General features: G+C 44.7%; 1 protein-coding gene across 1 annotated transcript; it reads left to right on the forward strand.

The window, feature by feature from the left end:
- The first annotated feature begins 22,574 nt into the window (after positions 1–22,574).
- RPF2 (ribosome production factor 2 homolog) lies at positions 22,575–83,973 on the forward strand. Its single transcript, XM_082251405.1, has 10 exons — positions 22,575–22,688; positions 28,848–28,980; positions 42,267–42,304; positions 58,504–58,543; positions 62,742–62,823; positions 64,561–64,637; positions 73,195–73,294; positions 73,510–73,612; positions 82,069–82,213; positions 83,737–83,973. The coding sequence occupies exons 1-10, from the start codon at positions 22,666–22,668 to the stop codon at positions 83,917–83,919; spliced, it is 924 nt and encodes a 307-aa protein (XP_082107531.1). The 5' UTR covers positions 22,575–22,665; the 3' UTR covers positions 83,920–83,973.
- The last annotated feature ends 60,206 nt before the right edge of the window (positions 83,974–144,179 follow it).

Here is a 144,179-nt window from a genome sequence, read left to right on the forward strand (position 1 = left end):
CTGTCATTCTCCCCTGTGTAGAAACAGTGATCATACGGTTCTACTATGTAGGACCGTTGATCAGTGTTCCTACACTAGTAGCCACAGCCAATCACAGTAAAAAGCACTCCCCTAGGGACACACTTAACCCCTCCCTCCCCAATAAAGTTAACCCCTTCCCTGCCAGTATCATTTTACAGTAACAGTGCATATGTATAGCACTGATTACTGCAGTAATGTCACTGGTAACCCCAAAAGTGTCAAAAATGTCAGTCAAGGGTCCGATCTGTCCGCCACAATGTCGCAGTACCACAAAAAAAATCGCAGATCGCCGCCATTACGCGTTTAAAAAAAAAAACACCAAAAATGACAGAAATCTTTCCCTTAGTTAGTAAACGCAATAACTTTTGCGTAAACCAATCAAAATACGCTTTTTGCAATTTTTTCTACCAAACATATGTAGCAGAAAACAAATTGGCCAAAAATGTTAAATTTTGATTTTTACATTTTTTGGGGGGGGAATTTCATATAAAAAAAATGTGAAAAATATTGTTATTTTTGCAAAATTTACGCTCTTTTTGTTTATAGCGCAAAAAGTAAAAATCGCACAGGTGATCAAATACCACCAAAAGAAAGCTCTGTGGGGAAAAAAAGGACGTCAAATTCGTTTAGGTACAGTTTCGCACGACCGCGCAATTGTCTGTTAAAGTCACGCAGTAAAAAATCGCAAAAAAACCCCTGGTCAGGAAGGGGGTAAAATCTTCCGGGGCTTAAGTGGTTAAGGAGCAGTTTACTTTTCCTTCTCCTTTGTGGTTTTGCTACAATTGAGCCCCAGTTGTTGCTTGTTGGGCTCCATGTTTTATAGTTGGCTTTGTTAGCCGTCGGAATTGCATTCTTTAAAGTTTGTCCTTTCCCCACCCCTCAGTGGTTACTGCTTTTGGACGTCCCGTCCATCTATGATTTAAAGCAGCAGCTACGTCTGTAAAATCCATTTCTCTGAGTCCACCGACGGACGTAGCTCCCACCCCTCTTTTCTCTGAAGAGTTGGGTTTTGGTTGTTATTCACTGCTTGCAACTAAACTGAATATGCAACGGTGAGGCCTGGGGTAATAACCCGGGGTGGCGTGTCAAAGCCTTCGGCTCTATGTGGTCACTCTTAGTGGGAGGGGCTTATTACCCATCCGTCTATGATTTAAAGCAGCAGCTACATACGCCTGTGGATTTGAACGGAACGAGAAATGGATTTTACGGTAAGTAAAAAATCCCTTTTTTTATTTTTTGCTATATACCATTACCAATAGAAAAACATTTAAAATCTAAATTTTTCATAATTGTAGGCCAATATGTATTCTGCTACATTTGTTGGTAAATAAAATGCCAATAAGTGTATATTGATTGGTTTGTGCAAAAGTTATTGCGACTACAAACTAGGGGAAAGATTTGTCATTTTTATAAAAAAATTTTTTTTACTAGTAATGGCGGCAATCAGCAATTTTTAGCATGCAGCGGACAGATCAGACACCTAATTGACATTTTTGACAGTTTGGGGGGACCAGTGACATTACTACAGTAATCAGTGCTAAAAATATGCACTGTTACTGTACTAAGGACACTGTCAGGGAAGGGGTTAACACCAGGGGTGATCAAAGGGTTAAATGTATGTCTAGGGTTTTTTTTTTCTAACTGTGAGGCGGATGGGCTTTTGGAATCAACACAGGGACCTGTGTTCCTAAATAGGAGGAACACAGGAGCCCTGTGTTGATTGCTGACAGAACGGTCTGCTGTGTTTATAACGGCAGACCGCCGTTCTGTCTCCCCGGGGAGTGATCACGGGTGCCCCGTGGCAATCGCGGCCGCCGGCCCCGCACATCAGTTTACCCTCTCAGGAATCGCAGCGTGCACGTGCCCCCACGATCGCTCCTGAGTAGCAACGTATGGGTAAGGCGATTCGCGCAGCTGAGCTACCTTGCCACAGTATATCTATGGTGGGTGGTCAGGAAGAGGTTAAAAGTAGTTTAAATTGAAATTTACTTTTAGTATTAGATTTCAAATTAATGGACTTTACCAACCAAAAACCACATATACTGTTAGAAATTCGTACATATGGAAAATTTTTCCATCGTGCTCTTTAAAATTTTCTTGTTACTGCAGTCTGAAACAAATCTCGATTTGACTCCTCTAATGATTAGAAAATATGACTGACCTTTTCAAAATGTAAAATTCTACTGGTGTATGGCCAGCTTTAACCATGTCCATAATCAAATTTTGGAAGCACAACTGTTCATTTATCAAGGTGACATAATTAAACATTGACAGAGATTTCAACCTTGCAGTTCCACATACACTTAAAAGAGAAGTTTGAGAATCGCAAATAAAAAACAATCATGCTCACCTAGATGGCTGCAGCACCGATCCCAGCTGCCAGCTTTAAGCCCTGTACACACGTACTGATCGTCGGCCAAACGATCGGCCGTCTTTTGTCCAGGGCTGTCGTGTCTGTTGAAAACTGCAAAAGACTGCACACGAATTTTGTCGGCCAACAACAGCGGACTGCAGAAGTGATGTCATGTGATGGTTAACTTTCCTTGTCTTTTTTCTTTTCTGAGCATGCCCAGTCTTGCTAATCTGCTGTCTGTCGGCCAAAATCTGTACTGACTGGCGAACAATCGGCCGTTCTGGTGACGGCCAGCAAATATTTTAAAGTCTGCACGACAGATTCTGTTCGGCCGAAAATGCGCTGTCGGAAGCATCACACTAACAAGCCTACAATCGGTCGGCGGCCGAATATTTACGGCCGACAATCGGTACGTGTGTACGGGGCTTTAGACTGAGAACTGAGTGATCAAAGACCACTGATCACTTTTTTCTCGATCTTCAGTGAGCAAGGAGCCGGTGACTGTTAGTCACCGTCTCTCTCTGTCCCTCCAGCGCTCATTGGCGCCAGGCTGTGCAGATGGCGGGAGCAGCTGGCTCAGTCTTTCAGTGGCTCGCTGAGAGGCTGAACCAGCTGCCGATCCAGACATCTGGGTGGATCCTGAATAAAGTCAGGATCAATCCAGCAAGTGACGTCAGCCAACAGTGGCTGAAAACAGGTCACACAAATGCTAAACTAAGTGCACTCCTGTGACCCACAGAAGAAGTAGGGCCAAGAGAGGTTTGACCCTACTTCTCTTCTTTAAGGTACTTGTAAAGGCAAAATGTTTTTTTAGTTTTGGATAGAGTGTGGAAAGATTAGAATACATGTTAAGTTTTTGTATATGTCTGCTATGTATATTGTCTCGCTCTTTGTTCTGGTGACCAAGATTTACCTATGGTCTAAGTATTTTGTTTCCACTTCCTGTTGTGTCTACAGGATAGGAAGTAAAAGGAAAATACAGTAGTTGGCAAAAAAAAAAACTGGCAAAGATTTTATTATCATTTCCTAATCTATACAAGAATAATTCTACTACATTTGTAAGTAGATTTAAAACAACTCTAAAAAGTTCCTCTAAAACTTACATATTTCAAAATTACAAGCCAGTTGGTAATAATGGAAACTGAGATCACCACTGGAGTGTCAGATACTTCACTTGAAGCAAACTCACACTTACAATTGAAAAACAACACAGGGTACAACTGGAAGACATAAGCAACACTCAGTGTAGGATTTCCGGGATAGATACATGCATATTACCAGGCCAGCAAGCAAATCATTTAGCCTGCATGAAACATTATATAGCAGATATTGTACAAAAAATAGCTCCATGAATAAGGTAGTAGTGAGATCACGAGAACCTTGACAGCCGTTAGCATAAATCATGCATAGAATTTGAGATTGACGTTACATATCATGTGTCTCTTCTAAGAAGGCACATATACTTCAGCTAATCTAAATATATTCATTGCAAAGGACTAACTCTAGTAAAAGTATCATTAGTCCCATCTGTGAATCTGTATATGGCAAACAGTTTAGGATACTCAAGTCATTAAGTATGTCCTACCTTACTCCTTTAAGTCATGTAAACTTGATAGCTTAGCTGTCCGCGTCTCCATTAGACAGATTTTCCCTAGCATCTTGTCACATTGTAAATGACAGCTGTCCGAAAATGTCAAGATTTCTTTTTGACTTTTCTGGAAATAACTGAAATTTTTGATCTTTTCCCACAGTACTTTGTCAATAGAACAAAAAATAGAAGTGGATCTCCAAAAAACTGGGGGTGGTAACAAATCATTGAACTGAAAAACGAGCTACTTAAGGAATAGTTGTATCATGGTTGTATCATCATTCTTCCTGGCAGAGTAGTAGGACAATGGGGTAGCAATGCATCCTCAAATATTCCTTCAACTTGTACAGCATCTTCTCCTTTCTTCCCACTACAATTCTGAAAAGTGACTGCCCAGTTTGTGATAACACTACACTGGAGAAGGTATAGAGGAACTCCAGTTAGTTTGTTTTTGAATGCTTTAAGCACTGACATTTTGTTTGAAAATTATTTTTTATTGCATTTCTAAACATATTACAAATCGGCCACCATGACAACATAAAAAAGAGAAACAAAAAATAAAGAAAAACCATAAAAGAGTCATACAACAGCACACGTGTCCAGCATGGCCCTAACTAACAGTAAAGGACTAGAGCAGGAGAAAAGCTGACATTTTACAATAATATTATATGCAACCGACTATGGCATCCAGATATACAATCAACTCTTCACAGATAGATCCCACATGTATTACTGACTGATACCTATCCCCAATCAAATTCTAAACCTGAAGCGCTACATGCAGTTGTATGGTATTAATAAACAATTGAACCACATATGCAAAGAGAGACAGCTCTCTCTCTCTGATGCAGTAGATGCAGGGCCGGCCTTAGTTTTTGAGGCGCCCTGTGCAAGCTAATCCTGTGGCGCGCCCCCCCCCCCCCATCCTCACCTGTCGCCCCCCCTAAACATGGCTGTATCTATTGAAAAACTATTTAAGAGTATAATTGCTGCTAATTGACTGCAAGTGAGTGCAGCAGCAAGATAAAAACAGGGAAAAAAATCAGCGCAAAAATAGTATTTACCCTAAAATGATATGTATATAAATATGTCACCCAAATCTGCTCTGTTGTAAAAAGTGCACAGTGCAAAATTAATAATTAAATTTGCATGGCTACTACAGTATACATATCATATACCACTACTAAATATATAACAATTAAATATTCATAACCTCTACAATGTGCAAAAAATGAATCAACATAGCGTGATTCCATAAAATACATAGGCTTTTATTTAGGTCTGGTGAGTCAGTTTGGGGTGATTGGTGGAAGCAGCACATAGGGTGCTTATTTGGCGCACACCTTCCGTTGAAGATTTGTCACCATAAATATTCATTTGCACTTTTTTGCACATTTTCTTGCACCTTTTTGGCACTTCATTGGACTTTTCTTGGAACTTTTTTATGTTCACTAATAACTTAGCCCCCCTAACATTAGAGACCCCCCATGCAGCCCCCCTTACATCAGAGACTCCCCCACGGAGCCCCCCTTACATCAGAGACCCTCACAGAGCCCCCTTACTTTAGAGACTCCCCACAGAGCCCCCCTTACATCAGAGACCCCTCACAGAGCCCTCCCTTACATCAGAGGCCCCCCACAGAGCCCCCTCTTACATCAGAGATTCCCCTCACAGAGCCCCCCTTACATCAGAGAACCCCACAGAGTCCCTCTTACATCAGAGACCCTCAGAGCCACTCCTTACATCAGAGACCCCCACAGAGCCCCCTTTACATAATAGACCCCCCCCCACAGACTCCCCTTACATCAGAGGCCCTCACAGAGCCCCCCTTACATGTGAGAGCCCCCCCTTACATCAGAGAGCCCCCTTTACATCATAGACCCCCCAAAGACCCCCCTTACATCAGAGCCCCCCACAGACTCCCTTTACATCAGAGACCCTCAGAGCCCCCCCTTACATCAAGGCCCCCATTACAGGATGAAGGCTGGCTCATGCTGTCTGCAGCTTTTCTTCTGTGTTAAAATTCCCGCCCACACATCCCCGGAGAGTGTGGATGGGGCAGACACAGGAGGAGAGGGGAGGGAGGAGGGGGACGATCTCTCTCCTCTCACACACAGCTCAGGCCTGCAGACCGTCCGGACTCAGAATGGAGACAGGTACAGCCGCACAGCGGGAGGTAAGCGGCGGCCTGTGTTAACCCTGTCCAGGCCGCGGTCGCCGCTTACCTCCCGCTGTGCGGCATCATCATTTGGAAGTTGTGACGGCACAGCTCGCACACCCCAAAGGCCGGTCCTGAGTAGATGCATCGCTCAGCCAGCCTCCCCATACTTTGTTAAATTTTGCCCTTACCCTGGCATACTGTATGTAGCCTTATAAAGAGGTAGAGCTTTGTATATTGGAGCCTTCCAGGCGGCGATGGGCATTTGATTTTTTCCAAGAAAAAAAATAATGCTTTTTCTGGCATAATAGAACAACAAGGTTAGGAAACTTTGGATCATCGTTGTAGGGGTTGACCAATCCAAGCAAGCAAATTTCCACAGTAGGGATTATGTATAATGTTTTGACAGAATTTACATATTGTACTACATTGAGTCAGAATTGTTGTATTACTGTATAGTGCCACAATACATGGATAACATCTGCATTGGAGGAATTACATCGCCAACAACTAGGTGACTGAGAAGGGAATATTTTAGCCAACCTAGCAGAATTTGAATAAATTCTGTCCAAGAATTTTTTTTTGGATAAGGTGGTCTCTCGCAGACACCGGTCTACTGAATGATGAGTCCAAGATATCGTCCCAGTCATCCCCATCCATGCTACGGAAATTAGCCAACCAAGCATTACGACAGGGTAGAAGAAGCCTGGCAGTATCTACAAACAGTTGCTTATATATGGATAATAGCTCCTTTTAAGAGTGTCATCCCTTAGTAAGGCCTCTAAGTCCCCCACATGCACAAACCTGGGGAGCCAAAACAGGGCTGAAAAGCGTGTCTAAACTGCAGGTAGCAGAAGAGAAGAGTGTTAGGTAATCCAAACTGAACTTTCTTTTCGTACATCACAGGACACAGAGCCATAAATCATAACGTATGGGTTATATAACCACCTTTAGGTGAAGGACACTGGCAACCAATCAGAATTGATGCCCCCCTATATAACCACATAGGGAGTACCTCAGTTTTTTCACCAGTGTCTAAAGGTGATGGTCACTGTGGACAGTCTCTCCACATTTTTCTTATTTTCTCTTCAAAAGAAGACAGAAGATTATGCTATTTACCCCGATCAAAGATCATTGAATCTAAGGGGTTCAGCTATCAGATCCATCCTAAACAGTCAATGGACTAAAAAGATGGTATCTGAGCCTCGGGGAGCAGATACGAGGTTTTGCCTGTAATGCTGTCCTTTTTAGGTGCTGAACCCTGGGATCCGGACCTTTGGAATACCAAACCCCAAAGGCACTCCGTGCAGGGTGTTCTGCAGGTCCAAGGCCGTGGCCCCTCTCATATAGGGGACCCAGTCCTTGAAGGTCGCCAAGACAAAGCTCGCCGTGATGGGTGAATATTGGATTTCTGTTTCAAAACAGAATCCTGCAGCAGAACTGGTGAGTCTATTTTAAAATATTTACTTATTCAGCAAACCTTAAAGGTAAAAATTGCTGGCATAATTGCAAATTGTAAATATTTTATGCACTGTTCCTTTTTAAAAGATAACAGAGACCATGTGCCATATATGTATCGCTCCATGAGGTGGTTGTTATGCTTACAAGTTACATCTTGTTGAGGCAGTTATAGGAATGTTGCAAAGCTTCATTCAAATCATTGTTTCTTTGTCTATTGTTTCACATTGTGTTTTACCCTGAGCTGATCAATTCCTGTTTGTTGTGTTCGCCCTGGCGAATCAGCGTCCGCATGTATGTCTCTGCCTTGATTGCGTGTCTATGGCGTAGGCCTATTCGCACGTGCAGGAATCTTCACCTTTAAGTACAGGCGTACGCCGTGTGAAGGGCGTGTTCTAACGCAATTGACGTGCAAGTGGACGCAACATACTAAAATTCCATTGGTTTATTTATATATTTTATGTTAAAAAATTAAAGGAGAAAAGATATAGACATATTACAAACATGGACATAATTCATGTTTTATATTCATCTAATGAATGCATTGCAGTTGGTTGTCATGGTGTAGAAATCCCCTGGGATGGGATTGCTACACCATGACAAGCAACTGCAATTAATTCACTAGATAAATATCAAACCTGAATTATGTCCATGTTTTTAATAAGTCTTTATCTTTTCTCCTTCATTTTTTAACATGAGATATACTGATTAAATTTTAGTATGTGACTATGACTCGAGTTATTGGCACCTAAAAAATCCCAGCTCTTATATAGGCATTCTTAAGTGTATTGTTTCATTGTTACTTTGGGATGCGGTGCTTTTGAGATTTTCTCTGACTAACTCTATCTTGCTCAAAGTGTAGAATTGAGGTAACTGAGGATTTTTCTATAAGGGCATATAGGAAGAAATTGCATCATCCCCCCCAAGCTCAGCATTCCGCCAATTCACCTTCCAAGCCATGATTATAGCGTGCATGCGTACAGTGATAGGATATGGGGCCCTAGTTCTCCAGAATGACAAATGAGACTATGAGGTTGATTTATTAAAGGCAAATGTACTGTGCACTGCAAGTGCAGTTGCTCTGAAATGAGGGAAAGCTCTGCTGATTTATATCATCCAATCATGTGCAAGAAAAAATGCTTTTTTTTTTTTTGTTTTCTTTTCTTGCAGTGCATAGACTATTTGCCTTTAGTAAATCAACCCCAATGCCATCAACAGCTGCCTCCATCGACAATGCCACATCATTGTCTGGTAGAGTCTGCCATCTATGGACATATACCATTTTCCCTACCAAAAGACAACGGGCAAATTTGGGAACTGCCAACCCCCCCCCCCACCTGCCATGGTTGGTGAGGGACCTGTAATTTAATTTGTGGGGTACCCCCTTGCCACAAAAATTTAGATACCAGATCACCAATAGTCCTAAAAATTGTTTTGGGCACTCAATGTGGGTAGTGTCTAAAAATATAGAAGTAATGTGGGGAGAATTTAATTTTTTTTTCAATTACTCCTCCCAATCAAAGAAAGTGGAAGATTTTTTCAAGCCTGAAGCCTTTGTTTAAGGGTGTGGATAATCGGAGTTACATTTAAAGTTATGCAATCTGTAATGGCATTAGATATCACAAGTCCTAAGTATTTTACCGTTGACCCATTGTAGCGGGCAGGGGTCGGGAGACCAGACGGTAGGAGAGGGAACCCTCGGGTTGGGCTCACACTAGTGCAAATTGGATGCGGGTTTCTGCATGACAGGAAAGTGTGCCCGACTCTTAATGGAGCCAGTTCTCACGTCTCCGTGGCGGCTGCGGAGTGGATTGCACAGGGGTCCTGTGTGCCTCTGGCTCAGTTTAATGTCTGTATTCAGGCAAAAATTCGGGCTTGATTCGTCTGAAACAGAGAACAGGGATGCACTGGGCCACATCCCAATTAGATGTGAACCCAACCTCAAAGGGAGGTATCTGGGACTTACTCCAGTTAACTTTAAGACCAGCGAATGAATTCAGTATGGACAATGCTGAGGAGAGATATGCATCAGAATCTTGGGAAAAATAGGACCATATCATCCGCAAACAATGTTGTTTTTTTTCAGTGATAGAGACTTGAAGCATTGCCATTTTAAAGTAAACAATGATTTTAATGAGATCCCTGATTCTAAGGTACAGTATAAGCCTTGTACACACTACTAGTTTTTTGGGTTGAACAAAAAAAAAAACCTGACAGCTCAGGCCAGATGTTAGTACAACGATCTCCCCTGCTGTTCTACTGTGTGTCCCCCCCACCCCCTCCCGCCAGAACACTTCAGTCAGCGCTCTCAGCCATTGGCTAAGAGCGCTGATTAGGAAGCCAGTTGGCAGACCTTTATCGGTCATGATCCTTCGACAGAAGCCTTCTTTCGGACCAGCTGCCATACACACGGGCAGAATGTTGGCCGGTATCTATTGAACTGGCCGATGCGGCCTGACATTCGGGCAGTGTATACAAGGCTTATGTCCCAGGATCTGTTATCTTCTCATTTCTCCTCTGAGCTATCCAGCCTTATTGCTGGTCATCTTCCTTCTTGACATCCCCAGAGTGGTCTGCAGTTTTCAGTTTCTCACTTTGTTTTTGGAGAATTGTTTTGATTAAAGTAAGGGTAGTACAAAACCAAAATGTAACAACAACTAAAAAGAACATACTGCTCTGCTGCTGATGTACATGTGAAAGGCATGGAGATCACATGTGTTGGATGTTTAACTGTAAGGTCATGGAAATAAATCCACCCATCACGACATTAAGGCCCCTTTCACACGGGCTTTCCGATCCGCCTGTCAGGTGGACCCGATCGGTCCATGCAGCCCTATGGAGTATTGGATGTCAGCAGAGACATACATCTCCGCTGAAACCAGCTGCTATCCTATCCGTGAAATCCAGACGGATGGAAACCCTATTTTCCGTTCGTCTGGAGGATAGGATCGGATGAGAATGGACAGGCGGTCTGTTCTCATCCCATCTCCCCATAGAGGGGAGTGGGGGCTCTGACAGCTCTGTCTCTGCACACAGAGCGGAGACGGAGCTGTCATTCACCTGCTCAGCGGGGATCGGCGGATCGATCCCCCGCTGAGTAGAACAGACTCTGTGGGGCGCACCGCCGTGTGAAAGGAGCCTTATACAAAAGTAATGCTTCTTTTTTAATGCCTTTGTTTTCTTCTTAATGCATTATGTTCTGGGGCTTACCAGTAGTAATCACTGTATTACCCCCCAAATCCAACCCCATCAACAGAAAATAATTTTAAAGAGAACCAGTCAGGATTTAGTTTATGTAGAAACTTGTCTTTATTCAAATACCTCAGGCTTGTTTAATACATCAAATACTTACTTTTAATAAGCCTGACACTAGTTAGAGATGACCTATTTAAATGTTGCTGCCTGACCTTACACAAGGCACACTCAGAAAATGAAAGGTAGCATACGGTCAGGCACTTGACAAGCCCTTAACTGTCAGACCTGAGGTAACATCTCTGCCTCTAATTGCCCTTACTATGACAGCTGTCATATTTGTGTCTGGAGTGGCTCCTTTAACATAACATTCCTATTGTTCAAGTTGGATTTGTCATTGCTGTAAGAAAGCTTGTGGGAAAAAAACAGTGCTATACTGCCATCTAGAGTTCAAAAAAATATGGATGCAACAGACGCCAGTTCACACACTATACATTTTATAGAACAAACAAAATGGCTGATGTGAAGTACGCTAATAGGAACCAGAGAGCTCCTGATTGCGAGGAAAATAGTTAAAGCAAGCAGAAGCTCACATACTGCCACTTCCTACGTTAAGGGGAAGCTCACACCATAAAAACGCATTCCAGATGCTTTTCTACATGCGCGTTTTTGATGCGCTCCAGTGCGTTTTTCCCCCCCCCCTCTTTTTTTCTTAACCTTAAATAAGGACATGTGTGTTCCAGTGTCTTTTTTGTGCATTTAGGTGTGTTCCAGTGCATTTGTGATGCATTTTACTGTGTTCCAGTACAGTCCAGTGCAGAAAAAATGCAGCATGGTCTACATTTTTTTTTTCTGGAACTGGAACTGACTGCACTGGTGTGACCTATGCCATATAACCTACTATCCATACTTTTTTGATGCAGAAAAAAAACTCACTGGACTGCATCTGCCTAACACTAAACTGATGACCTGTAGCGGCTTTGCGTATGTGCGCCCATGAAACGACGAAAAACTTCAGTTCCCTACATTTTTTCTTAGGCAATGCTTTAAAAGCCCCTACAGGTCATCAGTTTAGCATCAGGCAGGAGTTCTGATGCTAAAATTATTTCTCTCACTCCGGTGTGCGCTGTGATACAAATCATGTATAGGGCAATCATACAGTACAGTATACAGGTGGGGGACAGGCAGCACTAGCACTGAGGTGTACAGTATACAGGTGGGGGGTACAGTATACAGGTGGGGGACAGGCAGCACTAGCACTGAGGTGTACAGTATACAGGTAGGGGGGCAGGGGTTTACAGTATATATAGGGGGGTACAGTATACAGGTATGGAGGGCAGGGGTGTATAGTATACAGGTATGGAGGGCAGGGGTGTATAGTATACAGGTATGGAGGGCGGGGGTGTACAGTATACAGGGGGGGTGGGGGTGTGCAGTAATACAGGGGGGCGGGGTGTGCAGTATACAGGTAGGGGGGGTTCAGTATACAGGGGGGGCGGAGGTGTGCAGTATACAGGTGGGGGGGTGTGTACAGTATACAGGTAGGGGCAGGGTGGTGTACAGTATACAGGTAGGGGGGGCAGGGGGGTGTGCAGTATACAGGTGGTGGCGGGTGTACAATATACAGGTGGGGGGCGGGGGTGTACAGTATACAGGTGGGGCGGTATGCAGCTGGTAGGGAGATCGGTGTCCCCATGGCAGTAGGTCCTTTCTCACACACACACACACGAGGCAGTCATGCTGTGTGGAGAGGTGACTCACCGTCAGGCAGGGGACTAGCAGTGTGATGAATACCGAGCACCATCCTGGCTCCTCACATCACCGGACACCGACTCCACTCTCCTCCGTCACTGACCATACGCTCCTCCCTCTTCCCGACTCCAGACTGTCCAACCCGCCTCCTCCACGACGTCGTACAACTCCGCCCTTCAGAGTTCCTCATTGGTCCCGCGGCCGCCTCCTAATCTGGGCAGAACAGGACCAGGTCATCTGGGGGAACAGCAAACGAGGGAGAGGGGGGTGACTGAGTGAAGGAGGGGGACAGCAGGAGCTTCAGGAGAGGCAGGGTGCACCATCGCTGGGCTCTGCATCGATGTATTACAATGCGCAGATTTTTTCAACACCAACAGCGGCTGTGGCTGCGCCCTGGGTGGCAGTGCGCCCTAGGCGGCTGCCTGTTTTGCCTTAATGGTAGCGCCGACCCTGGCCATGACACTACCACCACCATGCTTCACTGATCAGGTGGTATGCTTTGGATCATGAGCAGTTCCTTTCCTTCTCCATACTCTTCTCTTCCCATTACTCTGGTACAAGTTGATCTTGGTCTCATCTGTCCATAGGATGTTGTTCTAGAACTGTGAAGGCTTTTTTAGATGTTGTTTGGCAAACTCTAATCTGGCCTTCCTGTTTTTGAGGCTCACCAATGGTTTACATCTTGTGGTGAACCCTCTGTATTCACTCTGGTGAAGTCTTCTCTTGATTGTTGACTTTGACACACATAAACCTACCTCCTGGAGAGTGTTCTTGATCTGGCCAACTGTTGTGATGGGTGTTTTCTTCACCAGGGAAAGAATTCTTCGGTCATCCACCACAGTTTTTTTTTCTGTGGTCTTCCGGGTCTTTTGGTGTTGCTGAGCCCACTGGTGCGTTCTTTCTTTTTAAGGATGTTCCAAGCATTTGATTTGGCCACACCTAATGTTTTTTCTATCTCTCTGATGGGTTTGTTTGTTTTTTCAGCCTAATGATGGCTTGCTTCACTGATAGTGACAGCTCTTTGGATCTCATATTGAGAGTTGACAGCAACAGATTTCAAATGCAAATAGCACACTTGAAATTAATTCTAGACCTTTTATCTGCTCCTTGTAAATGGGATAATGAGGGAATAACACACACCTGGTCATGGAACAGCTGAGCAGGCAATTGTCCCATTATTTTTGGTCCCTTAAAAAGTGGAAGGCACATACACAAACTGTTGTAATTCCTACACCTTTCACATGATTTGGATGTAAATACCCTTTAAATTAAAGCTGGAAGTCTGCAGTTAAAAGCACATCTTGTTTTTGTTTTTTTTTTTTCATTTCAAATCCATTGTGGTGGTGTATAGAGTCAAAAAGATTAGAATTGTGTCGATATCCCAAAATTTATGGACCTGACTGTATAACTTGATCTGCTGTGCTATACAGCTTGTTTGGCTGTACTTCTCCTGTGAATCACAGAAGTGCAGTTCATTTTGCACTCGTGTGACGTTGGCTGACGTCAAGAAACTGGTCCGGGTTCGGGCAAGATCGTGAGAATAAAGTCGGGATTCGCCCACATGCCTGGACCTTGCAAAAAAAAAGTCCATACTTCTCTTTTAAGGCAGAATAGGGTCCTAGACAAAGTAATAGCTTTGGGGATGAAAAGCCAAACCATTTGTATGTACTGGCATTGTATATTAGTTGTAGCTGGGCCCTCTGAACATCCACTGGGTCCTAGGGCTACTGGCTAGGTTGTCTTGTGGATAAACAGACTCTGAAAATAGTATATATACATAAATGTTTAAAATTAATGGATACAATTACACTGAAATCTACAACAGGGCTGTGAATAATGCTGGTTTAAGTTTAAAATGTAAAGGTATCCAAAGGAACCTGCACAGATAATACACTTGCCTAGACCATTTTTTATAGATGGAGAAGCACATTATAAAAACAAAGGTCCTAGTGATACAGCAGCAGACAGAGAATGAGGAAGAACATATTGTGGAAACACACTGATGTGCCAGAGGGATTGATGATTGATGTCAACACAGGCTCATTTCACCTCACGTAGAAATCCCTAAATGAGGATCCCCTTACGTCTTGCTCCAGGTACAGGTCCACTTAAGGTAATGTTACAAAATGTGAAAAATAATTTATTTTTTAAAATAAAATTAGACCCCGGGGTCTTGTACAAAGTGTATTGCCCTCAACATCATCCCCAAATTTCATCTGGCGTAGTCAAGAATATCATAGTCCCCAACACAAGTCCTATATGCACTAGTAATATTATTAATTACAAAAAGGAAGCAGTCTATTGTGAGGGTTCATATATTCAGCACAGATCTGTCAGCTGTCTGGCCAGCTCGACCTTGTCTTGAGATGCTAGCGTTGTAAGGCCACTTGTTAATTCCTTTTTTTCTGGATAAACCCTCAACACACTGCTAACAATATGTGGGTAAATGCAGAAATGGCAATAGGTTGCAAAATATACCTTTCTTACACTATCTGTGGCTAGCACCCTAAATAAATTGAGCATCTGCATCCAGAGTAATTTTATCTGAATACCAGTCTCTTTATGACCAATACAGAGCTGTCAGGATGGTAAGAATGCCTTCAACTCAATCCTCTACAAGGTTCTAGAAAAAACATTTCAAGGGAGAAAAAACATACATTAGGGTGTACTGTGACCAAAGGGTGACCAGAATATTTCCCATTTGCCAGAGGATTCATAAATCGTGCAATTAACTTGTCTACCTTGTGATTGAGAAAAGGGGCCAACAGGTTCACATCCAGTGTCCCAAAGTAAGATTGGATCCACTTGATCACCTCTGCTTGGAGGGACCATTCTCCAAGATCTAGGCATTGAGAAAAGGAAAACTAAAGAAGTTCGCTTGGCAACTTGCCTACACCTGGAATGCAGACTGCTGACACTACATTACTACTCTACTTCTTTTGCTGTGGTGAGACTTCTTCTGTTGCCCTAATGGTAATGCATGCCACCACAATGAGATCAAACTCTTAATGGATGGTTCAATGCAGGAATGCCAACAAAAATTGCTTGTCTGTGGTGTTTAACTAACTGTACGTCAGCTTAATAAAAGTAGTTTAAAAAAGAGTTTTCTGCGACCATTTATTTATTTATTTTTTATACAAAATCCAAGACCAAAACCGGATACCACAGATTAAAGTGATCTTGATAGGGATTCCAGTTTACCTATTGAATCGTTAAAGGAGGGAGCATTCCCAACAAAAATGAGAGTAACCTTGTTCAGATGGGAAACAGAGTAGCCCACTTTTTTAAATAATCATTAGGAAAGGGATACAAATAGAAAGATGCCTGGGGAATAGCAAAGGAAAAACCAGGCTGTTTCAAATCTTCAAATAACAAGTCCTCAAATGAGGAGAAATGGTAAAAGCCATAGCAGCAGTGTCATCACTAAGGTCAGTGTCCCCTGGTGCGGTAAAACATGGCGTCAATTCCCCTCCGCTAGCCTGCCACAGTGTTTTCCCCCTCCCTCACTAGCCTGCCACAGTGCTCCCCCAACTCCCCCCTGCTAGCCTGCCACAGTGCTCCCCCCACCCCCCCCTTACTAGCCTGCCACAGTACCCCCCCACGAGGAGAGATAGGAATAGGAAGGAGAGAAAGATGGGGGAGATGGAAAGGGAAGAAGAGGAGAAAGGGAGGGGGAGAGAGAAGGGCTTGAAAGAGGAGGTTGAGAGAGAGAGGGGGAAAGAGATAGAGAGGGGGTGGGCGAGAGGGGGGAAGAGATAGAGAGAGGGAGGGAGGGGGCAAAGAGGTGGTGGAGAGAGAGGGGGTAAGAGAGAGAGGGAAGCGCCTTTTTACTAGCTGTGTGTAGCAAGACTGCCGAGGCACGACCACAGCCCGGGACTCCGACCTTCTCTTCCAAGTAAGCTACTTCCGGGTTCGGAGGCTGCAGCCACCCCAGTCTCCTGCTTCTGCTTCATTCCCCTGTCACTAAAGGGTCAGTCCGCGGCTGCCCCTGGTGTCACCCATCAAAAAAGAAGGGGCAGATGTATCATCATCTAGTTTAGGTTTGAATAAAGCTTACTAGGACTTCCTCCTGGTTGACAGAGGAAGTAACAGTTTCCCAGTGCTCAAATAATGAGAGGAATCAGGCACATAATCTTGGTTAGTGGACAAGGTTGCAGTACAAATTCAAAGGAGAACCTTCACACTTCCCAGAGTCAACCAGCTTAAACACTGTCAAATGTAAAGCTGCAAACAGTCCAAGCAGGTTTGCTGTGGGGAGTTGCACTTGCCAGCAGCTTGATAGAGACAGGATACATTGTCAGGCACCTGGTAATCCAGCATGAACCTGCCAACAGCTTCTTGATAAAAGAATGTCATGAAGACTATTCTAAAATCCAACAAAACTGGAAGATACATCCTACCTTTTCAGTACAGCTACACTGAGCTTGATTGCAGGGATAAAGCCACTAGGGGGAGCTGGCCGCTTTTATGTTTTGCATAGTGTTCAAACTTCCCAAAGGTGGTAATAAACTGACAGATAGAAGTGCACAGTATGTAAGTGCTGTGTCTTCCCGACTTTTAACTGAAGCAACAAAAAAGACATGTCAATTCATCATTTACATGGCATTTTTGTTACATTTTCCTCCCACCTTCAGTAGATTCTTGCTTGTGGCTGTAAATTCTGCGTGCATATACTGTGTGCAACCAGCAGCAGGTGTCATATTTGTACAAATCACTGGCAGGTGCCCCAGTTGTTCACACATAACCACTTATCCAAGTGGTTACCTCCGAATAGAACCTCCACCTGTCCTTGGACACAGAGTGCATCCAGGGTTGACGTTTTATGCCATGAGGTCTGCGAATTTCTAGGGACTGGGGAAATGTGGCGGTACCACTCCTGGATGGGTGAAGCATTCCCCCGTATGATTTAGGTGGTTGATGGCCTATGTGCAACTGCAGTCTTCTGGGCTAGTAGAAAAGACCAGTAGGTGTTTCTTTTTTTGAAAAATTGAGATGTATAGGTGCAAAACATAGCCTTTGGGCATTTCCTGGCTAATACATAAAACATAGAACTACTAATAACACCTCCTATTATAGAACCCAAAAAAACAACACACCTTCCATACACCTCGCTCTGTCATTCTCTTATAAAATTACTTCAAGGGTTGATAAATTATAAGGAGATTCCCGTTCCCTCTCAAACATCAGGATAATGTATCAGAAGAATATTAACTTGTGTTTAGAATCCTACCCGAACAAATGTAATGTGAGTCCCTGCAGAGGAATACATTTGTCCATATAATAAAATAAACCTTATCAGGGGGGAATGAATTCAGTCTGTGGACTCCTGATCATCTGTTCTACACTGAATTTGTCTACAAGTGCCAGACCTTTTCTAATTTCGTAGAGCAACCACGGGGACAAATAAGTAGCTTTGTATAGGGGTACAACCTTATTGATTAAATGCTTCCAGAAGGGCAGATTAGGGGCTGTGTCTGATTTCCACTTGAGCACGATCTCCTTCCTGGCATAAAATAATAAGAGACCAAAGAGAGTACGCATCGTCCTACTAACAGCCAGAGAGTCAATTAACCCCAGGAGGCAAACACCAACTTTTACTGGGACCTGTATAGTTAGGGTAGATATAAACTGAGTCACTTCCTGCCAGTAGCTACTAATCTGAGGGCACTCCCAAAAGATATGGGCAAATCCAGCAGGGTCACAGTAGATGTTTCTATAGCAGTTGGTGGAGCAGCTGTTACTGGGGTAGAGGATAGTCCCGAAAGGAGATGGCCATCTGTTCTAGAAATAGTTTGTATTGTGGCGCGTCTAATGAGGCTATGGCTGCCTGTAGTGGGGCACAAATGGCCTCTACCCCTGGTTGGGCCTCTGAGATAAAGTCTGCTATGGCAGCATGGTTGGAGAGTGAAATCAGGGTTGCCCCAGGTTGATGAGCTGCATCAACACCTTCCCTTTATGGACTTTGGATAAGGTGCGAGCAACCAGCCACTCCCCTGGTGTCACTGAGTCCTTGCGGGGTTCCACCATTACTGTGACCCCTTGAAGCTTCCTATGACACCTGACATGCAGAGACCAGACTACTTCTTGGAGGGGTGCCAAAAGTAGCTTCTGCTTGGGGGGCATACAGAAAACTCCCACCTGTTCAGGCTGTTTCCTTGCTGCCCTCAGGTGGGGCTCATATGCTTATATCACATTGAGCCATACAGCTCACAGGCCACAGCCTCCAGTGCGGTGGCCTGAATGCTCAAATTTGACCAGCATTATGGGTAAGTCCAAGTCCTTTAGCAGATTCATGCACAGAACAATAGCTACTGCTGAAGTTATAAAGCCACTAGTCACCACGACTCCTACTCGCTCAACCACCTGGTCATCTATCTGAATCTTTACCCAGTTGAAACCTTCTACCAGGATGGGCAAATTATTGGCAGCCTTGAGGTATAGCCAACAGGGGTCCCGCTTGTGTATCAAACTGCTGGGGGTAGAAGTCATACTCCAAAACGGTGACCTCGGAACCTCTGTCAATCATCCATGTGACCTCTTGTCCATTAACGAAGGTGGTCACTACTGGACTCAACACGACCATGGACTCTGGCTTGCTAGGACCTTGTGCTGACAGTTCCGGGGGATGTCTGTCTGTCCATTAGTTTAACGGTGGCCTGCGTGTACTTTTGGATTAAGGCAAGCCTGGCTACATGTCACAAGTGGCTGCACCGCCAGCACTTCTGGTTCTCCTCTGAGTCCCTCCGTAATGGATTCTCACCCTTAGGAAAAGGGGCTGAATCTTGTTTGAATGAGGACATTTCTTGTTTCAAGAAGGTCACATCCTGGGCAAGTTCTCTTAACGTCGTATGTATAGCTAATAGAGGTATAGGGGCCAGGGTCTCCTCTTTCAGGTGCAAAGGGTCATAACTTTTTGTCACTGCCACAGTTGCTTCTGCAGCTTCCTGTTCCCGCTCAACTGCATCCACCACAATATCATGGAAAGTGATGGCGGGCGCTTAGATTCGCTCCTTTAAAGCTCTCCTGACTGGGCCAGCCTTCATTCTAATCACTGACTGGTTCCTCAGAAGATAGTCCAAGGCAGTTATATCGGCACAGTCACACATACGTCTTTCTTCTTTAGGCATTTCCAGAGATTCTGGAGTGTTACCGCAAAGTGGGTGAGGCTTTCATCCTCCTTCTGCCCCTGGACAATGAACCTCTGCCTCAACTCTGGAATCATTACGTTCTCTCCAAACAGGCACTCCAGACACACCACAATCTGTTCCAGGTTGGACCGGTCCTCTTCCACTAGCACCATCACTGCTCGACAGGCAACAAACTCAAAGAAGTGTATATCCAGATTTACAATTAGCCAGGTGGGAACCTGATACAGGCTTGCAGCACATTCTAGTCTCTCCTCTCACTCAGCAAGAGGAATATTGGAGCCGTTAAACTTAGCCACCAGCACAAAGACAAATCCTAACGGTGCCATGATGGTTCCGCTCTGCAAGAATGCTCAAAGTCTGCCCAAGTGTGGGAAGGCACAGCGCAGTGCGTTAGCAGTAAACACTCAAAGTCCATTTGCAGAAAACAGAACTGTATTGAAATTAAAGTACGGCAATGCACAACAAGGATTACAATGATAAGAACAGTATCTCAGATGGGCACCTCGAGGGGCAGAATGTTTCCAGGTCGGTCCATACCCAAGTGGGAGAGGCTTCCAGGAAGGATGGTGTGACTCTGTAGCGTCCCTTCTCGTCTGGAACCTCTCCCTGATGCTAAGCACTGTCCCTGACAGATGGATGACCTGTCCCTACACTACCCACATGCGAATCCATGCCAAGCCCAGGAGTCAGGGTCCTAAATAGACTCTGCTGCCTTACCCAAGATGGCCACCAGAGTCACATGGGGCGCCAGCATCTAATCGGGTAACTGCTCACCCAGGAAATCAAAGAGTAACCATGTTCCTCTTGACTTCCTCTCCCTTTACAATGCTAACCTGCTTTGAGCGCCTCCTTCAGTGGAGCAGCAGACTGCACCTGCCTACAAAACATCTTCTCTAAGTGCAGATATTGGCAAACAGAGATTTCAAAAGGTGAGTTCATAAATGACAGCCTCAAAATTCCTCTCATGGCAAGTTTTGTTGAATGTCTGCCTGTCACCAAGGAATTCTCACAGACTCCATGACCCATAGGCAAGCAATGCCAGGAACTGACTTTGCATGCGTTGGCAACAACATCCACCAAAAGGGCATATGCTGTTTAATTTATATTTTGTCTGCGATGCTGTGCGTGGCATGTGTACAGCCATGAGCGGCTGCATGTCACCATGTAGGCGGGTGGTCAGGGGGCAGTAAAGACGCGCCCTAACCGTGTGGATATACTGCCCCCCAGCCACACATGTGAATGAGCCCTTACAGAAACACACATCCCAACTTTTATGACCGGCACTCAACAAAATACATGCCAATTCCCCAGTTACATGGATCTAGGGTTGCCACCTCATCCCTTTAAACCAGGACACACATTAATTACACAGGTTCTGTGGCTGATTAATGTGGTAATTAACATCACTTAGTGCCTTATGTGCATTATATTAGCCTCAGAACCTGTGTTATTAATATGTGCCCAGGGTTTAACCACTTCTGGACCAGAAGATTTTCCCCTTTAATGACCAGTCCATTTTTTGCGATTCGGCACTGCGTTATTTTAACGGACAATTGCGCGCCCGTGTGATGCTGTACCCAAATAAAATCGATATCCTTTTTCCCCCCACAAATAGAGCTTTCTTTGGTGGAATTCGAGCACCTGTGTGATTGTTATTTTTTGTGCTAAACCAAAAAAGGGCAACAATTCTGAAAAAAAAAAAAAAAAAAAAAGAAAACAATATATTTCACTTTCTGCTTTATAGAACATTCCCAAAAAAATTAAAAAATCTAATTTTTTCATCATTTTAGGCCAATTTGTATTCTGCTACATATTTTTAGTAAACAAAAAATCCCAATAAGTGTATTTTGATTGGTTTGTGCAAAAACGATTGCGTCTACAAACTGGGGGAAAGGTTTATGTCATTTTATTTATTTATTTACTAGTAATAGCAGCGATCAGCGATTTTTAGCTGGACTGCGACATTGCGGCGGACAGATCGGACCCATAACTGACATTTTTGACACTTTTGGGGAGACCAGTGACATTACTACAGTAATCAGTGCTAAAAATATGCACTGTTACTGTAATAATGACACTGGCAGGGTAGGGGTTTACCTAGGGGTGATCAAAGAGTTAAGTGTGAGCCTAGGGGTGTTTTCTAACTGTGGGGGGGATGGGCTTGTGAAATGAATACAGAGACCTATGTTCCTAAATAGGAGAAACACAGCAGCTCTGTATTGATTTCAGAGAGAACGGTCTGCTGTGTTTACAACAGCAGACCACCGTTTTCTCTTCACAGCGAGCGATCGCGGGTGCTCGGCGGCAATTTCGGCCCCGTGGATCGGCTTCCCTGCTGGCGAGTGGGCGCGTGTGTGCGCCCCCAGGATCCCTTCAGCGGACCACCATACAGGAACCTGCTGACCTCCCGCTGTATAACATCAGTAGCTGGTCGGCAAGTGGTTAAACGGATGAGACAGTAACCCTAAATGGATCATCTTCATGTTTTAAAGCGCTGTGCAAACTGTTGGCGCTATATAAATCCTGTATAATAATGATATATTAAATTTAGAATATCTACGCAGAAAATTATTGCTTAAACAAGCTTTTTTTTTGCCACGTTATTCCCTTACTCCCTTCTGATTTCTAACCATTGCATCAACTGCCACAGGTAACTAGCAGTTACAAAATAAAGAATCCTCAGTAGCAGTCTCCATATCTTCTCAGTAGAGTTATTTTTTAAAAGAAAAAGAAAAACCTCTGCTAGAAAATTCTATACTGCCATGACGTCACTTGTACCTACAAAGCCGAAATACGCCCTCGCTTCCACTGTCGTCTCGCGATACCATAACGTTTTGTTCTCGCTTAGACTCCTGGTAGTTTCTATGGTAGACACTCTTCATACTGTAAAACTCTATGGTTCCGCTTTGTTGATGCATGGGTAGGCTTCCGGGGTTACGTCATTTTGGACGAGCCGGAAGTGCTGTTTACACGTGTGTGAAGAGGAAAATACGAGATGTCTGCCCTGGACAGAGTAGTGTAAGTAGTGAAGTTCTCTGGCTGGAAATGTCATTATTTTCACTATTTATAGCTTAAGTGTATCCCTGCGTGACCTGATTCATTCTTCAGTGTGCTTTTCCAGCAACAGAAGAACCGTATAGTAGTGATTCAGTTGGGTATCCTAATACTGTACAGCAGGAACAGCATTTACTTTGCATACTGACCTTGTTAGATTGTATTAATGTTACCAGGTGACTAACAAACTTGAGGAAGGGAAAGGGAAGAAACTTCTAATTGCTTCTTGGATCTGTTATGATCTCCAGCAGTGAGTATCACTGTAGCAGTCTCCATTTCGGCATTTCTGTTGGAGCAATGCAATGTGAGGCCCAGCAGTTGGGTCTTGCTTTTTCTTCAAACCTGGGCAAATTCAACTACATGCTCTAGATCTACTGTTCTTTGTCATGTGGTTTTCATTTTTAAAGCGGAAGTAAACTTCCCTCTGTTTGTACCTATAGGTAAGCCTATAATAAGGCTTACCTATAGGTACTGTAAATATCCTAAACCTGCATCGTTCAGGAGATAATTACTGTATACTGTGCTGACAATGTCATCAGCGCATGCGCTCTGAAGGAACGGCCACCGATGCTGTTTCTTCAGAGCCCTGTGCCGTGACCGGCAGCTCCAGCGTGCATGCGTGGGAAGTGACGTCACACGGCTTTGGCCACTCACACAGCTGGAGTCCGTGAACCCGTAAGGAAGACGGGTGCAGATGGATGCGACCTCCACTGGTGACAATGAGTGCTTTGTTTGCAGGTGTCACATAATTTGCTAGTATGCAATGAGTACTAGCACATTATGCCTTTATTTTGCAGGTAATAAAGAAGAAATAGCAGTTTTTACTTCCTCTTTAACCACTTCAATACTGGGTGCTTTTGCCCCCTTCCTGCCTAGTCCACTTTTCAGCTTTTATCACTGCCGCACTTTGACAATTGCACGGTCATTTAAAGAGGAAGTAAACCCTCCTCTGACACTTCCACCTATAGGTAAGCCTATGATAAGGCTTACCTATAGGTACTGTAAATATCTCCTAAACATGTACTGTTTAGGAGATATTTACCTTTCATGCAGCCAGTGACGTCACTGGCACATGCGCTCTGGAGGAACGGCCGATTGTGCCGTTCCTTCAGAGCCCCGTGCCGTGACCGTCGGCTCCCGCGCGCGTGCGCAGGAGTGCCGCGATCCCGGAAGACGGGCGACTGGACATGTCGCCCGTCATAGAGGTAAGCGAGCGGCGCGGCGGGGGCTCGTTCTAAGGTATTTCATAATGAGCTAGTATGCGATACATACTAGCTCATTATGTCTTTCTCTTTCAGGATGTAAAGAAAAAAAAAATTTTTCTCGGTTTACAACCTCTTTAACACTGTACCCATACGAAATGTGTATCATTTTGTTCACACAAATAGAGCTTTCCTTTGGTGGTATTTAACCCTTGCTGACCGCTGATTATAAACTGCGGCGGTCAGCCCCTCCTGGGCAAAGTGATGTACCGGTACGTCACTCGCCCACGAGCCTCTAGGGGGCAAGCGCGCCGCCGGAGGCGCGCTCCCGCCCCCACTCGTTCCCTGACATCCCTGCGCAAGTGACCGGCGGCTCCGATGTCCACCGGCCTCTCGCGATCTCCCACTGGAGAGGGAGAAAGGCAGACGGCTGATGTAAACACAGCCGTCTGTCAATCTCCCTGGTGTAACTGCAGAGACTATAGGATCCTGCTATGTAGGATCGTATGTCTCTGTGGTTACATTACAAGCAATGCCCCCCAACAGTTAGAATCATGCCCCTATGGATACATTTAACCCACTGATCACCAATAAAGTTAACCCCTTCCCTGCCAGGGTAATTTTTACAGTAACAGTGCATATGTATAGCACTGATTACAGTAGTAATGTCACTGGTACCCCCAAAAGTGTCAAATGTCAGTCAAGAGTCCCATCTGTCCGCTGCAATGTCGTAGTCCCGCCATTACTAGTTAAAAAAAAAAAACAATAAAAATGACATAAATCTTTCCCGTAGTTAGTAAACGCAATAACTTTTGCGCAAACCAATCAAAATACGCTTAATGCGATTTTTTTTTTTTTTTTCCAAAAATATGTAGCAGAAAACAAAATTGGCCTAAAATGTTAAAAAAATTAGATTTTTGAATTTTTTGGGGGGGGGAATTTCATATAAAAAAAATGTGACAAATATTGTTATTTTTTCGAAATTGTTGCATTTTTTTTGTTTATAGTGCAAAAAGTAAAAATCACACAGGTGATCAAATGCCACCAAAAGAAAGCTCTGTGGGGGAAAAAAGGGCGTCAATTTCATTTGGGTACTGCGTCGCACGACTGCGCAATTGTCCGTTAAAGTCACGCAGTGCCGATTCGCAAAATAGGCCCTGGTCTTTGAGCAGCCAAATCCTCCGGGGCTTAAGTGGTTAATCGCCACTGGGCTTTTTGTTTAATAAATGAAAAAAGACTGAACATTTTGAAAAAATAAAATGTGTTTTTCTTCATTTATAAAATTTTGCAAATAAACGTTCTTCATAAATTTAGCCCAAAGGGTATTCTGCTACATTTCTTTGGTGAAAATAACCCATGTCCGTTTATACTCTTTAGTCTGTAGGAACGTTAGAGGCCACAAGCTATGCTATATATCTGAAAATTTACTGACGGCTGATGTACTGATTGTACTCTCCCCCCCAAATGACCTCTTTTTGGAAAGTAGACAGTCCAAGGTATTTAGTAAAAGGCATGGCAGATTTTTTTAAGTTGTAATTTCTTGGAACATGAAATTAAAAAAAAAAGTTCACAATTTGTCTTTTCTTTTACATGCCGTCACTAGTGCAGTACAGTGTCATCATAGAACTGGTGTGACTGGTTATTTATATTTTTTAAACACACTGTTACCAGAGCAATATAATGTTACCATAGTAACATTGTACTACTCTGGGGAAGTGATCAGGATTTTTTTTTTTTTTTTACACACAATTTTTTTCTTTTTAGCGGTGAATATCTTCGCAATAAACAAGCGTTTTACTGAATGACACTGAATCATTCAGTCTGTTTTGTTGTGATTAGCGGTGATAGGTCAAAGCTAATCACATGGTACAGATGGGCTGTGATTGGCCCTGTCTGTACCATCTGATCAAATTGCCCAATTTACAGCTAACACAATGGATGTCATGAAACGAAGCCATCCGTTGTGTACAGCTGTCGTGACCGGTTGTGATTGGTCACATGGTAACAGCAGTGAGCTGGTACTCTGATCAGTTATCGGCTGTGCCATGGACACGGCCGTTGACAGAGCACGCCGCTGCGCGATCTGTGCTTCCTGACAGGACGTCATAAGACATCCACTCAGGATAAAAAAGCCAGCGCCCATCAATCTACTATTGGCTGGAACTGGTTAAGGTTAGTAAACTTTTAATCAATGTTTTCTGGCAATTTCTCTACCCTATTCTCGGGATCCATCCAGCTGCCTGGTTGATAAGAAAAGCCAGCTATGCGTACCCCCTATGCAGCCAAGTGCTCCAGTGAGTGCTGGAGCAGCAGAGCAAAGACTGGTGACTATTTATCACTACTCCCTGCTTGAAGCAGACTGAGAACAGAATTGTTAGCAGTCATGTGATAGCTCAGCTCTCGGTCTTATGCCCCATACACACATGCAGATTATCTGAAGACTTTTGTCTTCAGATTTACATTTTCTATGTAGTGCAAGGGCCTGCCGGATTGCATACAAATTGAAAGTGTTTAGGTTTGACCTCATATTATATGGTTTTGGTAAGTCTGCAGACAAAAGTCTTCAGATAATCTGCACGTGTGTATGGGGCATTAGAGCCAACGTGGGAAAACTGCAGCATAGAGGTGTAGATAAATGTTTTTTTTTTTATGGACCACAAACTTCTACTTTAAACCTAAAAACAAAAATATAATATATGTTACAGCTTCCCAATCCTCAGTGGCGTGCTGCATTTTTTTTCTTTTGATAGGATTTTTTCCCCCTCTGTTTTCACCTGGTGATCTGGCCAGTAACACACTTCCTGTCATAGATTCTGGATGAAGTAGTAAAGCAGACACCTTGGGGTTCTCGCATATAATTGCAGCCAGGGTTTATTCGCAGGTGTGAATGCACCCTTAGAGTGTCCCCACTCTGGATGAAGGTGCACAGTAGCACATTTGGAGAGCGGCGCTGTCAGTCTGGGGGAGAGGAGCGTCGGGCTAGCATATTTAGATAGACTTGACTAACAAATTCAAGCTGAACTCCAGCTAACACTTTATAACCAGTTATTACCGAAACCATTTTTCTTTCATTTGGGATAAAGTTTTTATATAAATGAATAAAAGCTGACCATTGTCAGCGGTAAATGGTTTGTCCCAACCATCTAGCTCTTACTTTGTCTGGACAGCTTAGTCTGCTAACCACTCGACACACAATCACATACATGTACATCATTGTTTTTAAGCAGGTATATTGAGGTCATGGTTGCAGCTGTCAGCCATAACCCTGGTATTGTTTTTCTCCAGCGCGCAATGCCCTATATAGAAAAAGCAAGCCTAGCAGGTAACTAGCTGTTGGATTTCTTTTACAAGTGGTGGGAGTGGCCGCCCCCTCCCGCCGCTCTCTGATGATTCTTTTCCAGGCTCTTCCGCCCCACCGGAGAGCCTGGCATCTGATCTGGCCATTGCGGCCAAAGACAACAAAGTTCATCCCTGCAAAACAGGGATGAGAAACTTAGAGATCATTAGTAAATAGCTGTATTTAGGAGAAACCACATATCCAATATTTCCCTTGCACAGTGAAACTGGACGCACTCTGCTTTGAGCACTTTCAGGTTCATGATTGTCATCTGACATCAACTTCTGCTTTGTTGGAATCTGAATGGGGACTTTCTGGGCAAGGCCAAGTGCACAGAAACAAAATTATATCCAAGAAAAAAAAAAAGTGTCACTACACAATACTATCACATAGAAGACTTTTTAGCCCCCTTTTGAGAGTAATAAAGTGAAGTTAAAAACCAAAAGTAAATTTAAAAAAAAATATAATTATAAAATGTTTTGATGTTAAAGTTGTTCTAAAGGCAGAAGGAAAACTTCTGTGTGCAGCAGCCCCAAAATACTCACTTGAGCCCCATCTCGATCCAGTGATGTTTCATAAAGGACTCCGCTGTCCAGGACTCTCCCTCCAGATTGGCTGAGACACAGCAGCAGATGCTATTGGCTTAAAGTCAGTGAGCCAATGAGGAGAGAAAGGGCGGGGCTGAGTTGCGGCTCCGTGTTTGGATGGACACGCAGCAGCGGTTCAGCTCGATTGCCCCTATAGCAAGCTGCTTGCTGGGGGGGGACTCGGCAGAAGGGAGAGGCCAGGAGTGCCAGAGAGGAACCCGAGAAGAGGAGGATCTTGGCTGCTCTGTGCAAAACCAATGCACAGAGCTGGTAAGTATAACACGTTTGTTATGTTTAAATAAAAAAAAAAAAGACTTTTGTATCACTTTAGCTCTAAACTGATGAGCTGTAAAGATTTTTAAACCATCACCTATTGACAACATTGGATATATTTTTGTCTCCATTTTCCAGATGCACATCATTTTTAGCCCCCGTTCACATAGGGGCGACGCTACTTCGCACCGCGACCTCCGAGGTCGCGGTGCGAGCAGCGCGCCGCTACCTCGGAGTGGCCGCCACGGACTTCATAACATTGAAGTCTATGGCGGTCGCCTCCGGGTCGCCCCAAAGAAGCTCCGGACCCTTTTTCTAGGTCGGAGCGACTTGTGTCGCTCCTATTAGAACGGGTCCGCAGCTTCCCTATGGGAGGCGACCTGTGAGGCGACCAGGTCGCCTCACAGGTCGCCCCAGTGTGAACCGGCACTTAGACATGACATGTTTTGTATCTATTTACTTAACACAATCTCATCTTTTATACTTGATAAAAAAATATTTTGTGTTTGTGTATACTAAAATTATGATGTATATAAAAAAATATAGGTTTCATAAGCAGCAGCGCAAATATCATGCAACATATACAGGTAAATTAAAAACTACCATGTTTTAACCTCTATGCAAAAAATTAAAAACAAGGCTTCTGCATGGAAAGGGTTGAAGGAGTGTTTGACTAGGCTTAAGGTGAAAGTATTTTTTGCTGATACTCCTCTTTCTGTTTCAGAAAGCCCAAAACAAGGAGGTCCAAGAGGTTCTTGGAACAGCGGGGACCCAAACTTTATGAAAATGACAAAAGTACTATGCTTATTAAAGGGGGCAATGCTAGCAATACTGTGACACAAGCTTTAAAGGACCTGGTAAGTATGGTAAATTCACTTTTAGGTTGTCAAAGTAATTATCTTAAAACCTTTGTTACTGTTTTTTTTCTTCAAAATTACCTTGGCAATTAGGTTTTATTTAGTTTATGTAGCTCTATATGTCAGTTCTGTAACGACATTGAATTTTGAGTTCTAGAACTCCAGTGTTGTCACTAAGTGGTAATTGAATATGCAAACCTTATTAACCAGTTGCCGACCACCCTCCGCAGTTTTACTGCGGCAAGGTGGCTCGGCTGCGCGAACCAACATAAATGTACACCTGCCGCTAGGGGGCGCACGCGCGTGTCCCCACAATGTGCTGATTAGATTCAGAACTGATCAGTCATCAGGTTCAGGCCAATGATTTTTGGCCTGGACCTGGTGATCAGTTCTGACCAATTGCAGAACATCCTGTGCCTGTGTAACGTAAACACAGGCACAGGAAATGATGCAATCTTCTCTCACACTGGAACCTAAAAGGGCTCCAGGAGAGAAGAGCGCATCAGACAGTGGGTACACAAGCTCTACACTGACACCAGTACACATAGGCATATTTGTTACCCCCTGATTATCCCCCAATTAACCTTTTCACTCCCTGTCACAGTGTCACTATATACAGTATACAGATAATTTACTGATCACTGGAGGGGCGTGGCAGGAAGCAGACCGAGGCGGACGTGCATGAGAGGAGCTCTGTCGGTTACATGAGATAATCCAGTGCAATCCTGTAAATATACTGCCTTTGGAGGATCATCGCTTCCCTAATTAGTCTACCTAAACTATTGGGGACCCGCTCGGCCAAAAATTGTGAAAAACGAGCCACCGAGCACAGACTTCCAGACGCGGCCTAGTCAAGCCAGAAGCTGGGGACTTTCCTACAGCAGTGCCCCAGCCACGATCAGGGATCCGGTAAGGCCACCTTCCTCTTATACACCCCCCAGACTGCACAAAAGCTTCTTCACAGGCCAGCCAGAAGTTTTGTCATCCACGGCACATTTACTGTGCAGAGAACCTACAGCTTCAGTTTATCCTGCATACACCACCATATCGGCCGCACGTCAGACTTACTGTGTTAAACATACAGTGCAGCATCTGTCCTCACAAGCAGTTTTTCTCATCGCATTGAGCTGGGTGTATATCCCTACATATGAACTGTGACTATTTTATTTCACGCTACTTTACCCCCAGATGCGCATCAGTTTTTCACTGTATAAAAAGTATTCAGGGCGTGCGGCCCTGACATCAATGGCGGCACATATGTAAGAAGGATAGCCCCGCCATCCATCTGCCTAATCCACTTCATATAAAGGCAATTACCAGCGCTAGAATGGGGAAAAGTGACATGGCTTCATCCTCCACCCGCTCTCCCAGTGATCAGGATCAACGCTCTGGGGTCCAGGTTCCAGACATGTTTAAGAGGCAGGCAGGAGAGGCATCCCACACTGCAGCACAGTCTGCACCCACCAGCATGGAGGTGAGAGAAGCACTCATTCCCCAAGGGACAAAACATGCAACTGTGGGTGTCCCCACACCCCCTTCTGCTGCTCTCAGTGTACCTAATGTCTCCCCTGGTCACTCGACATCCTCACACTGTGTATCACTACAGGAACTCAGGATTATAGCTGATTACATAAAATCCACCCTTTCAGCAGCCATTGCAGGTCTTAAAAGGGAGATGCATAACATTTCTGGAAGGCTGGAAGAAGTTGAAGAGATAACGGACAGACATGATACAGACATATTGAGTGCACAGAGAGACATATCGGAGCATTCTACACAACTCGGAGACCTCCACAGACATTTGGAAGACCTTGAAAATAGATGTCACAGGAACAACATTCGCATCAGGGGCCTCCCGGAATCCATTGAACCTGCTCAGTTAACACAGACTGCCCTCACCATATTCAACGACCTATTGGGAAGACCTCCTGACACCCCAATAGAGATCGAACGTCTTCATAGAGCACTGCGACCCAAAGGGAGAGAATCTGATCCGCCCAGGGACATTATCAGCTGTATAGCACAATTTAAACTAAAAGAAGAAATTCTCCATAACACTAGGATCAGGGGTCACATACTATTCCAGGGCTCCGAAATTAAATTATTCCAGGATCTCTCTCCGATTACATTACAAAAACTGAAAGATTTACGTCCACTACTAAATCTCCTTAGGGATAGAGAAATCCCCTACAAGTGGAAGTTCCCGTTTTTCTTGTTTGCCAGTTCCAGAGGACGCTTTGCTTCACTCAGACACCATGAGGAAACTGTGACTTTCTGCAACACACTGGGCACACCTCTGATTGAAATCCCCGGCTGGTCCCATTTGGACAGAAGATATGGATACTGTACACCAGGATGACTCTGTCTTTCTCAGAAGACGCAGGCTATCACCTAATCCATCTTCCTCACCAATGAACAGGCACAACCCTGGCCAGGGTAGTGTCCCTTCATCTCCCACAGGAGACCACGTAGAAACTGAACAGGTTACTGTATTTCTATCCATATAGCAACAGGCCCGGATTCTACAGATTGCAATCAAAACCATCTTTGATTCTCTTAGACATGTATTGCATGTGATCAATTTACTGATCACTGTATTAATATCACTTGTGACAGCAGTTAGTTTGAGAGGCAGTTAGTGGTAGTTGGCAACAGTCCCAGATAGGTTTAGGGTACCCGCTATATATCCCCTAAGAAAGATTTAACCCCCTGATCACCTTCTTTGCCCTGTTACAGTGTCACTATAATAGTGTACAGATTTTCTTTCTGATCACTGTATTAGTGTTCACAGGTGACATCAGTTAACGTTAGCGTCAATCCAGGACAGCGTCAGATTGCCCGCCGCATATTTAGTAATACATTTTAACCCTTTGATTGCCAGTGACACACACCCTAAACACCTCCATTACTAGTATAGCGTCTGAACAGATCAATATCTTTGTTCAGATCAGAACTATATTAGCGTCCCCAATAGTTTAGTATAGTGTTCCCAAAACACAGCGTTAGCAGGATCAGCAAAAAATGTATGTAAAATCAGCGCAAACCAAAATAAACTAATATAAATGAATTAATTTAAATAAATTACAACCCCAATAGCAGCATACATTCAGTGCTTCCACATAACACGGATAGAAATATACAATCAGATTAATGCAGCGCCAGAGGGGATATTGAGATACCTATATTGCAGTGGTGTGGTATCAATAATAAATGGTGACTGTGCACAGTGAGAAAATAAAGTGCCAGTGCTAAATAAATAAAGTGACAAAATTCAATAATCGCACAATAAATACCCAATGGTAGTGGTCCATAAAATATAAAAAAAAATTGTAAAATAAATATTGTGCCAAGTCCATAAAAATATCTTCAGTGCTGTGCAAAAAATGCAAATAAGGTGCTGGTGCTTCAATACCACACATGTGACTCCGTGTGCTAATAATGTAAATACTAGCAGCTCACCTCCCACAAATTATAATGAGCCAGACTCACTGTGTGTGTTACGGTGTCCGGATGAGGAGGCGGTAGAGGATGAGGAAGCGGAGTAGGAGGAGTTAGGAACTGGAGGCAAACTGAAGCCCCCTGCAATCCTCGGTGGTGGAAGGACATGCGCCAAATTGCTATCCGCCTCAGGCCCATCCGCCACTGCATTTACCCAGTGTGCCGTTAGGGAGATATAACGCTCCTGACCGTGCTTACTGGTCCACGTATTGGTAGTTAGGTGGACCTTGCCACAGATGGCGTTGCGCAGTGCACACCTGATTTTTTTCCCCCACTTGGTTGTGCAGGGAAGGGATGGCTTGCCTGGAAAAGTAGTGGCGGCTGGGCACAACGTACTGTGGGACAGCCACCGACATAAGGTTTTTAAAACTGTGCGTCTCCACCAGACGGAATGACAGCATTTCAAAGGCCAAGAATTTTGAAATGCTGGCATTCAGGGCCAGGGATCGCGGGTGGGTAGGGGGGTACTTCCTCTTCCTCTCAAGTGTTTGGGAGATGGAAAGCTGAACGCTTCCACGGGACAGTGTGGAGATGGTTGGTGACCCAGGTGGTGGTGGTGCTGACAGATCCTCTGTTTGCGGGGTGGCAGGTGCCGGTAACACTACAGATGTGGCTGGAGCGGCCGAGACTGCAGCAGAAGAGGAAGCAGGATGAGCCAGAGACGTTTCTTGGTTTTGAAGGTGTCTACTCCACTGCAGCTCGTGCTTTGCACTTAGATGCTTGATCATGCAGGTTGTGCTCAGGTTGAGAAGGTTTATGCCTCGCTTCAGGCTCTGATTGCACAGGGTGCAAACCACTCGTGTCCTGTCATCAGCACATTTTCTAAAGAACTTCCACGCTAGAGAACTCCTTTGAGCTGACTTTGGTGCGCTCGTTCCCTTGCTGCGTTGGGCAGTAGCGGGCGTAGTGTCTAGGGCACGGCCGCTCCGCTTCTGCACCCTGCTCCCTCTTCTGCTGTGCTGGTGGCTCTGTGCGACCACCGCCTCTTCCTCCAAACTACTCAGGTCACCTGCATGACGTTCATTCCATGTGGGGTCGAGGACCTCATCGTCCTCCACATCATCTTCCACCCAGTCTTCACCCCTGCCCTCCTTGTCGGTCTCCACAATTCTGAACGCCGCAGCAGTTGGCACCTGCGTTTTGTCATCATCGGAGACGTGCTGCGATGGTCCTTGCAAGGACTCATCTTGAGAAATAAGTGGTTGGGCATCGCTGCACTCATTCTCTTCCACTTCTGGGGCAGGGCTAGGTGGATGGCCCTGGGAAACCCTGCTAACAGAGTCCTCAAAAAGAAGAAGAGACTGCTGTATGGCTTGGGGCTCAGACTGCTTGCCTGATTTCCAAGGGGGTGAGGTGAAAGACGGTTGGACATTGGCTGCAGGTGCCAACTCTGACCTTTCTGCAGTACACTGTGTGGGAGACAATGTGAAGGAACTGGAGGCACTGTCAGCAACCCAATCTACTATCGCCTGTACTTCTTCAGGCCTCATCACGTCTAGAGGCGCATTATGCCCTACCAAATACTGCTGCAGGTTCTGTCGCCTACTCCCACTTGAGGAAGGTGTTTCACTTGTGCGTGTAGCTGGCACAGATCGACCACGTCCTCTCCTTGCAACAGGAGCTCTACCAGCAGCACCACGGCCCCTATTTGACGGTCTCCTCATATTTCTGTAATTTATGATCTTGCCCTAGAAAGGTGTTTATTGAATAGCGGAACAAAACAACAACAGTATCGCACGGGTGTATCTGACAGTCAAATATGCAAACTATGCTGCAATTTAATGTTTTTTACACTCCAAAAGGGTGTATATTGAATAGCGGAATAGGAAAAATTTTATAATACGGTGTATCTCACACGTACAAACACAGACTAGGCCCCGATTAAAATTTTTTGTACCCTAAAGGCAGGATGAGGAAGAGGAGTAGGAGGAGTTGGGAACAGGAGGCAAACTGAAGCGCCCTGCAATCCTCGGCGGTAGAAGGAGATGCGCCAAACAAATTTAAAAAGGTGTATCTCACATGTACCGATACAGACTATCCCGCAATTTAATTTTTTACACTCAAACAGGGTGTATATTGAATAGCGGAATATTTACAAAACGGTGTATCTCACACGTACAAACACAAGCTTACAATTTTTTGTACCCTAAAGGCAGGATGAGGAGTAGGAGGAGTTCGGAACAGGCAGGAGGCAGACTGAAGCACCCTCAAATCCTCTGCAGTATGAGATGCGCCCCAAAAATTGGAAAGGTGTATTTCACACGTACCGACACAGACTATCCCGCAATTTAATTGTTTATACCCAAAGGTTTTGATTAAATAGCGGAATAGAAAATATGATCAAAAAAAGTGTATGTATCTCACACGTACAGAAGCACACTAGGCCCCAATTACTATTGTTTGTACCCCTAAAGGCAGGATGAGGAGTAGGAGGAGTTTGGAACAGGCAGCACCCTCAAATCTTCAGAAGTATGAGATGAACCCCAAAAACTTGGAAAGGTGTATCTCACACGTACCAACACAGACTATCCCGCAATTTAATTGATCCCCAAAGGTTTTTATTGAATAGCGGAATCGAAAATATGATCAAAAGTGTATGTATCTCACACGTACAAAACCACACTAGGCCCCAATTACTATTGTTTGTACCCCTAAAAGGCTGGATGAGGAGTAGGAGTATGGAACAGGCAGCACCCTCAAATCTTCAGAAGTATGAGATGAACCCCAAAAACCCAGAATATCATTCAGCTCTGCTGCAGGCCACAATTTAATTTTTTTTAACCCAAGGCTGTATATTGAATAGTGGAATAGAAAAAAAGTGTATGATTTTTTAAACCACTCAATAATAGCACATGTGAACTGAACACAGCAGTGTATGATCAGTCAGCACAGCACAGCTGAAGGAAAAATGCTGCACACAGTGACTGATAGAAAAATACTTTTCTCCCTCCTCCTCAGTGGGCAAAAAAGATTGTGTTCACTGCACCACAAAAAGATTGTGTTCACTGCACCCCAAAAAGATTGTTCACAGCAGCCCACACACAGCAAAATGGATGTGGACCACTGATACCTGCCTATCTCCTATCCCACCCCACACAGCAGTATCGATTGTAGTTTGTAGAACACACTGACTCTAAAAATCAGCAGACTTTCTCCCTAAAAGGATTGATAAGATGATGATCGTAGATCGGGTGACTGCAAACCCCACCCCACACAGCAATATCGATTGTAGTTTGTAGAACACGCTGATCCTAAAAATCAGCAGACTCTCTCCCTAAAAGGATTGATAAGATGATGATCGTAGATCGGGTGACTGCAAACCCCACCCCACACAGCAATATCGATTGTAGTTTGTAGAACACTGACCCTAAAAATCAGCAGACTCTCTCCCTAAAAGGATTGATAAGATGATGATCGTAGATCGGGTGACTGCAAACCCCACCCCACACAGCAATATCGATTGTAGTTTGTAGAACACACTGACCCTAAAAATCAGCAGCAGCCTCGCCCTAAAATGCCAACAACTCGCCCTGCCTAACACACTCCGACCTGTCCCTCAATTCTATCCGGACACAAATGTTTTTTTTTTTTCCTGTCTGTCCCTAATCAGCAGCCAGCACGTTGATGTGTGCTCTGTCCCTGAACTAAACAGCAGAATGACGCCGCAGCGGCGCTGCCTCGAACTTATAAAGACTTGGTCACATGCTTCAGACGGCCAATCACAGCTACTAATACATTTGTAGGCATGGCTGGGATGGCTTAGGCACACCAGTTAAACGCTTGTTGATTGGCTGTTGAAAGCCCGCCATGAAAAGCGCGCCAATGCATGCAAAACCCGGAAATAAAACGACCGAACACTGATTTTTACCCGAATATACAGTAAAGTTTTCGGGTCCGTGTTCGGGTAACAAAAATCGAATTATTCGGTACGAGCACGAATAATATAGTCCGTGTTTGCTCAACCCTAATTGAGGGCAGTAATTCTTGCAGTAGACCTCCCTTGTAAATCTAAAGTGGTAACCTGTAAAGGCTTTTGAAAATGTATGTAGTTTGTCGCCGCTGCACGGGCGTGCACAATTTTAAAGCATGTCATGTTTGGTATCTATGTACTCTGCATAAAATTATCTTTTATGTTTTACCAAACAATTGGGCAATATATTTAAAAAAAAAAAGTAGTTATTTTCCCAAAAAATTGTGTTTGGAAAAACTCTGTGCAAATACAGTGGGACCAAAAAAATTGCAACACCCACCTTTTTGTTCTGTAGGGCCTCTGCTTTAAAAAAAAAATTAATAATTTTTGGTGATTCAAAGTAAATTTCTAGTAAAAAAAAAAAAAAAGTTATTTTTCATGTAAACAGTGTCAGAAAAGGCTTGGTCTTCAAGTGGTTAGAAGAGTGGGTGATGTGGTATAAGATTCTAATATTGGGCATAAAATGCCAGGACAGTTCAAACACCCCTTAGCTATTTGCTGAGAAGCATGTTGAGTCCATTAAATCTTTTTTATATTTTGCCACAAGTTCCAGGAAAATTAATTATTTTTTCCTCACAAAGTTGTCACTGAATGATATATCACTCTCACATGCCATGGGTATATGTGGAAGTACATTCCAAAAAACATTATGCCGCTTCTCCTGAGTACAGGCATACCCCATGTGTGAGACTTTTTGGGAGCCTAACTATGTATGGGACCCCGAAAACCAATCACTGCCTTTTTAGGTTTTCTATGGGCGTAAATTGCTCATTTTCATTTTACTTCCTCACTACCTATCACAGTTAAGGTGGCCCTGAAATGTCAAGATAGCACCCCCCCCCCCCCCAATGACTCAATTTTAGAAAGTAGATACCCCTAGTCCATTGAATATTATATTTTGCCACAAGTTTCAGGAAAATGAGAAAAAAATGTTTTTTTCCTTTTTTTTTTTCTTTCTTCATTTTCCACAACAAAAGAGAGCTTCAAAATACTCACAATGCCTCTAGCACTTCAAGACATGAGATAGGCAGTCAGAAAGTAAAAGCTGCGTATATTCCAGTATTTACACCATAGTTTGTAGATGCCATAACATTTGCGCAAACCAACAAATGTACGCTTATTAAGATTTTTTTTTTTTTATCAAAAACATGTAGCTAAATACATTTTGGCCTAAATGTATGACAAAAATTGAGCTTATTGGATATTTTTTAGAAGAAAAAGTAGAAATGTAATTTTTTTTATTTTTGTTCTTTTTTCCTTTATATCGCAAAAAATTAAAACCGCAGAGGTGATCAAACACCACTACAATAAAGCTCTATTTGTGGGGGAAAAAATAGAACAAATTTTGTTTGTGTATAGCATTGCATGACCGCGCAATTACCAGTTAAAGTCACGCTGTGCCAAATTGCAAAAAATGGCCTGGTCATTAAGGGGGTAAAACCTTCTGGTCTTTGGTTAAGAACCCATGGTGACTAAAATACTGTTGTGGTATGAGTGTTTGTTTTTTTTTTCTTTTGTTTGTTTAACACTTAAAGCGGAGTTCCACCCTGGGAACATTTTTTTAAAATAAAAATACCCCCAGGACAGTCAGGGCTAGAGCATTCCACATTGGCTAGCCTCTGATCTGTCCCGGGTTGCATTTACCTTTTAGAAGAAATACTTACCTTGAAAATGTATTGTCCAGCGCTGCCATCTCAGGTGTGGGCAGCTTGAAGCCAGCGCGATCCTCTTCTGTGTCCTCTTCGGTCCCACGATGCACTGCACCGTCCCCGCCGTCACTTCCGGTGCCAGCGTCATCCCTGCACAGCTCCTGGGCATGCCCAGAAGCTGTTTAGCAAGGTATGACGGCGCCTGCACCGGAACTGATGTTGGGGCCGGTGCAGGCGCATTGATTCCTGGGAGAGATGACGTTCAGCTACCATGAATCATTGCAAGCCAGGAAGTGACGAATCGCTGTGGCCGCCGAGGGGAGGAAGAGGATGTGAGGTAAGTATATTTTCTTCTAAACTAGGTAAGTGGAAAAAAAAAAAAAATTGCGATTATCCATTTGTTTTTCAGGTGACCCGGAGCAAGAAGATGGAGGTAAGTATAATTTTAGGGTGGAACTCCGCTTTAACCTTTAACTTTTTGCACACTCCCGTTAGCCAGTATGGATGGCTATCATATTGATGACCAAATAACATGCTTTGCGAATGGCTTTGACGCTAGCAGGAATTATTGAATTTTACCTCCTGTAGCACTTCCCAGGATTTGGGGTGCCGAAAAAGAAATGTAAAGGTAGACAGGCTAGCTTTATACATACAATGCATCCGGAAAGTATTTACGGCGGTTCACTTTTTCAACATTTTGTTATGTTATACAGCCTTATTCCAAAATGGATTAAATTCATTATTTTCCTCAAAATTCTACAAACAATACCCCATAGTGACGTGAAAGAAAATTGTTTAAAATCTTTGCAAGTTTTTTTTTAAATAATGAAAAAATCGCATGTACATAAGTATTTCACACCCTTTGCCATGATGCTCCAAATTGAGCTTGCATCATGTTTCCACTGATCATCCTTGAGCTGTTTATACAACTTGATTGGAGTCCACCTGTGGTACATTCAGTTTATTGGACATGATTTGGAAAGGCACACACCTGTTTATATAAGGTCCCACAGTTAACAGTGCATGTCAGAGCACAAAGTAAGCCATTAAGTCCAAGTAATTGTCTGTAGACCTCCCAGACAGGATTGTGTTGAGGCACAGATCTGGGGAAGGGTACAGAAAAAATTCTGCAGCATTGAAGGTCCCAATGAGCACAGTGACCTCCATCATGGAAGAAGGACGGGCCACCCAGTCAAACTAAGTGATCGGGGGAGAAGGGTCTTTGTCAGGGAAGACTGATGGTCACTCTGACAGGGCTCTAGTGTTCTCTGTTTGAGAGAGGAGAACCTTCCAGAAGAACATCATCAGACAGAAGCCACTTTTTCAGTAAAGGGTACATGACAGCCTGGCTGAAGTTTGTCAAAAGGCACTTGAAGGTCTCTGACCATGATAAACAAAATTCTCTGGTTCGATGGAACAAAGACTGCACTTTTTTGCCTGAGTAGCAAGCGTCATGGAGGAAACCAGGCACCGCTCATAACCTGGCCAATACCATCCCTACAGTGAAACATGGTGGCAGCAGCATCATGCTGTGGGGATGTTTTTCAGTGCAGGGACTGGGAGTCAGGATTGAGGGAAAGATAAAGCAGCAATGTACAGAGACATCCTTAATAAAAACATGCTCTAGAGTGCTCTGGACCTCAGACTGGGCCGAAGGTTCATCTTCCAACAAGACAATTACCCTAAGCACACAGCCAATATAACAAAGGAGTGGCTACAGGACACCTCTAGTAATGTCCTTGAGTGGCCCAGTCAGAGCCCAGACTTGAACCTGATTGAACATCTCTGGAGAGATCTGAAAATGGCTGCTGACGCTTCCCCATCCAACTTGATGGAGCTTGAGAGGTCCTGCAAAGATGAATGGGAGAAACTGCCCAAAATTAGGTGTACCAAGCTTTTAGCATCATACCTAAAAAGACTTGAGGCTGTAATTGGTGCCAGAGGTGTTTCAACAAAGTATTGAGCAAAGGATGTGAATACTTATGTACATGGGATTTTTTTTTTCATTTTAAATAAATTTGCAAAGATTTCACAAAATGTCTATAATCTTGTCATTATGGGGTGTTGTCTGTAGAATTCTGAAGAAAAGATTTCATTTTATCCATTTGGGAATAAGGCTGTAATATAAAATGTGGAAAAAGTGAAGCGCTGTGAATACTTTCCAGATGCACGGTATATTGAAGTTCTGGAGCCTTTTCAGTACCCATACGGCACTAAGATGTGTTTTTTGTTTTTAAAGAAATGCATACTGTTTTCATGCATGTGTTCTTTTAGTTATTAAAGCTGAACTCCTATCAGATATAAAATACACACATTTAATGCAGCTCTGTATTCATTCATCATTAAGTGCATTTATATATATATATATATGTATTCATCTGTGTGTTAAGCTAACTGCTTAAGGGAGGAATATAAACCCTGTCAGATTTTTTTTCGTCATCTATATCTCGTTGGTGATATTTACCTTTTACTTCCTGTCCCATGACCACAACAGGAAGTAAGAGGAAATCCCTCTAAAATGAAGGAATCCCAGGGTTAGCAGTGTACCCCGTTGAAAATTGACCTTCTATTCCTGTTCTGGGGACTCGCCAAAATTGCGGACTTTTGTTGAGAAGAAAAAAAAAAAAACCCAGTCCATTCTGGATGAATCATGTACATTGCAAGGATTAAACTTTGTTGCAGATTCCTACCGGTTTCTGTAGAAAAATCTGTTTCTTCCACTTTGTGTCCTTGGATACTAATTCTGAATGGGAGTGACTTTTTCATTATTAACCACCTCAATACCGCCGTTCATATATATATAAGTCCTCGTTTTGAGGTGATTATACCAGGATCATGGTTCCAGCTACAACCATGATCCTGCTATCAATCTTTTCAGCCAGTGATTTTGTTTTAAGTAAAAGTGATTCAAGTGGCTTTACAGCTCAAGTGGGGTTATCCTTTACGGTCAGGACAAAGAAAAGTTTAAAACATTTTATATTTTTTTATTTTGTCAGTTAAAAATACAAATCTAAATATAAATTTTCAGTAGTCTTCTAGACAGCCAGTAGGTGGCATTCTAGTCTTCATGAGCTTATATACAGTTATTTTTTAGCTCTGCTAAAAGGTGCTTGTTTACATCTCAAGTGACTCCTTTGTTGTCAGACAGCTAATAGTGCAAGATGTTAGTTGGAGAGACTTGCAAACCAGCTTTTACCATGCTCTCTCTTTAGTTTAATGCTTTGGGAAGCTTTTATGTGTTAAATGTTTATTTGTAAAACATATTTCGTATATGTATGTAATCTAAAGAGATATTTGCTCATTCTGTACAAATCACTGTGCATTCTTGATAGTCCACACTCTCAGGAGAGTATATTCACCTATCTACCCTCCCCCACCATTTCCCCACTGCAAAAGTCTACCTGAAAAAAGCTTGGGCGTTTGGAGCTTTCCCAATTGGGTGACGTCCTTGCTATCTAATGTGACATTAATACTGATTGACCGCTCAGGCCTGACCACTGTCACATATTCTCCCATACCTGAAAGGCCCACCTAGTTAAAGCAACAGAGTGGGGGCGCCAATAGAGTAGAGCAGTGATGAGAGAGTGTGGATTTGTGAATATACCTTGGGGGTGTGGGTTATCATGTGGCACTGTCATTTTGTCCTCAATGGGCAAAAGATTATCCATAATATCATCAAAAATTCCTATCAAGTCAAAAAGGTCTGTGTGAAATGAGTGTATGTGTGTAATCAGCTTTACAATTTTACTCACATTGTCATGGCCAAAGAGCAGTAAAAGAAATTGATTTTAAAAAACAATTGGTAGGAAGAGGAATCCTGATTTGCCTGTAGATGTAATAATTTTTCACTTCTGTAGAAAGATGACAGAAAAAGGGGGGGGGTCTCATTTGTTGCCATTGATTGTTATTCTTTCCATTGGTATAAATCCACCCAATATATCCCAAGGTAATACTATCAGAAAAAACATGTTCTCTGCAAATGTGTTTGCAGGCCTGCAGGTCAAAGCTTTTGTCCTTTGTAATAGCTCTCATAGTAATGTTTTTACCAACTTTTCAACATAAGAACTACATTGATAAATGGCACACCTACTAGCTGTTTTAACCATTTATTCTTTAATGCACCTGGTTTATTACATGTAGTAACTTTTTTGCCTTTCTTTTCCTTTTAGCATGCATTAAAAAAGCCATCATGTGTCTTATATAAAAAGTAAGTATTTTTTTTTTTTAGGTAAACCTGACTTTTTTTAAGTATATGTTCTAAAAAATTTTTCCCAAATCTCAACTTCTGGTTTTGACTTTTTTGTTGCCGGCACATGCCATACACTGTGTGCAGATCTGACTAGTCGATTGACGGCTGTCAGATGAAAGCAATTTGTGGCTGTACACACTCCCCTGAATTCTGTTTCCTGGGCTTTGTGCTCCCATTCGTGGATTGCAGGAAACATCCATTTTGCTAACCTCCCTTAACCACTTCCTAACCGGATCATAGCTGAAAGATGGCTACAGTGCGGCTCTCTTGTCCTGGAAGGGTGTTAATGGACGTCCTCCTGGAACTACGCCCCTTGCGTGCTCCCTGGGTCACACATTGGCGCACTCTATGATTGCTGTGTCCTTCGGACATAGCCGATTACAGATAGTGGTAAAGGGCCAATCACAGCACCCCTTTACAACATGAACTGCTGTGTCCAATTACAGCTGATCACAGTGTAAACCGAATTGCTGGTTATCGGCATACTTCTTCTCATGTGCTGTCACAGCATGAGGAGAGCCGGTAACCGTCAGTCCTGACAGGGGACATGCACACAGACAAGTGCCCTGATTAATATTGCAAGCCCCATCAGTGCCATGAATGCTGCCCATCAGTGCAGCCTCAGCTGTGCACATCAGTGAAGAAGAATAAATTACATATTTGCTTAGCAAAAATAAAAAAAACCTAGTAGTGTCTTAATACCAACAAAATTAAGCTCTATCTGTCTTTAAAAAAAAATGATAAAAATTTCATATGGGGACAGGGTTGCATGACCGCTTAATTGTCATTCAAAGTGCGACAGCACTGAAAACTGAAAATTGGCCTGGTCAGGAAGGGGGTTTAAGTGCCCAGTAAGTAAGTGGTAACCTAGTAAGAACTCAGAAGAGACGTGTATTATATCTCCTCTGGGTCCTGCTGTCACTTTCCCCTTTTTTACGAAAATGTTGTGCTTGGTAAACCATTGTGCTAATATCATGTGACATAAAATGTCACTACCACTATTTTATTCACTGTTTTCAGAAAATAAAGTTTTGGGTGTCTTAAAGTAATTATAAAGTCTCGTGTTTTAAAAATAAAAAAAGTAGCAAACATATTATACTTGCCTCCCCTGTGCTGCTGGTTTTGCACAGGGCCGCCCAAATCCTCCTCTTCTCGGATCCCTGTTTGCTGCTCCTAGCCTCTTCCTCCTGTCGAGTGCCCCCCCGCAGGAAGCAGATTGCACCCGAGCAGAGCTGCTGCTCTGTGTATCCATTCATACACGGAGCTGTTGTTCGGCCCTGCCCCCTCTCTCTCCTGATCGGCCAACTGACTTTGATAGCCACGGGTGCCAATGCTACTGTGGCTGTGTCTCAGCCACTCAGGAGGGAGTGTCCCGGATGGCTGAGGGACTCGTAGACATCGCTGGATAGAGAAGGGACTCAGGTAAGTATTAGGGGGTTCTGGGGAGGCTGCTTCACACAGAAGGTTTTTTTTATCTTCATACATAGAATGCATGAAGATAAAAAAAACCTGCATATACAACTCCTTTAACCCCTTCCCCCCCCCCAAAAGTACTTACCCATGTAGCGGGGCCACGGCTGCAGTCATGACCCCGGTATCGTTTTTTTTTTTTTAGCTGGCGATGCTAAAAAAATGTAAAAGCAATCTGAGCGGCTTAAAAAAAACCTTATACTCCTGCTCTGCCTTCACAGGCTCTCTTGTGCCACCAGGGAGCCCTGGACTGAAGCCGGCAGTTCCGTTGGCTTACCATAGAGATGACCAAGGATCTTGGTTTAATCAGATGCTTATAAGGGCAGAGGAGAGATCTAAGGTCTAATAGACCTCAGATGTCTTAGTAAAGAGTAGCAGTCACTGCCCACGCTATACCCTTGTGATCGCAGTAAAGTTGATAACAAAATTTAGAGAACGTGTTAAAAAAGCATAAAATAAATAAGATACAATCTTAAAGCCCGTGCTCAAAGGCTCACATAGGTCCCTCAAGCATATGTAAATGGTGTTTGCACCACACTTATGAGGTATCGCCGTGAATGTTAGAGAGTTGGAGCTCCATGATTCTAGATAAAATGAGAATCTTTTTTTTTTTTTTCTTAGACTAAAGATCACGATTCTCACGATTTTCAGGGTAACATCATCTTTTACATTATACAAAAAATATGGGCTTTTCTGTTTCGTTTTTTTTTTTTTTTTTAATCATTAAAGTGTATTGTTTCCCAAAAAACTGTATTTGGAAGACTTCTGCGCAAATGCAGCGTGACATAAAAATTGCAACGATTATTCTCTAGGGTCTCTGCTTAAAAAAAAAAAAATATATATATAATACACACAGTACCTTGCAAAAGTATTCACCCCCTTGGCATTTTTCGTGTTTTGTTGCCTCACAACCTGGAATTAACATGGATTGTTTGAGGATTTGCATCATTTAATTTACAGAACATGCCCACAACTTTAAAGATGTTTTTTTTTTTGTTATGTTTTTATTGTGAAGCAAACAACAAATAGGACAAAATAACAGAAAAGGGCAATGTGCATAACTATTCACCCCCCCCCCCCCTTAAAGTCAATACTTTGTAGAGCCATTTTGCAGCTACAAGTCACTTTGGATAAGTCTTTATGAGCTTGCCACATCTTACTACAGGGATTTTTGCCCATTCCTCCTTGCAAAACTGCTCCAGCTCCTTCTAGTTGGATGGTTTGCACTTGTGAACAGCAATCTTTAGGTCTGACCACAGATTTTCTGTTGGATTGAGGTCTGGGCTTTGACTAGGCCATTCCAAAACATTTACATAGTTCCCCTTAAACCACTCAAGTGTTGCTTTAGCAGTGTGTTTGGGGTCATTGTCCTGCTGGAAGGTGAACCTCCTTCCTAGCTTGAAATCACGCACAGATTGGTACAGTCTTTGCTCAAGAATATCCCTGTATTTAGCACCATCCATCTTTCCCTCAACTCTGACCAGTTTCCCCACTCCCGGCTGCTGAAAAAACATCTCCACAGCATGATGCTGCCACCACCATGTTTCACTGTGGGGATGGTGTTCTTTGGGTGATGTGTTGGGTTTGCGACAGACATAGCGTTTTCTTTGATGGCTGAAAAGTTCAATTTAAGTCTCATCAGACCAGAGCACCTTCGCAAACTCAAAACGTGCCGTTTTTGTTTTTTGCTGAAAGTAATGGCTTTCTTCTGCCCACTCTGCCATAAAGCCCAACTCTATGAAGCGTACGGCTTATTGTCGTCCTATGTGCAGATACTCCAGTCTCTGCTGTGGAACTCTGCAGCTCCTCCAGGGTTACCTTCGGTCTCTGTGCTGCCTTTCTGATTAATGCCCTCCTTGCCCGGTCCGTGAATTTTGGTGGGCTGCCGTCTCTTGGCAGGTTTGCTGTTGTGCCATGTTCTTTCCATTTGGTTATGATAGAATTGATGGTGCTGCTGGGGATCATCAAAGATTTGGCTATTTTTTTTTTTTTATAACCTAACCCTGATTTGTACTTCTCAACAACATTATCCCTTACTTGTATGGAGAGTTCCTTGGTCTTCATGGCAGTGTTTGGTTAGTGGTGCCTCTTGCTTAGGCGATGCAGCCTCTGGGGCCTTTCAAAAAAGGTGTGTATATGTAATGACAGATCATGTGACACTTGGATTGCACACAGGTGGACATCATTTCACTAATTATGTGACTTCTGAAGGTAGTTGGTTGCACCAGAGCTTTTTTTGGGCTTCATAACAAAGTGGGTGAATAGATACGCACATGCCAATCTTCTGTTTTCTATTTCAAAAAAATAGTTTTATGTATATATTTTTCCTCATTTCACTTCACCAACTGACTATTGTGTTCTGATCCACTACTTAAAATTCAGTGTGTGTGTGTGTATATGTATGTATGTATGTGTGTGTATATGTATGTATGTATGTGTGTGTATATGTATGTGTGTGTATATAGGGGGTTCTAAGTAATTTTCTAGCAAAAAATACTGATTTTAATATGTAAGCAACAAGTGTCAGAAAAAAGACTCAGTCTTTAAGGGTCCATTCACACTAGCGCGACTTGTCAGGCGACTTGGTCGCCTGACAAGTCGCGGTCGCTGGCTCGCCATTGAGTAGTACAGGACCCGTTCTAATAGGAGCGATACAAGTCGCTCCGACTTAGAAAAAGGGTCCTGTACTACTTTGGGGCGACCTGGAGGCGACTTGCATTGACTTCAATTATATGAAGTCCGTGCAAGTCGCGCCGAGGTCACGGTGCACGCTGTGCACTGCGACTTCACAGGTCGCCCCACAAAATCCTGTCGCGGCAGTGTGAATGGGCTGTAAAAATTGACAGGCCCAGACAGGTACAGACGGAAGTTCATTCCTTTGATCTAAGGCTCCATGTACACGGGACGTTAGAAAAAACGTCCTGCAAAGCTATTTCTGACGCCGGGAAAAAGCAGCTGTTAAACGTGCTTTCAGTAGCTTTTTCCATTTGCGTTATTGCACGTTTGGCCACGTTGCTTTTAGCAGCGTTTTTCTGCCTCCATTCAAAATCAATGGTTCCCTATGGGAGCCTATTGATTTGAATGTTAGTCGCACCGCAAGTCGGATCCGACTTGCGGCGCGACCTGCACTGTGAGAATCTTGAGGGGGAACTCCACGCCAAAAATGGGAAAAAAAACTGCGTGGGGTTCCCCCCCAGGTTCCAAACCAGGCCCTTCGGGTCCGGAATGGAATTTGAGGGTAGCCCCACGCCGAAAAAACGGCGTGGGGTTCCCCCCAAAATCCATACCAGACCCTTATCCGAGCATGCAGCCCGGCAGGCCAGAAAAGGGGAGGGGACGAGCGAGCGGCCCCACCCCCCCTGGACCACACCAGGCCACATGCCCTCAACATGGGGGGGTGTTGGTGCTTTGGGGCAGGGGGAGCTCTGCACCCCCCACCTCAAAGCACCCTGCCCCCATGTTGATGAGGACAAGGGCCTCATCCCCACAACCCTGGCCGGTGGTTGTGGGGGTCTGCGGGCAGGGGGCTGATCGGAATCTGGAAGCCCCCTTTAACAAGGGGGCCCCCCAGATCCCGGACCCCCTCCCTGTGTGAATGGGTATTGGGGTACACTGTACCCCTACCCATTCACCCCATAAAAGATAGTGTATGTAAATAATGACAGGAGACGTTTTGAAAGTTTATTAAAAATCTTCATCCGGCTCTTCGGGGTCTTCTCCTCTCCGGGGGTCTTCTGCTCTTTAGCTGTCCGCCCTTCTGCTGTCCTCTCTTCTTGTCTTCTCCTCTCCGGGGGTCTTCTGCTGTCTTCTCTCGTGGGGTCTTCTGCTCTTTTGCTGTCCGCCCTTCTGATGTCCTCTCTTCTTGTCTTCTCCTCTCCGGTCTTCTGCTCTTGTGCTGTCGGCTCTCCTTCTTCCTCTGGTCCTCCGACGACGACGTCTCCAGCGATTATGCCGGCCTCTGGTCTCTGCAGCTTATTATATAGCCATTAGGGGCGTGGCCGCCAGATGACGTCATCGGGAGACCACGCCCCTTGTGTCACATGTGACTTCACATGTGACACAAGGGGCGTGGTCTCCCGATGACGTCATCTGGCGGCCACGCCCCTAATGGCTATATAATAAGCTGCAGAGACCAGAGGCCGGCATAATCGCTGGAGACGTCGTCGGAGGAGGACCGGAGGAAGAAGGAGAGCCGACAGCCGACAGCACAAGAGCAGAAGACCGGAGAGGAGAAGACAAGAAGAGAGGACATCAGAAGGGCGGACAGCAAAAGAGCAGAAGACCCCACGAGAGAAGACAGCAGAAGACCCCCGGAGAGGAGAGGACAGCAGAAGGGCGGACAGCAAAAGAGCAGAAGACCCCACGGAGAGAAGACAGCAGAAGACCCCCGGAGAGGAGAAGACAAGAAGAGAGGACAGCAGAAGGGCGGACAGCAAAAGAGCAGAAGACCCCCGGAGAGGAGAAGACCCCGAAGAGCCGGATGAAGATTTTTAATAAACTTTCCAAAACGTCTCCTGTCATTATTTACATACACTATCTTTTATGGGGTGAATGGGTAGGGGTACAGTGTACCCCAATACCCATTCACACAGGGAGGGGGTCCGGGATCTGGGGGGCCCCCTTGTTAAAGGGGGCTTCCAGATTCCGATCAGCCCCCTGCCCGCAGACCCCCACAACCACCGGCCAGGGTTGTAGGGATGAGGCCCTTGTCCTCATCAACATGGGGGCAGGGTGCTTTGAGGTGGGGGGTGCAGAGCTCCCCCTGCCCCAAAGCACCAACACCCCCCCATGTTGAGTGCATGTGGCCTGGTGTGGTCCAGGGGGGGTGGGGCCGCTCGCTCCTCCCCTCCCCTTTCCTGGCCTGCCGGGCTGCATGCTCGGATAAGGGTTTGGTATGGATTTTGGGGGCGACCCCACGCCGTTTTTTCGGCGTGGGGCTACCCTCAAATTCCATTCCGGACCCGAAGGGCCTGGTTTGGAACCTGGGGGGGAACCCCACGCAGTTTTTTTTCCCATTTTTGGCGTGGAGTTCCCCCTCAAGATTCTCACAGTGCAGGTCGTGCCGCAAGTCGGATCCGACTTGCGGTGCGACTTCCATTCAAATCAATAGGCTCCCATAGGGAACCATTGATTTTGAATGGAAGAAAAAAAACGTATAACGTGGCTGAACGTAGGTTCATCACGTTCAGTCACGTTTAGTCACGTTCGGCCGCGTTTCTGCGTTTGAAACGTCGGGAAACACACGTTCGAACGCAATATAATTGCGTTCTAAAAAAAGTCCCTGAACGCAACTGCCTGCAAATGACTGTAAACTACCATGTGTACATGGACAGATAAGATAACATGGAGCTGCGTTCAGGGACTTCTGAAAAAAACGCCCAACTGCTCCTAAACGGCCATTTCCAGCGTCCCGTGTACATGGAGCCTAAAAGAACGAAATTATACATTGTAAAACAATGTGTTTATAGTTCTCTAGCAGGTTTAGCAATGTTGATAAACATTTGCAGGAGGCTTTTTTTTTTTTTTTTTTTTTTTTTTTTTTTGACGGCTGTGAGTGAGCAGAGAAAAGCTCTGTAAGAATCGTGGAAATGCAGTTTTAAGATCAAGAGGAGGGGTGAATCAAGATCACGATTTTTTTAACAATTTTATATATATATATATATATATATATATATATATATATATATATATATATATATATATATAATGTGTGTGTGTGTGTGTGTGTGTGTGTGTGAGAATAGGTATATATAAGTGTCAGAATAGGGCCGGATGTTAAAGGGTTTAAAGCTGTAATAAATCCAAAAACAAACATTTGCTTTTGTAGCACCCGCATATACCTTCCAAACCCTCCTGTCACAGCCATTCTGGCAGGCAAGCTCTGGCGATTCCATCCAGTTTGCCACTAAGCCCCAACTACACCTTCACCTTGAGTTAATATACATGTTAGCTGCTTTGTTTTTCAGCTGTACTTTTAAAGTGACACTGAACTGGGTTTAAAAAACTAAAATTTCTATTTAATATATGTATTCCTAATTCACAAATGTATGTTCTATTACTCTCAGCCCTTCAAATCTCCACGTTCCCTATTTTTTTTTCTGGCTGTGATTCGACTTCCTGTTAGAGAGTTTGTTAATTCTCCATGGTATGTAGGAACGCTCTTTTGTGTGTGTGTGTGTGTGTGTGGCAATACATGTGACCGCAAGAAACGCATGCTGCTTATTCCAAACCAACATAAGTGAGGGGGGAAAAGGAGTGCTTTGGGAACTCAGGGAGGATGTTACAAGAAGGCAGAAAAACCCAGTAAAATATTTTTAAAAAATGTATTACAGGGCCATTAACTACTTCCAGTCCTGGCCTTTTCTGGTACTTTTTGTTCACATGTAACAATCCGTATTTTTTGATAGAAATTTACTTAGAATCCCCCGAACACTATATATTCTTTAAAGCAGAGGCCCTAGAAAATAAATTGTTGGTTTTTCAAACACAATTTTTGGGGGAAAAATATGCTTTATCGTTCATTGACGGACGCAGTCCTCTGATCCATATCAGTAGGGTTATACTGCCCCCTACAGGAGTAGGACACTAGGCAGAAAAAACGTTCTGGCTACGCCTATGGGCAGTCCCGGAGGGCACACTCTCTCTCTCTCTTCCTGCATAGGATGTCAGTTTTAATCTACCTAGTCAGGACTAAGGACCTAGTTCCTTGCTGGGATCTTTGGTCCTGACATAAAAAATATCTTTTTATGTAGATGTTTTTTATTAGCTAGCTTTTTCTCCGGATTTTTTTCCTGTGAAATCTTCAAGCAACTATGCTGTATCTGGGCGAGGGGCTGGATAATCTACAAACCCAATTCCAAAAAAGTTGGGACACTGTACAAATTGTGAGTAAAAAAGGAATGGACTAATTTACAAACCTCAAGCTTATATTTTATTCATAATATAATATAGATAACATATCAGATGTTAAAAGTGAAACATTCTGAAATGTCATGCCAAATATTGGCTCATTTTGGATTTCATGAGATCTACATATTCCAAAAAAGTTGGGACAGGTAGCAATAAGAGGCCCGAAAAGTTAAATGTACATATAAGAGCCGGTTTACACTGGGGCGACTCAGTCTCCCCGACTTTGAGCCGCCCCGTGCAGCACAACTTCATCACGACTTGCAAACGACTTCTATAATAGAAGTCAATGCAAGCCGCTCCGATGTCGCCCCAAAGTAGTGCAGGAGCCTTTTCAGGCGACCAAGTCGCCTGACAAGTCGTGGCAGTGTGAACTGGGTCTTAGGAACAGCTGGAGGTCCAATTTGCAACTTATTAGGACAATTGGCAACATGATTGGGTAATAAAAGAGCCTCTCAGAGTGGCAGTGTCTCTCAGACTTTAAGATGGGTAGAGGATCACCAATTCCCCCACTGCTGCGGTGAAAAATAGTGGAGCAATATCGGAAAGGCGTTTCCCCAGAGAAAAATTGCAAAGAATTTTGAAGTTATCATCATCTACTGTGCACAATATCATCCAAAGATTCAGAGAATATGGAACAATCTCTGTGCGTAAGGGTCAACCATACTGGATGCTCGTGATCTTCGGGCCCTTAGACAGCCCTGCATCACATACAGGAATGCTACTGTAATGGAAATCACAACATGGGCTCAAGAACACTTCCAGAAAACTTTTGTCAGTGAACACAGTCCACCGTGCCATACGCTGTTGTCGGCTAAAACTCTATAGGCCAAAAAAGAAGACATATCTAAACATAATCCAGAAGCGCAGGCGTTTTCTCCAGGCCAATTCCTTCATAATGGACTGTGGCAAAGTGGAAAACTGTTCTGTGGTCAGAGGAATCAAAATTTGAAGTTCTTTTTAGAAAACTGGGATGCCATGTCATCCAGGCTAAAGAGGACAAGGACAACCCAAGTTATCAGCGCTCAGTTCAGAAGCCTGCATCTCTGATGGTATGTGTTTGCATGAGTGCGTGTGGCATGGGCAGCTTACTCATCTGGAAAGGTGCCATCAATGCTGAAAGGTATATCCAAGTTCTAGAACAACATATGCTCCCACCCAGAAGTTGTCTCTTTCAGGGAAGACCTTGCATTTTCAAAACGTGACAATGCCAGACCACATACTGCATCAATTACAACATCATGGCTGTGTAGAAGAAGGATCCTGGTATTGAAATAGCCAGCCTGCAGTCCAGATCTTTTGCCCGTAGAAAACCTTTGGCGCATCATAAAGAGGAAGATGCGACAAAGAAGACCTAAGACAGTTGAGCAACTAGAAGCCTGTATTAGACAAGAATGGGACAACATTCCTATTCCTCAGTCCCCAGACATTTGCCGAGTGTTCTAAAAAGAAGAGGTGATGCCACACAGTGGTAAACATGGCCTTGTCTCAACTTTTTTGCGATGTGTTGATACCATGAAATTTAAAATAAACATATTTTTCCCTTTTTAAAATGACACATTCTTTCAGTTTAAACATTTGATATGTTATCTATGTTATATTCTGACACATCATTGATATGTATAAGAATTCCGCGCAATTGGATGTGATTAAGCTAATATGTTGGCTGCAGCCTACCCCAAAAATATAGATCAACTATATTTGAAAAGTAGAGATAGGATAGGGTATATTGGCGCTGCCGTTTATGGTAATAAATATGTGGGAGAAAGATCTAAGTATAATTAAAATATATAATGGGCCAATAAATTATATAAATACGAAAAAATGTTGGTCCTTATAAACAAAAAATGTGTCCAACCTTAAGTTTCAAATGTGTCACAGATAATTATTGGTAAACACTTGACACTAATAAATATAAATAAATATAATAACTTAAAAAACAGTGCAAACAATTCGTATACTAACAAGTGAATATTGCAGAGATAAAAAATCAAATAAAGTGACTCATGCAATAAATAATATAGCCACAAGGTGGCAGTGCCAGTGTTAAAATTAAATAATAAAAGGATATCCAAGTGATGTTTCTCAATATACAAGTGTGTAGGTGAAAAAGATTTGTGCTGAGTAGTATATATTAATCACTAGAGGTAATATTTTAGAAAATGACCCCAATATACTGTGAATGTGGATATCCAGGTGACAAAGATATATAATCTGGAGAAAATATGAAAATATAGATAACTATGGTGAATAGTGCCACATGAGTAAAAAATCTCATAAAATTCCAAGGTGTAAATAATTAGTGAAATAAATATATAAATAAATATAGTATTAGAATTATGCCAAAGGGTTAATATAGTCCGTAATAAACATCTGGTGATAGAAAGTCCACAAAATATGATCAATAGGTTGATCTTCCAGAAGGTGCAATAATAGTGAATATTAAGGTGCCAAAATAAATTTTCATATGGAAGGAGTGAGTCCCAGTGATGGATTTGGGATGTGGGTGCCAGGTGAGGACAATCCGTGCTCCCTCTCTATATAGCCCGCACTCACCAGAGAGCGGCACCCCTACAGGGGTAACCAGCGTTGAGTGTATGGGGTAAAACCCTTGGTGGCTCTCGATAAGGTCCCTCCAATCCTCCTGGGTAAATCTCAATTCCTCCCTCTATGGTTAAAGCAAGCGGTTGCTATATAGGGTATCGATAAGGCAGTTCTCCAAAATGTTGAAGACTGTATCCAGGATGTATAGATAAAAAACACTAATATAGTGATGTACCGTTTAAAGATTCCATTTATTGTAAAAATTACAGGTAGTACTCACATTTAAAATCAAAGTGCAGCATCCGTAAGCTGCTCCTGATGACGTCATTTTGATGACGAAACGCGTAGAGCATAGGCACGTCAGTTCCGCCCTGTGAGACGCACATCCGGCCGGTGAAACGCACGGCGTCCTGGAAACACTGCAAACACCGCTATACGAGGGGTTTGCGGTCCCTACACGCTTACGGATGCTGCACTTTGATTTTAAATGTGAGTACTACCTGTAATTTTTACAATAAATGGAATCTTTAAATGGTACATCACTATATTAGTGTTTTTTATCTATACATCCTGGATACCGTCTTCAACATTTTGGAGAACTGCCTTATCGATACCCTATATAGCAACCGCTTGCTTGAACCATAGAGGGAGGAAGTGAGATTTACCCAGGAGGATTGGAGGGACCTTATCGAGAGCCACCAAGGGTTTTACCCCATACACTCAACGCTGGTTACCCCTGTAGGGGTGCCGCTCTCTGGTGAGTGCGGGCTATATAGAAAGGGAGCACGGATTGTCCTCACCTGGCACCCACATCCTGAATCCATCACTGGGACTCACTCCTTCCATATGAAAATTTATTTTGGCACCTTAATATTCACTATTATTGCACCTTCTGGAAGATCAACCTATTGATCATATTTTGTGGACTTTCTATCACCAGATGTTTATTACGGACTATATTAACCCTTTGGCATAATTCTAATACTATATTTATATATTTATTTCACTAATTATTTACACCTTGGAATTTTATGAGATTTTTTACTCATGTGGCACTATTCACCATATTTATCTATATTTTCATATTTTCTCCAGATTATATATCTTTGTCACCTGGATATCCACATTCACAGTATATTGGGGTCATTTTCTAAAATATTACCTCTAGTGATTAATATATACTACTCAGCACAAATCTTTTTCACCTACACACTTGTATATTGAGAAACATCACTTGGATAGCCTTTTATTATTTAATTTCAACACTGGCACTGCCACCTTGTGGCTATATTATTTATTGCACGAGTCACTTTATTTTACTTTTTTATCTCTGCAATATTCACTTGTTAGTATACGAATTGTTTGCACTGTTTTTTAAGTTATTATATTTATTTATATTTATTAGTGTCAAGTGTTCACCAATAATTATCTGTGACACATTTGAAACTTAAGGTTGGACACATTTGGTGTTTATAAGGACCAACATTTTTTCGTATTTATATCATTTATTGGCCCATTATATATTTTAATTATACTTGGATCTTTCTCCCACATATTTACCATAAACGGCAGCGCCAATATACCCTATCCTATCTCTACTATCTGACACATCATTGCATTCTGTTTTTATTCACAATTTGTACGGTGTCCCAACTTTTTTGGAATCGGGTTTGTAGATCCAGTGGTAGCCCTAGCTGGCCAGCGAGCGCGTGCAGACCTTAGCTCCGTGCTAGGTCGGCCGCGACATAGTCCCACTGGACGGGGACTGGCCCCGCAAGTTAAACGTCTCGCAAAGTCGCACATGACAGGGTTTAGGCCTATGTTGCAGCGTCCTATTTGGCCAACAGACCCCCCCCCCACTTTGGTGGAGAGGGGTCCTATCAGGAGATGGTGCCCGCCGGTGTTCCCGGTATGGTGAGTAAACGTTCCCCCCCCCCCCCCCTCTCCTTCCTGGTGGATTTTGGGGTAGACGGGGGCTCCTCCCTGGGATGGTCGGACCCTCACACTCCTGGGTTTCCCTCTGTCCTGTTGGGCAACCCCCCCCCCCAGGGGGACCGTTTGGGCCTACCTGGGGCTGGGACCTTGTGTGCACGGGGGGCTGGGGGGTGCGCCCTCAGCAGCGCTCAGTTGATTGTGCGGGGGGGGCCTCAGGGCCTCAGTCGTTTCCTCCAGGGCTTCCTGCTGCAGAATGGTAAAGGAGGACTGGTGGGGGTCTCCCTGTGGGCCTTGTTGCCGCGCTGGCTGCCATTTTCTTGTAGTCTCGTCTGCTATTATGATGGCAGCCATCTTGGTACACACATTTTCGGCCATTTTGCTGTAGATTCTCTGCTGAGAAGCCAGGTGGGAGTGCCTGGAGGCGTTTTCCGGGGGGTGGAGCCCCTCCCTTCCCCTGGGCAGTTTCCATTGTTTACTCCTTTTATGGGAGAGCTTGCTTGTTACCCATGCAGAGCCAGGTGGCCAGGGAGTCTTGATCTGGAATCCTTCTTCCCCCTTTTACTGGACAATTGTCACTGCGGATGCAAGCCTGTCCGGGTGGGGAGGAGTCCTCGACAGGTTCTCTGCTTAGGGCGTATGGTCCCTCGAGGATCCTGGTTACCGATCAATGTCCTGGAGCTGAGAGCAATCTGGCTTTGCCTAGTTCACTGGACCGGGCATCTGCAGTGGTCCAGTGCGCATTCAATCGGACTATGCCACGACATTGGCTTATGTCATTCACCAAGGGGGCACCAAGGGTGTCTTTGCTGTCTTGAAAGTGACAGGCTTTCTTCGATGGGCAGAGAGCCTTGTTCCAGCATTCTGTTCCCTTCCAGGTGTGGAAAATTGGTGGGCGGATTGCCTCATTCGACGGGCCTTGGATGCAGGGGATTGTTTCCGTCATCTGAAGGTGTTCCAGCAGTTTTGCATTAGTTGGAGCACTCCAGACGTGGATCTGTTGGCGTCCCATCTACAGGATAGTGCAGAGGTTTGTGGCCTGCTCCTGGGACGCTCAGGCAGATGCACTGGTGGCACCATGGGTTCTGGAAAGAACATATGCTTAGTTCAACATGAACGATGCTGAGAAGTTTAGCATGGTCACCTGCGCAAGGATGATGCCGGCATTGTCGTGTATGTGTGTGTGAGCGATCACGGATGGGCAAAGGTCAGTATCGGCTGCTGTCTGCCTTTCCTCCTCTCAAGTTACTGCCAAGACTTCTTCGCAGGGTCGAGGCGGAAGGGATTGTGGTCATTCTTGTGGCTCCGGACTGGCTTCGCTGAGCTTGGTACGCCGACCTGGTCAGGCTAGTCGCAGGTGCTCATTGGAGACTTCCTCTCAGGGAGGATTTATTGTCTCCGGGGTCAATCTTCCATCCTGCTTTACGGTCGCTGGCTTTGTCGGTTTTAGAACCACCAGTTCTAAAGAAAACAATACCATGGTGATACCTGCAGCTCCAGGCATCATCTTGGTATAACCACCAAAACTCCAGCGGCGTACGGGTACGTCACTGGACAAGGAAGTGTTTAGGTAGTGGATGTGCATGGGTTATTTTTGGAGGATAAAGGTATGCTTTAGTGTCTGCACAGTATCTCTTTTCTCTGGGCTTCTGGTACGGACACCTATTTTTTTCCCATACATACCAGCCCTCTGGTAGACCCCACACTTTATGAAAACATTTTGTGATCTCTGAATTGACCACCAGAATCTACAGTGTCAGATCTTTCCACTCTCTGCTTCAGTGGAAATTGTACTGAAGGAAATATGCCTAATGGCTCTACTGAGCTGCCCTATTAAAAAAGATAGGTTCCCACACGACTTGCAAAGATGCCCTCTAACACATGGACTACCTGTTTTCGGCACTGAGAACAATTGGGAACCATGTGCCACATTTGGTGGCAATGCCCCATAGTGTCTAGATTTTGGATTTAGATGTTCAATTGCATTCATTCAGTGACAGGAGTTCGCATTTGTAGATCCCCTAAAGCAGCTCCTTTTTTTTTTTTTTTTTTTTTTTTTTTAGAATCTGCTTGAGGCAGTTCCAAGAAAATCTACAAAACTGATCCTCTGTTTCTGGCAGCAAGGATCACTATTGCTAAACATTAGCAATAAACGGTGATACCACTTGATTACGTTAAAAGTAAATTGAATTGGATCATGGTTAATGACAAACTTAACAGCACGCTTCATAATACTATAATGAAATTTGAAAAAAACGCGGGATCCGTGGATTCAATGCTTATCTGTCCCTTAGTGGGGCCTCAGCTGACCCTGTTCCATTTTAATTTCTCTTCTATTCTTTCTTTTCTCCTCTTGCTTTTTTCATTTTCTTCCAAAACCTTATTTTTCTTCTTTTTCTTTTTTTTTTTTTTAATGTACTCAAGCTTAGTACCTGACTGCTGATGTGGTTATATTCTCAGGACATTACATACTAAATTTTCCTAATAGTTTTGATATGTTCTGCATTAACGATGATGGTTGCAGTTTATCTCTTACACCAATGAGATCTGTTAGAGGGACATTGGTTCCCATATATATGTATGACCTAATGTTTATTTGTTCATTTTTTTTCTAAGCATTGTCAATGCAAGTTATGTTATATTTACATGATAACCTAAGAGCATTGTTTTTCTCCATACTTTGTACTTTTTTCTTTTTGTTATCACTAATAAAAATATTGGAATAATGAAAAAGATAGTGACTGTCATGCTGATTCAGTGGCTTCAATAATCTCTGAATCACGCATGTAACTCGGGAATGCCTACTTTACTTTCTGTAGGCTTGTTCCTGTGTATTGAAAGGGGTAAGTGGGTAATTCATTTTTTCGGAATTTCGAATTTTAGTTGAAATTGACAGTTTCTCCACCCTATTGAAAAGTAGTGCCTAAGAAAAGGCACCGCCTCTCCTGTCTAGAAAAGCTGACACTGGGGGAGGTTTACTAAAACTGGTGCACACAGAATCTGGTGCAGCTTCTAACTTCAGCTTGTTCCTTTTTAAGATTTAACAATAAAACCTAGAAGCTGATTGATTACTATGCACAATCGCACCAGATTCTGTGTGCACCAGCTTTAGTAAATCTCCCCCAGTGTGTCCCATGTGAGATTACTTTCACTTTGCTCTGGAGGGATAATATTTTGCCCTTAGCTCCCAGGGTGGCTTGCTGGCCAACAAGGCTGAAGATTGAAGCCTTGCCTCTTCTATGTCTAATTATAATATAGATCTCCTCTGTTTCTACTTAACTTATCTCTTCACATGTTTTGTTTAGGAAAAATATGACGAGACCGTTTGAAGATCAGACATCAGTGGTAAGTTTTAGGAAAATATGTAAATGTATGGCATGTGACCTTTTTTAAATGCACTTTTGTCATTCAAGTGTATTGGAATTCAAAAGAAAAAATGTTTTAAAGTTTACCAGTCCTTAGATTTGATGAAGATATTAGATTTCTGTTTTCAGGGTTTTTTTTCTTGTATTTTTTATTTGGTAATCTTGCCAGTAATACACATCCTGACTCGGGGTAGAACCTCTCATTAATTCTATATGTGGAAAAATGTGAAGGGAACCAGTGAATCAGATAATTATAGCACCAACATCCCCATAAATGTAAACATTATCATTAATTCTACTGTATACATACAAAAGCAGTATTATAAAGCCTGGCTGCTTACTCCTGATTTTGACTATAGAGCACCTACCCTTGTCATCTCCACAGCTTAGGAAGTATGTGTTAATAATCTACGGAAGAGAACACAGAGCAAAAGTAGTGTTTGCAGAATTTTGGTCAGGATCGATAGAGATTTTCCTGGGCTTGCAGGTTTTTAAAGTGAAAAACATTGCATTGATATACACTTTAACATTGGCCATCCAGCACGCATATGTGTGGCGTGTAGTCATTAAAGCACACCCTTTTGCTGCGGCACATGTGTTAAGTAGTTGTAAAGGGGTTAAAAATGAGTTTGCCACTTAGTTGGTCTCACCTCTGCACACATTCATTGGTAATTCTCCTACCCAGTATACAGTGCATCTGGAAAGTATTCACAGCGTTTCACTTTTTCCACATTCAGTTATGTTATAGCCTTATTCATTATTTTCCGCAAAATTCTACAAATACCCCATAATAACAATGTGAAAGAAGTCTGTTTGAAATCTTTTTGCAAATTTATAAAAAAAAAAGAAAGAAGAAATCACATGTATTCACAGCCTTTGCCATAATACTCAAAACTGAGCTCTGGTGCTTCCTGTTTTCACTGATCATCCTCGAGATGTTTCTAAAATTTGATTGGAGTCCACCTGTGGTAAATTCAGTTGATGGACATGATTTGGAAAGGCATACACCTGTCTATATACGGTCCCACACCTAGCCATGCTCGTCAGAGCAAAAACCAAGCCATGAAGGCCAAGAAATTGTAGACCTCCGAGATAGTATTGTATTAAAGCACAGATCTGGGGAAAGGTACAGAAAAATTTCTACAGCATTGAGGATCCCAATGAGCACAGTGGCCTCTATCTATAAATGGAAGAAGTTTAGAACCACCAGGACTCTTCCTAGAGTGGGCCGCTCAGACAAACTGAGCGATCGGGGGAGGAGTGCTTTAGAGACATGACCAAGAACCCAATGGTCACTCTGACAGAGCTCCAGCATTTCTCTGTGGAGAGAAGAGAACCTTCCAGAAGAATAACCATCTCTGCAGCACTTCACCAATGAGGCCTGTATGGTAGAGTGGCCAAACGAAAGCCATTCCTCAGAAAAAAGCACATGACAGCCCATCTGGAGTTTGCCAAAAGGCATCTGAAGGACTCTCAGACCATGAGAAACAAAAGTCTCTGGTCTGATGAAACCAAGATTGAACTGTTTTGCCTGAATGGCAAGCGTCATATGTGGAGGAAACCAGGCACCTCTCATCACCTTGCCAATACATCCTCTTCAGTAAAGCGTGGTGGCTGCATCATACTATGGGCATGTTTTTCAGCGACAGGAACTGGGAGACTGGTCAGGATTGAGATAAAGACAAATGTAGCAATATGCAGAGACATCCTTGATGAAAATGTGCTTTGGAGCGCTCTTGAACTCAGACTGGGGGGGAAGGTTCATCTTCCAACAGGACAAAGACCCTAAGCACACAGCCACAATAACAAAGGAGTGGCTACAGAACAACTCTGTGAATGTCCTTGAGTGGCCCAGCAGAGCCCAGACTTGAACCCAATTGAATATCTCTGGAGACAGCTGAAAATGGCTGCGCTCCCCATCCAACCTGATGGAGCTTGAGAGGCCCTGCAAAGAAGGATGGGAGAAACTGCCCATGCAATAGGTGTGCCAAGCTTGTAGCATCATGCTCAAAAATACTTGAGGCTGTAATTGGTGCCAAAGGTGCTTCATCAAAGTATCGAGCAAAGGTTGTTCTTGTGTACATGTGATTTTTTTTTTTTTTTTTTTTTTTTTCTTTCTTTCTTTTAAATCAATTTGCAGATTTTAAACTAAGAAAAAAGAACTTTATTTGGAAACAGAGCATAACACACAGTACGGTCAGTAATCGTGTTCCAGAGTGTCATTCCCAACATATATCCACATCTTATGTTTATAGACAATAAGCATTGCACACAATGTCATACATTCGTGCCCCCCCCCCCCCCCCACATACTTTTTGCTATTAAGCACAGAGAGATCAAATATGCTATGGCACTGAGTCACAAATAGCTCCCCCTCCAGGACCCGGCGAAAAACACTAGTCCCGGGCATTATCCAGCCAGAAGGCGGTTCAGGATCAATTCCACCGGGGCCAAGCCCGGTGTATCTAGCCACAGATTCCACAACTTTTCAAATTTGTCCAGACATCCCCTGTGTTGCCATATATACTTTTCAAGTCTAAGAGTGTCAACCATCTGAGATATCCACTCCCCAACCATAGGGGGGTCGGTGGATATCCAATGTCTCAGGGTCAGTCTGCGGGCCTGAAACAGCGCTCTCGCTACAGCTTGTTTAATGATTTATTCTACCTGGAGATCCCCCCAGAATACCTAACACACATTGTTTGGGATCTTCACCTAGAGAAGTCTGAAAGACCTTATTAATGGTCTCCAACACCCCCATCCAGTAGATGTGCCGCTTTGGGCACTTCCACAGCATATGTATGAGGTCTCCATGGTCTGCAGCATCTAGTATAGGTCAGGCTATCCCTGAGGCCCATCTTCAACAGCTTGGCCAGTTTGTAGTGCACCCTTAGGAGTATGTACAACTGAGAGTCTTTTTGCCACATTCAGAGAGCATTGTTGGAACACCAACATGGCCTCCTCCCACTGCTCGTCCTTAAAGGCCCCCCACGTCTCTCTCCCACCTGGCACCCCTTGTATCCGGGTGATAACTAAGAAAGTTATTGAGCAAAATTTGGTAGCACCGGGAGATAAAACCTTTAAAGGTATCAATTGCAGATATATAATTGTAAATGGGTGTGGGTGATTGCACCCAAAGGTCCAAGCCCTGCCCATGACTCAATTGTAGATGGTAGAACTGCATGGAGCTTGGCAGACGAAACATGTCCTGCAGCTCTAAGTAGGGGTGCTGCTTTCCATTGGAGAATATCTGTCTCAAATAGAGGACACCATATCGTTGCCACTTAGCCCCGTATTGCAGCCGGGGCAAGCTCCTGGTAACGATCATTCCCCCAGATTGAGATGAATCTGGTGAATCCAGTGACCTGCTGTAGTTGCCGGGTCTTATTCCATACCTTATGCATAAGGGTGTATGTGGGAAGTAATTTGTTAGACTTGCCAAAAGCCAGGGCTTCCAGACCATCTATGTGCATTCCCCTTTGTGGAGAATAGAAGCTTGGTCGTGGGGTCCGAGTCTTCGAATGGCGGCACCCTCAGCAGGCCTGACAGCTCGAGCTATAGGTTGTAACTGGGTGACTAAATAGTACAGTTAGGGGTTGGGTAAGGCCAAACCACAGGATTCCTTGGGCCTTTGGAATTGTTCCAGTTTCACCCTGGGATGACTGGACTGCCATAGTAGAGATCTAAAGATTGTGTTGATTATTCGGAATAGTTTAAGTGGAATAACTACTGGAGAGTTGTTGAGTACATATTACAATTGGGAAAATAATGAATTTAATCCATTTTGGAATAAGGCTGTACTATAAAATGTGGAAAAAGTGAAGCGCTGTGAATACTTTCCGTATGCACTGTACATATACTGCCCAAAGTAAGGCCAGCAAATGCTCTACTCTGTAAATATTGGCAAATGTTTGAGTAAACTTTAGTGCAAAGTGACCCCATGGCCATATAGTAGGTACATTCAGTCAAATGTTCACTGTCTGTCTTTTTTTTTTTTAAATCTTCAGAGCAGTTATCAACCATACAGCTTACTGGTTGCTAATTGCCCCTCATAACAGTTTAATGGCAGGTAAATGAAGTGGGTGGCTTAAGTGACCAGGAAAGACTGACAAAAAAACATTTTATTTTCTCTTTAATAATGAAGTAATTGTGTTTTTCTGCTATTGTGTATGCAACAGGAGTTTTTCTCGAAGAAATCAGACTGCTCACTGTTTGTGTTTGGTTCCCATAACAAGAAACGCCCTAACAACCTGATCTTTGGTGAGGTTTTATATTCTCCTCAATATTTGTTTTTCATTTGAAAGTGATTTATTTTGTTGTATGGTATATTTACTGTAAAGGTATCAAAAGAAATTATGTCCAAGTAATACAGGAATAATGTAGGGTTACAGCTCTAGAGCATCTGTGCATATTTGTGTGTGCTGTTTACATAAGTACAATACAAGGTTGTATGAAGTCAATAAAAAGATGTATGAACAAAATAAAAGCAGAGAAAATGTATCATACATTTGTTGAAAAGCCTGTTGCCATGTAAATCAAACAATTTCTAAAAACTGTTTTTCTGATTTTTTTTCATCTCTTAGTTTCCAGTAAAACTGTTAACGTTGTGACAGTAAGGGAAGGGAAATCTTCAAAAAAAAAAAGCACATAAAATTGCCACAGAAATAATTTTGTAATTTATTGTTTCTAAAAATTACGTTTCCATTTCAGTCTGAAGCTACTAGTTTAACCACTTGACCTGATTTTACCCACTGCATGATCAGGGCATTTTTTGCTATTCAGCACTGTGCTACTTTAACTGGCAATTGTGTGGTCCTGCAACAATGTGAACAAATGAAATTCATATCTTTTTTCATACAAATAGAGCTTTGTTTTGGTGGTATTTGATCGCCACTAGGTTTTTTTTATTATATAAATGAAAAAAGACTGAAATTAAGAAACGAGATATATATATATATATATATATATATATATATATATATATATATATATATATATATATATATATATATATATATATATAAATATATTTTTTGGTTATAAAACCTATCCATTACAATCAAATTTCTTCATAAATTTAGACAAAAATTAATAATGTTATGTTTTTTGGGGACAATAGTATTGTTCTGATCGTGATCAAGATCGTACAGACACTATACTGGTATTGGCGATGATCAGCGGGGAGGGAAGGGGGTTTGTGTGTGTGTCCCACACAACAAAAAGTGAAGTTAAACTTTTAAATTCTGTTGACTCTGTGTGCTGACTGATAGCAGGGATGAGGCACCGTAGTAAAACCTATATTAAAACAATATCAAAAACACCCTGCAGCTGTACTCCAAAATCACATTGAAAATCAGATGAAAATTGCACTAGTGTGACCATAGAACAAAAACGCTATTTAATTAATTTTGAATAATTTATTACAGATACCTATATAACGCAGTCAATTTAGGCAGTGCTTTACACATGTATATTTCACATTCACATCAGTCCCTGCTCTCAAAGACCATACAAGCTAAGGTTCAAAGCAAACTCGCACATCCATCCATGTTTCTATGCTTTATTTTTCTAAAAAAAAATAATCACTTTGAAAAACACCCTCTAGCATTTCTAGCCGTGGCCATCTTGAGCAAGGTCAGGTGATACATGAAGCATTTGCTTTCTGGAATCCATCTGTCCATATCTCAGGTGTGCCGACGGGAGGATGTGCTTGGGTGAGAAAACCCCTCCTGAAGACTCCTGGTATGATGACATAATTTGCCTAGGCATGGGAACCAGAAAGTAACTCAAGAAATGTAAATAAAAGTTTAAAACAAGCAAATTGTATATACTTTCCTATCTATTTACTTATGTTAGCAGCATAAGGTTTAAAAATTAAGTGTTAAGTGTGATTTTCTTGGTAAACACTGTTGAAATGTAATTTGGAAGTTTCTGTGTCTGTATGGAATTAGTTAATCATTTTTCCTTTGTGACTCACTTTGTTCCTTTGTATATTAGGTCGCATGTATGATTTCCATGTGCTGGATATGGTTGAGCTTGGGATGGAAAAATATGCATCCTTAAAGGAGTTTAAGGTACATTGATTCACGGTGTATGTAAAAAAATAAATATATATTACAGTATCTCACAAGTGTAAGTACACCCCTCACATTTTTGTAAATATTTTGTTATCTTTTCATGTGACAACACTGAAGGAATTATACTTTGCTACAATGTAAAGTAGTGAGTGTACAGCTTGTAAAACAGTGTACATTTGCTGTCCCCTCAAAATAACTCTACACACGGCCATTAATGTCTAAACCGCTGGCAAAAAATGTGAGTACACCCCCAATTAGCCATTTTCCCTCCCCGGTGTTATGTGACTTGTTAGTGTTACAAGGTCTTAGCTGTGAATGGGGAGCAGGTGTGTTAAATGTGGTGTTATTGCGCTCACTCTCTCATACTGGGTCACTGGAAGGTAAACATGGCACCTCATAGCAAAGAACTCTCTGAGGATCTGAAAAAAAGAATTGTTGCTCTACATAAAGATGGCCTAGACTATAAGAAGATTGCCAAGACCCTGAAACTGAGCTGCAGCACGGTGGCCAAGACCATACAGCGGTTTAACAGGACAGGTTCCACTCAGAACAGGCCTCGCCATGGTCGACCAAAGATGGTTAACTCCATGCCCAAAAGGGTTAAGGGAGTGCTGGAAAATAATGGTGGCCACACTTTTGTTGCCAGCAGTTTAGACATTAATGGCTGTGTTGAGTTATTTTGAGCGGACAGCAAATTTACACTCTTATACAAGCTGCAAACTCACTACTTTACATTGTAGCAAAGTGTAATTTCATCAGTGTTGTCACATGAAAAAATAATAAAATATTTACAAAAATGTGGTGTGTGTAAAAGTTTTTTAGGCAGGTGTGAAAAAATTCTGTAATTTAAGAATTCTTTCTGAAATAGAAGTGTTAATAGTTTATTATTATTAATTAACAAAATGGAAAGTAAATGAAAGACAAGAAATCCAAATCAAATCAATATTTGGTGTGACCACCCTTTGCCTTCAATAATGCACCAACTCTTCATTTTTATAAGGAACTCGGCAGGTAGGTTGTTCCAGACATCTTGTAGAACTAACCTCAGATCTTCTGTGGATGTAGCCTGCCTCAAATCCTTCTGTCCATTCATGTAATTCCAGACAGACTCCATGATGTTGAGATCAGGGTTCTGTTAAGGCCAAATCATCATTTCCTGGACTCCTTGTTCTTTATGCTGAAGATTGTTCTTAATGATATTGGCTGTATGTTTGGGTTCATTGTCCTACTGCAGAAGAACACTCATCCCTAATGGTATGGCATGATGGATAAGTATCTGCCTGTTTCTAAGCATTGAGGACACCCTTGATCCTGACCAAATCTCCAACTCTATTTGCAGAATTGCTGCCCCAACCTTGCAAGGAACCTTAACTATGTTTCACTGTGTCCTCCAGACACTCATTATTGTACTGATCTCCAGCCCTTCGATGAACAAACTGCCTCCTGCCACAGCATATATTTAAAATTTTGATTCCTCAGTCCAGAGGACCTGCTACTATTTTTCTGCACCATAGTTCCTATGTTTTCATGCATAGTTGAGTCCCTTAGCCTTGCTTCCATATTCAATGTATGGCTTTTGGCAACAATTCTTCTTTGAAGTCCACTTCTGACCAGACTTCTCCAGACAATAGATGAGTGTACCTGGGTCCCACTGCTTTCTACCAGTTCTGTGCTAACAACACTGCTGGGCATCTTCCAATGTTGAAGGGAAGTAAGCATGATGTGTCTTTCATCTGCTGCATTAAGTTTCCTGGCCGACCACTGACCAATGTTGCCCATTTCTTTGATTCTTTCAAAGCTTGAACAGCACATCTTGAACCCCAGGCTACTTTGAAAACTTTGCCTGGGAGAGACCTTGCTGATGTAGTATAACTACCAGCCCTCAAAAAAAGTGCGAGCAGGCGAGTGGAGAAAAACTTGAGGGAGAGTGTGGGGCTACCGGCGAAGAGGAGAGCCGGCCGGATCACGCAGACCAGGAATCTCCCACTGTGCCACAGCATGGATTTGAATTGCTGGTAGCTGCAATCCAATGGAGTCTTGCCTCCTGGACAGGCTCCTATGACAGACAGCACACTGGTCCAATGCCAGAAAATTTAAGTACTTTGATGTCTATCAGGAACCAGTCCAGGAAGCGGTACTTCATTTGACTGCAGCCGCTGGGCAATTAAAATCCATGCTGTGTCACAGTGGGAGATCCCCGCACTGTGTGATCCACTCGGCTTTCCTCTCTCTCATCCCCATGCACTAATCAGGTTGCACTGGTGAGGCTGCACTGATGGGCACTGATAAAGTTGTTATTAAAATTTATTTTTGTACCCTTATTCTGCATAAAACATTTAAGTGTCAATTCATGAGATAATTTGAGGGCGTGTCTACAGGCGCAATTAAGGGCAGGATAGGGGTTGGGAGGGGCAACGGGCAGCGAGTAACTCTTAAGGTCTGGCTAGTGGCTCAGGACCTGAAATTTTGAGCCCTGTAACTACCTTGTGTGCTTAGTCTTGCCATGGTGTATGACCTGTGACCTCACCTTAGTAGCAGAGTTTTAAGCCTCCTACACAGCTGTTTTTAGCTTCAACCTACGTATCAAATTGATGATCATTAGCACCTGCTTGGTATCATTTGTTAATCGTTTACCTGACTCTAATCCTACAAAATCCTTGACTTTGTGCAAGTGTACGAATTGATGGTTTGAAGCCAATGGGTAGTGACACCAAATATTACATAGTTACATAGTTTGTGAGGTTGAAAAAAGACATCAGTCCATCCAGTTCAACCTATGATGTGTGTGTGTGTGATTTTATGTTAAACGTACATTGTATACCCCTGTATGTTGTGGTCTTCAAGGTGCCCATCTAATATTTTTTTGAAGCTGTCGATTGTTCCTGCTGATACAACTGCTTGTGGAAGAGAATTCCACATCCTTACTGCTCTGACAGTAAAGAACCCCTTACGTATTTTTAGGTTAAACCGTTTTTCCTCTAGTTCTAGTGAGTGGCCCTGTGTCTTATTGTATTCCCTTTCTCTGAAAAGTTTGTTCCTTATGCTTGGGTCCTCACCAGTACAGTATTTGTACATTGATATCATATTCCCCCTCAAGCGTCTCTTCTCCAGAGAGAATATGTTCAGTGCCCGTAGTCTTTCCTCATAGCTGATGTCCTCCATTCCCCTAATTATTTTTTGTTGCCCTTCTCTGGACTCTCTCCATTTCCAGTACATCCTTTCTGAGGACCGGTGCCCAGAACTGGACAGCATACTCCAGATGTGGCCGGACAAGAGTCTTGTAGAGTGTGAGAATAACCTCTTTATTTCTGGAGTGAATCCCCTTTTTTTATACATGCCAGAATTTTGTTGGCTTTGCTTGCAGCGGCTTGGCATTGCATGCCAAGCCTGTTGTCCACCAGGACCCCCAGGACCTTTTCTATCTTAGATTCACCCAGAGGTCCCCCCCCCCCCTAGCGAGTAGCTTGCTTTCGTGTTTCTGATGCCCAAGTGCATTACTTTACATTTTTCGACATTAAACCTCATCTGCCATGTCGTTGCCCACCCCATAATTTTGTTCAGGTCTGCTTGTAAGGTTTCCACATCCTGCTTCGAAGATATTGGCATGCTTAGTTTAGTATCATCCGCAAATACCGAGATTGTGCTAGATATTCCCTCCTCTAGGTCGTTTATGAATAAATTAAACAGGATTGGTCCCAGGACAGAATCTTGGGGGACCCCACTTTCCACACCCGCCCAATCCGAGTACTCCCCATTTATCACCACCCTCTGGACTCTCCCCTGGAGCCAGTTCTCTATCCAGGTACTCGCCCTATGGTCCATACCTACATTCCTTAGTTTGTACAGTAAGCGTTTGTGGGGAACGGTGTCAAATGCCTTTGCAAAGTCCAGATACACCACATCCACAGGCCTTCCTTTATCTAGATGGCAACTCACTTCATCGTAGAAGGTTTTGATTTATATTTCTCTTACATCCTCCGACAGTCGTCGCCTCCTCTAAGTCATCACTATTGGGTATTGACTTCCTATCCGTAGGAATAGCTAGGCATATAGACTTAGTCAAAAGACAAAAGGCATTAGCATATACACACCCATGGGGGCTGTCCCACTGGTCAATACCCCCCCTGCATCACCACTCCAAACTCAGTTTTACTTTGCCTAGCGTCAGGAATAGTCAGGCTTACCTTGTGCTGGGGCTTCAGTCTCAGCCTTCCTAATCTTTTATTTGATTTTCTTTGAAAATGTCAGATTTTTCTCTTACTTTACTAGCTGTTTATTTTGTCAGCTTCTAGTGTCAGTCTTCTCTTCGGATGAAGATGGATCATGCGGTGCTGGGATTCGGACTGACCGCCCTGGTTCTCCAGGGCACAGAGGGTCAGATGGACCCCCAGCCCGCCATCGAGCGTTCAGCTATGGTTCGCCCTGGCATTAAGAACGACCCATCTCTGTTCGCTGCAGGGATGCAGCCGTGAGGTGGCTACCTCACAGGACTAGTCTGCGATGCTGCAGCGTCATGTCCCTGGCTCACGGCACTCCCTGAGTGACAGAGGTTTATCCGTGCATAGAGGCTCCCCCACGCCATCTGGTACAGGTAAGTACTTCTGTGTGGGGCTTCTGTCTGGGGTGGCAGTCTGTGTTGCTGTGTGTTCCCCATGTCTGTGCATGTGTGACTCCCTGTGCGATCCCTGCGGGGTTCGCTTGTGCAGATCTGTATGTTTGCCGGGGGTCCCTGTGACACCTTAGGTGCATGTTTGGGGGTGCAGACGTTTGTGCTTGTGCGGCGACCGCAGCGGTGCCTTTTCGCGCGGTCCGCCATCTTTACTGTGAGCACACATGTATCACACAGATCAAATTCCTTTCCCGGTCGGCAGACAGATTCTTCCCTCCAATCTTCATCTGCTTCTGGGGCGTCTACAGGACTTGCATCACGCGGTGCAGGACCTGCTTGCTCAGGGAGTGATTGTCCCTCATCGGGACAGGTTTCGGGGGTTTTTATGTTTGAATCTGTTCACTGTGCCCAGGAAGGAGGGCAAAGTGCGTCCTATTCTGGACGTGCAAGCGCTGAACCGCTTCGGGCGTGTTCGGGAGTTTCGAATGGAGTCTCTCCGTTCGGTTGTGGCCTCCTTGAGTCTAGGAGAATTCCTGGTTTCGATAGATCTGAAAGATGCGTACCTGCACATCCCTATTTTCAAGGGTCATCAGCGGTACCTTCGGTTTGCTATCACAGAGGTTCACTTCCGGTTTGTGGCGTTACCTTTCGGTCTCGCTTCGGCACCCAGGGTGTTTACCAGGGTGTTGGCACCGGTCCTGGGCCTACTGCGATCTGTCCGTCACGCTATAGACGCTCCAGGAGTTCGGATGGACCATCAACGTTCAAAAATCAGCGTTGTCCCCGTCGCTTCGCCTTCCCTATCTGGGAATGGTTCTGGACTCTGCTCAGGCAAAAGTGTTTTTGCCGGAGGACAAGCTCCAGACTTTACGGGACGAACTCAGGTCCCTCAGGGACAATCCGTCCTCGTCACTCAGGACCTGCATGCAGGGCCTGGGGTTGATGGTGTCGGCCTTCTAGGCGATACCTTTTGCCCAGTTCCACACGCGGGCTTTCCAGACGGAGATCCTGGTCAGGTGGCACAGACTTCCTCAGTCCTTGGATCTGGATGTCTCCTTGAGTCGCCAGACCAGATTGGCTCTTCTGTGGTGGATCCAGTCCCCGTCGGTGGCGGAAGGCAAGTCCTTCCGCCCGTTGGTGTGGACAGTGGTTACCGCGGACACCAGCCTGTCGGGCTGGGGTGGAGTCCTGGGCAACCTGTCTGCCCAGGGCACTTGGTCGGAGGAGGAGTCCTCCCTCCCGATAAATGTGCTGGAACTACAAGCGATAAAACTCTCTCTTCCAGTGGTCGGACCGTCTCCAGGGCCAGCCTGTTCGCGTACAGATGGACAATGCTACCGCGGTGGCTTACATCAACCACCAGGGGGGCACCAGGAGTGCTCGAGTGGCCCGGGAGGTGACTGACATTCTGTCTTGGGCTGAGACTCATGTCCCGGCGATCTCGGCAGTCCACATTCCGGGTGTGGACAATTGGCAGGCCGACTATCTGAGCCGCCAGACTCTGGACCAAGGGGAATGGTCCCTACACCCGGAGGTTTTTTTTCAGATGCTCTGTGCGAGGTGGGGATCCCCAGACGTGGATCTGTTCGCATCCCGGCTAAATCGAAAGGTGGAAAGGTTCATGGCAAGAACGCGTGACCCGTTGACAGACGCCTCGGATGCGTTGGTGGCCCCTTGGCATCAGTATCGTCTGATGTACGCCTTTCCTCTGATTCAGTTACTGTCCCGGTTCCTTCGCAGATTGATCTCGGAACCGCACATGGTGATTCTGGTGGCACCGGACTGGCCTCGCCGGTCCTGGTACGCCGACGTTGTTCGCCTGGCAGTGGCGCCTCCGTGGCGTCTGTCTCTGCGGGAAGATCTCCTGTCTCAAGGTCCGATCTGCCATCCTGCTTTACAGTCGCTGGCTTTAACGGCCTGGCTGTTGAGACCCAGGTCTTGAAGGACAAGGGTCTATCCCCTGAGGTCATCCCTACCCTGTTCAAGGCTAGGAAATCCTCCTCTGGTAAGATCTATTACCGTACCTGGAAAGCCTATTTCACCTGGTGTGAGTCCAGGGGGTTCTCCCCTCGTTCTTACTCGGTGTCGAGTATCTTGGCTTTTCTCCAGTCTGGAGTGGACCAGCGCCTGGCGCTGGCCACGATACAGGGCCGGGTGTCTGCTCTGGCTATCCTTTTCCAATGCCCTGTGGCGTCTCATTCCTTGGTGCGCACTTTCATTCAAGGTGTGCGACATCTGGCTCCTTCCAGGAAGGAGCCTTTACCTCCATGGGACTTGAACTTGGTTCTGTCCGCGTTACAGCGTGCTCCCTTTGAAAACATCAGGGAGATATCGTTGCCTCTGCTGTCTACGAAGGTTGCCTTTTTAGTGGCGATCACTTCGGCTCGCAGAGTGTTGGAGCTGGCGGCGTTGTCTTGCCGCTCCCCTTACTTGATCATTCACAAGGATAAGGTGGTTTTGCGACCACCCCCATCCTTCCTTCACAAGGTGATCTCTGAATTTCACCTTAATGAGGATATTGTTCTGCCTTCGCTTTGTACGAAGCCTAAGCATCCAAAGGAGATTGCTTGGCATTCCTTGGATTTTGTCAGGGCGATCAGGGTTTACCTGTCGTCTACGGAATCCTTTCGGAAGACGGATTCCCTCTTTGTCCTTCCTGAGGGATCTCGGAAGGGCATGGCTGCGTCCGCAGCAACTATTGCCAAATGGATCAGACAGACCATTGAGCAGGCTTATGCTTTGAAGGAACGGGTTCCACCCTTCCCTGTTAAGGCGCACTCTACCAGGTCTTTGAGTACTTCCTGGGCCTGTTGGCATCGGGCCTCGGTGGCCCAGGTGTGCAAGGCTGGTCGTCGGTGCACACTTTTTCCAAGTTCTACAAAGTAGACGTTCTGGCATCGGCTGATGCTTCTTTTGGCCGCAAAGTTCTCAGTGCGGCTGTGCCATGATGGACCCTTGAATTTTTTCTCTGGGTCCCTGGCTGTTGGCATTTGCTTTCCTGGGTTGTTGCTCCTGTTGAGCAATGTTTTTTTCTGTTGCCCAGTTGGTTCTTACGGTGCATGTAAGATTCCTTTCTCTGATGTGGGTACTGCGTTGCCTTTTCTACGGTTGCGTCTCCCACCCCTCATGTCTATACTGCTTTGGGACATCCCAATAGTGATGACTTGGAGGAGGCGGCGACTGTCGGAGGACGTAAGAGAAAACGGAATTTTTGTAAAATCTTACCTGTAAAATTCCTTTCTCTGAGTCCTCCGACAGTCCCCGCCCCCGCCCCTCTTTTGGGGTTCTTATACCTACTGCTATGCTACCAAACTGAGTTGGGAGTGGTGATGCAGGGGGGGTATTGACCAGTGGGACAGCCCCCATGGGTGTGTATATGCTAATGCCTTTTGTCTTTTGACTAAGTCTATATGCCTAGCTATTCCTACGGATAGGAAGCCAATACCCAATAGTGATGACTTAGAGGAGGCGGCGACTGTCGGAGGACTCAGAGAAAGGAATTTTACAGGTAAGATTTTACAAAAATTCATTTTTTTCTTCTGTTTGCTTCTGGTGCAACTTTATTGTGCATAATAATTTGGATAATTACATCCAGCATTTCTCTATACTATTTTTATGTTTTGTTTTCATAGTAAGGTTTTGATACCCATTCTGTACAAGATCAAAATGATAACGTACAGCAAAGATGTTGGATTTGAGAGGCTTTTATTGTTGTAATATTATACAAATTAAACCTTAATTTAAAAAAAATAAAAAATGGCACCAGGGCTTTGAAATTCATGCATAACAGTAAGGAAGTGGGAACTGCTGAAGGTATGGGCTTTTGTCCAACGTGGTGAAAAAAAAAAAAACACTATCTGGTTGCCATATGTTAAAAATATTAACCTGTTCTTCTGATAAGTATGAGGTCAGATACAAAGTATTTTCCACATTTTTGTGTTCCAGAACTGCAAATGTCCTGAAGGCACCAAACCTCTGCTGATATTTGCTGGAGATGCATTTGAAATGAACGAGGATTACAAGCGCCTGAAAAACCTTCTGATAGGTAATATATTGTTAAATTCAATTACCTAATGAGCTTTCAAAAGAAAAAAAAATAAGGTGATCCTACATAGATGTCTTTATAAATTATGCTTTTGAAAACACTTTGATATTCTTGAATATCCTCAAGACTAGGTAGTGATACAACATTTTTTAAGAAGTGTTTATAATGTTGGGATCAGGTTGTACTGGCTGAATTAATGTTGTTTTATTTTATAGACTTCTTTAGAGGGCCCACAGTGTCTGGTATACGACTAGCAGGCTTGGAGCATATATTGCATTTCACAGCAGTTGATGGGAAGATTTATATGCGCAGCTACAAGTAAGTGCTTAATTTACAATTAACTTAAGACTTGCTCCTTGGTAACTTGCCAGAAACATATTTCTGGCATAGTGACTGGACCTAATTATGTTATCTCTAGCCTTAATAAAGTAATTGACGTTAGAGGTGATTTCTCAACATGTATGGAGTGAAATTTCACCTAACACCTTTAATACCATTGGAGATCCCACTTAAAATGTCTTATATTCTGTTTCACTGTTAGAATGTTATCTAATACAGATTAGCCTGATTGCTAATAGATTTAAGCTATTCCATTGGTTTCTAGGAGCATTGTTGAGTTGTATGATGTTTTCAGGATTTCGGTAGGAAGATGAGGGAATATTACACATAAATATATGTCCTGCTGGTTTTACCATTGTTCTTTCATACTGCTTTATTATTTGGCATAGCGGTTTCCTATATTTTTTAAGCACTGGTGTCCAGCATTAATAAATATTTTGGGTTTGTGCTAACACTGGATGTGCTCCATTCATGTGAAACTCCCTAACTGTAGCTCTTGTTAGGAAAAGGATGGGCAGCAGATACAAAAACACGTAGTGATGGATAAATGAGTGCTTTGATCTAAGTTCCAGCACTGTTAGATTTGTATATAGAAGTGTCCAACTTAGGAATTGTTTGCATTTCACATTAAGTTCCAAGGCTGAAAATTAAAGAGAGAGGGATTGTTTTATACAAAACAAAAAAAATATTGTTGGAAGTTTTTGAAATAATCCTAATAAACTGTGTTTTCCCATAGCAACCAATAACATTTTCTCTTACGTCCTCCGACAGTCGCCGCTGCTTCATATTCATCACTAATGGGGTTATTGACCTTTGCTCCGCAGGAGTAGCTAGGCAACAAAATAGTTAATATCAAAGCTTTTAACATATCCCACCCCTAGGGGGTGGTTCCCCTCAGTCAATACCTCCCTGCTTCCTGCATTCCCAACTCAGTTTCTAATGCCTAGCTTAGGAGTAGGCTGGCTGTTCCTGTGCTGGGGCTCTCGGTCTCAGCTTCTTTTCTCTTTTTGATTTTATTTTGAGTTTTTTTTCTCTCTCTTTTACTTAGCTGTTGATTTTCAGCATTAGTTAGCTCTTCTGATGAAGATGATCGTGCGGAGCTGGGTCTCGGACTGGCCACCCTAGATCCCAGGGCTCAGGGCCAGGGGCTTCCCAGCCTGCCATCGAGCATTCAGCCAAGGGTACCCTGGCACATTGAACGACCCATCCCTGTTCGCTGCAGGGATGCTATCTGTGAGGTGGCTACCTCACTGGACGCCATGCGGTTTCGCACCACAGTTCCTATGCGTCCTGGCTGCGACACTCCCTGTCATTCAGTGCAGCGGTTTGATCGCTGGAGCAGGCTCCCCATGCCATCCGGATGGTAAGTGTGCATCTATGTGGGGACCTGTCTGTTTGGGTGTCAGTCTGGACCCTGCATGTCTGTGTGGCTGCTGAGCTCCCTGTCAGTTCCTGTGTGGAATTGCTGCCTGTGTGTGGGCTGTGAGGGGGGGGCTCTCCTGCTCTGCTGGATGAATACATGATGCAGTCTGAGTTTTGGGCATGCTGTGCGGCGATCGCTGCGGCTACCCGCCATTTTTTCTGCGGCAATTAGGGTGGCCGGTCCTGTGTGGTAAGGCGCGGCATTTTGGCGCCAAACACCGCCATTTTGGCGGCGATCGATCAGGCCACATGTCGGCGCCATTTTCTATTTGCCTGTGGAAATCCTCAGCCGAGCGGCCATGTTTGTGTAGCCTCTCATAGGCTTCATAAGGGCGGTCAGTCTTGCATCACTTCCTTTTGCTCTGGGACAGCGATCGGTGGCAGCAGCCTGTGGATTTCTCCAGGTTTTTACTTTCCATTTTCCTGTATTCCTTGCCCAGTGTTCCTCTCCCTGTGGGGGTCGGTGTATTCAGTGGGTGCGGGGGGCTACGCTCGCCGCGATCTTAAAGGGACAGTGCTCCTTTTTTCCTAATATTGCTGGGGCATGGATTCTCAGGATTGCAAGTTTCCTCCCACCTTGGTGGGGGGCCAAGGGGCTGCTGCTTCCCCCGAGGGGGCTGATCTGGCTACTATTGTGGCAAATTTGGCTGCTCAGGTGCAGATGCTGGTGGCTGATCGATCCACAAAACGGCCCAGAGTGTCTATTTCCTCTGATTCAGAGGGCGATGGGGCTGCTATGGCTGGAGTGCCCTTCTCAGGGTCTCACTCCTCTCTAGACCTTGTGGGGTCTGAAGGGGAGGCTGAGGTGGAAGGGGTTGATAATTCTCCCCCTGGCTCGTCTGAAGAGCTTGCACTCATGGATGAGTTAGTTGCTTCTATCAAGCAAACGCTGCATTTGCAGGATGAACCATGTCCTCCTGTTTTGCTGTCCTCTTATGGGACGCAAATGAAACGCAAAACATCCGTTTTTTCCTTGCTCTGAGGAATTTCAGCGGGCGGTTGATGAGCAATGGCGCAATTTAACCACTTAAGCCCCGGAAGATTTTACCCCCATTCCGACCAGGGGGTATTTTGCGATTCGGCACTGCGTGACTTTAACGGACAATTGCGCGGTTGTGCGACGCTGTACCTAAACAAATTTGGCGTCCTTTTTTTCCCACAAACAGAGCTTTCTTTTGGTGGTATTTGATCACCTGTGCGATTTTTTGATCACGCGCTATAAACAAAAAAAGAGCGTCAATTTTGCAAAAATAACAATATTTTTCACATTTTTATATGAAATTCCCCCAAAAAAAAATGTAAAAATCAAAATTTTTTAACATTTTCGGCCAATTTGTTTTATGCTACCTATGTTTGTTAAAAAAAATCGCAAAAAGCGTATTTTGATTGGTTTGCGCAAAAGTTATCGCGTTTACTAACAAAGGGAAAGATTTTTGTCATTTTTGTTGTTGTTTTTTTTTAACGCGTAATGGCGGCGATCTGCGATTTTTTTTTTTTTTTTTTGCGGTACTGCGATATTGCGGCGGACAGATCGGACCCTTGACTGACATTTTTGACACTTTTGGGGTTACCAGTGACATTTCTACAGTAATCAGTGCTATATATATGCACTGTTACTGTAAAAATACACTGGTAGTGAAGGGGTTAACTTTATTTGGGAGGGAGGGGCTGTGTGTGTCCCTAGGGGCGTGCTTTCTACTGTGATTGGCTGTGGCTTCAGCTGTAAGGACACTGATCAACGGATCTACATAGTAGATCCATGTGATCAGTGTCTTTGCAGCGAGGAGAATGACAGGCAGCTTGTTTACACAAGCTGCCTGACATTCTCCCTCTCCCCCGCCGATCGCCGAGTGGCCGGCAGACATCGGGTCCGCTGGTCACATGCGCGGGGGGGTCCGTGACCACGCGGGAGCGGGAGCGCGCCTCCGGGGGCGCGCGCTCGCTCCCTAGACCCTCACAAGCAAGCAACGTAGCCCTACGTTAGTTTGCCTGTGAGGGGCTGACCGCCGACGTAGATAGTCGTGCGGCGGTCGGCAAGTGGTTAAAGAAGCCTTTTGCTGTTCCGAGTAGGTTCAAACTGCGTTATCCATTTACGCCCTCCACTGATGAGCGTTGGTGTGTGCCGCCTCAGGTGGATCATGCAGTGGCGATTTTGAATAAGTCCACTGCGATCCCTGCTGAGGATACCCCGGTGTTCCGGGATCCGACGGACAGGAGATTGGAGTCTCTGGCCCGTCATGTTTATACGGTTGCTGGTTCTATGCTGAAGCCTATTTTTGCTTCAATTATGGCAGCCCAGGCTATTGCGGATTGGACGCAGGTGCTCAGGCGCACCCTGGTGGCTGACTCGGCCCCGCCGACAACTTTGGCTATGGTGGATCAAATTCATCAGGGTGTCATGTATTTGTGTGATGCGGACTTAGATATGGTCCCCTTGGCTGCGCGTCTTTCTAGTGTGGCGGTGTTGAACCGTCGCCTGATATGGCTGAAATGTTGGTCTGTTGACCAATCTTCCCGCAAGACTTTAGCTAACTTGACCTACGCGGGATCTCGCCTTTTTGGCGAATCTTTGGATACTCTGATAAAGGGTATTTCTGGGGGTAAAAGCACTCTCTTGCCCCAAACTCACAAGAATAAGTTTGTTCGTGGTAAGAAGAATGCCTCGTTTAGACCCTCTCAGGGGTCCTTTCGTGCCTTTCGGTCGCACTATAAGGGCAAGCCCTTCAAGGGCCAAGGCTCCCAGAAGAAGCCGTGGGCGGGTAAGCAGAAGTCCGGCCAGTCCGGGTCCGCTGCCCATAACAATGCGGCCTGAAGGGACGCCCTCACCTGGTTCTGGGGTGGGGGGACGTTTGCTCGGTTTTCTTCAACCCTGGCTGGACCGCATTCGGGACAGATGGGTTCAGGAAATCGTTCGATCTGGGTACAAGATCGAGTTTCTCTCTCGGCCGGCGGGCAGATTTTTCCCCTCAAACCTTCAGCTGACTTCGGAGCGCTTGCAGGATCTGCACCTGGCGGTGCGGGCCCAGTGAGTGGTGGTTCCGGTGCCTCATCGGGACAGATTTCGGGGGTTCTATTCCAATCTGTTCACTGTGCCCAGAAAGGAGGGCAAGGTACGTCCGATTCTGGACTTAAAAGCTCTGAACCGCTTTGTGCGGGTTCGCAAGTTCCGCATGGAATCACTGCGCTCGGTGGTGGCTGCCCTGGTTCCGGGGGAATTCATGGCCTCCATCGATCTGAAGGATGCGTACCTTCACATCCCCATTTTCGAGGGTCACCAGAGGTACCTTCGATTCGCCATTGCGGAGGATCATTACCAATTCGTGGCGTTACCCTTTGGTCTCGCTTCGGCTCCGCGGGTTTTCACCAAGGTGCTTGCGCCGGTTCTGGCTTTGTTGAGAGCCCAGGGCATTTCTGTCCTGGGGTATCTGGACGATATCCTGATTCGGTCTGCGACCAGTCAGGGCCTGGTGAACGACCTGTCCATCACGATGCAGACTTTGCAGGAGTTCGGGTGGACGATAAACTTTCCAAAGTCAACTCTGTGTCCGTCGGTTCGTCTTCACTACCTGGGAATGATCCTGGACTCTGCTCAAGCAAAGGTCTTCCTGCCGGAAGACAAGCTCCGGACGCTTCAGGACGCAGTCAAGTCCCTCAGGGACAATCAGTATTCGTCCCTCCGGACGTGTATGAGGTGTCTGGGATTGATGGTCTCGGCCTTCGAGGCGATTCCCTTCGCCCAGTTTCACACGCGGGGTCTCCAGGTGGAGGTTCTGGCCGTGTGGGACGGGCGACCGCAGTCTCTGGATCTACAGATATCATTGAGTCATCGTGCCAGAAGGGATCTTCTGTGGTGGCTCCGGTCCCCGGCGGTGTCGGGGGGCAAGTCTTTTCGCCCTTTCTCATGGACAGTGATCACCACGGATGCCAGCCTGTCGGGCTGGGGTGGTGTTCTGGGCGTTCTGTCCGCCTAGGGAACTTGGTCGGAGTAGGAATCCTCCCTTCCGATCAACATTCTGGAATTGCGAGCAATATATCTTTGCCTTCTACGTTGGACGGACAGGCTTCTAGGCTGTCCGGTTCGGGTGCAGACGGACAATGCCACGGCGGTGGCCTACATCAACCACCAAGGGGGCACCAGGAGTGCCCGGGCGGCTCGGCAAGTAGCCGACATTCTGTCTTGGGCCGAGACGCACGTCCCGGCGATATCTGCAGTCCACATTCCGGGAGTGGAGAACTGGCAGGCGGATTATCTGAGTCGCCAGACCTTGGACCAGGGAGAATGGTCCCTTCACCCGGATGTTTTTCAGATGCTGTGCGCGAAGTGGGGGTCCCCAGATGTGGACCTGTTCGCGTCTCGTCTAAACAAAAAGGTGGAAAGGTTCGTAGCAAGGACGAGCGATCCTCGGGCAGACGCGTTAGTGCCGCCTTGGCGTCAGTATCGTCTGATGTATGCCTTTCCACCGATTCAGCTGCTGTCCAGGTTCCTTCGCAGGTTGGCCTCGGAACCGCACGCGGTGATTCTCGTGGCACCGGACTGGCCTCGCCGGTCTTGGTACGCAGACCTCGTGAATCTGGCGGTCGACGCTCCGTGGCGTCTACCTCTTCGAGAAGACCTCCCGTCTCAAGGACCGATATTCCATCCTGCTTTACAGTCGCTGGCTTTAACGGCCTGGCTGTTGAAAGCCAGGTCCTGAAGGATAAGGGTCTTTCCCCTGAGGTCATTCCCACTTTGCTTAAGGCCAGGAAGGCCTCTTCGGGGAAGATTTACTACCGTACTTGGAAAGCGTACTTTGCCTGGTGTGAGTCCAGGGGGTTCTCCCCTCGCTCGTACTCGGTATCGAGAGTGTTGGCTTTCCTTCAAACGGGCGTGGACCAGCGTTTGGCGTTGGCCACGATTTAAAGGTCAGATTTCTGCGCTGGCCGTTCTCTTTCAGCGCCCTGTGGCGACTAACTCTTTGGTTAGCACCTTTGTTCAGGGGGTGCGACATCTGGTCCCTCCTAGGAGGGAGCCTTTGCCTCCATGGGACTTGAACCTTGTTCTGTCCGTGTTGCAAACTGCTCCTTTTGAAAAGATCAGGGAGATCTCGTTACCTCTGTTGTCCAAGAAGGTTGCTTTTTTGGTGGCGATCACTTCGGCTCGCAGAGTGTCGGAGCTGGCGGCCTTGTCCTGCAGCTCTCCCTACTTGGTGATTCACTTGGGTAAGGTGGTCTTGCGACCTAATCCGTCTTTTTTTTTTTCCGAAGAGGATTTCGGATTTTCACCTCAATGAGGACATTGTCTTGCCTTCGCTCTGCGCGAGGCCAAAGCATCCGAAGGAGGTGGCTTTACATTCTTTGGATGTTGTTCGGGCGATCAGGGTTTACCTGTCGGCGACTAAGTCTTTTCGCAAGTCGGATTCTCTATTTGTCCTTCCTGAGGGGCCTCGGAAGGGCATGGCGGCGTCGGCTTCTACCATCGCTAAATGGATCAGGCAGACCATTGAGCAGGCCTATGCTTTGAGGGGGAAGGTTCCTCCCGTGCCTGTGAAGGCGCACTCTACCAGATCTCTGAGTACGTCTTGGGCCTGTCATCATCGGGCTTCTGTGGCCCAGGTGTGTAAGGCGGCGACTTGGTCGTCAGTTCACACCTTCTCCAAATTCTACAAGGTGGATGTTCAGGCATCGGCGGATGCTTCCTTTGGCCGCAAAGTTCTTAGTGCGGCAGTGCCTTAGGGTCCCTTGCTTTGGGTCCTTGGCTGTTGGGATGTCTTATCCCTGGGTTACTTGTTTTCCTGGGTTGTTGCTCCTGTTGAGCACGTTTTCATGTTACCCAGTTGGTTCTCTTACTTTGGTAAGGTTCCTTTTTCTCTGTTGTGGGTACTGCGTTACTTTATGCGCGGCTGCGTTTTTTTCCCACCCCTCATGTTTACACTGCTATGGGACGTCCCCATTAGTGATGAATATGAAGTGGCGGCGACTGTCGGAGGACGTAAGAGAAAACGGAATTTTTGTAAAATCTTACCTGTAAAATTCCTTTCTCTGAGTCCTCCGACAGTCGCCGCCCCCGCCCCTCTTTTGGGGTTTATGTACTCTACTGCTATGCTACTGAAACTGAGTTGGGAATGCAGGAAGCAGGGAGGTATTGACTGAGGGGACCACCCCCTAGGGGTGGGATATGTTAAAAGCTTTGATATTAACTATTTTGTTGCCTAGCTACTCCTGCGGAGCAAAGGTCAATAACCCCATTATTGATGAATATGAAGCGGCGGCGACTGTCGGAGGACTCAGAGAAAGGAATTTTACAGGTAAGATTTTACAAAAATTCCGTTTTCTCTCTAGTAAGGGGGGGGGGGCAGGCAAATACAATGGAGAATTTGGTTGCCATAGAGGAGCTGTTTTTGTTTTTGTTTTTTTTATAAACCGCTTATATAATACATTAATCCAAAGCAACCAGTTAGAATTGACTTTAGTGAAGGCAGACCTGTACAGGATAGATATTGGTTGGTTGCAGTGGATACTGCTCTTTGCACTAATGAAGTAAGTAAGCCCCATTGATGCAGTTGATATTGAACTTCTGCCTATTGGGGCCAGCAATGCAGGATTAAATGATCCTGTCGTAGTACTGGTGTGTTAAATGGTAAAAAAAAAAAAAAAACTGCATTAACTATTTTAAGTGTGAGGAAATGTAAAAAGCATTCACTGTCGGTGCTTTTCAGAATTGTAGGCAGAATTTAATGTAAAACATATTACATCTTCAAGTGTCTGTAAACCTGAACAAATAAAAAGTAAAACCTTCCTAATAGTGATTATAATGTGTCTATGGCATTTCTTTGTTTAGAAAAACAAACTTTCACACGTGCCAAGGAAGTGCATGAATGTATATTTTTCAAACTGCGATTTTGGTATTTATGAGAATTTTTTTTTTTTTTTTGAACTATGCTATTTAGTAAAAATTATCAAACAGTATTTTATTTCTAAAGTAATTGGATCTTTTTCCTATAACATTATGAATTTTCATTTATTTGTTTTACTAGAGTGTTAATGAAGAAGTCTGGGTGCAGAACCCCACGCATAGAATTGGAAGAAATTGGACCTTCATTTGATTTTGTGATGAGGAGGACCCACCTGGCTTCTGATGACCTATACAAGCTGGCTATGAAACGTCCTAAAGCCTTGCAGGTAATATATTTGGCCTGGGGAATCCTCTCCCACACATAGGAGGCTGCACTTTGTAACCTGCATATTGCTGTATTGGTAGTTGAAAGATGCATGTTTTGTTAAATTTGAACGGCCTTTATTTTAACAAGTAAAATAATAAATACATAACAGACCATGATTTTACCAGTAGAATAACTAATGTTCAAACAAGACCACAATACATCACTCAAACACACTGCTCTGTACAATGTCACCAGACACACACGCTCTTTACTGCTATTGTATGTCACCAGTCATATACATATACTGCCCTATACTACCAGTGACACACACACACACACACACACACACTGCTCTGTACTACCATTGCCATTCATATACAAATGTTGCCCTGTACTATTGTCACAAAAACATGTTTCCTTTGCTGTACTACTGTCCCCAGTCACACAGATACATTTCCTGATGTATCACACATAGTGGTGCTCCATCGTGTGACATGTGCACGGTATCTTAGAGCTCATTACCTGTTTGCTGTGATCACTGTATGGCTTGAGCACACTGATGAGAAACATACACTGTAAGCATTGGCTGACTACTACTGCTCAGCCTCACAACATTCTTTAGATTCAACGTGAGAAACTACACATCTCAGCATTCAGAGCATAGCCAGCAGTGTAAAGGGACCAGTAAGACCTGAAGTCCAGCAGACTTTGCTGTAAACCCCAAGAGTGCCCTGCCACCCAGTGACGTGTGTCATTCGGGAGATGAATGAGAGAGTGGCAGTGTTACCAGCGAGTGAGAATTGCCCACCCCTTATATATATATATATATATATGCAGACCTAAATACATGGATAGGTAGCTAGGTAAAATATTTTTTCCCAGGTTTTCTCCCTTTTTTTTCATTTTTTTTTTTAATTCTTTAGAGGTATGCATGAAAATATACAAGGACAACAAACAGTACAAAAGAATAATATCCTGGTGTCAGGAAACTGGGCACAAGGCATATAGTTAACAAACATTAAAGTGTGAGAGGTCTCAGTTTCATGGCATTACCAGTTAACCCGTTATTGGCTCCATCTTGCGGATTAAATCAGATCCGTCGTGCCAAAGGGACAACGCTAGAAGAGGTCTGATCCAAAAAATTGATGGTGAGAAGGGGGAGAGAACCCCACCGGCATCTATCTATTGGCCCGGGTGGGACCCACCAAACCCCCCACTGCAATACGTATAAGACTAAAATACCGTCTCTCTTTCTAGTCATATTAAGCACACCTATTGATAATTTTTTGTAAATATGAAGGGGGAAGGGCCTTTTTTTTTTTAAATTTTTTAAATGGATTCAGCCAACTTATGATGGTTAAAAGCTCCTATATTTTTAATATAAATAAGATGGCACATAAAGACAACTTCATTTTTAGTTGGGGGGGGGGGGGGTTACTTTGTCAATAAAAATAACCAAAGTTCAGCATCTAATGTATTTACATAGTAGATTTGTAAAAAAAAAGTTATGATTATTCTGATGCATTGCATGTCTTTGTTTAGGCAAAGAAGAAGAAAAACATTTCACACGATACTTTTGGTACTAAATATGGCCGAATTCACATGCAAAAACAGGATCTAGGTAAATTGCAGACCCGTAAAGTTAAGGCACTGAAAAAGAGGCCAGCAGAGAAGATTGCAGCAACAAGTGAAGATGGAACCCCAAAAAGAAGGAAAAGCAACTGAAAAAGGGTTTCATTAGTACTAGAAGACTGTTTATCCCTTAAGCATGCCTTTTTTTTTTTTACAGGACTTACATACTGGACTAAACCTTGTCATGCCTGGTGTTCTCTTAATTCTTTTCTTTTCTAACAGAAACCTTACTCCAACCATAAGTTTCACCCTCTAAGAGAAATGTGGGTGAACCTATTATTAAATTGTGTTTTTGCAAGCACCAAAAGTGTGAGTTGTGGAAGAAAAGGAACACCTGTTTAGAACATTGAATGATAGACACTACCTTGAAGAAACCAAAATCTATCAGAATTAGTTTGGGCTTCCAGTTAATTGGCTAAAAAGCCTTTTGGGATTTTTTTTTTAATTATTTTATGTTAAGACTCTTGTTATATTTAAAATATCTGTGGTCTGTTTCTATGGAATAGGTAACTACTATGTACTTTGGAAGCAGCACTAGCAATTTGTTTCACAAGAGACTCTTATGCATAAAAGGATTGTTTTTTGGTATTGCAGTTACTGTATTTGTCAGCCTGTACTTGATACTAATGGCTCTATATTATAATGAAATAGCATATTATTTGCATGCTATGTGCACGTGCTGGCTTCAGTTCTGTTGAAGCTAGCTAATATGCAATTTCTTCTCCAATTCAAATTGATACTTTGATGTTGGTTTGTATTTCTGGAACAAAATACATAAACAAATATAATCACTAGAGGGCAGTGTACTATTGATTTGATTTCTAGAAAGACCTGTGTCCTACTGTATGCATCCAAAAATTAAATTAATTAGCAGTTAGTTGCAAGAACAGTGGTGCTTATTTAAAGTTGACTTTTCAACAACTGTATAAGTGTGCATAAATAGATTCCTGACATGTCACAATATATAGCATTTCTCTTTTCAAAAAACTGTACCTTTTTATCAGTTATTGAGCTAAGGTGACTTTGTCTAAGCTAAAATGATTATCTGCTGCAGGCAGAAAGTGGGATTTCCTCAGTCTCTACCACAGTGGTCACACAATAATTTATAAGATGAAGTTATCTTTGAGCCTGCATCTTAGTCCACACAGTATATGCTGATCTTGGACGATGCCTGAACAAAGATGGCTTCATACTTCTGGAGAGAAAAGTAGATAAAGGCATTGCCAGGTGGAGTACTGTGATCTTTGCGAGAAGTAATCCATACCTGTATTGCTTATTATGCGGGAACTTAACAGGGAAAATAAGCTACATGTGATGGTAGATCCACTTTAAAGTATTAGTCCCTCCAGCAACTAGTATTGTGTTAATAAGGAAACCAACAACCTTTGTCCATGGTAAAAGATTTTGAAAGTTTACTTAGAAAAAGAACAAAGTCAAAGTAAAGACTAACAAGTCCTACCACATAGTGGCAATCTGAGGGCTTGGAAAGAGGAAAAAGGGAGGGGCTTTAATGGTACCCAATAATTGGATGTAACCACCAACAGGTAAAATTAAATACAATATTTATTTCATTCTGTTACATAAAACAAGTGTGCACAAAACAAAAAGAAAATATAAACATCACAAAATTTGATATCTTTAAAAACATAAGCTGTTTCTCAAAATTGACCTCCAGTGATCAGCCAATACGGCTAAATCCAACAGATAATGCCCGACATGTTTTGCTGTCGCTTCTTCAGGGGCATATAGCTGTAATGAGATGATCTCTAAGGTTCTACATTGAAAGATAAATTTGCAGTTTACTTGACTTGAGGCAACCTCACCTTTCAGAGTATTATATTTGTTTGTGTGTACATATTTTTTGCTGAAAATATACATTTGTTAAACAGTTTGTGCTCATATATGTACAAAATAGCAGCTGCCACTATTTTACTATACAGCAAAAATGCTGCTTTCACAAGTATTAACCATTTAAATACAATGCATTTTTATCCCCTTCCTGCCCTGACAAATTATCAGCTTTCAGCGCTGTCGCACTTGAATGACAATTACATGATCATGCGACGCTGTACCAATACTAAATTTTTATTGTTTTGCTCACACAGCAAGAGCTTTCTTTTGGTGCTATTTAATCACCACTGGGTTTTTTCTTTTGGGAGGGGGGGGGGGCGGGGGTTTGGCTAAACTGAAAAACCGAAAGTTTAAAAAAAAAAGTTTTCTCTTTCGTTCATTGATGGACACAGCTCCTGATCTCCTTAACCATTGGGTTATACTATCCCCTTCAGGAGTAGGACACTAGGCAGAAAATCTCTGGCTACGCCTAAGGGCAGTCGCAGGGGTTATACTCCCTCTCTCTGCTATAGGTACTCAGTTTTTTTCTGCCTAGTCAGGAGTAAGGACCTAGTTCCTTGCTGGGATCTCTGGTCCTGGCAATTTTTTCTTTTTAGATAGAATTTTTTTCTCCTGTTTCTCCTAGCGCATGCACACCTCAGCTCCACGCTAGGTCGGCTGCGACATAGCCCCACTGTACGGGGGCTGGCCTGCGAGTTAAACACCTCGCGAGGTCACATACGACTGGGTCTCGGCCCAAGTCACAGTGTTCCTCCTGGCCGACAGACCCCCATTTGGATGGAGAAGAGGTTCTGGTATAAGTGACTGTCCCCTCCCCTCTCCCCTGGAGGGTTTTGGGGTGAACGTAGGCCCCTCCATGGGAAGGCCGGACCCCTGAGTTCCCCTCCTTCCCGTTAGGCACCCCCCTCCATCTGTCTTTTTGGTTTCTGTGGGCCACATCTCTCCCCCCCTCCTTTACTGGGGCTGTGGGGTGGCCTGGTCTGTGGTGGGGGCAGGGTGCTGTGCTGGCCAGGGGGTGCGCTGCCAGTGACCGGGTGATCGGCTGTGGGGGGGGGGGGGGCTGTACCTGGTGGTGGCTCCTGCCAGTCTAATTTTCTGAGACCTCCTGGTGCTGTCATTCTGCTGTAGTTTATGTGCTCAATGCACAGAGGCCATGTTTTTGTAGTCCGGCAGCCATTTTGCGGTGATTTGCCATTGAAAATAGCGGCGGCCATGACAGTGGAGCCCTGTGGGCGGCGATTTTGGCGGTGGGAGCCCCTCTTCATCCCCTGGTGCTGACTCCTGGATCTTTTCACTTCTGATCGCCGCACGTGGAGTGCATATTATCCTGGGGGCTGCAGGTGCCTGTTTCTGGTGGGGTCCTCTCCCTCTTTGCTGAGTATCGATTAGGTGCTCTGTTACTGGTGACCGAGTAGTGCTTCCAGAGCGGTGGGGACCCATGAAAATTCTTGGAGCAGATCTCCCCACCTGATCCCCTCTCAGAGGCTGTGGGGCCCCCTGGGTCCCTACCATCATTTATGCACTGCTGACAGTCCTGGAGTCCTCTGTGTCCCTGGTGGAGGTGGTTTTTGGGTGAAGGGCTAGCAAAAAGCGCCCCCCGCCTTCCCCCTCCCTCATCTGTCTCCTCAGATCCTGCATCCTCCTCAGTGCCGAACCGCAATATCTATGATGTGGCTGGTTTGGCACTGAAGCCGGTATTCACCATTGCCCTGGTGTCGCAAACTCTGACCGAGTGGGCTAAGCTTTTACGTCCTGATCTGGAGGGTGAGCAGCTCCCCCTGCCTTTGCTGAGCTGGTGGACCAGTTGATCTAGGGGCTGCAGTTTATCTGTGATGCCTCTTTGGATGCAGCTTCTCTAGTTCCTAGGCTCTCTGTTTCGGCAGTGGTCCTTTGGCGTATTATATTTGGCTCAAATGCTGGACAGCGGACCAGACTTCTGAAAAGGCCTTGGCTGATCTTCCTTTTCAAGGAAATTGCCAGTTTTGAGCTACCCTGTATGACATTATTAAGGGTCTCCCGGGGGGGGGGGGGGGAGTACCTTTTTTCCCGCAGGCTAGCAAGGGAAAGGACCCTTGTCGTAGACATGGGCCATCTTTCTCAGCTCATACGTTTTTTTTTTTTGTCCCCCAGGGGCGACTGACAATGGCTCAAAGCCTTTCAGGGCCTCTGGAGGATCCAAGCAAATTTGGACTGGCAAGTCGGGAGCGGGCTTCTCCAGACCCGCGGACAAGGCTCCTTCAGCATGAAGGTGCGCCCTCACCTGTATCGGGGGTTATCTTCGCTGGTTTCTGGACCCGTGGACTTTCTTGGTACAATACAAGTGGGTCCACAAAGTCAATACGGTCCAGCTACAAGATTGAGCTTCGTTCCTACCCTCCGGAAAGATTCTTTCCTTCCAACTTGCCTCTGTCCCTGGGCCGCTTACAGGGTCTTTTTGGGGCGGTGCAAGACTAGTTACTTCAAGGGATGTTTGTCCCAGTTCCGACATTGGAACGCTTTCAGGGATTTTACTCAAACCTATTACAGTTCACAGGAAGGAAGGCAAGGCGCATGCAATGCTGGACCTCAATGCGCTGAACTGCTATGTATGGGTACAGTTCAGAATGGAGTTCATTTACACGGTGGTAGCATTCCTGCATCAGGGGGAATTTCTTGCCTCTATCGAGGATGCTTACCCTCACATTCATGTATGCGCCGGTCACCAGCACTTCCTCCACTTTGCCATGGGAGAGAAGCATTATCAGTTTGTGGCATTACCCTTTTGTTTTGCCTCCGCTCCTCGGGTCTTCACAAAAGTGTTGGCTGTAAACTGCTCGGGAGTCTGCCTAGGATAGGTGTCCTGGCGGCTCTGGAGCTAGCCATCATTCTAGGGTGGGAGAATGTTTCGTTCCAGTCCTCTGCGCACTACACATTCCTGGGGTAGAAAACTGAGAGGCGTATTACCTCATTCGGCAGACGTTGGACCAAGGGGAGTGGTCCCTTCAGCTGGAGGTGTCTCGAACAGTTGTGTCTACAGTGGGGCATACCCAAGGTGGATCTGTTGGCGTCTTGGCTCAACAGGTGCAGAGATTTGTGGCATGGTCATGGGATCCTCTGGCGGACGCCACAGATGTGCTGGTGGCCCTATGGGGTCAGTATCCTCCTATTTACGCCTTCCCCCCTCTCAAGCTTCTACCAAGTCTTCTTCGTAGGATCCGAAGGAATTCTGGTCATCTTAGTGGCCCCAGACTGGCCTCGCTGAGCCGGTGCGGCTGGTCGCCGACGTTCCTTGGAAGCTTCTTCTCAGGGAGGATCTGCTGTCCCAAAGGCCAATCTTCCATCCTGCTTTACAGTCACTGGCTTTGACAGGTTAGCTGTTGAACACCAGGTGCTGAAGGATAGAGATTAGTCTTTAGTCAGTGGTTCCAACGCTGTTAAAATCTAGGAAATCTACTTCTAGGAAGATCTATCATTGTACGGGGAAGACGTACATCTTATGATGTGAGTCTCTTGGGGTTCAGCCTCGCTCTTTTTTGACGGCTCGGATCTTGACCTTCCTTCAACGGGGGGTTGAGCAGAAACTGGCCTTGAGTACTATCAAGGGCAAGGTGTCAGCCTTGATGGTCTTTTTCAACGGCCCTTGGCCACACACTCCCTGGTGCATACTTTTCTTCAGGGAGTTTGGCACTTGGCTCCTTCAGTGCAGTTTCTGTTGGCGCCTTTGGACCTCAATTTGGTACTCTGTCCTCCAGAAGACTCCTTTTTAGAACCTTCGGAAGATTCCCCTGCTTACGCTGTCCCAGAAGGTGGACTTTTTGGTGGTTATCGCCTTTGCGCGCAGGGTGTTGGAATTGGCAGCGTTATCCTGTCATTCACCTTACTTGGTTCACAGAGATAAGGTGTTTCTTCACCCACGTCCGTTGTTCCTTCCAAAGGTTGTCTCTGAATTTTCATTTGAATGAAGACATTGTGTTGCCTTTAAAAACATAAAAAGTGCCCTGCTAAAAATGCGAAAGATTGGATGGATCGAATATATGTTAACCTGTGATTTTTATATATATATATATATATATATATATATATATATATATATATATATATATATATATATATATATATATATATATATATATATATATATATATAATCAAGAAAACCATGAGATACTACATCTCATATGTAAGGTGCAACATGCAAACTTGTGCAAAAATATGATATGCAATCACACTATAGTCTTTAAAGACAGAGTGCAACAGTTTAAAGAGTCCTCAAAGGTATAAAATTTGTATTAAGTAAATGTACACATATAAGGAAAAATCCATAAATATGAAGACAATCTTCAGTGATCCAGTGAAGAAAAGCCAATAGTGCTTCCAACACCAAACAGGAAAATTGCAGGAGCGCTTACCAGAGATAATAGACTTTAATGCTGTTAAGATAGACTTGTACACGCATAAGATATTAATGATGATGGACTACAATTTTTTTTACCACAGAGTTGCATGAACATAGGGTGATAAGACCTTGCTGGAATTGACCCTTAGTATCAGATTCCTCTTCCGCTCTTTTAAGTGCTCCAAAAAACAAAAATGCTATAATCCCACTTTTTTTGGTAAAATAAAAAAAGGACAATGTTACACCGAGTAAATAAATACCAAACATATCACGCTTTAAACAGCTACAAACTACAGTACTTTCAATTATCCATGGGTGATGCTTTAAAAGCCTTACCAGTTTAAATGTACACAGTTGGTCTGGTGCTAGAATTATTTCTCTTACTATGACGTTCGCAACCACTATGTGCGGGACCGGCGTGCGTGAGCACGGGGTGACAGGGGCACTTTAAAAAAGTGCTATATTTTATTTTTACAGTGTTTCTTTAAAAAAAAAGAAATCTTTGATCACTTTTATTGCTGTCAAAAGGAATGTAAACATCCTTTTGATAGCAATGACAGGCACTCTTTATGGAGATCTCTGCTTTGGGCTCCAGTGCAGCCGATCAGACACAGATTAGTCTGATTGGCTGCTTCACTGGCCGCTATGCAGCTAGTAAAACAAAGAGCCGAAACCAGAAGTGATGAAATGGCCCTCACTTTTAGGTTCTGATTTCACACAGTGGGGGAAACTAATTCAGTTATTTTACAGTGAGACTGGAGCTGGATGCTGCTGGCTGCATCGTTACTGGGCTTCCCGGTTGCTCAGAAAAACCCTGGTAGAGGTGGGGGGAAGCGGTTAATGAGCTTCACCTGACAGTTTGTGTTTTAAATGGGTGTAGGCTCTTGGAATACTCAGTAATGAATAAGTACTGACATTAAGAAACACGTTTACTGGCTGTCTTAGGAGTGTGTGTGTATTTCCTTTTGATTTTTAACAGAATTTTGCAGTAAAGATATTTTTATTCTCATCTATCTTGGAGTGCTGCCATCACCATCTTTTATCTATATTTAGTAAGAGGTGGAGCACCCTCCTAGGTAGGTGCTAGGAAAACCATAAGGGAGGCCCTGTCTGCTTATCGGGGGGGCCTGATTGTTCAGCTGGGCTGTTGTGTTTTCCAGGTGTGCCTGTTGAGCTTGGGGAAGTCTCCCCACTATGTCCAATGAGGGCTCTTATTGGACAGTGGAGGAAACCTGACCAATAGCACACCAGGGCTTGTATCTATCCCAGAGGGAAGATTCTGCCGCAATGCATCCTGGGATGGGATATAAGTCTGAGGGGAGCACATGACAGAGTGTCTTTGGCGGGAAGCAGAGTCTCAGGAGGGGGGGTGGCTGTCTCTCCTCCTGTCAGCGTGAGGAAAGTGTCCTGGGAAGTCGGCCTAGAGGATGGAAGGTTGAGCTGAGCTGCAGAGAGGGATCCAGTGTGCTGTGGAGCTGCTGGGCAGAGGTTTCCAGGAAAGCAATGTCGTGAGTACTCTAAACTGCTCAGGAGTCTGCCTAGGATAGGGCACCACTCCAAAAGGTCAGAGGGATCCGGGAGCCAGCTAACCACTAGAGAAGGCTGAGGAAGGGGGTGTCTGTGTCTAAACCCTGCAGATACGTGTGTGAGAGAGGGTGCCGGTACGGGCCCTGAAGTGTACAAGTGTTCAGCAGTGGAAAAGTAGCTACCTCAGCAGGGAGTGCCAAAGGGAGCTTCAAAAAGGACTTTGAGTCACAAGGAGGTGATCAGAAGTCAGTTCAGTGTTAACTGGCATTGACCTGCATCAAGTCAGCACCAACAGGCGTTTTTCAGTTGTCCCCAGTAAATTGTGCGTAGTTGAGCCACAGGAGTATCCCACTTATCCCTTCTCCCATCCAAGTTCTCAATAAACATAAAAACCCAAAGATGCTGAACTGGTCATTGTCTCAGTGCTCACATTGGAGAACATGCTTAAATGTGCTGTTGATGTTAGCGGTAACCCAGGCAGACCCACATCCAGCACAATGGCTGGGAATTCTGCTACAGAGGCATGGCAAGTTTTTTTTGTCAGAGTTTTTGGGGAAAATGAAGAAATTAATTTTTTTTTTTTTTTTTTGGAACTAGTGCGGCACGAAAAAAAAAATGAATTTTCTAATTATATTTTTCCTCTTTAACCAGAACAATATAATGTTACCATACTAACATTGTACTACTCTGGGGAAGTGATCAGTATTTTTTTACATATTATATTTGCCTTTAAATAAAAAGAAATATTCAGCGCTGGACTCTTGTACACACCACTAATAAATGGACCAGCAGCTAAGCACTCAAGGGCAATATCTCCAAAACACCTTCTGAATACATAATAGAAAAATAGTGCAGCGCAATCCTAGTGGTAAAATTATAAAATCATGCAGAGTCCCAGTGTTAATAGGTGTCCATATAAACAGATAAAAGTCTCCAGTGTAAAGTGGTCCTAGGGCAATTCCATAAGGTGCTTGTCTCCACGAGTGCTCATGCAATCCCACCACCTGTTCACACTGCCGCTCACCTTAACAAAGAGACCCTACAGGGTCAACCAGCATTTCATCTCAAAATCAAAGCATCCTCACACTTTCTTCCTTAAGCGTAGTAAATGATTACACCTCCGATGCACTGTCAGCTCCTCAAACAATGTTACCAATATGTGTAGGAGACAAGAAAAAACGATCTAATGCTCTCTGTATGCAATCAAGCACTCTTTAATCCATATAAGAAAACAACTCACATTTTTGAAGAAAATAACAGCGCATATCTGCAGAGTTTGCAAGCAGGCGTGCATCAGGTCCACCAACCCGGAAGAGTGAAGCCCCGTACACACGTACCGATGGTCGGCTTACAAATGTTCCTCTTTTCTCCCCGGGATGTCGGTGTCTGCTGAAAAGTGCAAAGACAGCACAAGGACAGCACAAGAATTTTGTCCGCCGACTGCAGAAGTGATGTCATGTAATGGTTAACTTTCCCTGTGTTTTCTATTTTCTGAGCATGCCCAGTCTTGCAAATCTGCGGTCTGTCGGCCGAATTGTGTACTGACAGGCGAACAATCGTCCGTTCTGGTGTCGGCATACAAATATTTTCATGTTTGCACGAAAGACTTTTGTCCGCGGATTGTGCGCAGACATCTGTCGGAGGCACCATACTAACACGCGTACAATCGGCAGATCCTTCGTCCACCGACGTTTGTATGCCGACGATCGGTACGTGTGTACGGGCCTTGAGAGGCGGCCGCGGGTCACGTGACATCCCTCGTACGCGTTACGTCCGTGAAAATAAGCGGGACTTCTTCAGCAAGGGACCCTTGCTGAAGAAGTCCCGCTTATTTTCACGGACGTAACGCGTACGAGGGATGTCACGTGACCCGCGGCCGCCTCTCACTCTTCCGGGTTGGTGGACCTGATGCACGCCTGCTTGCAAACTCTGCAGATATGCGCTGTTATTTTCTTCAAAAATGTGAGTTGTTTTCTTATATGGATTAAAGAGTGCTTGATTGCATACAGAGAGCATTAGATCGTTTTTTCTTGTCTCCTACACATATTGGTAACATTGTTTGAGGAGCTGACAGTGCATCGGAGGTGTAATCATTTACTACGCTTAAGGAAGAAAGTGTGAGGATGCTTTGATTTTGAGATGAAATGCTGGTTGACCCTGTAGGGTCTCTTTGTTAAGGTGAGCGGCAGTGTGAACAGGTGGTGGGATTGCATGAGCACTCGTGGAGACAAGCACCTTATGGAATTGCCCTAGGACCACTTTACACTGGAGACTTTTATCTGTTTATATGGACACCTATTAACACTGGGACTCTGCATGATTTTATATATTTGCCTTTAGCATTACATTTCATTGTGATCAGTAGGCATTTTACTAAATGTAATGGGTTCCTTCAGTGTTTATTGTGATTAGCCGTAATTTGCCCACTGTGTACCATATGGTTACAGTGATCAATCACAGCTAGCAACACAATTATACACAATGGATGGCTTGAAAGGAAGCCATCCATTGTTTACAACTGTTATGCAGTTGGTTACAGCAGTCAGAGGGTACCACCAGTGGGCCAGTGCAGTGATTCGTCATGAACTGTGACAGATCGTGGGGACCGAACCGGGAGGACAGCCATATGATGTCTACCCGGATCAACGAGAGGCTCTCCAAGCCATCATTTGACTATATGCTGGGTGGGAAGTGGTTAGAAAATTGCCCCGGACATTAAGTGGTTATATTTCAGTCCTCGACAGTTCCTAAGCATAAACCTTAACCACTTAAAGAGGAAGTAAACCCTCCTCTGACATTTTTACCTATAGGTAAGCCTATGATAAGGCTTACCTATAGGTACTGTAAAAATCTCCTAAACATGTACCGTTTAGGAGATATTTACCTTACATGCAGCCAGTGACGTCACTGGCGCATTCGCTCTGAAGGAACGGCCGCTGGTGCCGTTCCTTCAGAGTCCCAGGCCGTGACCGTCGGCTCCCGCGCGTGTGCGTGGGAGTGACGTCACCGCGGCTCTGGCCAATCAGATGGCCGGATGCCGCGATCCCGGAAGACGGGCGACTGAACATGTCGCCCGTCATAGAGGTGAGCTGTCGGCACGGCAGGGGCTCGTTCTAAGGTAAGTATTGCATAATGAGCTAGTATGCAATGCATACTAGCCCATTATGCTTTTCTCTTTCAGGGTGAAAAAGAAAAAAACAAAAAATTTGAGTTTACAACCTCTTTAAGCCGCGGAAGATTTTTCCACCTTCCTGACCAGGACCTATTTTGCGATTCGGCACTGCGTGAATTTAACGGACAATTTCACGGTCGTGCAACGCTGTACCTGAACGAATTTGATGTCCTTTTTTTCCCCACAAACAGAGCTTTCTTTTGGTAGTATTTGATCACCTGTGCGATTTTTTGATCATGCGCTATAAACAAAAAAAGAGCGTAAATTTTGCAAAAATAACAATATTTTTCAAATTTTTTTTATATGAAATTCCCCAAAAAAAATGTAAAAATCAAAATTTTTTAACATTTTAGGCCAATTTGTTTTATGCTACATATGTTTGGTAAAAAAAAATCGCAAAAAGCATATTTTGATTGGTTTGCGCAAAAGTTATTGTGTTTACTAACTAAGGGAAAGATTTTTGTTGTTTTTTTTTAACACGTAATGGCGGCGATCTGCAATTTTTTTTTTTTTTGCGGTACTGCGACATTGCGGCGGACAGATCGGACCCTTGACTGACATTTTTGACACTTTTGGGGTTACCAGTGACATTACTACAGTAATCAGTGCTATACATATGCACTGTTACTGTAAAATGACACTGGCAGTGAAGGGGTTAACTTTTTTTGAGAGGGAGGGGTTAAGTGTGTCCCTAGGGGCGTGTTTCTAACTGTGATTGGCTGTGGCTTGAGGTGTAGGAACAGTGATCAACGGTCCTACATAGTAGAACCATATGATCACTATTCTTACACAGGGGAGAATGACAGGCGGATTGTTTACATTAGCCGCCTGCCTTTCTCCTGCTCTAACGGACGATCGCGAGTGACCGGCAGACATTGGGTCGGCAGGGCACACGCGCGGAGGGGTCCGTGACCGCGCGGGAGTGGGAGCGCGCCCGCTCGCTCCCTCCCTAGACCCTCACAGGCTAGCGACGTAGCCCTACGTCGCTTTGCCTGTGAGGGGATGACTGCCGACATAAATAGTCGTGTGGCGGTCGGCAAGCGGTTAATATCTCAACTCTTTCACTTAATGTTGTAATAAACACGTAAGCCCACTGAAGTGACTAGCCTCTGGTGGTAAACCATCATAAAGCAAATCCTCCAACAAAGACTGTACCTTTTTACTGTCAGACCTCTCTCCTCCAGCGTCCTCCAAAGTATACAGAGCCAATGTGTATTTCTCAGCTTCCAGAAGGCAGAGGGTTGGGATCTGACATCAAACACTCCACTCAACTTCACAGAGCTGAGTGTAATCTGACACCTGGGTGGAGGGAATTGACAACCCCCACTGCCTCCCTGTAGAATATGAAAATTGTCTACGCTGAACAAGACGTTCCAAGGAGAGGGGGAAAAAAAGCTTGTTCCAATATCCACTTTCTGCTGAGTTATTCTAGCAAGTAAACTGATATAAAGCACTTAGTAATGAAATTTACTCATTAATAATGCATATGTTTTATGTTTAGCTGTTGTTATGGATAAACGTTAATAAGATGATTGATTCTACGGTTGCTTGTAGCTTGTGAAGACAAGTAAAATTGCAGCCAATCAAGGTGACCGTGTTTGGCCCTTAGCTGAATTATCTTCTTAGTCATTAATGAATAACTGTAGTACTCCGTGATGAAATGTGAATGTTTCCAGTTGTGATACGTGGGTCCCTGTCTCAATGCCTCTTGATTATGTCATCTTTCATAAACATGCTAAAGTATTGAGCAGCCTTCTGTAGAGAAAGTAGTTTGTGCAAGTGTGTTCCTCAGTGTTCTATGGTAATATCAAACATCACTTAACTGGATTATTTTTCTAGCTCTAGTCATGAGCTAGCTTGCAATCAAATTTCTGCACATGGATGATGAGATTAGGTACAAAACAAGATAGATTATAATACAGTAAATTCAATTTGGAGTCTCTACAGGATAATTAGCATTTCCTCTATTGCAGAATAGTCTTTGGCTGCCTTCATTCTATCCAACCCTCGTTTGTCTCTGGAATGTGTACAGCCTGCAGACAAAACTTTTACATTACAGAACTATAATGATTTTTACCTTCAAAGAGTATTCTTATAAGAAATAAGTGAACAGATATTTGACATAGTATAGTAGTTCTATGATAGGAAGAGTGGTTTACAGTACCCCACACAATGAAAGGGTCCTTCAAACTAATTCCTAGCATACGATTGCCACGTGGTTCATTATACGTAATTAAATAGAATGTCTATATTTTACAAGGACATTTCACATAATACTGGCTTTGTAAATTTAAGTAACAAGAGCAGTAATGCATAGCTATGCATATACTATTTAGATTTTACATTCCCTAGAATGTTACTGTGGGATAATAGTTTTAGTTGCATGATAGAATATTGATTTTTCATATATATTTCCATCTAATTTAACTACAAAAGATAGTTATCCAAATAGACTGAGGAGCGCTTACTCATTTTTGGGAACAGTAATGACAGCACCAAGACAGGTTTGAACTGGTCACCAATATCCAATTTACTGTTTCAATAGAATAATTACTCATTATTTTGGATATCTCATAGGTTTTGATATATTCCTGTATTGTCCACATACTTGATCATCTTAACATTACAATAATTACCTATGTTGTACCCAGATTTTCATAATGTCATTGAGTAATTAGGTTTTGCAAAATCATCTACACATTCCAATATAAAATGCATTACCATGTTTAGCGACAGTGTACAAACATAAGCAGTCCACAAGATTTTTGTAATTTTGCATAGGCATTACACTTTTCCTGGATTTAGGGCCCAGTGCACTGCATAAATATAACATTTCATTCTAAATAACATACCAGTGCACTTTGCTGATGGATGCCAGCCCTTCCTTACGGTCCAAAACTTGGAACACTAAGCCCACCAGGTCTGCCAAAAAGTCTTCTGCAAAATGAAGGGGCACCCTTACTCCTAAGGGGGGGGTCGTCTGCTACAGTTTGTATTCCTATGTGTCGCAGACCTATGCTTTCAGTCAATGGTTTCAAGAGGGTGCAAAATAATTTCAAACTCTACCCTCCATCCTTTTCTTTTCTTGAACCAACCACAATCAGAATTAGACTGCTCCATACCATCTCTTTTGCCAGGAAATATTTGTTTCACCTTACGTTCACACCTATGTGCTTTTTGGTGCGTTTTGCAGAAAAGCACTACAGTCCATTTAACATATAGTAATACAAGCTGCGCTAAAATTGAACAGTGATACAAGATCTACCAAAAATAGCAAATGACCACTGTGCACAAACATAAATAAATATCCATATCATAAATAGTGAATAAACTTAATCATAAAGTCCCAAAATGTGAAAAATATATATAAGGTGAATTATGATGATATTTCAAATAAACATGTGTTGTGTAATCTTCCACCACTTGTGCAATGATCCACCACCGCATGCAAATCAGCTTACCAGATAGCACAGGTAATGGAGCCAAACAGCCAATATGATGGTATGCTGATGTTCAATGGGCTCAACAGGAGCCTAACGCTTAACGCTCTGCCTGTCCTTCCGGGTAACGCTGGTGACGTCAGCACGCCGTAACCGACGCGTTTCATCACAGATTAAGTCTTCCTGGGGTGCGGGCGGCGTGCTAACTCCACCATACTTATACAGACGCAACACAATGGCCCCACCTCTGTCTGAGTCACGAAGACACTCCAGTATCGCCATTTTAAAGATGGGAATAGTGCCAGTTATCAAATAACCGCCAATAAAAAGTAAGAATCAAGCTAATTCATAACTTGCCCATACAGAACATGGAACTAAAGCAAACGACGTAAGAATATATATGTATAAAAATACATATATAGAGAGGCTACGCAAACTCAGATCAACAAGCGTAGCGCAGTGGCCCAGCTGTAAACTAAACATGGAGAATTAACTCTTAAGATGTCAATTGAATAAAGGCCACTCATAAATATAATAATAAAGCCACCAAAAATTGGCTCAGATTAATAAATGTGCACATATTTAAGACAATTTTATATAGAATTACATAGATATATAATGAAAAATATATAATAAAAAATTGGTAGAAAAACAAAAAGAGGATGATATCAATTATAAATGAAGTATCAATTCACCTATAATAATGAATAAGAAACTAGAGTTCCGTTGCTCAAACGGAGTTCACACTAGGCAAATATAAACCACGTACTTAAAAAAAGACACTATCTGAAACAGTATATAAAATACCAAGGTCACTATCATGAATTATTAATAAATGCATTGACATCAACATCAATATTTAGACCAAAAGGTGCAAAAGTCTTAACTCTATGTATCCAGGACATTTTCAACCTGGATAGTCCTCTCTTACCTATGGGATCCCCTCTCCAATGAGGGCTAAATTTGTCAACGGCAAAGAAAATGGTGTTAATAGGATCCTTATTATGAGCTACAAGGTAGTGTTTGGAAACAGAATGCTGTCTAAAGCCCTTTCTGATGTTAGTTATATGTTAATTAAAGCGCACCTGTAGGGGGGCCTTGGTCCTACCTATATATTGTAACCCACAGGGACATTGTAAAAGGTACACGACCCCTTTACTGGAACAGGATATGAAAGGTTTAATCTCATATGATGTGCCAGTACTAGTGGATACAAATTCTTTGATGTTTCTTTGTTTACAGTTGTTAAGTGATCAGACTTGACATCTATTACATCTATACTAGCCTGTGAAGTTATGGAAAAAACAAGGTTTGGCAACAGGGGGGTACAAAACATTAGGGGCCAAGCTGTCACAAAGAGTTGAAGTTCCCCTAAATATGACACGGGGTCTGATAGGTAAAACCTTACCTAGAACCCTATCATTACCCAAAATGTGCCAATGGCGCTCAACAAAATGTTTGATCCCTCTATGCTGAGCAGAAAAGGTAGTTTTAAAAGGTAATATAGGGAGAGAATCCTCATTTTTAGTTTGCGATCTAATCTCCAATAAATCAGCCCTATCAGTATGAATTACTCCATCAAGGGTATCAAGAAGAAATGTGTCATCCTACCCCTTCTCAAGGAATCTGTTCGTAAGGACTTGGACCTGAGACAAAAAATCTTGATGGTCAGTGCAATTCCTTTTGAGCCTCAAATATTGTCCCTTAGGGACTGTACGTAACCATGAACCATGATGACAGCTGTCTACTGGAATGTATGAGTTTCTGTCTGTAGATTTAAAATAAGTGGTGGTGATAAACATATCACCCCCTAACAGAAATAGTCAAGTCCAAAAAATTGATAGTGATTTGGCTCGCCTCATAATTAAGATGAATACTTCTAGTGTTGGAGTTAAAGTATTGCAGGAAGGACTCTAAATCAGCCTTGGCGCCATTCCACAGGAGGAGAACGTCATCTATATACCTTGCCCACAACAGTATTTGGGGTCTGTCATGGGCATAGATGACGTCAAGCTGGGGGCGTATTTAGCCGTCTTGGCAATAAAATTGGTCATTGAACCAGAAATAATTGTGTCTTGTTGCGAACTGTAGAAGTTCCATAATAAAGGATACCTGTAACTGTGGAATATCCGAATCCCTGTCTAGAAAAATGTTGACTGCTCCCAGGCCTAATTCATGTGGCATTATAATATATAACGATGTGACGTCGGCCGTCCCCATCCATAATCCCTCCATAGGTGTCAAACTAGCCAACAAATTGATGACGTGTCTAGTATCTTTAATATAGGATGGAGTTTTTTGAACAAGAGGCTGCAAAAATGAACCAATGTATTTCCCCACCCGGGACATCACAGAGTCAATGCCACTGACTATGGGACGACCCGGGGGGGGGGGGGGGGGGCAGACTCTTGTGTACCTTGGGGAGGTAATAGATAGCTTAGGCACCAAGAAACTGGATTTTTGACTTACCGTAATATCCTTTTCTCTTAAGTTCATTGACGGATGCAGTTCTCTCTGATTCATATCAGTAGGGTTATACTGCCCCCTACAGGAGTAGGACACTAGGCAGGAAAAAGTTCTGGCTACGCCTATGGGCAGTCCCGGAGGGTACACCATTTCTCTTCCTGCATAGGATGTCAGTTTTGTATCAAAGCAGTGTCAGAGAGTAACATCAACCCAACTCAAAATAGAGGGGCGGGTACTGCGTCCGTCAATTAACTGAAGAGAAAAGGATTTTACGGTGAGTCAAAACTCCAGTTTTCTCTATCGTTCATTGACGGACGCAGTTCTCTCTCATTCATATCAGTAGGGACGTCCCAAAGCAGTGCCATAAAATGAGGGGTGGGAACAGCAGAAAAGAACAAGGCCAAACACAGCCAATCAGGCAACATAGGACTCATCAGAACAAAAGATGAGTAGTGTTGAGCGAACACGGACTGTATTATTCGTGTTCGTACCGAATAATTGGATTTTTTTTACCCGAACACGGACACGGACACTTTACTGTATGTTCGGGTAAAAATCCGTGTTCGGTCGTTTTATTTCCGGGTTTTGCATGCTTTGGCGCTCTTTTCATGGCGGGCTTTCAACAGCCAATCAACAATCGTTTAACTGGTGTGCCTTAAGCCATCCCAGCCATGCCTGCAAATGTCTTAGTAGCTGTGATTGGCCGTCTGAAGCATGTGACCAAGTCTTTATAAGTTCGAGGCAGCCTCCGCAGCAGCGTCATTCTGCTGCTTAGCTAAGGGACAGAGCACACATCAATGTGCTGGCTGCTGATTAGGGAAAGATAGGCAGGAAAAAACCATTTGTGTCCGGATAGAATTGAGGGACAGGTCGGAGTGTTTAGGCAGGGCGAGTTGTAGGCATTTTAGGGATAGAGTCTGCTGAATTATAGGGTCAGTGTCTTCTACAAACTACAATCGATATTGCTGTGTGGGGGGTGGGGTGAATCTGCACTCAATCCTGATCTACGATCTCTTCTCAATCCTGTTAGGGACAGAGTCTGCTGAATTTTAGGGAAACTGTGTTCTACAAACTACAATCGATATTGCTGTGTGGTGTGGGATTGGAGATAGGCAGGTGTCAGTGATCCACATCCATTTTTCTGTGTGTGAGCTGCAGTGAACACAATCTTTTTGGGCTGCAGTGAACACAATCTTTTTGGGCTGCAGTGAACACAATCTTTTTGGGCTGCAGTGAACACAATCTTTTTGGGCTGCAGTGAACACAATCTTTTTGGGGTGCAGTGAACAAAATCTTTTTGGGGTGCAGTGAACACAATCCTTTTTGGTGTGCAGTGAACACAATCTTTGTGGGGTGCAGTGAACAAAATCCTTTGTGGGGTGCAGTGAACACAATCTTTTTGGGGTGCAGTGAACAAAATCCTTTTTGGGGTGCAGTGAACAACATCCTTTTTGGGGTGCAGTGAACACAATCTTTTTGGGGTGCAGTGAACAAAATCCTTTGTGGGGTGCAGTGAACACAATCTTTTTGGGGTGCAGTGAACACAATCTTTTTGGGGTGGAGTGAACAACATCCTTTTTGGGGTGCAGTGAACAAAATCCTTTTTGGGGTGCAGTGAACAAAATCATTTTTGGGGTGCAGTGAACACAATCTTTTTGGGGTGCAGTGAACACAATCTTTGTGGGGTGCAGTGAACACAATCTTTTTGGGGTGGAGTGAACAACATCCTTTTTGGGGTGCAGTGAACAACATCCTTTTTGGGGTGCAGTGAACACAATCTTTTTGGGGTGCAGTGAACACAATCTTTGTGGGGTACAGTGAACAGAATCTTTGTGGGGTGCAGTGAACACAATCTTTGGGGGGTACAGTGAACACAATCTTTTTGGGGTGCAGTGAACACAATCTTTGTGGGGTGCAGTGAACACAATCTTTTTGGGGTGGAGTGAACAAAATCATTTTTGGGGTGCAGTGAACAACATCCTTTTTGGGGTGCAGTGATCAAAATCCTTTTTGGGGTGCAGTGAACACAATCTTTTTGGGGTGCAGTGAACAAAATCCTTTGTGGGGTGCAGTGAACAGAATCTTTGTGGGGTGCAGTGAACACAATCTTTGGGGGGGTACAGTGAACACAATCTTTTTGGGGTGCAGTGAACACAATCTTTGTGGGGTACAGTGAACAGAATCTTTGTGGGGTGCAGTGAACACAATCTTTGGGGGGTACAGTGAACACAATCTTTTTGGGGTGCAGTGAACACAATCTTTGGGGGGTACAGTGAACACAATCTTTTTGGGGTGCAGTGAACACAATCTTTGTGGGGTGCAGTGAACACAATCTTTGGGGGGGTACAGTGAACACAATCTTTTTGGGGTGCAGTGAACAACATCCTTTTAGGGTGCAGTGAACACAATCTTTGTGGGGTGCAGTGAACAACATCCTTTTAGGGTGCAGTGAACACAATCTTTGTGGGGTACAGTGAACAGAATCTTTGTGGGGTGCAGTGAACACAATCTTTGGGGGGTACAGTGAACACAATCTTTGTGAGGTGCAGTGAACACAATCTTTGTGGGGTGCAGTGAACACAATCATTGTGGGGTGCAGTGAACTCAATCTTTGTGGGGTACAGTGAACACAATCTCATACTTCTGAAGATTTGAGGGTGCTGCCTGTTCCATACTCCCCCTACTCCTCATCTAGCCTTTTAGGGGTACAAACAATAGTAATTGGGGCCTAGTGTGGTTGTGTACGTGTGATATACATACACTTTTTTTGGATCATATTTTCTATTCCGCTATTTAATCAAAAACCTTTGGGGATCAGTTAAATTGGGGGATAGTCTGTGTTGGTACGTGTGAGAGAGATCCACCTTTCCAAGTTGTTGGGGTTCATCTCATACTTCTGAAGGTTTGAGGGTGCTGCCTGTTCCATACCCCCCCTACTCCTCATCTAGCCTTTTAGGGGTACAAACAATAGTAATTGGGGCCTAGTGTGGTTGTGTACGTGTGATATACATACACTTTTTTTGGATCATATTTTCTATTCCGCTATTTAATCAAAAACCTTTGGGGATCAGTTAAATTGGGGGATAGTCTGTGTTGGTACGTGTGAGAGAGATCCACCTTTCCAAGTTGTTGGGGTTCATCTCATACTTCTGAAGGTTTGAGGGTGCTGCCTGTTCCATACTCCCCCTACTCCTCATCTAGCCTTTTAGGGGTACAAACAATAGTAATTGGGGCCCAGTGTGGTTGTGTACGTGTGATATACATACACTTTTTTTTGGATCATATTTTCTATTCCGCTATTTAATTTAACTGGGCCTCCATGCGAGACCTGTGTGCCTTGTTGCGCTGTTTTGAGTACTCCACCAACATGGCCAGTGGCAATGACGCCGTTCTCAGCTTAACTATCCCACTTCTATGCCTCCTTGAAAAAACAATTCGGGCGATGATGGAAGAGGATGTGGCACAGGATGAGGAGGAGGAGGAGGATGAAGAGGTAACATTTCCAAGGCTTTCAGGGCAGTCATTCGCAAGGGGCTCCGAGGGTGGGTTCCTGCACACGCAAACGCCAGGGACGCAATTGTCCAGCAGGGGCACAGTTCTGGAGGATGAGGAGGATGAGGAGGAGGAGGAGCTGGAGGAGGAGATGGAACCATGTTCACAGCAGGGTGGCACCCAGGCCAGCTCATGGCCATCACTGGTGCGTGGCTGGGGGGATACAGAGGACACGGACGATACACCTCCCACAGAGGACAGCCTTTCGTTGCCTCTGGGCAGCCTGGCACACATGAGCGATTACATGCTGCAGTGTCTCCACAATGACCGCCGTTTTCCCCAAATTCTAACTTGTGCTGATTACTGGGTGGCCACGCTGCTGGATCCCCGTTACAAGGACAACGTACCGTCCTTAATTCACTCACTGGAGCGCGATCGCAAGATGCGCGAGTACAAGCGCACGCTGGTAGACGCCATGCTGCTGGCATTCCCATCTGACAGCGGGGCCACAGTGGAAGCACAAGGCAGAGGAGGAGGAGGAGGAGGTCGCCAACGCAACCAGGGCACCGCCAGCACCTCAGAAGGCAGGGTTAGCATGGCCGAAATGTGGAAAAGCTTTGTCAGCACGCCACAACAAACAGCAGCACCAGCAGCTCAGATGGAACGTCTTAGCAGGAGGCAGCATTTTACCAACATGGTGGAGCAGTATGTGTGCACACGCCTACATGTAGTGAATGACGGGTCTGCCCCCTTCAACTTCTGGGTCTCCAAATTGGGCACATGGCCTGAGCTTGCCCTTTACGCCTTGGAGGTGCTGGCGTGCCCTGCAGCCAGTGTATTATCTGAACGGGTATTTAGCACGGCTGGGGGCGTTATAACAGACAAGCGCAGCCGCCTGTCCAGAGACAATGTGGACAAGCTCACGTTCATTAAAATGAACCAGGCATGGATCCCACGGGACTTTTCCGTACCTTATGCAGAATAGCAATGGATACCGACCTTACCCACCCATTGTTCCATTTTTGCTCTTTCTCACTCTTTTGGGGTGTACCCTCATTTAAAATTTTTGAAAAGAAGCAGTGTTGGCTACCTCGTCCTCCTCCTCAGGGCCAGATTAATGTAGGGGCTATTGGAGCTGCAGCTCCAGGCCCCTACCTTTTATATAGGCCCCGGGTTGGCCATATTCACTGTTACCGCTCTTCTGTCACTTGTAAACACAGAAGTCTGGCTTCTATGCTCGCTTCCCCAGGCAGCACCCTCAGAACCTCCCCACACAGCGTGAAGGCCGGACAAGGAGGGACAGTTGGCGATGCATGGATGTGTTTATGGGCTTCAGAGACAGCATCCCATGTTGAATTAGGCATGCATGGCTGCACCCTTCCTCCTCTGGGTGCATGGCAAGGCACGGCCCTTAAGGCCCTTCAAAATCCTCAGCACCAAGCCCATGATGCTGTTAATCCGGCCCTGGTCCTCCTCCACCGCCGCTTCCACCTACACCGCCCATAGGTGTGCGCAGCCTATTGCATTAAGGTGTGCACCCCAAAGTTGAAATACACATGCATGTGTTTGCCAGCAGGGAGAGTAATGTATCGGGGCCATGTACCTGTAGGCAAGGAGAAATAGAGCAGAGCAGGTCCCAGGGAGATCTTTCCCATCTCCTCACTGGCAATGCTATGTGCCCTAGGTGATTAGGGTGTGCCCAGGCACACCCAGCACACCCTGTGCGCACGCCTATGTCACCGCCACATCCACCACCACCTCAACCTCCCTCCTACTCCATATGGGCCTCGTCCTTCAGAGATGAAGAAGAACATTGTTTTATTTTTCTGTTTTTTTTTGTTGTTTTAAGTTATTTCCCTATCCACATTTGTTTGCAGAGCACTTGCCATGCTCTTAATTACGTTTTGCTGCCATTTGCAGCACTCTAGCCCTTTCCTTTGGTGTTTTAGAGCCATTTTAGTGCCTTAAAGTTCGGGTCCCCATTGACTTCAATGGGGTTCGGTGTCCGGGAAAAGTTCGGTAAAAGTCCGGGACACGGACCCGGACTTTTTTTTAAAGTTCGGCCGAACCCGTCGAACACGGACATCTAGGTGTCCGCTCAACCCTAAAGATGAGGCCCACCTGAAGACAAAAAGTAAACAACCTCAAGGAAGGCCAAAAGCCCTCCAAACAGCAGCCAGCAAAAAGTCTTGCGGCCGAAAAGAGGCATCTGCAGATGCCAGCACATCCACCTCATAAAACATAGCAAAGGTATGAACAAACGACCAGGTAGTCGTCTTATAACCTGAAGCACAGATGCCTGTATGGAAAAAAGCCCAGGAAGCACTAGGCGCCCAAGTAGAAAGCGCCGAAACAGGGAAAGGTAGGACCTGACCCATAAATGAAGAAGCCTGCACCACCGACTGTCCTATTCACCTGGAAACAGTCGCAGCAGACACAGGCAGCCCTGTACTTGGGCCATCCGTGAGCACAGAGAGTGAACCTGACTATGGGAAGACTCAGTAGTCCCCAAGTGCCCAAACTCCATCCAGAGTATGCAGCGCACATTCCGTAGGATGAGGGGGCTCAGGATGCCAACACAATGGCCCCGTGCAAGTGAACACTAGAAACTACCTTCGGAGGGAAGGACAGATCCAGAAGAAGTACCACCTGGCCCCATGAACCAACAGATAGGGAGAATGACAGGACAATGTCGCCAGTGCCGACACCCCGTGTGCAAAGTGACAGCAACCAAGGCCACCTTCTGCAATAAGGTAAGCAAGTTATACCCACGATATTCGCAAAGGAGGGTCTGGAAGAACCGACTGCACCAACCAAGGTCCCCAGCTGGCAACGGAGGTCGCACCAGAAGAACCAAATGTCGCACCCCCCGGAAAAAGTTACGCACCAGGGAACGGGCGGTCAACGGCCTTTGGAATAAAAATTATCAAAGCTGAACTCGACCCTTGACAGTACTCAAGGCCAATGTTTGATCAATCCCCCCGTTGAAGGAAGCCAAGATCCGGCCACTGAGCAAGAGCGAGGGGGAGTCCAAGAAGACTCACACCACGCAATATGCGACTTTCTCATATGATGAAAAAAATCATCACAGAAGATGCTTCCCATGCTTAACGCAGGGTGGGAATCACCGAAGCAGACAACCCCCCATCCTTTGACACCTGGCTTACAACAGCCAAGCCGGTGTCATGTCGGATTGTGCCCCCCGTCGGATAGTGCCTCTGACGGACTGACGTCACCGCAGCTGACCGCTCAGATCAGCTGTGCTGGCGGTGACGACACTGACATGCGCAGTCCGTCTGAGGCACTATCCGACGGTAGAGAGCGGAGGAGGAGAGAGAATCTATTGTCAAATTCTGCCTCGCACTCTGCACTATGGGGACGGATCGGATTACAGTGTATGCTTATGTGAGGAACACAGTCACTCAGCTCGTAGCGGGACACATTAAAGGGGCACTCTGACTGCAATAAAGGGGCACTCTGAAGGCAATAAAGGGGCACGCCGACTGCAATAATAAAGGGGCACTCTGGAATACTAAAGGGGCATGCCGACTGCAATAATAAAGGGGCACTCTGGAATACTAAAGGGGCACGCTGACTGCCATAATAAAGGGGCACTCTGGAATACTAAAGAGGCACGCTGACTGCAATAATAAAGGGGCACTCTGGAATACTAAAGAGGCACGCCGACTGCCATAATAAAGAGGCACTCTGGAATACTAAAGGGGCACGCCGACTGCAATAATAAAGGGGCGGGCACTCTGGAATACTAAAGAGGCACGCTGACTGCAATAATAAAGGGGTACTCTGACCGTGGGTCATAAAGGAGCTCTGTGACCGGGACACATGAAGGGGCACTCTGATAGGGACACTGATGTAAAGGAGGACTCTAACGGGGACACTGATGTAAAGGGGGACTCTGACTGGGACACTGATATAAAGGGGGACTCTGATGGGGACACTGGATGTAAAGGGGCACTCTGATGGGGACACGGATGTAAAATAGGATTCTGATAGGGAAGCACTGGATGTAAAGGAGCACTCTATTGGGGACACAGATGTAAAGGAGGACTCTGACGGAGGCACAGACACCGGCCGAATTACGGCGGGGGGACATGAACTGCAAGATGACGGGGACACAGGGTGGATGACGGCAGGGACAGGGGCTGAATGACGGCGGGGACAGAGGCTGAATGACAGGGGGAAACAGGCTGCATGATGAGGGACATACTGATGAGGCACAAATGAGGAGGCACTCATGGGCATGATTTAGACACAGATGGGCATGAATGAGACACAGGTGGGCATAAATAGGGCAGAGATGGGCATGGATGAGGCAGAGATGGGCATGGATGAGGTAGGGGTGGTGCCCATCGGTGTGTACAGCGTGCGAGGAGAGAGCTAAACCAGACATGCAGCGGTCTGTTGACAAATGATCAATCTGTCATTGGATGGAGCGATCACATGGTAAATGGCCCCTGTCTTTGGCCCTTTAACACAATCCGTGGGAAGCGGGATTCGGGGAGGATGTCTCTGTACGCCCTCCCAGAATAAGCCGACCATGCTGTAGCCATCATTGGGCTATGCCCTGGTCGAAAAGTAGTTAATCCCCATAGTCTTAGCTATCTGATATTACCCGTAAAGCGGGGCTTTGCATTACTTATGTTCTGCAATATTTGGCCAAACTCGATCACCATGCCAGTCTCTGTGAAAATTAGGCATTGCCCCCAAAAAATGTGTGTGGCTACTGGAGGTCCTCTAGTATAAGTTTGCCAAGTATGGTGCCCTGAACCCCCGTGGTTTGGGCCCTACATTTATAGTAGCTTGGCCTGCTATGTTAATCTATGGCAGAGTCTTAGTCTGGAAATTTGAGGGGCTACAGCTTGGACCCCAGTATTCCAGAGTGCCCCTTTATTATTGCAGTCGGCGTGCCCCTTTATTGCAGTCAGAGTGCCCCTTTATTGCAGTCAGACTACCCCTTTATTGCAGTCAGAGTGCCCCTTTATTGCAGTTAGAGTGCCCCTTTATTGCAGTCGGCGTGCCCCTTTATTGCAGTTAGAGTGCCCCTTTATTGCAGTCAGAGTACCCCTCTAGTATTCCAGAGTGCCCCTTTAATGTGTCCGGCTACAAGCTGTGTGACTGTGTTCTGTAATCATACAACATTCCCGCTATTTGCCAATATGAATCGCAAACATGAGTACTGATCGTACAGAGCGAGTCAGAATCTGACATTAGATTCTTCCCGCTCTGTCTCTCGTCGAGAAATGCCTCAGACGGACTGCGCACGCGCTACAGAGCGAGTCAGAATCTGTCATTAGATTCTTCCCGCTCTGTCTCTCGTCGGATAGTGCCCCCGACAGACTGCGCACGCGCTAATGACGTCAACCCCAGCTGATCGGAGAAATCAGCTGGAGTGACGTCACTTACTGAGCATGCGCAGTCCGTCGGGGGCACTATCCAACGATAGGCACAATCCGACAAGACACCGGCAAGCCGTCGAACGTAAAGCCGGACGGGAGATCGTCCCCGGAGAGAAGAAACCCAAGGATGCGTCAGCGGCAAGCCTGACCAGGTCGGCGTACCAAGCTCGGCAACGCAAGTCCGGAGCCACGAGAATGACCGAAATCCCTGCCACCTCCATCCTGCAAAGGATTCTTGACAGCAACAGGAGAGAAGGAAAGGCAGACAGCAGCCGAAACTGACCTCGGCCCATCCGCGAGCACTCTCGCACGACCATGCTGGCGTCAGCCTTGCACAGGTGACCATTGTACCTGCCAGAGGGTCCCGGGAGCGGGCACGACCTCTGTACTATCCTATAGATGCGATGCCAACAGGCCCATGTCCGGAGTGCCCAAAAACTAAGACGCAACTGCTGGAACGACTCCGGATGAAGGGACCATTGCCCTGTATCCAGGGCCTGTCGACTGAGGCAAACCGCCTACCAATCATGTTGTTTCTCCCCTGGAAAGGGAACAGCGGATAGAGCCGGAACAAGGCGCTCTGCCCAACGAAGAAACATCACTTCCAAGGCAGCAAGGACACTTTTGATGCCCCCATGGTGAATGACACAAGCCACGGTCGCGGTGTAGTCATTGAAAGTGCACCGGACAGCTGCAGGTGCCCGATCCAGTGAACTAGACAAATCTGGATCGCTCTCAGCCCCAGGACAATAAGCGGTAACCTGGATCCTCCAGGGACCATACTCCCGAAGCAGAAAACCTGCCGAGGACTGCTCCCCACCCGGACAAGCTTGCATCCATGGGGAAAATTGTCCAGTAGACGGGGAGGAAGGATTCCAGAGCAAGACTCCCCGGGCCCAGCCGGATCCGCAAGTCCAGAGAGTTTGGATTCCAGTCGCCTTCGAGAAGGAGTGCCTCCTGGGGGATCCCCTGAGGGATTGAGCGAAAAAGACCGTCTTGAAAAACAACACCATCAGTCCCAGAACTCGCATGCAGGTCCAAAGGGAAGACCATGTGCGGAACAGCAACAGTCGACCGCAGTCTAAAGTGCCAAGAGTTTTGACCCCAGAGGGAGAAACATCCTGACCGAGGACGAGTCCAAAGTCAGACTCAGAAAGTCCAGTCTCATGGAAAGGACCAGGGATGATTTCTGAAGGTTCAGAACCCACATGAACTCCACCAGAGTTCCCACAATGACAACCAACTTCGTTGTCAGCACCGTAGGGGACTCCAAACGGGTAAGCAGAGCAGCCAGGAAACCAGGGCCTATACGCCCCGCTGCCGCAGGACCAGAGCCAACACCGTCGTGAAGACCCTAGCAGCATAAGCGAGACCAAAGGGTAACGCCACAAACCAAGAGATCCTTCCCCACGGCAAAAAACGGAGAACCCGTAGCTGTCCAGAACATAACGGGACGTGAAGGTAGGCAGCTTGATGTCTATGGAGGCCAGGAAGCACCCTGATGTAGAGAAGCCACCACTGTGCGAACCAATACCAAATTAAATTTGTGATCTGCACGGAACCAACAAAGGACCAGTAGGTCCAGCTTGTTGAACCAGAGCCTGAACTGCCCCACAGAGCGCCTGTAAGCAATCCGGAGACAGCCGTACATTGGAAGGGAAAAACTTTACCGGAAATAACCGGATCATAACTCGATCTTGCAACTGGACCGCATGACCTCCTAGACCCAGTCAACCTGGGATACGGGCCAGCCGCAGGTCTTCGACCCCCTAGATGGGAGAGGAAGCACCTTCAGGCCGAGTAGGCTTTGTCCGCAGGTCTGGAAAAAACCAAACCCATGTATGCCAGACCAGGGTCGTCTGGAACCCACGTGGAAGTCAGGAAGGACTTTGCCACATCGACTGTCCCCAAGGGACGAAGAAACTGTTTGTAAGTCGAAAGGGCCTCACCCTTGACAGCCTGTGTTATCCAGGGCAGTGCCAAACAGGCAATCCCCCTGTAAAGGGAGATCCATTAAGACCTTCTTAGAAGTTTGATCCACAGACCAACACTCCGGTCAAGTAGACTCCGGTCAACCACCACCAAAAACGACAAGGTGTTCAAAAATGCAGCCCCTGCGCGCGCCAGCTGGTCCAACAGCTCCCCCAGGGCAAGAGGGACATGCCCCACACCAAATTGCGAAGTTGGGACTCCGCCGAATCAGGCAGAGCCAGCGTGGCAAGGGCAAACAAACACTGTTCCCAGTGCAGCTACGACAGGGAGCACAGTGCGCAGGCCACAGCCCGCACAATCCTATCCCCTAAGTCCTTAAAGGATGAGGATTCCTCCGCCGGAACAACGGTAGTCCCATTCAGCTGGAGACCGAACGTCCACCAAAGGCGGAAACAGTTCTCTGTACCAGAGACTCCCCCAGGCAACAGTTAACGGAGAACGTCTCAGACAGTCCCCTCCTACATGAGCAGCCAGCAAAATGAGCAGCTCCGGGAGGCATGTGAGTGCCAGATGCCACCTGCACCCTAGGCGCAGCCGCCGCTGCAACCCCCAAAACAGCCAGTGCGTCCACCAGCGCCTGTCGCGGCAGGGAAGGTGGAAATGTCATCCTCATCATCCGACACAGGGCGCAAGGTACCAGACCCGGCAGGGAGGCCCACATCTGTGGTGGCTGAGCCAGACTCAGGCTCCGAGACACCAGAAGAGGCAGGGGTAGGTGGAGAAACGTTTTAGCGCACCTACCACCACCCCCCGGGCACAAATGCGTCCTGAACTGCCGAAAAGGCATAGACGGACAGTGGAGATCCGGAAGGCCCTGTGGCCTGCATGAGGGGGTCAGGTGGGAAAAATGGGCTGCAGAGTCCATACTGAACCTGAGGAACCCACCAGCAACTTTAAACATTTTTTTTTTTTAAACTGACCCACAGCGTTACAGCGCCCGCCGGAGGTTGGGCATGTGCTAACAGACCCCCACAGAGAGAGAGAGACCACCCTCAAGACTCACTGTCCTTCAGGCACTCCCACCAGCCTTCACTGCAAAAAAATCTCCAGAAAAATGGCAGAAAATGGGTGTACCAAGATGGCCGCCTCCATAGAAGCAGACAGAGGCTACAACAAAATGGTTACCCACCCGAAATTCGCGGCAATCGGGGGACCCCCCAAACGCCCATCAGCACCATCCACTTCAGGAGAACCCCAGCAAGGCCCCCCCGCACGATCATTGAGCACCGCGGACAGCGAACTCACCCGGCCCCCCATGCGGCCTCCACACTAGGCCCCAGGCTCAGGTAGGCCCAAACATTCCCCCACGTGGGGGTGGGGAGGAGAGGAGGGGGTCACAATAGGACAGAGGGAGACCCAGGAGTGCGAGGGTCCAACCGTCCCAGGGAGAGGGCCCGCGTCCACCCCAAAATCCGCCAGGGAAGAGGGGGGGCCATTTACTCACCATACCGGGAACACAGGCGGGGTCCATCTCATGACAGGACCCCACGCCACCAAAGTAGGGGGGCTGTCGGCCAAATAGGAACACTGCGACATCAGCCTCGACCCTGTCGTGTGCGTCCTGGCAAGACGTTTAACTCGCGGGGCCAGTCCCCGTTCAGTGGGACTATGTCGTGGCCGACCCAGCGGGGAGCTAAGGCCTGCACGCGCTCGCTGGCCAGACTGGGGTGACCACTGGATATGGGGATCCTGTCAGTCACCCACCCGGCATAATTGCTTTAAGATCTCACAGGAAAAAAAGTTCCGGAGAAAAAAAGGCTAGTTAAACAAAATTCTACATAAAAAAATACTTTTATGCCAGGACCAGAGATCCTAGCAAGGAACTAGGTCCTTACTCCTTACTAGGCAGAAAAAAACTGACATCCTATGCAGGAAGAGAGAGGGTGTACCCTCTGGGACTGCCCATAGGCGTAGCCAGAACTTTTTCCTGCCTAGTGTCCTACTCCTGTAGGATGCAGTATAACCCTACTGATAGGAATCAGAGAGAACTGCGTCCGTCAATGAACGATAGAGAAAAGCCTTTTCTTTTTTGTACAGTATATTCAATTGGAAACCTTTAGTAACAATGGCTTCCAGTTTTTTTTATACTGAACCATCGGATCTCTTGGCAAGGGGGTGTAAGTATGTCTATCATTCAGGATGCGTCGCATCTCAGCCAAATAATCGTATCTGTCTAAAACCACAAAACCCCCCCACCTAATCTAATGACCAGCTCCCTGTTATTGCACAAGGAGTCTAATCCCTCTTGTAGATCTTTGTCCATTCTGTTTTTCCAAAATTTTTATTTTGTCCAGATCCCTAAGGACAACATCACGGAAAACCTTAAGGGATTGTGCCAGAGTTCCTGGGGGGGTTAAAGAGTGACGCATTAGCTAAACCCGAGTGTTGAAACTCTGTGGAGATAATGCGATTCTCCTTAACAGGATTACTGATCATATAATGCTTAATGTTTAATTTTCTTACGAATTTATGCACATCCATGTATGTCTGGAACTTGTTCAGACACCTAGGACAAGCAAATGTTAAACCCTTATCAAGGATTCGTTTCTCTGAGTCACTTAAAAGCACTCGGCTCAGATTAAAGATGCTGACACCAGCTACGTCTCTTTTCATTTTGAGTTGTATCCTCCTCCCTCCCTCCCCTGGTACCTCTCGTTGTTCTACAGGGCGTTTTGTGCCCTAGCTTGGTCTGGGAAAACCCCACCCCGGGTAACTTTGATTAGCCTGATGATGGGGGGCCAGTCCATCAACCTCAATTACTCTGTGTTGGTGAGAGCTGTTCATTGATGTGGGGTTTCTGGAATGATTAGAATTGGGCTGATTCTGGACATAATTATCCCTAAGGCCCTCATTATCTCTCAAGGGGAAAATTGATTTTGATTTGGGACATTATGTTGATGGTCTAAATCAGATTGTTCATTACCAAAAACATCTAATTCTTGGCCTTGATATTGGCCATTTTGGCCATATGGAGGGCCATACCATTGTTTATTAGAGGGTTTAGATATTTGGTCACAACTAGGGCCCTGTCTCCATTGAGGAGTTTGGCCATGGCTCTGTCTTGAATCATAGACTGGGCCGTGTCTCCATTGCGGAGAGCCACTCTTATCATAAGAATAGCCAGGACCTCCACTATGACCAGTATAGTACGATGGATCGTTGGTACGACCATAATGGTTATTACGACCATATGGAGGATGCTGGCTATTAGGCCCGTAATGTTTAGGGGGTTGTTTACCCCTACCGCGACCTTGCCTTCTGAAGGGCGATCTATAAGATGAACGTCGCCTCCTATTTGGATAAGGACCATTAGACATCTCATATTGGGGAGGCTTGAAATGATCCCCTTACTGGAGAGTTTTAGGTACAACCTCTAAAGGTATAATGCTATTGGATGTGTCCATTGCAGCTTCACTGTTTTGGTCCCCCTGGCTCCTCGCTTGCCGGTTATGTACTTCCTTCCAAAAGTGCATAAGAATCCCACCAAACCCCCCGGCCGCCCCATAATCAGTGGGATAGATTCCCTATGTTCCCGCATTGGAAGATATGTGGATTCTTTCCTCCAACCCTTGGTGATGCAGATGCCCTCCTACCTTAAGGACACCACCCATGTTCTTAATATTGTTGAGGACATCACATGGAAGGAAGGCATGATCCTTGCTACAGCGGACGTTATGTCCCTGTACACGATCATACCGCATCAACTGGGGTATGAGGCGGTACATTATTATTTAAACACTCTGAGTAATCTGGATAGAGCACAGATTGAGTTCATTTTGGAAATTTTGAACTTTGCAATGACTCACAATTTTTTTTGGTTCAACAACACTTACTTCTTGCAGTGTCGTGGTGTGGCTATGGGGGCGAAATTTGCCCCCAGCCTGGCCAACTTATTCATGGCCAGGTGGGAGGAGGATGTCGTCTATAGGGACCGACCGCCCCAGCTGGTGCTGTGGCGTAGGTACATAGACGACATCCTCCTCCTTTGGGATGGTGACCAATGTTCCCTTGACCTGTTCATGTCCACACTAAATGAGAACAATAGAGGTATCAAACTTGACTGTACCAGTAGTACAACCAGTATTAATTTTCTAGATTTAAATCTGGTGGTCGAGGAGGATAGGTTGGTCACTTCCACCTTCTTTAAACAAACCGATCGCAATAGCTTCATCCCAGTGGACAGCTGTCACCACAAATCATGGTTACAGGCTGTCCCAAAAGGACAATTCATGAGGCTGCGACGGAATTGTACTCATTTGGATATTTTTCTTACACAAGCCTCACAGCTTAAGAACAAATTTCTGGATAAGGGTTACCAGGCCGATTCCCTAGATAAGACCATCAGGGAAGTGGCGGACATGGATAGGTCTGTTTTACTTGCCCCACGTATTAGAAACAACGATAATCGACCTTTCAAAAATTGTTTTGTGACCTCTTTTAGTACACAACATTATGAGGTCAAGAGAATCATGCAGAAACATTGGTCTGTCATCAAAAATGACAGAGTACTAGGTCCGGCCCTTCCAGACCGACCTAATGTCATTTTTAGAGGGGCTCCATCACTACGACACCAGGTGGCCCACAATGTTATAGAAAGACCGGAGCGGCCCATGTTCCTCCCGGAGCTAAAAGGGTTCTACCCGTGTAAGAGATGCAACATCTGTGCTCTTAATGTGTTTAAAGGTAGAAAAATTGAGAAAATCAGGTCCCATGTCACCGGGAGAGAGTATCCAATTAAATCCTTTATAACTTGTTCAACACAAAATGTAGTGTATCTACTTCAATGTAAATGCGGGAAACAATACATTGGACGAACCCTGAGAAACATGCAAATCCGTATGGGGGAACATGTGGCAAATATACGTAAAGCGTTCCCTGGCCATAGCGTGTCGAAACATTTTGACCACTGCCGACATAAAGACCCCCGTAATACGCTTTTTGTGGCTTTTGACAAATTCACTCCAAATTGGCGAGGGGCAAATGCTAAAAGGGAGTTATCCCGCGCTGAGACGCGGTGGATTTATATTTTGAAAACCTATGTCCCTCATGGTTTGAATGTTGAGTGGGACATTAACAGTTTTATCAATAACAGTTAATTGCTGCTGAGATGGGAAAAGTATAATCATGCTCTATCCCACTCAACATTCATGTATGAATATGAATTCTTCATTTTTTTTGTTACTATGTGGTAAAATCTTTTTTTAAGTTTTTATATCTCTTGCTTTTGCTGACCTGCTAGAGACCATTGTCAGGCTGATATGTAGAGTTATGTACTATAAGGGAAAAGTGCTGCAATCTGCCTTTTGGCCTTATTAATATTTTTTCTCTTTTTCCATCAAGTCAAATGTATTTGTTTTTTTTTGACTATATACTATTTGGCCACTAGATGGCGCTTACTGACATCGGTGATCAATATATGCATTTAATCCTGTTTTTTTTCATATGACACCATGTTTATTGTTTATTTTTTATATTATCTGTCGAAGTAAGTATTGCTGCCCTTATTTGATTGGCTTGATCGAGGATGGCTAATTAAGTATTCCGTTTTGAATTCTATGTCCTCCTCGACGCTATTGTTTTTATAAGTGCACTTCCGCCCTTAATGGCCAAAGGTCAGATTCGTCACTTCCGCCCTTCTCGTCCGTGATTGGACGAAGTTCCGGATGTGATTCTTGTATGGGGTATTTGTAAGGCGTGACCGCGATGTCCGGTAACCACGCCCCTGACGACGTCACTCTGACGAAACCGGTCGGGAGGTTCCGGACATCGCGCTTGCCACGCCCCCAAGACGCCGGCTTTGTAATGATCATAGCGGGACGCCGCTTTTTATGTGTTATTCGCTTGTGTCGATCTACTGCCATGTAAGTAGAACCTTGAATAAAGCTGTTTTTATACCGCCAAACGGGATTACGCTATGAATGCTTTTATCCTCCACATATTGCCATACATATCGGAGTCGTGTCTGGATCTATGAGCGAGTGAGGGTTTGATGCAGTCTAGTGATACTTGGTCCGTTCATGCAGAGGAGAGAACCCAGTCCATAGGAGTTATTACCTTATGCTCTTAGTGGCCCATCCATTAATTTGGAGGCCCACTCATTGCGGTAAGCTGCCATCTTGCCTATCCGCACGGGTGACTGTTTTATTTCCATTGCTCTTTCACATCTTGGGATCTTCACCCTCTAGTGGACTCTCCACCATCTATATATGCCGAATGGACTTTTGTTTTAGTGCAATTGATTTATTTCATTATATTGCCTTGTTGTCAATTGTATATTAATTTATTAACTTTTTAAGCACAATTAATTTTGCTGTTCATAGCGCTGCACTACTTGACACACAATATGAATGGGATTACTATGAATCCAGTGTTCTAGCTGCTACCTTGTTTTATGTTAATTTATCATATACTTTTTTATTCACTATTTAAGCGCAGGATATCCCCCTTGATTTTATTAATTCACTGTTATTAGTGGTATCTAAAAGTTTTTTCTGCCACTCAAAAACGGTGCTGGACTGATAGTCTAACAAGTCTCGATTATATTTTTTCCTCTTTTTGATTTTTTTATCTCTTTCTTTTTTTCTAAACTTTTAAGGGAGGTTGGTGGAAGATTCCTTATATTCCTTACTGTCCTTAAAAGGAACAAGTTTGTCCCTAACAATTTTTATTTCCTCATCTAACCGCGAGAGCTTAGCACTCTCTCTCTGGGTGAGGAATTTAAAGAAACTGACCCCTGCTTTGTTAAAGTATTTAAACCACACTTCAAGTTCAATTTCACCCATTTGAGGACATACCTCCCATCGGAGGCTTCTTGGGACCATGCTAAAAGACCAAAAAAATCAGCGCTAATTCCTATTCTTCCAATAAAAACCTAATAAAAAACAACAATGCTCCAAATATGTGCGAATCTGTGAAGAAGTGATAAAAAAATGATAAAAAAATGTATCTTCAAAATGATCAATCTAAAAAGAAGTTTTAAAATAGTGCTAGTTGATATTCTTCCAATAAAATCAATTTTCAGGATCAGTGCAAGTGAATAAATCTTAATAATACAGAAAAAATGGAAAAAATCTTCTCACAAATCGATCTAATGGGTGCAGACGGATAATTCAGTGCAATAAGTATGTGATATGTCTATACAATAACTAAATCTAATAGGACGTAGATAAATAAATGAATAAATAATGATGGTGAAAAAATAGGTGTCTTGATATAAGAACAAAGTACAGATGGACAAATCGATGTTATTAATTGAAAGATCCTGATGTGCTTCAACCATATAACACAAAATAAATCAATCAAACCTCCAATATATGAATAAAATAGATACTACTGTGCAATATTATAAAATTGTCCCAATGTGAAATAAATGCAAATAAAATGTCCCAATGTCTCAAATAGATTCAATGAAAACTTAATAGATAACTATATAGATAAATTGTGCACTCCTCTGTGCATACATTAAACCTCCACAAAAGTGTCCAAAATCCAGTGTGATGAATAAAGAAAGTACAAATGTGATGAATAAAAAATAGTAGATAACGATCCGAATCTTGGTGCTCTTAGTGTGTGTAGTGGCCGCTTACCTCAAACACACAATACAATGTGTGTAATCCAATAGTGAATAGTTCTTGGGACCATGGTGTTCTTGATATAAGTCTCAAGAAATGCAATGTCCCAAATTTTCATTATCAGTTACCACCTCAAAAACTCCCTCAGTATTCACCACTTTTGTGGCTCAGTACTCAAATATGTCCATGTTGACCATAGAATAGTAGACAAGCTGCAGTTAAATTATCTAAAACAGTACCAAATATATGTATTATATAACCGCGCTAGTGAAAAAAAATATATATGTGATAAGCTCCATCTTCCAGTTTAACATGGTTTCCTATGGTGCACGTTAACATCTATGCGTTTTTCAGCCGGTGCGCTTTTGGAAAGGGTCGGGACTTTTTTTCCCGCAGCAGATTGTGTTTTGTGTGTGATAGACTTTAATGGACTTGCACCAGAAATGCAAGAGTTAGGTTTTGATGCACTTTCTGTTTTGTTTTTTTCCCCTTTAAATACACTGTATACAGCTGGTTGCTAAGGAGTGGGCTGGGAAGCCAGTCGTCGCATTCTTAACAACCAATGAGTTAAATTAATGCAGTGGGGTCCCCCTCCAGATCCATACCAGGCCCTTATCTGAGCATGCAGGTCAGGAAAGGGAGGGAATGAGCGAGCCTGGGGGGGGGGGGTACTTTGGGGCATGTTGATGGGGACAAGGGCCTCTTGCCCACAACACTTGGCTGTGGTTGTGAGTTCAGCGGGCAGGGGACTTATCAGAATCTGGAAACCCCCTTTAACAAGGGGTTTTCTTATATCCCCCCCTCCCCCCATGTGAATGAGTATGGTGTACAATCTGCCCCTACTCATTCAACAAAATAATTGTCACATAGAAATAAAAAAAAAACAGTTTTTGACAATTTCTTTATTTAAAATCCAAAAATATTGTCCCCAATGTATATCCATTGTCAATCACCCGAACAAAAAAAAAATCTCCACACTCGTCGAAGACTAACTGCCGCCTGCTCGCTCCTCCGCCTGACAATTCGTAAATTAGTAAGGGGCAGGGCCGTCCATGACGTCACCTGTTGGCCCGCCTCTTGTTAAGTCACCACCCCAGCAAGAACTGCCAAATGGAGGAGCAGGCAGTCGGCAGTTAGCCTTTGACAAATGTGGAGCTTTTTTTTTTCAGGCCCAGGGGGCATGATTGACAATGGATCTACATCAGGGGACATTGTTTTTTTTAAATTTTAATAAAGGAATTGTAAAAAACTTTGCTTTTTTTTTTTTATACACCCAATGTCCCACAGTTAAATCCTCAGTGTCTGGAGTAAAGCCCTCAGTCTAGCACCCACAGAGGCCCAGACTGTAATCCTTAACTCACTTTGGCTGTCCCTACGGGTCCCTACGGGTCCCTAAGGCTTGGAACCCTCCTGGGGAGGAAGGAACACTGCTTAGGCCACCTGCACATTTATCACCTCCTCGGCCACCTTCTGGAAAAACCTTCCCAAAAACTATCTGGGGCCTGATAAATATTCAACTGATAATTTGAATCTCCCTCCCTATGCTCTGGAAGCCTACTCCAGGGGTAGGAGAAAGATATTTTTTTCTGGTGCGTTAATTGATGAAAACAATATAATTTTATTTATTTTTTCATATTTTTTAAAGTATCCTCACATTGCATCATTTACATAATTTTTTATAAGTGCCTAAAACTTTTTCACTATACTATATGTTCACACAACAGGGATGGTTCGTGTGGTGAAACCGCTGCATTTTAAGGACATACATGCAAGTGTTAGGATAACACACAAACTCCATGCAGACTCAGCTCTTGATTAGTACTTAACCCTGGTACCAGATGCCGATTTTGAATCGAATTGAATTAGCTTGTACATATCAGTGCTATCCACTCCCAAAAAATCGTGAGGGAGGGGAAAATTGTATCGGGATACAATAGGGGAAGGATAACAAACACTTGCGCTTGGGATGGGAGGTTTTGTGCTCGGAGGAGGGTTGTTTGGTGGGGGAGATTTGTCCTGGCAGGAGGGATCGGGGGGCGTGAGACTGTGCTAGAAGAGGGGATTTGGGGGGGGGGGGCGAGAGGATACATGCTAGGAGGGGGGATTTGTGCAAAGGGGGGTTTGGGAGGGATAGAATTTGTGCTATGAGGGGGGATTTTTTTGGGGGGGTAATTTGTGCTAGCAGGGGGAATTTAGGTAGGAAGATTTGTGCTGGCGAGAAGGGATATTTTTGCTAGAAGGGGTAATTTGAAAGGGGGGGGGATGCCTCCAGAAGAGACCGTTCTCTGGTACCTAAGCCTGGAATACTTTATAAACAAAGCAGAACTGGCACCAAAGTTATCAATGATTGTGAGCCACTATTAGAGGACATAACATGCCACTATTTTAAAGACATACATGCAAGTGTTAGGATAACACACAAACTCAATGCAAACTCAGCTCTGATTAGTACTTAACCCTGGTACCAGATGCTGATTTGTTTAATTAGCCTGTACATATCAGTGTTATCCACTCCCAAAAAAAAAATTGGGAGGGAGGGGGAAATTGTATCGGGGATACAATGGGGGAAAAATAACAAACACTTGCACTTGGGATGAGTGGTTTTGTGCTTGGAGGAGGTGTATTCAGCATCAAAACAGATGAAAAATAAATTGGCGCAGATATTCACTCCTCTAGTTCATAAGACAAAATATCTTATTGTGTCTCTCTTAAGTGCTAATAATCACAATCATCAAAAATATAATATATATGTGCAATAAAAGTGAGTATTATGTAAAAAAAAACAATTAAATAATCAATATTTGTATATACCTATCATACATAAAAAAAAAAACATATGCTGTGATTCCAAAATTCAATAACCTATAAAGTGGTCCAAAAAATTCATAAATAATGTCCCATATTTCATAAAGTCCCAAAGAATCCAAAAAAGTGCATATAATACTGTGCAAAAAAATTATTCTGTGAACAGATGCGTGCAACACACCCTGTACAATGCTTCCACCAATCACCCCAAACTGACTCACCAGATGGAGAGACTGGTAAAATGATAAACCAGTGTATGCGCCTTTTTATATAAAATATCCAGCAGGCTGATTCACAATCTAACAGTGGCGGCCGGTGTGTTGGGGGCACAGGGGCGCCGGACGCATTGGAGTTCAATGGGGCTTTTTTTTTTGCATCACCTGATTAAAGCCAGAGGCTCTAATAGGCTGCAGAAAAGGGTGGACCCGGGACGCAGAGCAGTGCGCCCCGAGCCCACCCATTGTGTGACAATAGCAAATGAAAGTTCGCTATTGTCACACGGATCCTCCTCCTGGCCAATCAGGGAGCGGGTCTAATACCTAATTCCTGATTGGCCGCAAGGCAAACCCCATGCCATTGGCCGAGGAGGAGGCGGGAGCGGGAAGACTCAAGGAGACGCGCCGGGGGACTGAGAGAAGCCACCGCCGCTGCTGCTGATCCAGGTTAGTGCACTGGTCTCGGGGCCACACTGCATTGAAGGGGGCATGAACGCTGGTCACTGCATTGAAGGGGGCACGCACGCTGGTCTCTGCATTGAAGGGGGTACGCACGCTGGTCACTGCATTGAAGGGGGCATGTACGCTGGTCACTGCATTGAAGGGGGCACGTACGCTGGTCACTGCATTGAAGGGGGCACGTACGCTGGTCACTGCATTGAAGGGGGCACGCACGCTGGTCACTGCATTGAAGGGGGCATGCACGCTGGTCACTGCATTGAAGGGGGCACGTACTCTGGTCACTGCATTGAAGGGGGCATGTACACTGGTCACTGCATTGAAGGGGGGATGAACGCTGGTCTCTGCATTGAAGGGGGCATGTACGCTGGTCTCTGCATTGAAGGGGGCATGTACGCTGGTCACTGCATTGAAGGGGGCATGTACACTGGTCACTGCATTTAAGAGGGGATGAACGCTGGTCTCTGCATTGAAGGGGGCATGTACGCTGGTCTCTGCATTGAAGGGGGCATGTACGCTGGTCACTGCATTGAAGGGGGCATGTACGCTGGTCTCTGCATTGAAGGGGGCATGTACGCTGGTCACTGCATTGAAGGGGGCATGTACGCTGGTCTCTGCATTGAAGGGGGCATGTACGCTGGTCTCTGTATTGAAGGGGGCATGTACGCTGGTCACTGCATTGAAGGGGGCACGCTGGTCACTGTTTTGAAGGGAGCACACTGGTCACTGTGCATTGAAAGGGGGCACGCTGGTCACTGTGCATTGAAAGGGGGCACGCTGGTCTCTCTGCATTGAAAGGGGGCACGCTGATCTCTCTGCTTTGAAAGGGGGCACGCTGGTGTATGTGCATTGAAAGGGGGCACGCTGGTCTCTCTGCATTGAAAGGGGGCACGCTGGTCTCTCTGCATTGAAAGGGGGCACACTATACCTTAATTACTGAAGGCCCCTTTCACACTTTTGCGACCTCAAAGTCACGCAATTTTTTTGGTCTCTCTGCATTATAAGTGGGCACACTGGCATCTCTGCATTGAAAGGGGGCACGCTGGCATCTCTACATTGAAAGGGGGCACGCTGGTCTCTGTGCATTGAAAGGGGGCACGCTGGTCTCTCTGCATTGAAAGGGGGCACGCTGGTGTATGTGCATTGAAAGGGGGCATGCTGGTCTCTCTGCATTGAAAGGGGGAACGCTGGTCTCTCTGCATTGAAAGGGGGCACGCTGGTCACTCTGCATTGAAAGGGGGCACGCTGGTCTCTCTGCATTGAAAGGGGGCACGCTGGTCTCTCTGCATTGAAAGGGGGCACACTATACCTTAATTACTGAAGGCCCCTTTCACACTTTTGCGACCTCAAAGTCACGCAATTTTTTACAGCTTTTTTTGCCGCAAAGCAATGCCTATTACATTTTTCTGTTTGCGCCCCCCAAAAATTTTGAGCACCAGCCGCCACTGCAATCTAACAGTCACGGAGTGGCTTTTTTAGCGTCCCAGCCCCGCCTCTCACAGAGCAGCAGGACGCTGAACACAACCGCGCCATCTTATAGTGGGGCATCCGCCCACTCCCACATGATAAATAACAATCACTATGTAACACATTTAAAAATATCAATATTTGTGCATCAATTCATGGCATTCACTGAGCCATTCCATGAAGGGCGGGCCTAGGACGCTGGACACTACTGCCTATGTCAAACTCGCACTCGCGGCTTCAGAGTTCCGGCCGGTGTCGATGGATACATTGTAACCTTGATGCTACAATCCTTAGTGTCGGGGGGACACTTGTACAATGTGAGTGTTACATTTTGTTTTTTAATAAACTAGCAAGTTTTTATGGATTTACACTATGTGGATTCTCCTTTCCTCCTAAAAAAACACATATCCTCATACATCCCTATGAGAGTGCCTGTATGTGAAGACGGGAACAACCAGTGTTAGATTGTGAACTGGCCTGCTGGATATTTTATATAAAAAGGTGCATTAGCTGGTTTATCATTTTACTAGCCACTCCATCTGGTGAGTCAGTTTGGGGTGATCAGTGGAAGGAATGCACAGGGTGTGTTGCACTTATCTGTTCACATAATAATTTGCAGAGTATTATATGCACTTTTTTGGATTCTTTGGGACTTTATGAAATATGGTTGTAGATTTGTTTTAATCTAAGCCTTGAATACTGCCTTGCTGCAATAATGTGTCATTGCTGAGTAATCTGCTGCTGCAATACTGTGCCATTGCGATATTGAATGTCTTATCACTGCAGCACCATGCCATTATTGACTATTGCAACTGTATGAACACCCACAGTGTGTTACTTTAATACTAGTGCCTGAAAAAAACTATTTGAATTTACTTCTGTTAATTATGTTACAGTAAACAAGAAACTATACAACTTCCTGGACTGTGTATGATTACACTGTTTGCGTACCCCCACCCCTGAGCCCACCTACACATTAGCTGTTGTATCTGTCACATGGTGGAATTTACAGGCCTAGAAAAGGAATCACGTTTCTGAGGTTAAACTGCTGTTTCTTTGTGGCTACAGTTTTAGATGTTGATGCAGGCTTGCTCATTCAGCATTGTAGAATAAACTAGGGCTAATGAAGACTGCAAATTGCTCATGACAGCAAATACAATGTCATCATTTTTTTTATAACTGAAAAGTATGTGAGGACATAGTAGAGTTTCCACATCAACCTGTTTTCTAAATGTAAGCTTTTTTTTTCAACTGTTTTTTTTCCCCCCTGACTACTACTAAGATTTATGTACTTTGTTTCTAATATTGATTTAGGCCCTGATGTGTCCCTCCCAATGTTTTAGTGCATCCAAGAGGGGACTGGTGCAGCATGAAGCCCCACTGCAAGAAGCCTGTCAGATAGGGTGACCAGACGTCCCTGGACTGAGGACACTGTCCCTGGACCAAATGTGTCCCCTGTTCTGTCCCCAGATTCAGGAGCAGTGTACCTATTGCTGACAGCCTAGCAGTACATTCAGCAGTGTTACCATCTATCCAGCACAGTGTCAGTGAGAGTGAGTGGAGGCAGAGCTGTCAAATCGAAGCTCTGATGTCAGGAATGGGCGGGCTGAAATGTGGATCCCCTCCTCCCTTCCATCCACAGCCAGTCAGCAGGCAGTATAACACTCAACCCCCGCCCCTCTCCAGCCCGCCACATTTGACTGTGAGCAGAGCTGAATGGGGGCATCAGAAGGGAGATGCAAGAAGGTATGACTACACTTGGAGCAAGCACTGTCACATGTAATGCTGGTTGGCTGCAGTGTCTTCCAGATATCTATGTGTTCAGGCAGTGTGCAGGTTACCAATCAGCCTCCTCTCATCTCATGTTTTTTTTTTTATCTGCCTAACCTGACCTGCACATTGCCTGATACACTGATAAGAAGACACTGCAGCAGCATTCTCTAAAACCAGGGACACATGCCTGTTAACCATTTCAGCTTCTATTCAGCTATTTAGCCAGAGCTCTGTGTGTGCTGCATGCAGGGCCGGTGCTTCCACTAGGCAAACTAGGCAGCTGCATTGCCACCTAGGGGCGCAGCCAGGATTTGGCACTCTCTCTCCATCATGAATTCTCCATCATGAATGATTATTGTGAGCTGAGGCGTGGGGCGGAGGTGGGGGGGGGGAAAGAAGGGACAGCGGAAGATGCCAAGTGTCTTGGGCAGTGGCGGAACTACCAGGCCCTGGCTTTCCACCACTGTTGGAGGGGCCCCAAAAGGCAAGAAGGGAGCCCCCCAGAGTGCTGCCTGCCTGATGATCCTCTTCAGGTGGAGCTGAGCGGCCTTAACCCCGGGCAGGAAGTGACTCTCTGCACTGAGCTGGTGGGCAGCCGTTTATTTCCCTGGGTCGGTATTAAGCAGGGAGCGGAGGAGAGCTGAACCTGAGCCAGAGCTCTGCACTGGAGGGCGGAACCTTTACTGGGGCAGAAGCGACGAGACACCAGAATGGTCTGAGGAGGTTGGTGATGAAGGACGTGCGGAGCTCTCTGACTGCTGCTTTTCCCTCCACCAGGAGCCACCGCGTTTAATAGGGGTTTGGGGTCACCAGGTGTGCCATGAGGAATTGGGGTCCATGGGTGTGCCATGGGGGATTGGGGTCCCCAGGTGTGACACGGAGGAACATCAGGGTCCCCAGGTGTGACACGGAGGAACATCAGGGTCCCCAAATGTGACATGGAAAAACATCAGGATCTGACATAGAGGTACATCGGGGTCAGTGGGTATGACAGCATGACATGGAGTAATATTGGGGTCCCAGGGTGTGACATGGGAAAACATCAAAGTCCCTGGGTGTGACATGGAGGGACATTAGGGTCCCCCGGTGTGAAATGGAGGAATATGGGTGTCACTGGGTATGACAGCATAACATGGAGGAACCATCAGATCAGGGTCACATAGAGGAGTTTTTAACCCCTTCCCTTTTTTGGGGGGGGGGGGGCACAAGTAGCTGGTCTTGCCTAGGGCATAAAATAGTCTAGCACCGGCCCTGGCTGCATGTTTTTTTTTATGTTTTTTTGGAGGATTTACTGCTGGTTCAGGCTAGAAGCTTCACAGACCCATTAACTGTTTAATGTCCTCAACTAATCTTGAGCAGTTAACTGTTTGTAAGAAAATTTTTATTTTGAAATTAGATGTGCTGCTGACTGACTGATTACTCTTGCAGAGCTGGTTTAAATAGAGTGGATCAGCCCTGCAATACTACCATCTCCTGTATCATATCTGCAGTCCCTGACCATCTCCTAAATCAATCATGTCTGCAATCTCTGACCATCTCCTGTATCATATCTGCAGTCTCTGACCATCTCCTGTATCATATCTGCAGTCTCTGACCATCTCCTGCACCATGTCTGCAGTCTCTGGCCATCTCCTGTACCATGTCTGCAGTCTCTGGCCATCTCCTGTACCATGTCTGCAGTCTCTGGCTATCTCCTGTACCATGTCTTCAGTCTCTGGCCATCTCCTGTACCATGTCTGCTGTCTCTGACCATCTCCTGTAATATGTTTGCAGTCTCTGACCATCTCCTGTAATATGTCTGTAGTCTCTGACCATCTCCTGTAATATGTCTTCAGCCTCTGACCATCTTCTGATTCATGTCTGCATTCTCTGGCCATCTCTTGTAGTAATGTGTCTGCAGTCTTTGACCATCTCCTGTAGTGTCTCTCTGGTGTGTGAGTGATGTGAGGTGTATATGTTTTATACAGGCTGCGTGTGAGTGACCTTACACAGACACACTCACACACAGAAAAAAATATTTACACATATACTGACAAAACATATACACACAAAAAAAATAATTACATGTATACTGTGATTACATACAGAAGAAAAGAAAATAGGCAATAGCCCTGCCCTCTGTACGTAGAACCCTCTGCATGTAGCATCCTCCTGAACCCTGCACCCTGCATGTAGCATCCTCCTGCACGTAGAATCCTGCACCCTGCACCCTGCACGTAGCACCAGCATACAGGGGGCACACTGACCACCAGCATACAGGGGCACATTAAGCACCAATATGCAGGGCCACTGGTTACCAGTCCACAGAGGACATAACAAATCAAGTAAAACAACTACCATGCAACTAAAAAAATCTCAAAAGCAATAAGAGAATGTCGTTAGCTGGTTCCCTCATCTAACATACAACAATAAAAAATAAAAAAAATGCAGCACTGCCCTACACTTCATCTATAAGATTGTAAGTGCAATGGTAAAACCTATAAATTAATATCCAGTGCAAATCAACCAATGTATTACAATATAGTAGTGATGGTGTCACCCTCTCTGCAAAAATACTTTGAGAAATTGCAGAGCTTCAATAATGGTGAAACCCCCCACATACAATAATAATAACAGAGATGCTAATCAATCAGTGTATTAGAACATAGTAGTGATGGTGTCACCCTCTCTGCAAAAGGTAAGAATTAACACAGAGCTGCAATATGCAAATAGTGGTGAACCCCCCATATATAATCATAATAAAATGTACAATTGGTTTGCATATTTTATATTTTATTATAATTACATATAGGGTGTTTCACCACTATTTGCACATTGCAGCTCTGCGGTATTTCTTACCTTTTGCAGAGAGGGTGACACCATCATCCCTGCCCTGATTGGATTTGAATTTAGCCGCCCCATCCCTCCCTCCAAGTTTTTCCTCTATCTTATCTGCTTAACGTTTGGTAGTCCTATCCCAAAAAAGTCTAAGAAGTATCTTTTTTTCTTTCTATCTCATGGATGAAATGTGAGAAACAACGTACATATCATACAATCATTCCATAAACACATACCATATACACTGCATATCTCATTTCAAGAAAATATGCTTATAAAATAGTTTACCCTTTCCCAATAAAAAAATAAATAAAATATGTCCCTGGATTTCATTTTAAAAATCTGGTCATTTTACTGTCAGTCTATAGCAGGCTGCAGCTGGATGAGGCTGAACACTATACCAAGTGATATTGACATTTAGAGCCCTGTGCATTCAAGGGCAAAGGTCTGGAATGCACTAAAACGCCCAAAGGGACAAACTGTAGCGGGACAGTCCCATATGCAAGGGTTCTTACAGTAAAAAGCTTACACAACTGGGAAAAGCTAGAAACTGAACATGTTTCAGTGATCGTGTGGAAAAAAATATTCAGTTAAAATTTAAAGAAAGCATGAACTTTGAGCTCTATCATTGTAGGAGCTCTGAACTCCCTGCCACAAAATATTAGAGATTATTACAAGAACATTTTAAAATACAAATTTAGTATATGCAAGGAAAGTACTTTTTATCATGCGCTTGTAAGCAGGGGATAGTCCCCCTTTTAGAAAGACCTCTCCTCTGGGTAGGTTTTGTGGGTATTGCTAGCTTAGTCCTTTGAAATCTAAAGCTGGAAGAGCCTTTGGCAGAGGGTGATGGGAGAAGGCTACCCTTAGTATACTGCCATATAAACTTGTAGCCTTAGGAAGTGAATCTTTTGGGGTAGGCTCTAAACAGGTTTTGTTGGAGAACCCACCTGTGGGGTCCAACAGTGAGGGCAATGGAAGAGTTTGATGTCCATCCTATGTCAGTGTTGGACTTGCACTGTGTAAAATGAATGTTGTCAGCATGGAAAGGTAGAGGTGAAGGTTACAGTGGGTACGGAAAGTATTCAGACCCCCTTAAATTTTTCACTCTTTGTTATATTGCAGCCATTTGCTAAAATCATTTAAGTTCATTCTTCTTCCTCATGAATGTACACATAGCACCCCATACTGACAGAAAAACACAGAATTGTTGACATTGTTGCAGATTTATTAAAAAAGAAAAACTGAAATATCACATGGTCACATGACCTAAGTATTCAGACCCTTTGCTCAGTATTTAGTAGAAGCCCCCTTTTGATCTAATACAGCCAGGAGTCTTTTTGGGAAAGATGCAACAAGTCTTTCACACCTGGATTTGGGGATCCTCTGCCATTCCTCCTTGCAGATCCTCTCCAGTTCTGTCAGGTTGGATGGTAAACGTTGGTGGACAGCCATTTTTAAGTCTCTCCAGAGATGCTCAATTGGGTTTAAGTCAGGGCTCTGGCTGGGCCATTCAAGAACAGTCATGGAGTTGTTGTGAAGCCACTCCTTCCTTATTTTAGCTGTGTGCTTAGGGTCATTGTCTTGTTGGAAGGTAAACCTTCGGTCCAGTCTGAGGTCCAGAGCACTCTGGAGAAGGTTTTTGTCCAGGATATCCCTGTACTTGGCCGCATTCATCTTTCCCTCGATTGCAACCAGTCGTCCTGTCCCTGCAGCTGAAAAACACCCCCACAGCATGATGCTACCACCACCATGCTTCACTGTTGGGACTGTATTGGACAGGTGATGAGCAGTGCCTGCATTTCTCCACACATACCGCTTAGAATTAAGGCCAAAAAGTTCTATTTTGGTCTCATCAGACCAGAGAATCTAATTTCTCACCATCTTGGAGTCCTTCAGGTGTTTTTTAGCAAACTCCATGCGGGCTTTCATGTGTCTTACACTGAGGAGAGGCTTCCGTCGGGCCACTCTGCCATAAAGCCCCGAGTGGTGGAGGGCTGCAGTGATGGTTGACTTTCTACAACTTTCTCCCATCTCCTGACTGCATCTCTGGAGCTCAGCCACAGTGATCTTTGGGTTCTTCTTTACCTCTCTCACCAAGGCTCTTCTCCCCCGATAGCTCAGTTTGGCCGGACGGCCAGCTCTAGGAAGGGTTCTGGTCGTCCCAAACGTCTTCCATTTGAGGATTATGGAGGCCACTGTGCTCTTAGGAACCTTAAGTGCAGCAGAAATCTTTTTGTAACCTTGGCCAGATCTGTGCCTTGCCACAATTCTGTCTCTGAGCTCTTCAGGCAGTTCCTTTGACCTCATGATTCTCATTTGCTCTTGCTCATTTGCTCTGACATGCATTGTGATCTGGAAGGTCTTATATAGACAGGTGTGTGGCTTTCCTAATCAAGTCCAATCAGTATAATCAAACACAGCTGGACTCAAATGAAGGTGTAGAACCATCTCAAGGATGATCAGAAGAAATGGAAAGCACCTGAGTTAAATATATGAGTGTCACAGCAAAGGGTCTGAATACTTAGGACCATGTGATATTTCAGTTTTTCTTTTTTAATAAATCTGCAACAATGTCAACAATTCTGTGTTTTTCTGTCAGTATGGGGTGCTATGTGTACATTCATGAGGAAGAAGAATGAACTTAAATGATTTTAGCAAATGGCTGCAATATAACAAAGAGTGAAAAATTTAAGGGGGTCTGAATACTTTCCGTACCCACTGTATGTTGTTCAAGAACTGTTCATTACACTTCTGCTATAGTAAAGATGTTAAAAGGCTGAACATGTTGACATTCCTTATTTTTGGATGTGGGCTTTGGGCCTGAAGTTTATGAGTGACCAAAGATGGTAGAGTTTCTCCATGTTACAGGTGTGTGTACCTATCTTTTTTCCTGAGGAGGACGGTGGCAGGGGCCCTTGGCCAGCATTGTCATTGCTGGCAGTGAATTAGGGTCCTACTAACACTTGGTGTAGTCAGCGGGATAGGATACACCACTGCCTGTGGAAGATGTGTCGGCTTTACCTTGGCCAGAGGGCGAAGTTAAAGAAAGAGTGATCTGTACACGAACGTGGGATGGTGCAGCTGTTGCTCAGCATGTGTACAAAAAGGCACATCGATGTACCACCTTTTTTTGGAAGAAGGCTGCTGACTAGGTGGTTAAGTCCCGATCCTCGTTACCTACAGTATTTAAGGGGCGAGGCTGTGAAAGGCGTTTGACCTATGCTGATATAGGGTAAATTAATCTTAGTGTGTCTCAGGTGTTACCAGCTGATGGTGATTATCGCTCCCTGGGCATGATGTAAAAGGTTCTGCACCTTTCTGTTTGAGGTACTCCCTGACCATGAGCAACCTCACGATCTGTGAATACCCTGGGAAGAGGATTCTGTTTGGGAGGAGGTCGCAGAGGATAAGGAAGACCAAGCAGGTCCATTGAAGACAACTCAAAATGTTGGACTTCCCCTCACTTTCAGTACTGGTAACTAGAGGGACACAAACAGCAATAATATCCTGACAGAGATTTTAACTTCTCACCACTCTATGTACAGACTATGCATTTCACAATTTTTAAAGGGGTAAGATACCATCAATCTAAAACATTATATGAGTTGTGATCCAAATGAATCTTGCAGTGCTGCTCTAAGCTGAGACAGAGATCTCCCTGCCGATTGCAGTGAAAGGAGCTGGCGCCAGTGCACCATTCAGAGGTGTAAAAAAATTATCAAAAAGAAGAAAAGGCGCTGATCCACCAACCCAGTGCATTGGTATGTAGATGAATGTGGCCCCAGCCAGCTCTGCTCCAACCATGCCCCCTGACAATTTTTGCTCTGATCACTGGAGCTTGGTCACGTAGGTGGAGAAAACAGAGACAAGCATGTTCACATACGTAGTTTAATTTTTTTCTGAAACTGTGGTTTTCACCAGCTTCTGTGAGGAGACAAAAGGGTAGTAGGGCGGTGAAAATGAAAAGGTCTTAAAAGCTTCAATATAGGAAAGGCAGGATTTTTACAGACGTATGGTACACTTTAACATGGTCTCTACATCTGATACATTTTGTCACACCACTGAGATTTCTTTCTGGAGCACCTCCTCAATGTGTTTTAGGCTATCAAATCCAGATCCTTTCTGGTAGTCAAAGAGTCCAGGTCTTGTCGAGTGAGCAGTGTGTCAGGAATCAGCAAAAGGGATGGCTAGATCTGCGTGGCTTCCCTTAGAAAACTGAGTGTATGATTTAAATTAGATTTATTTACAGTGAAGCAAAACACATCCAAACCCCAGCAACCAAAATACATAGCAAATGTGAAAAAACAAGTGAACCTTCTTTGTACACAACTTTTGACGCAGAATTATTACTAGGCCAAGTCCCAATTGGTTTCCCAACATCATAGCTGTTTACATAGAGGGTATGAAAATGATGACTAGCATGTTAATGGTTATGTATATATGTAATACTGCCCATTGGTGTTCATCCAAAGGGTAAAATAATATTCTGGCCTTAATGCGAACACATAGGATAACATTCATGATGGATTATGAAAAGGAGTTGGCCAATTAATACATTCCCACTGTTTAATATAAACATTTTTCTGTGCTGTATCAAAAAGACAAACAAAACATAAATTATTTACAGCAACAGTTTTTATCATAGCACATTAAAGACAGGTCAGTTTAGAAAGAAACTCCGGGCAGTAAGTGCTATTCAGGAAAATGTTTTAGGTGGAAAAAGTCCACTCAATTTAGCTCAGCCAGAGTTTTATATATAAATTTATTTTAAATAATAAGCCCCAAACCTTCAGAATAAGTTTGAATGTGATTTGTAGTTCATGCTTTTTATAGGGGAGAGAGCAAGGCGTCTTCAGTATATGTGACAGTAAATGATACATATATGTATTACAAATGAGATTGCCAACAAAAGCCTTAGGGTTGATTGGTGCACTACAGCTTTTAGCTATACATGGATGGAAAAAAAAATGATTGGTAGGTTGTATTTTCTATATATGTCTCAAAGCTTACAGTAGGTTCAATTGTACCTGGAGTGTACCTTTAACCAACATGTAGTTCTGAAATTAGACTGTCTATAGAAAAGTGCATATATTTAAAGCAGCTACAAACATATCTACTTAAGATACCACTTTGATAGTTTCCTATGTTCCCTTAAAACTCACAAAATCAACACTTTACCCCTCCTATTATTATTACTACTATTATTTCTAAAAGTTCACTCATATCAGTTTTAATACAGAATACTAAATGTTTGCCTGCCTCTTGAATAATGCATGGTGATATAATGTTAGCATGCTGTTAATACAGAAAAAGGCGCAACAACCATTCTCCTATATTATACTGTGATTAGAGGTTCAGCTACTAGTGTTCTCATATAATGTAATGTGAACTCTAGTGGAGCTACATGGTTATGGGGTAATATTCTGTCTCTGTTTTCCTATTGTTAGAGCTCAGCCATGTGTCCTTCACAATCCTGACTGGTATAAGCTAGGAGTGCACAATCATTTAAATCAGTGGGAGGGCTTATGCCCCATCATTAGTGACAGTGGAAGGAGTACGGTCTCATCATCGGTGACAGTGGAAGAAATAGTGGCCCATCGTCGGCATCAGTGGAAGGAATTAATGCTCTATCATTGTCAATGGAAGGAATAATGCTTGATTGTTGGTGTCAGTGTAAGTGTTACCCTCACTGTTGGTGTCAGTGGAAGGAATGGTACCTCATCTTAGGTGTCACTGAAGTGGAAGAAATAGTACCTCATATCAGTGAAAGGAACAGTGCCCCAAAGGCAGGATAAAGGTACACAAAGGGCCGCGTCTATCCCACGGGCTGCAGTCTGGAAACCACTGTTATAGAGACTTATAATTTACTAAAGGTAAATTGCCTGGTCACTGCAAGTGCAGTTGCTCTAGATCTGAGAGGTGCATGCAAGGAAAAAAAAATGGAAAATTCCTACCAGATACTTACCGTAATTTTCCTTTCCTGATGGTCTCCATGGCAGCCTACGTGTGGGTTAACCCCGCCTCCTCTCCAATGGTATAGGACCCCCCCCTCATAAATTTCAGCTCACAGGTACAGCCAGTGTTCCATATCTTAGCCGAATCCAAGACCAGAGGGTGGGAACTCCGGCTGCCATGGAGACCATCAGGAAAGGAAAATTACGGTAAGTATCTGATAGGAATTTTCCGTTTTCTTGACAGTCTCCATGGCAGCCTACGTGAGGGAAATAACTAGCCCAAACCACACGGGTGGGAATGCTTAAACAAAGAAAATTTTAATTCAAATTATTAGCAGACAAGTCAGTCAGGCCAAAGTTAACTGAGGACAAGGAAGCTGCTTCCACACACAGTATTGGGTCATAAAGGTGTTAACAGATGACCAGGAAACCGCTCTACAGATCACTTCTGGAGCCACGTGATGTGAAGCCGCCCAGGACGTCGAGATACCTCTCATTGATGGGCTGTCACCGCCTCTGGAGGAGCCAAACCCTCTGCTCTGTAGGCCTGTTGTATAGCCGCCACAATCCAAGCTGCGATGGACCTCGATGAGGCCCGCTTCCCTCTGTTCCTACCCGAAAAGAGGATGAAAAGGTTGTCCGACTGCCTGAAAGGAGTTGTCGTCTGGAGGTAGTCCCTTAAGGCTTTACCCACATCCAGGGGATGAGGTTCAGAGTCATCAGAGGACCAAAAGGTAGGGAGAACGATCTCCTGGTTCTCATGAAAAATTGATGTTACTTTTGGATTTGAATTGAGCATTGGAATAAGAACTACCCAATCCGGGAAGAACGTAAGGAATGGTTCTTTGTGTCCAAGGGAACTGATCTCGGTGACCCTTTTGGCCGAAGTGATAGCCACCAAGAAGTTTTAATGGTAAGATCCTTTATAGAGGTGGAATTTACTGGACCAGCTCTTGACAGAACATTAAGGACGAGAGGAAGGTCCCATTTTGGAAACCTCGGTTTCCTCTGAGGTCTGAGTCTGACTGCTGCTTTGAAGAATTGATGAACAAGGGGATGTTTGACCCAAGGGACACCAGAAAAAGCAGACAAGGCCGATATTTGGACCCTGAGAGTGCCTACTGAAAGGGCCATTTCCAGACCTGATTGAAGAAACTTCAGTACTTCCTGTACTCCGAGCTCTGAGGATGATCTCCCCTCTGGGTATGTGAATTCTACAAATCTGGCCCAAACTCTGCAGTAAACTTTATTTGTGCTTGGTCTTCTAGAATTCATCAAGGTGGGGATGACCCCCAGGGGGCATCCAAGGGATTCCAACCTCTCCCTCTCAAGAACCAGACCGTCAATCGGAGCAATGCAGGGCAGGGGTGTAGTGTTGTTCCCTGTGAAAGAAGGTCTGGTCTGAGGGGAAGAGGGATCCGGCTCCGATAGCTGAGCTGCAGGAGAAGTGGAAACCATGGCGTGTTCGGCCAGTACAGAGCCACCATGACAATCTCCACATCTTCTGCTGGGAGTCATTGCAGAAACTTGAGAATGATGGAAATTGGGGGAATGGCATATGCCCTGCTGAACTCTCAGTTGTCGGTTAGAGCATCTGTCCCGCAGACTTGGTGACACCTGCCGCGTGTGAAGTACTTCCTCAACATGTGGTTGCAAGGAGACGCAAACAGGTCGACTTCGGGAGGAACCCCTACTGACAGAATCCATTTGAATGTGTCTGTGTGGAGGGACAAACTGCCGAGATGTTGGCAAGATGGGCCTGTGCCCATGTCATGATTGGGTCTAACTCTTGCAAAAGGGGAAGACTCCAAGTCCCGCCCTGTCTTTTCAGGTAGTCAAAAAAACCAGTTGGTTCCCCTTTGGGTGGGACTTTTTAGGCACCCGGGGGCTCTATGGTGGATGTTCAACTGTGTAATGTGACGTATGAATTTGCTTGCCCTTGTTTTTACTTTTCTGTACAATTAATTTCAATAAAGTTATATCTTTTTTATCTATACCTATGTGCAATCTTTGAATCAAAAGTGCCTAAAAAGTCTCACCCAAAGGGGAACCAACTGTTTTTTTTGACTATTTATCCAGGAAGTGGCACTTAAGGGATCACTCCACATGAACTACTAATGTACACTGTCTTTTCACGTAGGCCACCGCCGTGGTATTGTCCATTCTGAGTAGCACGGATTTCCCTTCTACCAGATGGTAGAAGGCTCAAAGAGCCAGGAAGGCTGCTCGGAGCTCCAGAATATTGGAAACAGGGGTGTGAGTTTGTGGAGACCACCTCCCTTAAGCCACCTCTGCCATGTAATGGGCTCCCCAACCAGAATTGCTGGTGTCCGTCGTGATGATGGTCCAGGAGACGGGAACTAAGGAATGGCAGTTGAGCAGGTTCTTGCACTGAAGCCACCATAGAAGGCTGATCCTCATGCTCTGAGAAATATAGACATGCTGCTCGTGCTCCTCTGGATTCCACTGAAGAAGGAAGCCTCTTTGAAAAGGCTGCATTCGCTATAGAGCTTATTTGATGATGGGAGTTGTCGAGACCATAGTGCCAATGATTTTGAGGCACTGAGAGGTCCTCAGAAAGGAGGAGGAGAGAGCTGGAAGAATCCTTTCTCGTACCATCGGAATTTTCTCCAGAGGTAAGGAAATTGTACCCCGGACGGTGTTGAACTGAGCCCCTAGACAGACTAGGTGTTGAGTAGGTTCTAGGTGGCTCTTCTGCAGGTTCAACAACCAGCCGAACTCCGTGAGGGTTGCAATGACCTGATCCCTGTGGGTCAATAGTTGGTCTCTGTCCTGAGACAACAGAAGAAGGTCGTCGAGGTAGTGATGTAGACGTACATTTCTTGTCCTTATAAGAGCTATTGCAGCCAGGAGGACCTTGGAAAACACCCTCGGGGATGTGGACAGACCGAAAGGCAGGCTAGAAAATGGGAAGTGCCGATGCTCAATCGCGAAGTGAAGATATTTGTGGAAGTTCACTGCCACAGGCACATGGAAATATGCGTCCTTGAGGTCTATTGAGGCTAGCCAGTCGCCTGGAAGCACCGCCTTCTTGAACCTCTCGTTTTTTTATAAACTTGTTTAGATAAGTGAGGTCTATGATGGGCCTCCAGGATCCATTCTTCTTTTGTACTAGAAAGATGGGTGAATACACGCCCTGAAACCTTTCTTGATCGGGCACCGGAACTACTGCGCCTTGAGACACCAAAGTGTTTACATAATCAAGCAAAACTTCTCTTTTCTCCCCAAGACAAGGCAAGCGAGTGGGGATAAACCTGGGAATGGGATCTGCCAAGAAAGTCCACGTGTGGCCTGTGGACACTGTCTTAATGGTCCAAAAGTCTGAGATTTAGGCCACCCAGACACGCTAAAAGTGGAGCAGGCGTGCCCCCACCTGGCATGTCTGAGCGGGCCCGATCTCAAAAAGACTTTGAGACTTCCTGCCCAAAAGGAGCTGGGTTTCTGGCTGATCTACGGGAGGACGACTGACCACCTCTCAAATTTCTCCGAAAGTCCCGACCTGGCCTGTAAGAGCGGGCATCTCTTGAGCGCTCCGAATATTGTTTTCTTGGTTGAGACTTCTTTTGTCCAAAGAGGCGCCTATCTTGAGGAAGGAAGCCTGATTTTCCTCCAGTAGCTCGTGCCTATGGCACTATCCAACCTGTTCCCAAAAAGGGAAAAGTCTTCAAAAGGGATCTTGCACCAGGCTTGTTTGGAAGCTGGATCAGCCAGCCAGGGGCGCAACCATAGAGCCCGTTTAATTGTAACAGAGGATAGCATTGCCCTGGACAGGAGATGAAGGACATCAATAGAGGCTTCTCCAAGAAAAACTGAAGCCAGTTTAAACTCCTGAATGGGGAAGCTTTCGACTGCTTCGTCTGAGATATTACCAAGCTTAGTCTCCATGTCGGATACCCAGGTTTCCATGGCCTTGGACATAGCTGCCAGCGCCAATACAGGTTTGCAGGCTGCACCAGCCGTAACATAAATTTGCTTCAAATCTAGATCTATCTTCCTGTCTAGGGGATCCTTGAAGGAGACTGCATCATCCAATTGCAGAGTAACATGCTTCGCCAGTCTGGTAACTGCGGCATCAACCAGAGGAGCTGACTCCAGATGACTCCAGATGACTAACATCCTCCGACTTAAAAGGGTAGAGTTCTGTAAGTTTGGAAGATAGAGAGGATTTGCTGTCCCCTTTACTCCACTCATCTGTTATGACATCCTTCAACTCCGCAAGGAATGTGAAGTTAAGACGCTCCTTTCCCAAGTGCTTGAAAATTTTTTGCTGCTTCGTCTGCAGAGTCACAGGATCTTCCCATTTCAGAGCTTCTTTGATAGCTCTAATAATAGATGAAACAAGGGCAAAATCAAAGCCCCCTACTACAACATCCTCTAACGAGTCACTCTCTGAAGTTCTCCCGGAAGAAAAGCTCGGCTGAGAGGGGCCTTGATCTTCAGGGGCCTCAACGGGAGACTGGTTGCAGCAAGACCATGTGCGGGACTAGCTCCCCATTCTTTCAGGGACTGTTTTACTACTCGTTTCACCAGGGACTCCAACCTCTGGTCTTCAGTCTCCCTCTCGCCAGCTGCGCAAGTGAAACAAGGCTCACAAAGGGACTTGTCCTCCAGGACATACGCCCCACAACCCCAACAGGCTCTCTGGGCCGTATGGCTACTGTGGCGGTGTGTGCGCTGTCTGGAGGAGGAACTTGAGCATCTCCTCTGAAGCCTGCTCCCTGTCGGAGACTCACGGCGTCTGGACCTGGAAGAAGATTCTCTTCGTGACCTGACAGGGTCTCTTTCTTGATGAGCACCAGACCTGGAATAGCTGGGGAGAAAGAGAAATCCAGGGAGACACAGAGATTTTTGAATCATGAGCCAGCAACCCCTCCCCTCTCTCTCTCCCCCCCCCTAAATGCACCAGCACCCACCTGTTGTGAGAGGGCTGTGACACAGGATCCATGCTTCAGGCAAAACCACAACTGACAAGGGAGATCACAAGGGTCAGGAATTAGGCAGCACAGTGAGCCATCTATTGCCCCCCCCCCACACCGCCATCAACATCATCCAGCACCCAGCATACCAGTCCGCACATACCTGGATCTCAACAGGCAGAGGCACAGGAAAGCTGTTGCTATGCCCACAGTACTCCCCAAGAGTACTGGGGCTGACAGCTGTTTCAATTTCGTGCCGGGATGACGTCAACGGTGACCTGGCCGCGATCGCAATTGCGCATGCGCAGACCAGGCCTCGATCCGATCGCGGCGTACTGCGCATGCGCGAGCCAGAAACCAAGCGCCGTCCCCTTACTGCGCAAGCACCCACCGGACCGAGCAGTGGAGGAGCAGGAAGGAGGTGGCTGGAACGCAGGGAGCGTTCCAGCAGCCATTGGCCGCATACCACTAGCACCAGGGAAGTAAGAAAGAGAGAAAAGCAACAAATTAAACGAACATACTGCCATGGAGAACATAGCCAGAAGTCTTCAGACCCTGCAAGGACGCCCCCTGGCCAATTGGAGCACCGCACAGAGCCAGGGGGATTTTTAAAGTGCCACTCACCTGCCCATGGCTGGGCCCTGGGCACACAGACACCGCTGATCAGATCCTGAGGTAAGCTGGCCATCCTTCAAAAAAGTAATCCATTAGGGACCTTGGAGGAGAACAAAAAAGGAACATTGGCTGTACCTGTGAGCTGAAATTTATGGGAGCGGGGTCCTATACCATTGGAGAGGTGGTGGAGTTAACCCACACGTAGGCTGCCATTGGGACTGTCAGGAAAACTGCATTTTTTCTTTCACATGATTGGATGGTTGAAATCAGCAGAGCTTTCCCTCATTTCAGGGCTTTCCCTCAGATCCAGAGCAACTGCACCTGCAGTGCACTTAAAGTACATTTCCAAGTGCACAGTATATTTGCCTTTAGTAAATCAACCTCCCTGATGTACAAAAATGTTACCCTAATTAAATCACAGAGGCACTGCTGGGAAGAGCCCATGTTCATATAGTGTTTATATGTTTGTGCAGCTTTCATTATTCTGTAGCGTATGCATGTTTTCTGTTTTGGGAAAAGCAGTAGCTACAGTAAAGACAATTTGGATTGCATTAAACAGACACAATGTGATATCTGAAATTATCATATCCTTATTTTGCTTCCAAAAAATAAAGAATTACATGACCAGGATTTTGGTGTGAATTATATTGAACATAAAAGAACATACAGTACTATATTAGGCTATAATAAATTCAACTTGAATGTTATCTTTTTTTCACCCCGGTATGTTTTCAGTATACCTCAATCATTAGAAAACAAGCTAGATTGCTAAGGCAGAGTGTATAAAATTATCCCAAATTCACATTCTTTATTTTAGTTGTAAGCTTCAAATGGCTTAACAATAAAAATCTATGGATGTTCTGTTTTCTAAAGAATCCACTAATCTGCTTTTCCTGTTTGGCTTCAGATGCATATCCTGTATTTATACAGACTCATATATCCATATGCGTACATTTTGGTTATGGCCATGATGTGATCCTTGGTTTTTGTGTTCATTTGTCTGCCATCTGCCCTCACCATTTGTTGATATAACAACTTCTACTCTGTTGGTCTACTGACTACAAGCTGGCTTAACAATCCAACCACCAGTTTTCTTTTAAAATCCTGTTGTAAATTCTTTGGAGAATACAGAGTTCCAATTTGACTGCACTGATCAATATACAGTAAGTCGACATATACCACAGGTGACATATCTCAGCCTCAGGGTACAAAACCTGAAAAGAATGCCTGCAATGGTATCCAATCGACTTTGACTTTACTTGCTCTAGATCAGTAACTTAAAGTACGGTTGTAACTTGAAAGCAGGTACTTCTGGTTTTTAGATAATTTTGCAAGTTCTATAGCAATTTAAAAAATGTAGCACAGTTAATTAGAGACAGAAACAAGATTTACTTTAGTTAGACTGCCAATGTGAAGGAAATTAGTGTCCGACTGACACTGAAGCTTGCTGCCTAACTGGCACAGAATTAATTGTTTTGTATTCAAATGTGCTCCTTCTGTCACTGTGAAAACATGGGTATGTATTATTTACATAAGATTACAAAAAAAATGCATAGTGGTGGGTACCTTTTCCCCAAACATCTGAAGAGATGAATTCTTTAATGCCCAGGATCCTTGCATCACTCACTCAATGTGTGCCGTAGGAAACTTGACAGAGCAGCAACTGTCGGAATGAATGTGAATGAATGTGTTGCATAAGACTAAATCCAACTGGTTCTTATGAACTTCCATAGTACCTAAGGCATGTTTCACATGGACATCAGCTTGTGTAATAAGAGCAGTGTGGAACAGCAAGCTCTGACAAAGCATTTGCAGAGTTTTCACCAAGCTTTGTTGAAACTTTTGACCACTTACAGACCAGGTCTATTTCTGACACTTCTTGTTTACATGTTTACAGTATTTTTTGCTCAAAATTTACTTAGAACCTCCAAACATTATATATATGTGTATATATATATATATATATATATATATATATATATATATATATATGTTTTTTTTTAGCAGAGATCCTGGAGAATAAAATGGAGATCGTGGCAATACTTTATGTCACACCGTATTTGCGCAGGGGTCTAACAAACTCAATATTTTGGGAAAAAATACACTTCTTCGAATAAAAAAATAAGAAAACAGTAAAGTTAGCCCGATTATTTTCTATTATGTGAAGGATGATGTTACGCCAAGTAAATTGATACCTAACATGTCATGCTTTAAAATTACGCACAATCGTGAAATGGTAACAAACTTTGGTACCTTAAAATCTCCATAGACTACGCTATAAAAATTACTACAGGTTAGCAGTTTAGAGTTACAGAGGAGGTCTAGTGCTAGAATTTTCCCTTTAACATTTTTTTTACACTGTCCCTTTAAAAAAAAAAAATATTTGATCACTTTTATTACTATTACAAGGAATGTAAACATCCTTTGTAATAGAAATAGGCAGGACAGGTCCTCTTTAATGTGAGATCTGGGGTCAAAAAGACCTCAGATCTCACATTTACACCTAAAAGCAATAAAAAAAAAAAAAAAAAGCCCCTTTAAAGCAGTAGGGCAGAAGTGACATTTGACTCCGGTCCTCCAAGGGCATAGAGTTGAGTGGGGGCCATCTTGCCCTCACTCGACTTCCTGCCCATCCGCATGGGGGGATCGGATCATTTTTCCCACTACCGGCGGCTCCAGTAAGCAGGAAAAATAACCGGGAAGCAGCGGGAGGGGGGTGGGTACCTCTCCCGCCACCCATAAAAGTGATCCGCCGCTGGGACCACTTTTATGTTAAAGTGGCCCACTGGCCATGTAAAAAAAATACTGGGTTGTGGCAGCTATATACTGCCATAACCCCGGTATTTAAGTAGTAACATAAAGACACAGGTGGCGGTCCAGAATTGGCATTCAACTTCAGTTTGTAAATGTTGAACACAGAATCTAATGGCAGTGTTTACTGCCACTTTAAACAAGCTGTTAGCAGGCTTTAGCAGGCTTTCAACAAGCTTCAAGAAGTTCTGGAGTTGAATGGTACTTCAAAGCTTCAACAAAGCTTGCTGAAAGCTCTACAAATCTTTTGTCAAAGCTTCCTGTTCACACTGCTCATTTTTACTAGCTGAAGACCATGTCAAATAGGCCTAAAACCCCTACACAGGGGCCAAAATCAGCTGTAACATTTAGCCCGTGTGTACAGCCCGTGTGTACAGGCCCTTATTTGAAAGAAGCCAATCTCATGACCAGCTTCTGTCGAACGATCATGCTGGGAAAACCAGCAGCCTATCGGCATCGGATCCGCGGATCAACCAATTGCTGCGAGCGCTGACTGTTATTATCTGGTGGGGGCGGTCCTCCTGTCAGAACACAATAGCTCAGTGTGGAGATCGCTGTACTAACATAGCATTTCTCTACAGGACCTGCTTGCAAGCTCTTTTTATTTATTTTTTTCCGTTCAGCCCAAAACATAGTGTGTACCAGGCTTCACAGTCCCTAAACCTGAGCCTGCCTAACTATTGTTTGCTTAATCTGGAAATGGCCACATCTGTGTAGGCTAGGTATGGTTTACTTAAATAGAAGGGACAGCAATGGACTGCCAAGATCACTACATGCTGCAATTTGCTTTCTTTTCTCCTCTTTTTGTAACTGCAAGTGCATGGCAATTTTCACGTGGACCTCAAAGGAAAAGGAAGATAGACAAAAGAGGATTTTTCTGTGGGAACACTTTTTGGGAATTTTTTAAGTTTATTCTCACTGTGAGCTTGCTTGCTAGCTTTACTGCAGGCATATTATAGCATCTGCTCTTAAGCAATTTACAAAGGTAAACGTTTAAAATTGCTTACAGATGCATTTTACAACTTATAGAAAGAGAACGGAACATAGCATTATAATGTAATGGTAGCCATGTGCTGAACTGCATGTCCTTCATGTGTTTAACAGCTATGTGGTGGAAAATCATGTGGTCTCTTTAACCCGTCCCTGTCTGGATTTAAACTGGCTACCTAGACCTGTTGTGATACTATGGGCATGG

The sequence above is a fragment of the Pelophylax lessonae genome (assembly GCF_965119305.1).
Source record: "Pelophylax lessonae genome assembly, chromosome: 3".
Classification (NCBI taxonomy): domain Eukaryota; kingdom Metazoa; phylum Chordata; class Amphibia; order Anura; family Ranidae; genus Pelophylax; species Pelophylax lessonae.

Bases quoted from the DNA above. Each gene is read 5' to 3' on its own strand.
- RPF2 (XM_082251405.1), top strand. From the start codon at position 22,666: ATGTCTGCCCTGGACAGAGTAGT. The intron at 62,824-64,560 runs GTGAGGTTTTAT...TTTGTATATTAG, and splicing joins CCCTAACAACCTGATCTTTG to GTCGCATGTATGATTTCCAT. The intron at 73,295-73,509 runs GTAATATATTGT...TTTATTTTATAG, and splicing joins CCTGAAAAACCTTCTGATAG to ACTTCTTTAGAGGGCCCACA.